Below are 144,179 nucleotides of genomic sequence, written 5' to 3'. Positions count from 1 at the left end.
AGATTGTCAGCATACCTACAAACCAATAATGCTGATGATCACAAAAGATACAATTAAATAAATGTATAATTTGATGCCAAGAAACCTTAAACTGAGTATTGATCACCTTTGTTCCTACCACAAAACAATGAAAAATCTGTCCATAGTACCCTCTAAGAAAGGGGAAATGGAAAGCAGTAAAATCAGCTGATAACCTTTTCTGCATGTCTTTTTATTATCATTATTACTACAAAATAGTTTTTTTAAAATTTCATTACATTAAGGAAACAAATATCCATAGTATTAGAATAAATTGTAAATCCTAGAGCGGAGGTTTACTATAAGCCCTTTGGGGTTTCTTACCTCTCCAGCACAATCCCTGCAGTGTCTGTTTTTATATACTTTTTTTTTTTTTTTATCAATTCCTCTGCGCTAATAAAAAAACATTCTCTCATCCTCTCCAAAATTCTTTTAGAAAAAAAAAAATTGTGGATAGCAATGCAGTGTTTCATGACTAATTTAATGCAGAATGTCTGTGCAGCTCCCTCCACAACATCTGTTCATCACAGACCATGTATGGCTGTGTATTTCCAGATTCACATTATCATGTCGGTGATGTAAGTGACTAGGTGGTGGTGGTGGTGGTGGTGTTATATTCTGCTGGCATGCAGCTGCCTATCTTTAAATTACGATGACATGCGCAAGAGTGGGAGGGATTGAGATGTGGGAGGGAGGGAAATGAAAATAAAAGAGAGGAAGGGGGGAGAGGGAAGATGTAGATAGAAGACAAAAGTTGAAAGATGGAGCAAGGCAGAGATCAGGAGAATGGTTTGAAAGAGCAATGCAGAATTATGGAATCGCGGTAAAAGACACTGAAAGGGACCAAGGGAGAGGGTAAAGTAAAAGCGAAGTGCACTGCTGATGCCTGAGCTGAGTAACTTCAAAGCAAATGATGTTCCTCTTTTTGTAGAACGTCAACACAGACACACTACCATGCATATATGTACACAGAATTGATTTCCTGTTTCCTTGGAAAAGGAGGGCAGCTGTGAGAAGAGCTATTGTTGGTGTTTTATATGCATTCACTGATGAAACACTGATGAAGGCAGTGTGTCAGAACGGTTCTTCCTCCCTGTTAAATAATTTGAACATCAAAGGCTGAACAACTTTCATTTCCTCGAGTGCTGAGGTTATGGAGCCATTTCATGACTTTGTGAGCATCTTGCAGAAACCTTCCGCCTCCAATATTTCCATTTATCACCAGTCAATCTTGTCTCGCTGTCTGCATACCACACCACTAATCTCTATGTTGTCTTCTTTTCTTACCTGTCTATCTGCACCTGACTAAAACACTTCCCTGCTGTGCTATTCTTCTGTCTTCCTCCCTGCCTACTTGCCAGTCTGTCTGCATTATTGTCGGCGTGCTCCCCATGGCTTGACAGTGAGTAATGAGTAACATATGATCAAACACTCAAAGAGAAAGTGCAGATTTTGCAATAATTAACAGCTTTTTTACCTAAAGTGCGAGAACACTTAATTGGGCTTTGTGATCTTGAACACCATATGGGATCCACATTCAAACGTGACCAGATGCTAAGACCATCTGACCACCATACTGTACTGCATTTGCCTTATGATGAACTACTGAAAAACCAGAGAGGAATCTACTATTGCTGAGATAAAACGTAACATCGGTGCAGCTCCACCAAACAGCAGTTGTCTTCACAGCCAATGATTTGGGGCATAACATGTTGTTGTTGTTGTGATAATAAATATCTTTTTCTGTCTTATTGTTGTTTGACTTAATGTATCTAACCACTGTTTCATTTCTTTACCAGATTTGTAAATCATTGCTTGTTCATTTAAATGGCCAAATGTGTAGCTAGTCATCAAAAAGAACAAAAAAGCTACAATCCCACTAAGCAGCCCTGCAGCATTATTACAGTGTTGTTACTTGGCACTGTATTTTCTTAAGTGCACTCTTTATATATTTTATTGTGTTATGTAACAAGGTCGTCCTTTCTAATCAATACCGACGGTATTTGAGGCTTTGAAGACTTGAAGAATTCAACTTCAGCTTCAGTTTTGAGGCCGTAGTTAATAGTGCTGTTAAGCACAAATCTCATTAAGCAATTTTATGTAATTGTGCCTTGATGACATCATCACTATCATCATCCACAGTCTCTTTCTCTATTCGTCTTGAGGAGAGACGCTCATTGACACATTTAAATTATGATTTGCAATATTGTGTATTCTATTTTAGCATCAATGTTATCTTTAATTTTGGAATCCTGTCTGTATTGTGCCTACTGCTTCGTCTGCGGGGTCTCTCCGCTCTGCTCTGTGATTAGAAAGAATAAGTGTTGATGATGAAACGATGCTCTGGAATAATTGCTGCTTTCTCTATGATGAAAAGTTCCTGGTCTGACAAGCAGTGGGTCGTTTACTGTCCTCTACAGTGAAACTGTGCGCATTCTCTGTGTGTCTGTCTCAAAATGTCCTTGAGCTCGGTGAGGCAGAGCTGAGGTATGAGCTGTGCCCACTGCACCACCAGCAGCAGCAGCAGCAGCAGCAGCACTGACACACAGCCCCCCCTGCCTGTGACAAAAAATAGTGCACAAGACTTCACTGATGATAAAGCTGCTCTGCACACCTGCAGGTTTATAAATATGACATTATAATGTCAGATGAAGAGTTTACAGATGCTTCTGGGGTTTGTCTCATGACACGGAGACTTTCATTTCAACACAAATTCAAAATGGCCGATCATATGAGGTCTTTACAATACATGGTGTTCATGTGGAATGGACTAAATAACATGAATACCTTACAATGCAATGCAGTCATTACAACACCACCACTAAATATAGTACAGCCTCAAAAATGATTGAATCAACACCTCACTGCCAGTCTCGACAAAAGTGCAACAATATAAGCCTCACAAAAACGACTGTTGATGACAGTGTGTCCACTCCTATATCACAACCTATAAAGGAAGAGTTGCTGGTTTAGTAGGCGAATTAGCTGATTGGTTCTTGCTCTCTCAGCTGGAAAGGCAAAGATCACACGTCAGATGTTTGAAAATTTGAATAAACTCAGTGACCTCTAAAGTAAACGTAGCTTGCTGTGTAAATATGTGATGTGTGTAACCTGCACTTTCTGCAGCAAAACATCTATAAAATTTAATTTGTCTAAAGTTACAAAGAAAATGAGGGAAATAAAAAATTAACAGTTAAGCAGCAGAAGCAGTCGCACAATGTTCAGGGAATCCCCAAACACATGCATAAGCACACATTGGACAGCAGCTGCATTGCGCGCTCTCATGCAGGCAAACTCTTATAGTCTAATATCCCAATGCGCACACACACATTAGCAGAAAGAGAGAGCGACATATGAACAGACATTGTCTCTGAGGTGAATTTTTATATAACAACTGCACGGAGCACCTCCTTTCAGCCACCATCAGTGTTCTCTAATTGGGTTGAAAGCAGCTGTCATGCTAAGTGCAGCAGACAGAGTCTGATGAAGAATAAGGTTATTTTTGAAACTAATGCAGGAGCTCAAAAAGGACTGCAGCTCCAAGTCATATCAGGCTGAAGAGAAGATAAAGCAGAGAGGGAAAAAAAGAGACGGAGCGGGATGAGTCAGAGAGTAGGGGAGAGACAAACACACACACACACACACACGCACGTACGAATACATACAATACATCTATGTGTATATGTGTGCTTAGCCTATGCCAGCTTATAGATGATGAGGGGGTTTTGAAGAAAAGCAGTTGGCCAGGCAACCCTGATAGCTGCAGGGGTGGCTGTGTGTCACTGCTGAGTGAGATTTAGAAGTGAGAAAGTGAGAACTGGTGATGATACACTGAAGCTGTGAGATGACTGGGTTAGAAGACACAAAACGAGGCACTGAAAGATATAAGCTTTTGCTCCAAATTGAGAAGCTCTAATGGACCCCGTCTTTCACATCTATGAAAAATCCTCTCCTAAAACTAGCACCTCAATCATATGTTGAGGTGTGCCATCTTTTCTCCACTCTCCTCTCGATATCCACCTGCATGTCCTCCTTTGCTTCGCTGCTTCTGCAGTGCTGAAGTCCATCCTGGCTGGCGTACAGATGTCACCTTTCCTCTCGGCTTGCTTTCATATCCTGCTGTCTGCTTGCTCTTGCTCTCTCTCTTCTTCTTTCAGTGGAACACCCTTTCATCAACATTGCTTCATTCTTTGATATTTGCAACAAATAACTGCCTTCTTTGTCCTGTCTTTGTTCCTGTTGTAAGGAGTTCTGCTGTATTCCTGGCCACCTGAATACTTTGTCCTGGGTGCACTTAGTAAGTAAATGGCATACAATGCAAGCAACTTTGTCAGGTAGGAGTATAAACCTGCCTGAAGCAGCAACCAAATCAATACTGGCATTTTATTGCCAAGTATATTGAAATATAACACACAAATGCAGCATTGAAAAAACACTTACGGTCATTATGAAAGACTGAAAAAGTAGCTAACCCAAACATTGTCAGTACAAATTGATTTAATAATAAATTGTGGTGTAGTGTTAGTGTAATAGCACAGAGGATGCTCTGGTGCTTTAACAGGATGTGATTTTGGCTCTGTTGGTGATCATCTTCTAAATGAGGAGCAGTTTTGCTATTTGCTGATGAATTCTCCAATCAAACTAGACTCCCGGCCTGACACCCCTGGAGCATGGTATCTAGCTGTCAATCACCTTGTACAAGAACTCAGGGGAGTGGAACTTAAGGAAATTATAAGATAGGAGGAGTGAAGTGGAGTGATTGCTGATATTGTGTAGTTTGATTTCTAATTAAGGAATAAAATTGTAGATGGTGACAGAGTGGCATTAACGGTTAAAGAAAACTTTAAATTGGTATCAGAAACTAAAGGCTTCAGAGTATCCTCTTTTTCCTGTGCAAAAAAGTGAAATCATGGTTTTAGAAAGACAGTATCATCAATGATGATCTCATGTGCCTTTCCAATCAAGAGAGAAAAAAGCTGCGTTCAGTTCTGGGTAGTCTGCATGATATCACCCTGCTAGGTAACGCCTTTCCTGAAACTCCTATAACTAGAGCCAAGGCTACAAACGATGACACAATCACACACAGCCCAGTTAAGCATTCATGAATCAAAGCCAAACACATTACATGTACAGGGAGATAATACGTTGAACAGTCCTCACAACATCATACGAAAGATATCAACTTTCGCGCAAATAAGGTTAAAAGAATGCGCATATGTGCCACAAAACAGAACACAATGTGATAAAATGAATGTCAAAATACTTATTGTGGAGAAGCTACATCAATGTTTTTAGCCAGATAGCAGTGTGGCTATAGAGATGGCAATGTCCACAACTTGTCCAATACTTTGGTTTATGACCACATACCTGCAGAACTAATGACATTCCCATCAGCCTCATCTCTACTTTGTGTTTAACCTGCTAACATGCTAAACTAAGATGGTGAATAAGGTAAACATTACCTGTTCAACATTTGCATGTTACCAGTATTAATGTGAGCATATTAGCACTGACGTTAGTGTTTGCAGTGCAGCTTCACAGAGCCGCTAGCCAGGTACAGGTGCCAAATTAAACTGCCTCGCCCCCGCCTGCAATACATTATCTGAATATCAAACAACCTGTGAACATTCTGAGAAAAATATCATCAACACGATGCCTGGTAGACTCGAAACTAAGTAGGAAGAGCGTGGGAAAAATGTAGGAGAATCAAACTTGTCACTTTTGCTGTTTAAAATAATTTGCTCACGTCTATCTATCATAACCTTACTCAATTGAACCTAGTTGAACCTAGAATGAGTCTGTTTTAATCTGTGCCACCATTGGAGAATAATGCATCAAACAAGTGGATGACAAATATGTTCAGGGGGAATTGACTACAGTATCAATCAATCAAGTTTATTTGTCATATTCAATCATTCAGGCACAATCACAGTGAAATGCAATCCTGTCAGTTCCTTCAAATTGTGCAATAAAAATAGATTAATCAAGTAATGATTGGTAAAAATAAATAAATATATATTTTTATATATATATGTGTGTGTGTGTGTGTGTGTATGATTGGATGGGGGGTGGGGGGGCAGTCTTAGGCAATGATCTCATTTAGGATTGTAGTGGCCTGAGGGTAGAAGCTCATCCTGAGCCTCTCAGTCTGACTCAAAAGGGTCTCTAACGTAGGAAAGGTCCTGCAAAACATAATGAGCCATCATCATTCTTGAAGCTGAATGCTTAAAGCTTGTGTGTAATGAGGCAGAAACTGTGAGTTTGAATATGTAACTTCAGGTTTTCGTTGAAGGCTGTGACATAATGGTGCTCCTGTGGTTCTGACAACTAATGTGAGTAAGTAGGAATTTGGATAGGTGCTAAAATGCTGTATTGCCCAATGAATAATGACAATAAGGCTTAGACTAAGCCTTGAGTGTATGTAGGGGTTCAGATGAAAAGAGGTTTAGGCCAAAAGAAGTTGACTTTGTTTCAGTCTTTGTTTGTTATACAACTGCAAAAAATGCAATTCAGAGGAGGTGGTTTACAGTACGTGTTGTTGAGAAGAGTAGGGTGAACTCCAACAATACTTGTTCTATTCTGTAAATCTAAAGTCATAAATGTGAGCATGCACAGAAACAAGCATTCATATACAGAAACGCAAGCAGTGTGTGTGTGTGTGTGTGTGTGTTTTAGGCAACATGAAAAATTACACTGATGTCAACAGTCAAGATTTATCGTAATGATTGCGATAACATTTGTAGTGGGGTGAACATTTACTCAAAAACAAATAGTTACAAGATGGCTCATGATGGTTTTACCTTCATGTAAACTAATTAGTAAGAGCAATTATCTGTGTCAACAAAAACAAAACCCAGTTGTTACAAAGTAAATGAGTTTGACCCCTCTGTTCTCTCATTTGTTTCCCTGTGGGCCATGATCCTGACCTGAGAATACTCATCTGTTCCTAGATTTGTAAGCCTTTTTTTTCATGGAAGCGCTCTGCTGCTTTTCAGCATGACAAGCTGCTTAATCTGTGTCCGGAAAACACCCAGGGATCGAGAAGCATGATACAGCTTCTCACAGAAGTCCTTCCTGTGCAGCTAAATGAGCACGTATGTTCAAATGACATCTGAGGCAAACAGGAAGGCGCTCAATTGCCTCGTCAATTCAAGGGACAGAAAACAATAGAATAAAATAGGATAGGATAGGATAAAATACAATATTACTACTACTACTAATAATAATCTAATAAACTATATATTAAATATGCTGACATTTGTTTTTCATCTTTCACACAAACACAGCACACACTTAAGGATTTGAACTTCTGCACTTAAGGAGGACTTTGTTGTGGGGGACATATACCCGATGTAAAGGTGAAGAGGATGTATACACACTAATTGAGTTCCAACCCCTTCATCATCTCCTAAATCTCACAAAACTTTGCATAACATGAGCCTTTTTAGATGAACCAACACTAAATCCACAAGAAATGTTTCACCTTACAACTACTCTACATACTGTATGTCTCTATTTCTACCACTTCCATACTTGTATTTAGTTAAACCCGCCCTGTCTGTCTGTCTGTCTGTCTGTCTGTCTGTCTGTCTGTCTGTTTTCTCTTTGAAATTCTGCTTTGCCTGCTTGCCTGCTGCACGCCTGCTTGCCTCTTTGCCCGCAAGTGGTTCATTATATAATGCCAGTGTCTTCCCACAGGGGGACATTTGGAGTCTGTTAGGATCCTACGCTGGATGGGGGTTTACATGTGCATGTGAGGGATTGGTATCTGTAAACAATCTGTCTGATGGTCCTTACATCTACAACAATACTAGCTAGCATAACACCTGGTCTTGGTAAGGTGTACCATTGTTTTGGGAGAACAATTGTTGGTTCAGGCAAAGGAAGAAAAGAACTGATATCCAGGTTTCACTGAAAAATAGGACAACAGGCATAAGGCCTAGAAAGAAAGACTAGAAATAGAAGATAGAGACACAGGGATGTTATTCTAGCTTTGAATTCGGCTGTCTACAGGGAGATAAGGAGGAATTGAAACGGTGTAATATTGGCTGCAGTATGCACGCAGTAGAGCACATCTATCTAACTGTTAATAGAACAAAAGAGAGGGCTTACAAAAGATTCACCGGTAGCCATTTTAGTCCACCAGTACACACACATTTATCACATTTTTAGCTTGAATTAGCACCAGCTGCGCTATGTTGTTGATGTTTCAAACCAGAACTGAATAGGCATATTACAATATGACACTCAGTTTGTATGTCCTGATCTTGACCTTAAGCATTCTGGTAACTAAAAGACCGCAAAACTTGATGTTGTCTAGTTTTTTGAATGTAGGGATGAAGGCTATAAGTTATATTAATACAATATTTTATCCACTGGGATACACTTAACCATACATACATTTGCAAATGTATATTTATGTATTCTGGGAGATCGTGGAGATCCAATATACAAGACATGTACACACTGTGTGCACATTCCTATGCACACACACAAAAATTCACTTCCTACTGCAAGGTCACTGGAAGATACAAAGAAAAAAAACACTGCTGTGGCCCTCTCCTTGCTCCAGTTGAGTCTGTAGAAATCATGGGGGAATTATTGGTCTAATTAAATTCAACACATGCAGGCTAAGTGTCCTAGAGGAGGATGAAAGACAGAAAGAGGAGAGGAGAAGAGAGGAGAGGAGAGGAGAGACATACAAAAAGTAAGTTACTGCCATTCGATAGCAATGGCGTAATGTCACCACTTTTAATGGATTTACCACTGTGCTATTGTTTTTTCTCTTTTCAGCAAGCAGAGGAACATCAATTTTCAATTATTACACTGAGGAAACCAGAGAGAGTGAAATAATTGTGAACAATTACATCATTATACATGAATAATCATCAATAATACATTTTACTGTACACATAAATGTGTGTTTGTGAATACAGCATTGCAGGACTTGAACATTTCCAACTTTGAACTCCAAATGTTAGCATCAAAAAAGGTGCTGGCAGACAGCAATGCAACCACTAATCTCCAACTGTCTTGATCTCATTAAAAATTGATGTGTATTTAAATGTCTACTAGATAAAAACGATTGTGTTTTTGCTTCCAATAGCTTTGCCCTTGCTCAACAGAAAGGTTTCAAATCAACTTGTAAAAAATGTATCTAACCATATAGACTGAATAGTTCAAATGTGGTAAGAAGAAAATCGAACATAAGGAACACCATGTGAAACAAGTCAACCAATCACTAGACAACACATCAATAATGACTGCCAGGTCAGGATTAGAAATAGATAAAAGCTATTAGTCACTGACTCACTGCATCACACAAACGAAAATCCGCACAAACACATTCCATGCTGTCAGATTCTCACATACTGAGTGACTGGAACTTGAAGGCTTTTCACCTGGATACGATCAATTAGAACAACACAAGCTTATTTCTGGTCCTGGCGATGTGACATTACACTGAAAGCAAGTGGGTGTCAATGTCAAGCGACTGCATGCAGCTGCTTAGATCCTGCCTTTCATCCCATGTTATGGACACATTCTAATTTAGATACAGTAGAATGTGCTTTCCCCAGAAACACTGAAATTCAGGCATTGGGAAACCTTTAGCCTCTCTCGAATTTAATATAAGATTAATTAATTAATTTAATATATACCTGAGTTTCTCTTTAAAACCATGTTTTATTCTCCAAACGGCACTGAGAGGTAATTAGGAGTGCTTACACAACAGGTGCAAATACTGTCACTATTGTAATCCTGCATACTTCTCATCATTATTATTCTTCCGCCAAATTTTTAGCCATGCTGGCCACATGGCTCTAGGGAGGGCAATGTCAGTCTGTTGATCTGAAATATCTCAAAAATCACTGGATGGACTGGCATGACATTTTGTACAGACATTCATGGTCCCCAGACGATGAAACCCTCCCGACTTTGGTGATTCCTTGACTTTTTCTCTTGTGCAACCATATGGTTGACATTTGTGTCTTTTAGCGAAATTACTACTGGATAGATTTCCAAGAACTTTGGTACAGACATTTATGTCATCCTCAGGATGACTTGTAATCACTTTGTGGATTCCCTGACTTTTCATCAAGCACCACCATCAGGTCAAAAAATTAATTTGTCCAATAATTTGCTTTATGACTAAATACTTAGAAAACTAATCACATTCCCTTCAGCTCAAACTGTACTTTGTGTTGTGTTTGTGTATTGCCAATTAGCAAATGTTAGCATACTAAAACGCTAAATTAAGATGTTGAACATGGTGAACATAAAACTTGCTAAATATCAGAATGTTAGCAATATCATTGTGACAGCATGCTGACATTTGCATTTAGCTCAAAGAGATGCTGTGAAGTACAGCCTCTCAGAGCCACGAGTTTGGCTTTAGTCATAGTCTTGTTGATGTGTGACTAGTCCAGCCCGTCCTCACAAGAAAAATGACAGTACAGGTATAAAATTGAGGCCAGCAGAGATGACCTATAGTTTCATTTACACCATCTAGCAGCTATAGTAATTATGACCCAGGGAGGTGACGCAGTTCAGATGACATCCATCTAAGGTGACTTGATGAGATGATTTTTAGGTTGGGTGGATGGCTGGATAGTTAGATGGCAAATGTGGACTTTGCTGCGGGAGACCACTGTTCACTTCCCATTTTCAACTCCTAGTGTCACATTGCCAACCGTGAGTCAGGACATTTTTTAGAAAAACTGTAACGTTGTGGTGTTTACTGTTGCCGTGTTGACTAAGAAAGTAACTTTAAGGAAGTATAAGCCATGTTTCAAGTGATCATTTTAACCCAAATCATGATCTTTCCCTAATCCTAACCAAGTAGTTTTTGTGCCTAAACCTAACCAGACCTTAACCACAGTGTTGTCACACCATAAAACATAATTACAGTGATTTGTAACAGTTTTGGAAAGTGGCATATTAAGGGTCATTCTGGAGTGCAGATGGCAGATCACTAGATGGTGTAACATAACTATACGTTGTTTTTTGCCGGCTGAATTTTAGACCTATACTGTCGTTTAATTAGGAGGATGTGTTGGACTAGTCACACAGAAACTATATAAAATCGGTGTGCTTTGACCTTTAGTAGTGATCAGACATATGGACTTCACATAAATCCCGAAAAAAACAGTATCGATAGAAAATGCAAATGCTTAGGTCTTTCTCATTCAATATCTCAAAAAACTATAAGGCCGTATTCCGACCAAATCAGGTGTTGCAGCGCACCACCACAGGGTTGAGCAGAGGTGTGGGGGTGTGGGGGTGTTCGTGCACTAGAACGTAACCACTGTGAAACAATGAGAAAATAATGTTTTACTGATCTGATTCACCGGCTTTCTCGCTACCACCGCTCCCTCTCTTCATTCACTCTCTAGCTCGCTTGACCACAGCTGCTCTACAACAAAGAGAAATGTCTTCTCCTCCTCCTAGTAACATCTTTGTACTCTCTCATGGCAGGATTTAACAACTCTGATCAGTCTGATTGCCGGCTGTGATTGGCCACTGCAGCGTGACGTCAGGTTGCGTTTCTCCAAAAGTTGACTCTGGATAAACTTTCTTGCTACAGGCCAGTGAAGCAATGCTGCGGCCAAAAGCCCTGCAGCCTAAACACATTACTCCCATTCATTTGAATGGGAGTAGAGGACTGGCATTTTCGCCGTACCACTTGATTTGGTCTGAATACAGTCTAATTATTAAGGACATCAAACTTTGTACACAAGGTCCCTATAATTTTGCTCTCAGTCTATTAAAAAATGGCACCATTAGTGTCCCCATGTGGCCAGTTAGAAAGCATTTTTATTACTCATAAACCACAGTTTAAGAGAAAAAAATCTTTTATCTGTATATTTCTTGAATCAAGATAGAGAGTATGATAAACACCACTCCCATTAACATTGACTAGAACATTTTGTATCAAATCTTTATCAAATTTTGGTACATACCATATTTGGATAACTGGTTACCAAGTTCGTGGGGAATTATTGACATTAACTGCCTTAACTCTGCCAGGAAATAGCTGGTCAATTGATCTGTAAAGTGCCATGCAGACAGACTGATTAAAACATGCAATTTGAGTTAACACAGTGTACAAGATTATTAAAAATGCACAATCTGATCAGTTTAAGGACCACATAATTAGGCACATGGAGTACTTTCACGCAGAAGTGAGGCCCACCTTACTGCATTTGAATATTGGGCTGATTTAAAGGAATAGGAGCTGTATTTAAACTGCCCTCAGATTTAATGACATCCCTGCCTCCCTCTTAACTGACTGCTATACTCACACTCCTCTCCTTTTATTCCCTCTCATCTGCTCTCTAAGAATTTGTTCACTGGTAGACAAGCATACAAAATCAAAATGAGCTATTTATAAAGCTCGTCATCTATCATTTTCTGTCATTTGTTACTACCAACAAGACAAGGACAGATACTGTGCATTAATTCTTAGTGTACCTGTCCTTGGCTCAAGTCTTCTATACAAAACTAGTTTGTAGAAAAATGACTGTGAAGTCTGCTTTTGTTCTATGTTTGTCGCTATGTTACACAGAGGTGGTGATGACACAGCAAAATTGAATGCACTGCGTCGCGAACAGATTCTCTCTTGACTATATAAGATATGACAGGGCAGAGCAACATACGGATTTCCACTGCAGGCTGTTTTTTCTTGTAAAAATGTGTTTTTTCATTTTAATTATTATTAAATCACTTGTGAAATGTCATGATGAATTCAGGAGTATAAAGGAATAATAAATATATGCATTTTTGAGTTCATGCAAAAAGGACCTTCATATGGAAGAGGGAACCATTGTATTTACAAACTGTGACAGACTGCAAAGCTACTTACACAGTATTTATTAGGTTTACCCCTAGGCTGATTTGGAAGTGCAAACTTCACTCGATTTAAAGACTTAATTTTAGAAATCTAAAATTGTGTGTAACAACAACAACAACATGACAACAACACAGCCAGCACATACATTTTTCCTTTCTTTTTTACTACAAGTTTTCCTTCTGTCCTCCATTTTCAACCTGTATGCTGTGAATATTTATTAGTAACATTATTCATGAATGTCTCATCAACTGTATGTTTTGTGGAGACATAAAGACATAAAATAAGAAATAGGAGAGAAAGGCACAGAGAAAATTGTGCTGAAAGAGGACTGACACGCTGCTTCTGAGCTGTCTGACTGTCTTGGTGCAGTGAAGCTGATGGTTGAGGTCACACAGTCATCCCAGCCCCAACAGAGGCACAATCAATTTCCTATGACAGCCTGTCTAACAGTGTGGCTGACTTACTGAATGACCGAATGAACTGACAAACGACTGGTTGACTAAACGAATACTTGAATGACTGAATGAACTGGTGGCTAAGCAAATGGCTGACTGGTTGTCTGACTGACTTGTCCAACAGCTGACATTTCTCGAAATTGAATTTTTTGGTGTGCACACTGACTAACTGGCTGTCTACTAACCCGACAGACAAGTCAGCCAACCAGACAACAGGCCAGTGATCCCCCCCTGTCAGTTGATCAGACATGAAAGAAAACATTCAAGTAACCAGACACTTAAATTACCAATTCATCGGTGAGTGACAGCAGTCAGCCACAGAGCTAGTCAGACAACCAGTCATCCAGAAAAGCAGACAGCCAACAGATAAAAGAGGAGAGGTGATAATGTTCCCTATTAATTCAGTCCCCATGCCAATTAGTTAGCTAATGCAGTGAAGACAGCAAGCCAGCAAACACACATGATCAGTTACGGCAGCAAAATCTGCTGCTATGACAGAACCAGTCAGTAAGTGTGACAGAGAAGAGAAACTGCAGACTTCATGCTGCCTACAGACGTCCTGACTGAGTGAAGCAGTGTGCAATAAAACATCTTCATCCTGAGAAATGACAAGACAAGGGGATTTGATTTCTCCTAAAAGTCAGAATTTGATGCAGAGCAGGCAACCTACACAACATGCATGATATACTGTATATACAGTACGTGCATGTAAATATATATATATATCTACATGCACATATATGTAGATTAAACACACACAGATCAAACAGATCTCCCAACATGACTGCATTCTGCAGGAGAATTCACTCTAGCACAGAGCATTCTTCATCCTCCTTCCCCTCTCTTTCTCTGACAGATCACCTGCTCCTCAACCACCTTGCATATCGATACAGGGTTACAATATTATCCATGTTCTGTACACCCACAAACCACAGACTCACATGTAACAATGTTTACAGATGAATATGATTTACTCCGACAGAATCATAAGCAACAACACTAGCAAACAAAGATAAGCTGTTCATTCATTCACATTTTACACAAGGACAGTGTATACTTACATGGCAGCAAGGTTATCACCACCATCACCGTGATGTGAAAATCCTCCCACCTAAAAATGATATTGCAACGGCACATGCAGCAGCGGACAAACCACCACAGCGGTGTGCAGTATGTGTGTGTGTATGTGTGTGTGAGTGAGTGTAGGTGTGCGTGTGTGTGTGGAGACTCGCTAAGCTGCACTCTCACTGCTACTGCCTCAGCTGGGGCTGTCTCAATGCACAGCCTGTACCATGTCGGCAGGCGGCAGGGGTGGGCGTGTGTGTGTGTGTCCGGGAGTGTGTGTGTGTGTGTATGTGAACAGTGCTGCATAGCAGAAAGGCTGCTCTTCACTTGCAAAGGTTTTTTCCTGACTCGATACAGAGATTAAGATATATAGATGGGAAAATAAATGGATGGAAAAATCAAGATAAAGGGACAGTAAATGTTGGCAACCTGGACAAGAAAAGAAAAGAACAAATATGAGTGTCTATCTTTTCTCTACATCTCTCTCTCTCTCTCTTCATGACTCCCTCTTACTCCCTCCCTTTGACATTTTGCCCCCAGAGCAGAGCAGGAGGACCACTGTAGACACGCACACAACCTCAAATGGAAATGACTGAAGAAGGAAGAGAGGTGAAAAAAAGATAGAAGGACCAAAGGAGACAGAAGGGATATATATATTAAGAGGAGAAGATGAAGGGGAGCACTGGAGCAAGAGTGGAGAAAGGAGCAAGAAAAAGGAGAGACAAAAGAGAGGTCAAGAAAAAAGAGAGAAGAATGATGGTAGAGAACAAGGCGGGCAGTGATGGCAGTACAAAGGAAAGAAAGCAGTGGAGCAAGAGAAGAAGAGAGTACTTGAGTGAAAAAAGGAGGGGAGAGTAACTTTCAAGGACATACATCGTTGTCAGGCTCATTCTTCACTCTTCTGCAGATCGCGATACTCACACAGTACAACACACGCAAACTTGCATACAGCTCACCACAGTGCGCATGATGGCTGCAGGACATAATGCTTTTGTGTGCCTGTGTATGTATGGGTGTATGTGTGTGTATGTGTGTGTGTGTATGTGTCATCCACCGCTGACACACACACATAGACAAACACACCTGTTCTGCTCCAACCAGTCATCTGGCTATCCAGCAAGCCAGCCACGACAGGAGAGGGTAACAGCTTTGTGTCATGTTGCTGTCACGTCACTATCCCACATCTCATCCTGTCACATCTTGCTTGGAGAGAAGGGGAGGACGAGGGGCATGAGAGCTTCACTGTGTCAAACTGCTACCCTTCGCTCTCACTGTTATTTGTCTTCTTCTGTTATTTTCTCTCTGTTTTGTCAGTGTCTATTTTTGGCTGGACCAGCCACGGACCAGCCCTATGACCCCAAATGTCTGTCTGTCACTGACTGACTAACTAACTCACTGAGTGCTTAAGTTACACCATTGGTCAACCGGCCCAGTTTTGAAGTTTCCCAATTGGCCGTTTCACTTTCAAAATTAATTGGTGCAGTTTCTATTACGTCCTCAGGGGGCATTTACACCATCTCACACGGAGGCTCCGACATGGACAGCAGCACCAACGTGCAGATACAAAGAGATGCAACGGACATATTTTACCAGCCTGCATGGCGGCTAGCAGCTGGTTAGCTTGGCTAGCATCGTTAGCATAGCCATGCTGTGCTGTGTTTAGCCCACAGACTGTATAAAAATAAGGTGTAGCTGTGGTGTCTCCAGTTTAACAGCACCATGCTGTGGAAGGTGACAGGTGTGTTTATGGTGTTTGTGTGCTCTGAAAGACATCACGGCACAGATATAAAGTCTGTTAGCCTAGCATGCTAATCTCACCTAAACATACAGATGAGACTATATGGGTGAGACCAAATGTTTACAGACATCCGCAGATAGAAACAAATTAAAGAGCAGGGGGTGTTAACAGATCATTAAAATAGTTCAAATAAGTTCTTTTTCAAATCAAACATCCCAAGAATATGAGTGGAAAGTATTGTTCTTGCAATTGTATTTATAGCCTTTTTTTTTCTCAAACGTTGCTTAAAGCTGAAGAGCGGGACTTTTGTCTCCCCTTTCTGGCAGTGAGAGTTATTACAAAAACACTGTTGACATGTGCTTACATCATACATTCTGCTGAAGCCTACTCCGTTGCTACAGTTACAGCTGTAAAATTGTTTTGAGCGTCATGCAACCGCCGCAAATTACTCTTTTCACTATCAGAATTTGATCCATTGCTGGGACCACTACAGAAAATTGCCAATGAACATTTAATATCTGTTAATATTTACATGATAGACACTACTACTGACTATCCCTGTAACAAACTGGCCACAATTTCGCACACACCTTCATCTTGTTTTCAATGTCTCTCTCTCTCTCTCTCTCTCTCTCTCTCTCTCTCTCTCTCTCTCTCTCTCTCTCTCTCTCCTGTTGTGTCACAGGTGTATTATGTAAATATCAGATGTTGGACAGCACCAGCATCACTAGCAGAATTCCCCCTCTTAACACTACTCCCACTAAGATGAGTAAACGCTAAACAGAGCTGAGCTCAGCACATGTAGGATACACTGGGACAGCTGATACAATATACAGTATGTAATGACATACCTACAGTATCGTAGAGAGACTCAGATTTTACTGCATGCCGTACAGTAGCACTACTGCTGCACAATTGTTCCTCTTCAGAATTAGCACATCCTCAGTTATCTGAAATGAAGCCTTCAGGATGATGCTTTCATAAAGGAGAAAAAAAGGGGTCTCATGTTTGGCTTTGGCTTGGTTTGAGGAAAGACTGGAATCTGTCAAGGTTAATGTCAAGTGATCAGGCTTGCTTCAGTTGCTTAGCAAGCCTCAACTACTGCAAACATCCCGTTGTGGCTGGCATTGATCTGAGACACCGTGTCTTGCACTGGACTACTGCAGAGGATCACTTCGAAGGAACTTGCCCTTCAACTGACTGACCAGAGTTGTTCACTGAAACTACTGTAGCTTACTTGCTATTGACAATGCTTTTTGGAAGTTTGCTAATAGTTAAATCAATATCTTCTGATATATGCTGTGTATGTCAAATGGTCTTATAATGGATACTGTGGACATTTCTGATCTAATCTGATAAGATACAAATTCAAATCAGGACCAATTTAGGGAGGCTGGAGAAAAAGGAGATTATTCATCAAGTGACACCTTGACTTCAGCATGAACAAGAGATTTCTACAGTAGCTGCAGCAATGCAGGTAAACGCAGATAGAACAGAACAGAAGTGCAGCTGTTTAACAGGACTGCCTGTGCCAAAAATAGTACATTACTGCCTATTAGGGACATGTAGAAGACGTTTTACATTATTTGTGGTGACTTGATAACTTTGCACTAACTTTGAGCATTATATTGGTTTGAGTATCTAGTATTAGTTTGTATATAATTATTTAGTTTACTGAGGTAACCAAGGGTGAGTTATGTAAGATATTTGTTTTAAAGAACAACTGTTAGGACCCTTTATCTTGGACAAGGCAGAGAACTAGAGATTTTCTGAGGGAGGAAGCCATACAGAGAGAGAGAGAGAGAGAGAGAGCGAGAGAGAGCAGTGATGGGGATCAGAAACAGGCCTTGAATATCAATGCAGCATGTCTGAGATAATTCAGGGCTGCAGTGCACCAAAACCTGTGAGAAAGAGCACAAGAGGACAATAGCATCACAAGCAGCCAGAACCTGGAGGTACCAGTCATACACACCAGTCCATCCACTCAAACTCTCACCGTCCTGTGCTGCCCACATGAATCCTCACACATCGTGACATCGCCCCTTATTTGGTTCTCCTCCTTGACCTCACCTGTACAATTATCTAAGCCAAGGTTTATATAAAAACTGAGGTAGTTTGTTAACGCCTTCAGATGTTCACAGAAGTTCTGTTGCGCAGTCCTCTTGCTAAAAAAGTATGCCAAACCTCGTTTTAGATTTTTTGGAAACACTTGTCTCATTAAAATGAAAATGCTGCAGGTAGGCTAATTTTAAACAAACACTGAAAGCACGTCTGAGCACCTAAGAAAACACACACACACACACACACACACACATATTTAGCTTAAGAGAAATTTATGCCATCCATCTTAATTAAATGACAGTCATTCAAGAAGCCTATTAGACACATTAGTATAATGCTCCTCATCCTCTCTGTCCTGTCTATAAATGGCCTCTTTCCTCCCTCTCGTAAAAGCTCCATTTCCTTCCAGAAGGGATCTGTTAACCCATAAAGTGCCATGTTTACCTCGGGTCAATCAGACATCTCATATCCTGGTCACTAGCCACCAGCCAATAACCATTAGCCTTATTAATTGCGGAAGCCTTAGACCATCTCCTGAGTGCAGTAGTAAAACAGGACCATGTACTGTGTGTGTGTGGATACACACACACAAGCATGACGTTAATGAGATGACTCCCAAAGGTCTCTAACCTTTCTCTATGAGAGGTCACAATCACACACCGTCCTTCTTATCTAACATGTTATTCACACACTGCATGTTTGTACTTCCTTGTAGCAATAATCTCAGAAAGTTTTGAAGACTTAAAGTACAGTGCAAATTCTAAAACAGTGTGTTAAAAATCTGAAACACAGTGATGTTTTAAAGAATTAAAGATCACAATCTGAGAGTCAAAAGGGTATTTTTGAAAGAGGACATAATAAATGTGGATGTTATTGTAGTACTGAACAGAAAAGCAGCTAATCTTAGTTTATACTATGTTCTTTTAAAACATGGTTAACTTCCATAAAGAATTCATCTGATTTTGATGTGATTTATAGCAGGGGACCCCAGCCTTTTTTACACCGCGGACTGGTTTAATCATGACTGGAATATAGGTTAGATTTATAAGTCAATAGCATCATAACATGTAAGTAACGTCTGGATACAAACACATAGCGCATATTTCTGAACCTGGGGGCAGATCTGCTATCCAGGGGCATGCCACCATACAGAGAATGGACTCTGCACCCAGCAATTGTGAGTCAAGCGTGGATGTGTTACAGCTGGACCAAGGTGGATTGGTTTGTGTCAATGCGAGGGTTAGGTATGCCTCTCAGCGTGGACGTGCTCACGCACATCTGGCCATCCATTCTCCTGTACGCATTTCCTCCTTTGGCTCTGATACCCCCCACTCTGTCCAGAGTGAGGGAGCACTGCCACACACTGATTCTAATAGCTCCGCACTGGCCAGCAATGCACTGGCTGGCGGAGATTTATCAACTGCTGTGTGGACAGCCATGTCAACTCCTGCTACACAGGGACATGCTGTCCCAGGCGTGGGGGGTTGGGATGTGGTAGGGGTTGGGGGGTGTATTTCACCCACACCCAGAACGTCTGGCTCTATGGGCCTGGCCTGTGAGTGGTATAATTTAAGCCCAGTGGGGCTGCCTGAGAATGTAAGTGACACCATTCAGAGCTAGACTGTAGGTAAGAAAGGTACAGCACAGACAGAGTGCCAAGTTCAATGAAATTACCACACAGCCTATAATGTTATATGTTTAATATTCACGTTTTTTTATTCATTTATTTATTTGACAAATCATATTGTTCCTGGTAGCAAATGCTTTGCATCCTGGTACCAGTCCACGGCCCAGTGGTTGGGGGCAGCTGATTTATAGCATCTCAGGGATGTAAATCACTAATCCAGTCACATTTTTTGCTGTCATTCTTCAAATTGCATGATGACAAATCATTTTATTTGTGGTCCACAGTCAGACATGCTGCACTATGCCATTTGTTAAGCTATACCATATAAGAATAGAATAAGATAATAAGAATAATAAATTATTAGAATAAATAAATAGCCCATACACATTCATTGTTCAACAAAGACCATATTTAACTTACTATACAGGTCTTATCTGATGGCGATGCAGCATCATACCCACCTTAGCACCACCAAACCACTTCCAGATTAAAGCTAAAGTAAACATTACTTTTTATCACTTGGGATGACACAGGAGTCTCCTATGAATCTATGTATATGGTGGCATTATGAATATTTTAGAGCTGCAATAAACAATCATTTTCATTATTGCTTAATCTCTTGATTATGTGCTTGATTAATGAATATGTTGTTTGGCCTATAAAACAGCCATCACAATATCCAAGAAATGAAGGTGACATCTTAAAATTGTTTGTTTTGGTAAATATTGTAGAGCTGCAACAATTAATCAATTAATCAGTTTGTTGACAGCACATCAAATGCTGACTTTTTTGATCATTAATTAATCATTTAATAATAAAAAAAACATTACTAAAAAAAAAGGTTCAAGCTTCTCCAGTATGAGGGTTTGCTGTTTTTCTCTGTCTTATATTATTGTAAACTGAACCTCTTTTGATTTAGGACTGTTAGACAAACCAAGACATTTGGAGACGTCATCTTGGGCCCTGGGAAATTATGTGTGCTTTTCACTATTTTTGGACATTTTATCAACTAAACGATTGATCCTTTCATTAAGAATACAATTTAATGAATTGAAAATACAAAAAGTCCCAGACATTCATAATGGACTGTCTTCACATAGTTTTAGAATAGAGAAAAAACTAAAAAAAAATCTCTAATTTTTGGAAATCATCTTGTGAATCTCCTTTCATGTATCCTCTCTCTCCTTTGCTGTGTTCCTTTTTCTCTCCTCTCAGTCCTTGTTCCGATAGTGATGGAGAGCTTCATCTAACTCCCCAAGGACAGCCATAAGCCATAAGACTAATGGAAACACACACACAAGTCTGATAGTAGCACAAAAACTCAAGACACCTACATTCACATACACACACCCACACACAGAGCCAGCAGACAAGGAGACATTGTCCAACAGTTAGGGTGAACTCAGTCAAATTCGCTTTAGCTTAGCTTCCTGCATACCAAACCCAGAGGCAAGGGTAGGCAGAGGAGAGGGTGACATTACCCAATCAAAGATAGTGCAGGCAGTACAAAAACCAGCAGCAAACCCTCGCTCTACCTTTTTTAACTGAGGCTGTACCAAAGGAGTTTTTTCAGAAAGACAAAGTTAGAACTTGTCTGTTCAAGGGGGCCAGCAGTCTACGACTTGTGCCATTCAAGTGCAACATCCCCAGTTTGAGTACTATAGGGGTGTTGTCATATCATCCTCTTCCCATGGTTCTGGTTGCTTTTTACTGTGGCAATATCCCAAAAAATGTCATTCATTCATTTTCTCAAAATTGTCTTGGCAGCAGCATAATCGCCATTATAACTGTAAGTCTACTCATGGGTTCATCATTGAGTTCAATTATTTAATGAAGACTTTCTATGTCAACATATTTGTACTAATACAACAGACTATTGGTATTAATGCACACAAAAGTGTTTTAAAGCATTATATAGTCATAAGGTTTGAAGTTTTTTATATCAATATGGAAATTAAGGCTTAACATGAGTACTTAACATGAGTTTATGTGTTGGCGTGGGCCGAGCAGTCGAGGCACAAGGAAACACAGGTTTAAATTTTAAAGCTGCGTTTATTTTCCCAAAAAGAGCAATAAATACAAATAAAGGAAGGTAACTAAATTAACTGAGTTATAGGGCCTTTAAAAAGAGGTCAACAAAATATAACTCAACTGAAAAATAAGGCGAACAAAAGAAGATGTAAACTCAGCTAACAGAACCGAATGAGACATGAAGGAACGGAAGGTTACATGTGTGCATTAAGACACATCACCTGTCGTGGCCACGCACTGATAAGCAACACGTGGTTATATAAGCACCACACACGTGTGGCCTCTCCAGTTAACCTTGATTGGAACACATTTTGGAGCGGCTTTTAGCTGGAGAGATTGTCTCTCTAGTCTGAGAACCTGGGTTACACATGTAACATTCTGTTCTCTATTGTGTCGAGACTATCTCTCCACCCTACATGTTCCATATGTATGGGGACTCTGTAAGACACACCGCAAGGAAACCAAGCAGACCCAGCTGCTCCTGCGGGAGCCTGAAATGGCAGTTGAGTTCAAATAAGATGTCAACGCCACCAGAGTGCTCACCCATGTGCTCACCCATGTGCTCAGATAAAGGCTAACTATTTACAAATATACACTATTTACACACCCATGGCCTAGGTGCAAGACGCCACCAAGGCTTAGCGGGCCCCGCCACACACTAAGGCCAGTCGTAAATGGATGGATGGCCACTTAGCCTGCCAGGTTGCAAGGCTAGCTTTGATAGAAAAAGACATCACTCCGAGCCAAGGTCCTTTCTTGTAAGAGCCGTGGTCCCAGAGGCATGGTATGTCAAGCCATGTCTTGCTGCATTGAGCCCATACACACACTGAATGGGGTGCTGGCTGCCACATTCATGCAGTAGAGCCTAAAAAAGGTGGACAGGGTTGACCAAGAGGCTGTCGTACAAATCTCAGATAGAGGGGCATCTCCCCATAAGGCCCATGGGGTAGCGAGGCCTCACGTAAAATGCACACACACCCCTGCTGGGGCAGGCCTTCCTGCCTTCTTATACGCCTGTTGGATTGCATACACAACCCAATGAGAGAGCCTAGTCTTAGAGAGTGGTTGCCCAAGGCAGTTAGGTTTGTAACAGACAAAGAGCTAGTCTGTTGTCCTGTGGGGATGTGTCTGATGACGAGACAGCATTAAGGCCCTGACAGGGCACAACAGTGACTGACACAAGCTGACACAATTGCTAACAAGAACCCTGTCTAGAGAGAAAGCCATTTCAGCCCAACTGTTTCCAGGGCCTTGAATGGCTCATGCTGCAAGGCTGACAGCACCACCTAAAAATCCCGTGGAGGGGGACAGCTGGCCTTCTGTTGTAGGGAGCAACCCTACAAGAACCTTAAAGAAACTGAGCAATAAGGTCACAACAACCCTCTGCCAGTTTCCGAGGACCAACCCTGATGTGCCATTGCATCCATGCCCAGGGGGAAGATTGCCTATCCCTATGGAGAAAAAGAGGGATGAGAGATGTGCCCACTCCCATATTGTCCGAGCCAATCTACATAGGCGAGGGGAGTCCAGGCCCCCCGCCTGTTTATATACACTGCTGCCACTGTACTGTCTGTTGTAACCAGCACATAGTGGCTCCTCAGCTCTGGCAGGAAGTGCAGAAGAGCTAGATAGATAGCTTGCAATTCCAGAAGATTTATGTGCCTTGCTAACCAGGGTCCATGCCACTGGCCACTGAAGCCTTTGCCCTCGTGGACGGCTCCCCAGCCAACCAGGGAGGTGTTGGATGACACCACCTGGCGACGCAAAAGTGCATTGCCTCGTGTTAAGCTGGCTGGCTGCTCACACCAATGGAGTGCTATGTGCAGTCTGTGTGTCACCAACACTGGCTTGCAGATTTCTCTGTGGGCAAAGTATAAGGCTCAGGAGGCAGAGCTGCACTGGGCGCATGTTCAGAAGAGCCAAGGGCACAATGTACACCGTGGCTGCCATCAATCCCAAGAGGCAGAGGAACAATCTCCAGGTTACCCTGGCCCCCGAATGGAACTGGGACAAGCAGCTTGGGCAGCTTGACTTCCCCAAGTCAGACTTGGTGGAGGACACCAAGGCCCCTAAGGCCTGATCCATAGGAGGTGGTGGTCCACAGCCAACCAATCCTCTCCCGATCATGCACACCTGCTAACCATCTACATAGACCTGACCAGCGATTGGCTTCAGATGGTTTAGCAACGTCAGTGAGTGCCAGTTCCCCTAAATCAGGAAGAAGTGGTACAGAAAAGGAGCACGACTGACTCGCCTCTTCATCATCAAAACGGGAAGCCCTCCGGCCTTACTCCGCTGGCATTTCAATTTCCGATGCCCAGGCAGTCCAAGTAATGAGCTGGTGATAGAGGGAAGGTGGTTGCTCCTGCTCCTCCTCTACCTGCTTTCTGCTTTGTCTCTACACACACCTGACCTAGGGGCAGGTCTTCGCCCTCTGAGTCAAACCCTAGGATATAAATTTCCCCTTCATCTGACACATCCAACATGGGGTGTACCAGATCCAGCCCCAGATAGCATACGGAAGTGGGCCACTTCAGGCAATGATGCAGCACTGCTGGCCTTCTTCTGGCTGGGACAAAATGGATGTGAGCCTGAAATGGCCCACATGTAAAATAGCAAATATGGGCCAAATATCCCAGATCAAATATGGGCCTTTTGTGGTAAAGATGCGGTGCTCTCAGGTATGTATATTTTGAATGTGGGCCAGCTCTAGTTTATCTGGTTTGTTCTTGGTTGACATATGGGTTGCTTGTGGCCCAGATCTGGGAGACAGGAGCAGACCGCTCAAGTGCCATCATTCCATGGGGTATGTGGACTGGATAAAAGTGCCGAAAGTGTCAGGTGTGGGCTGGATCTGGGCAACAGCAATTTTGCTATCTGGGGCTCCTCCTGCCCTCCCAGGGTGGACGTGGGGTGCTGGGTAGTAGATGAGGCTGTCCCTGTAGCCGCAGGGGAGGGCATTGCCAACTCTTCCCTGACAGCCACACCCAAGGTATGAAGTGATAGAGACTCCACCCCACTTGGTCATTCCAAACCACTACTCTTGGCTGCTTCGCTTGCCGCAGCTGCCAAATGAGAGTGGCTGGACATTTGCGAGAAAATGCTAGAGCCCTAGCCTCCCTCACTCTGGCTGGCAGGATAAAACAATTCATGCATGAGGCTGGGTCCTGGCAGGTGTGGCCTATTGGGATTGCCATTTTCTCTGAACAACAAAAAATATGTGAATGCTTGTGAACTGAAAAGGAATGTATGAACTCAGTGGCACTATTTAGGCCTCATACATCAACATGCTGACACGGAAGCCCAAGTGGACCATGGATGCATGCCAGTTACCTGGCTTTTTCCTGTTTGTTTTGTTTTCCCTTTGGAATTACATGCAGCTAAAGTATGCCTGCTCGCGTCCTCCACCTAGGTCGGATTCCACGAGGGACTATGGCTGTGGGCATTAGATGGTACTTCCGCCAATACACACAAGCCACACCTGGCCACGGTGGTGTAGCAATCAGCTGGGAAACACAAGTGCTCCACTGACAAGGTTGGATTTCACGTGAGACAATGGCTATGCAAGCAGACTGGCAAAGCCAATGCCACAAGCTATCACACTTCCACCAGCCTGTGTAGAAAAGACAATGCAGCAACTCAGATAGGGGCCTGTAGACCAGCTCTCCTGCTCACTAGGTAAGCGGACAATGCTGATGTCAAACACACATGCTAAAGCATGCGCAACTCAAATGTCAAGATACATACATCTGACTGCTTGATTGTGGAAATCAAGGAATCGGGAGAGGCCACGCACATGTGTTGCTTATACGACCATGTGTTGCTAATCAGTGCGTGGCCACCACAGGTGTACTTAAAGAGTATCCCTTTCAGCTGTCCCCTTGGAGGTCTGTACATATGGAATATGTAGGGTAGAGAGATTGTCTTGACACGATAGAGAAACATATATACTGGCTAATCAAACCAATAAACACACATCGGGGAGGACAACATAGGCAATAACTAAAACGCAACACAAAGAAACTATGATCCCCCTGTGGTCAGAGCTCTTGGTCTGGTCCTTGGCTTGGTCCTCTGCATATAACCAGGCTCCACCCTCAGTTCCATCTTTTGTCAGATCAGGAAGGAGAACTCAGCAGCCAGGTAACGCAAAGGCAAAGAGAAATTAATTAATATAACTTAAACAAACTAGTAATATGACAAAACAATATGAACTAAATGTGCGCACTTGATCTAGAAACCAGTGTAATGTCAAAGGTGCTAATAAACAAATTCTTAGCATTACATAAAGTAAATTCAATTGAAATAAAATGTTTCACACACTGTTTGTGCCACACAAGATATAGCAGCCTGGACAGACTTCTGGCTACCAAAACTCAACCATATCATAATAAATGTAATAATGAGTTAATCCATATTTCACAGGATTGAGAAAGGGTACCTTATTTTAATTGCCAGTGTGTTCCTTGTTAAATCTGAATAAAATGTTCACCAGAAACTGTGCAGAGGTTGATGGCTCAGCACTAATGGTGGTGCTGAAATATTAATGAATGACCACATGTCCATTCTTAACACTAACAAGTGTGAACAGAGAGGTTTCAGAGGTTTGTAAAGAGTCTTGTGAAGAGTAATTATACATGTGGGTGGAGGACTGAGGCTCACTGTTGAGGCATCCGTGTCAAACCTCCTCCTCTATATCATATCGGTAATTGACTTTCTACAAAGCACACCATTAAGTCTTGGTTGCGCAAATAAGTTGTGATTGCGCTATATAGCTCTCTATCTGGCATTAAAATCCAAATTCATCTTCCTTTGCAAGTTTCATCACTGATCCAAATACAAAAGGACAACAAAGTGTGAAAAAAGAGAAGACTGACAAAAATCATAACACACACTCCCTATTGAAGAACAATAATGAATTTGTTTGACTCAATTAAGCTAAATATACCTAACTATATATCTATATCTATTTTTAATCAGATGTTATTTGTACATACAGATCTTGTTTCGATTAGAAAACGGTAGATTAGATTTAGATTTTTTTTCCAAACCATTTGTGCATGTATAGTAGGTTCGATTGAAAGACTAATTTCAGGCCCCCAATCCTTGCAGGGGAAACCCATCACCTGGCTGGTGGGGGTCTATGTTCCTGACTGGCTGACCCCTGAGAGCAGAGTTAATACTTTTTAAAAACCATGTTGTTGTACTGATAATCTAACAAAGCTGAATGCTTCTGAAATCTGTTCAGCTGGTAGGGGATTCACTGAGGCACAGATGAGAAAAGCTGGGTGTCCAAAGCAATTAATCTACCCCAGCTTCCTCGTTTTTTTTCTTTTTTCATTTATCTCCTTTCCCTCACTCTGTCTTTCTCGCAACACACACTCCCTCCTAAATAGCCATATATTCAGTTCTTATTCCCCCATTTCCAGGGGAAATTAATGCCTGGTTGAGGTGGGAGTGAGGATTAAGCTGTGGCAGAGGATTAATCAGTCTTGCATGTCTGTAAGCTGGACAATTCTAGATAGTTTATAAAAAGACTGGATCATGTATATGAATAGATACAGCCAACTGTGATTGAATACAGTTCATTCTCACTTGAATACAATATCGTCTTCCCAGCAAGAGTAGACATTGTGAATTAGATTTTAAATATTTGTTTGTTGCAGTGCTTGTGTACATTATTTCCTTAAAAGGAGTGATTAGCTACTTTTTTTGTTAATTGATATGTAACAGGATAGTAGATAAGGATATCAACAACCTCTTACGACTTTTTGCTAAGTTAAGGTGATTAGAATTTAAAGGCTCTTGGAAAAAGACCCATACTGCTTTTCTGTAAGTAAAATAAAAAGCAATCACATAGTCAGGCGAAATGTACTGTCCCCCTAAATCAAGGAAAAACATTTGTTCTGTTGAAGTCAGCAATGACAGGTTTTCGAAGCCAGTCGCAGGAGAAACCAGATTAAGTCAAAACCTAGTATATAGCTGGACCATGTATGGTCAATGTGTAAAATTGTGGCCAATTTGTTACCGGGATAGTCAATGGTAGTGGCTATAATGTAAATTCCTGGATATTAAATGTTCATCTTCAATTTTCTGTAGTGGTCCCAGTAATATTTGTTGTTAAAGTGTACTGACTAAAAAAAAGGTTATAAATTATTTTGCAAGAACAATTCTTTCCACTCATATTTTGGGATGTTTGAATTGAAACTGAACTTATTTTAATTCTAATTAATTGTTCTAAATATCTGTTAACTCCCCCTGCTCTTTCATCTTTTTCTATCTGCAGATGTCTAATTTTTCTAAGACTCACTCTATTGAGAGGAGAATTCACAAAAGTATTGTGCGGTTTTGCTGCCACTAAACCTGCGCAAACGAGACAAAAAGAAACCGTGTAATACACAAAGCACCCGCGAAGGGTGAAATTCACCCCAAACTGATTTGCCAAGCCGTTAGTGTCTCAGTGCTCCTTTGCTACTTGTACATATGTAAATTAGATTATATGCATACATTTGGCGCAAAATTTTCTATGCAAATGAGCCTCACTGCAAAAACAGTGCAATTCACAAAGACCAGTGCTAATAGCAACACACAGTTAGAGTGAAATTATTAGTTTCTTCAGAGAGTTGGTGGTAACTGCAGCACACTCACACTCAGTCCTCTCTCTCTGTCTTTGACATATCCTGACAGCACTGATGAAGCTCAGGATTCGTCCATAAGGGCTGCTTTATTACAAACAATTCCACCGTATAAACCCGGAATCTGTGTGTAACAGCTGACCTGTGTAGATGTGTAGTAGAACACAGAATATTAATTACCGTCAGATCTTGACTGATCCAGTGTTAATGACGTTACCGCTGCTGTGCCGTGTACATAAATGCGCACAGCCTCTTTTTCAGTTTGGAGTTGCACTTATCGTTTCAGCCACTGTGTGACGCTGCAGCCAGCTGTGACACGCAGCCAGCTGTGGGCAACAAACAGAACATTCAGTGCTGATGTTGCTGAGAAATCCTGGATACGTTCAGTGACACCTGAACAACATTACTGTAAGAATCAGATCAATCAATCTGCCTGAGTCACATTAACAGCTATACTTTGACATTTGACATTTCACTAATTATGTTACAGATGCAAAATGCTAGAGAAGTAAAAGAAGCAAAATACATGAAGGTTGGTTTGTGATTGTGGAGAGCTCTGTGTGTGCGTGCCTCTGCTAATTTAAGACACGCAATTTGAGGCTTTTGTGCTCTCTGCAATTTTCATTATGGACCAATCTGTGTGCTGAAATGTGGAGAAAAGCCTGAAGCACTGGAAATCGCTCCACTTACTCAATCAGACGCAAAACAAGGGTAAATTACACTCAGCTGTAAAACTTTATGGTCTTGTTTGCCCCGTCCTATCATTAGCGCAATATCTTCTGTGAATCACACCTTGAGACAGGACAGATAGTGGTGGCAAATGGTGCACATTTCATTGCGTCAAGTCATTCTTTGTAAATTCGCCCCTGAGTCTTTTATCAGAGTGATTTTTATTTGAGGTGCTTTAACTGTGCGCTCTCTCTCATGCCTCTTGGCGCTTGGAGAGCTGTTTCGTTTTCCTACTCGTCTCCTACTACCGTTCTTAGGGTGCAATATCTTGGTAGGATTTCAAGCTCTGATCGTATATTTCCAGGTGTTGTTGCACCGAAATTATTAGCTTCTCGTTGTCTAGATCACCCATGTTTTCTCCTTGTGTGAGGGAGCTGTGTGACATCCAGTTGCAAATTTCATCACGGAGGACAGCAAAAAGTTAAAATATTTTAACTTTTGACAGCAATACCGTCCACCGTTATCGTTGCCGGTATTCTCTACCAGCCTCATCTACTTTAACCATCCCGCTCTCGTCCACCAAAATGATATCCAGTTTGCCGTCTATTGCCTGCCTGAATCCATGTGAAGGCAGCATCATTTGGGGTGCTTTAACTGTGTGCTCTCCTTCATGTGTGCTCCCCACATGGAGACTGTTACAGTGCATAACCAGATGTTTGATTTGATTCCGTTCTTAGTGTGCAATAAATTCGGAATGAGTTGCAGTCAATGAGAGGAAGTGCTGTAAGCACCCCCCTTAGGATGTGACAGAAAACTATTCGCGCCGGTTCATATTGAAAGATAACAGCCAATAGGGAAACTCCATCACTCGGCCAGCCGACCAATGGTGTAACTTCACCACTCAACTACTCACTCACTCAGTCACAGAGGAAAGATAAACTCAATGCTAAGACAATGTAACTTAATAAAATTAAAGCAAACACTGGTCTAGTTTGCTGTCAAAAATTGTAAACTGCCCAACTTAACAATATGGTGTTGAGAAATTTACAGTCATCAGCTAGTCTTTCATCCTTTGGTGAATTCCATACTGTCTGTAACTGTATATCCAGGTTTAAACCCCTTATCTACAAGAATCTGCCCTGAAGTTCTAATATTTCCTGAGTTTCATGCAACCAAATGTGCACTCTGACATCAAAGTGTCCTACAAGGAAAATTAATGAAGTCTTACTGCATTTTTCCATTAAACTGCAAATCTTCAGGGCACCCCTGTAGCCTTCAAGGGGTTAAGAAACATATCACATAATGGAAGTGTCTACCATTCAATGCCAGACGCAAAGCTTTTTTGTCATACCCCAGAAAAATAATCTTTTTAAAAAATGCATATGTAGTCTGAATTACAACTATAGTATCTACTGTACATTTACATTTACTCATTCAAAACGACATATAAATGAGGTACAATCCAAGCCGACAGCACATAAAGGAGAAGCCTTTGAGAATAATGCTTAGTTCCACGTTCCATCTGATACAAATGCCACAAGGTTGCAGGTGCACAAAGTAAGACAAAGGTGTATAGCAAATGACATTTTTTTAGAGAAAAAGACACAGAGTAGGATGGAGAGATACAGGGAGAAAGAGCATATCAAATAAACAGGCACACTCGGAAGAGGTGATTTTTGAAGACTAGTAACAGGTAACATGTTTGGTTTTGGTAAAATATCTCAGTGAGTCAAATATAATGTCATTGCACATTACATCCCTGCATTGAGTGTCAGTTTCTCACAACAAGTTGGCCTCCTTAAATCACTGCCTTAAAGCAATAAAATGCTTAAGTTATACAGAAGGTAGCTCATAGCGTAGAAACATTTTATACAGAAGATACATTTAAACTGTTTAACTCTGTTTAGCTCAGCAATCTGGACTATTTCACCAAACTACCAATCATTTCTTGACTGCCACTGGAAAACATGACAAACATAAACAATAATGGGTGCACCTGTCAATGTTTGGTTATTTCAGCCACTGAGAAAAACTGGCTGAAGTTTGTCATCCATGAATAGGTCAACCTTAGTCTTCTTTTGCGGGAAACCAGGCCAATGGTTGACAATTGCTTTGTGTAGAGACATGCTTTATTTATGAGGTAACATGTCCTGAATATGATACTTTTATCTCATCTCTAGAGTGTCTTAATGCTACATGCGGTTGACAGCGAGGAGATTTGAAAGATTATGTTTGGTACAGACAGAGAACAACACTTTGTAACCACTTCAATTTTGCTGTCCAATACAATTAACAGGAGAACTCACTGTGCTCACTATCCATGAATAAACACTGATGCACCTTCACACTTCAAACATCATCTAAAATTAGTTGCTTTAAAGTGAGAGGAACTTTTCAAGGACCATGTTTTTTTTTAAAAAGCCAATTAATCAGAGCCAAGTAGTTACACTGAACGATTGCCAGCTCTCTTCTCCAACGCAGGACAGGACAGCAGAGCAGCAGAGAAAAGGTGCGAGGAAGAGCGCAAGGAAGCGGAAGAGAAGAGAAGAGAAGAGAAGAGAAGAGAAGAGAAGAGAAGAGAAGAGAAGAGAAGAGTGCTGACAGAGAGGTAAAACTCTCCTCCACAGATTGTCTCTGACCTTGAACGGGAAGGAAGCTGGAAACAGATTATCCAAGTACATGGAGAAGACAAGTCCAACACATCCAATGCCGATCTACCTATCTATCCATTTGTCTATTGTCTAACCTCAAAGAGAGAGTCCGTCTGCCTGTTAGTTAATTATCTATCAGCCCTTTAAATGATCAAGAGTACCTTGAATTGTGGATTAAATCAAAAAGACAAAATATACACTCACTGGCCACTTTATCAGGTACACCTGTGCAATCTGATGCAGTCCGATACAACAGCTCTGCCATAAATTCCACACTTATGAAGCTTATACATTTTCTGTTTTTGTTGACATTTTCAGAGAGGTGATAATTACTATACTTCATGTTTATTATTGAGGTTGTAGTGGGTGGTGGTGTACCGGAATGCATTATATTGAAAAGTGTTCCTAATATTTTGCCCTCTTCATGTTTGTTAGTGGAGTGGACAAAATATTAGGAACGCCAACCAAAAAGATGTCACCTCATATGTTTGCAATTTGATGTACTGTACTGACAATAATACATACATCGTGGTGCTCAAGCTTGGTGTAATTGTGAAAATTGCTAATTATTTCAGTATGTCTTGTCAAAATCTGATTGTGGGTATCTAAAATATCCAATATAAACATCCAAGATATTGAGCATGACATATAGAAAATTAAATAAACATTTGCCCCTTAGGCCATTCAGTGTAATTTAGAAAATGCCAGAAATTAATAATGACATACATTATTCCCTGGAGGTGTCTTAAAATTTGATTACGGGCATGTCAGCTCTGTGTGTGACAGATTGATAGGCAGACAAGCCAATCTATAGTCCCTCCCCCAAATTTAATGTGATGTCAAGTCGGTTCTACTGCTGTATCAATAACATGGTGAGCCTTTATATTTTGCTTGCTCGCAATATGGTTTGGTATGGGTTGAGAACGTGCAATGAAACTGTACGCAACATGTCAAAAGCCTTATGACTCTTGTATATGACTCTTGTTACAGGCACCAAAGAAAAACAGTGAATTTACAGCCATATAAAACAGTGTGCAATGCATTACTGCAAAAATAGTGTCACACATATTTACTATTCAGATGACTGATGAATAAAACTGTGCCAATGTAGATTATGATGGTGTTACTGTACATTACCTATGAAACTATCAGGGGTCTGCTGCCAGCAAGTCAAGCTACAATGAAAATGACTAGTGCAAAGATTGAGTTGACACCTAGCAAATAGCACACATTTCTGTTAATCTAAAGGCAATGGGCAGTTTTCTAAATTAGTTAAGGCAAAAACTTGTCTCAGTGTTTGTTTTTTAAGCACTGTATTGTATCTTGTTTGTTTTTTTTATCTGTTAATTTCCATCCAAGAAAAACCCAATATTCCCCCTCACATATACACCAATTCCTCATCATATATACATCCATAAACACATTTTTATTTGAAGTAAAATGTTGTGACTCGTGGCTTTAAACAGCTCTGGTGCAGAAGTAGAACATCTCAAAAAAGTAACCATACATCACAAAGCGGACAGAGAGAGAGTGAAGACACCGGTTTGAAAGAAAACAGAGGCAGGAGGAAAAGATGTAGTGTGATGGAAAAAAGTATCCAGACATCTCAGTCCTCACAGGCAAAAAGCTTGGAAACTGTAATGATGGGAAAACAATCAGCCATTTTCTCATCCTAAAAATGAATAATTTGTTTGAAAGTTAATTAAGAGACATCCTTAGAATTTCCTTCTGAAAAGAAGAAAGAAACAGATATACTGTACACAACAGCCAAGAAAGAAGAAACACAGCAGCACTCACAACGCCTCACAGAAATAATGACTTCTAACAGAAATACAGCAGCCATGACAACACAGCATTAAAACATATATATTATGTATACAGTAGCATGTGTTAATCAGTGACCTGGTGTCACATTAACAGCTAACAATGTTAGCAAGCTGTTGGGAAACAAATATGTCAAGGAAGGAAACAAAAATACAGAGACTACAAACTGAGAGTAAGCAGATGTTTTCCTGTGTATTATAACAGAGAGAAAACAGATAGAAATAGCTTTCATGACTGGGACTAACTCCAGACAATAGTAAGTTACCTTAACTGTGCAGTGAGACACAGTTTGGCTAATTTTGTTACTTTCTACATAGTAATAATGGTTTCTCATCGCCTCTAAAATTTCCATTACATTTATGTGTACTAAGGGCGAAGATATACATGACATGGTATTCATGGTTCTTACCATCTTTAGATCTAAGACTTGAACAGTTTTCTGTTGTTCTTACCATTTTGTAGCTGTTGGTTACACCCATTTAAAGGATCTCCAATGGCAGTGATGGAAATAAACCTCAAGTAACAAGTCATTTTTAATGTAACCACAAGATATGCAAAGAAGGCTTTCTTTTCACACCCTACTAAAGACTGTAAGCACAACTGTGCTACTGAAACACAGGACAGTGTGTGAGAGGCCCTGTGATGCCATTTAATGTATCATCACTAGTTACAACTGGTGAATCTCACTAATGAACAGTAAAGAGGTGAGAATGAGGGGAGGATATACAGTAGGAAGAAGGAGGGAGGGGATCATCTATAAGAAGCGAGGTGTTTAACTGGATTCTGCTCTGACCTCTGGCACCATTCAAAAAAAAAGGAACACACACACACACACACACACACACACACACAAAAGCATTCCTGCTGGGTAAGCACTCTACAGGGTCATTAATACCACTTCTCACTGCAGCCATTTCTGCAAGCTTTACAGTACAGAACATCACTTAAATACAGCCTGTAAGTACTTGAACACATCCAAGTTTTTAAGTATATCTGACAGCATGATTTCCAATATGCTATTGTGTATATAATAGCAATAAAACAATTGACAAATGACAGTGATTGTGAAAACTCTTTACTTTAGGTTATTTTCAAAATTATTATTATTACTTATTTATTGTAAAAGTATTTTGTAGGTTGCTGTATCAGCTTGATTAACCAGTCTGGCAACCTGCCGTTGCCGTTGTAGTCTGTCCCACTGTTTTATGCATTTTAATTAGCATTTTAGACTTAAGCTGACCTCCCTCTGCCTTCTCTCCAAGTTTGTTTGGCTGTCTCCCTCTCTAAATGGCTTTTGTTAACATAAAAACTATACTTATGTTCCCCCAAGCACTTAGGAATATGACTAAGAAGAAAGTGTACAGTGCTTGAATTAAATAAAGTTAATGTATGCCAAGAATGTTTAGTTATACCCTAACAGACAAAATTATACACAGTCTAATGGCCATTTCCATCAGTAACTGCAACTGTGTTATTCAACAGTGTTGCATTCAGCTGTTAAATATAATCTCAATTACTCATAGTGCAGAAACTGTATACAAAAGTAGCTGCAAAATTGATGGAAAGGTACTTCTCACCTCTGCAAGAATTTGAGAGCTCATGATGTCACAAATGTTTTGGAAATACACAGTAAGTCTGACAGTAAAAGGAATGCAAGTTTTTTAGTTGACAATTTTCAGCGGTCATGTCATTTCAAAATGTTACTTTAACAAGATATTCTGCTTGTCATTTATTTTCAACAACAGTTAGATTATGATTTCTTCAAACCATGCAATCCCAAATGTATCTTGTTTATTTCTTTAACTTGAATATGGTCATTTTTGGCGTATGTACAGTACCGTGTATGTATCTCTCTCTTTCCATTTTTACTGTTCTTGTGCCTGACACATTCCACTGGTGAAAGATTTCCTGCCCTCAAAAAGTTCTTGTTGCTATGCAACTGATCTGCCTGGCACTGAGAATAATGCTAGCTCACATAGGCTACACAGAGTACAACCCTACACACACACACACACACACACACACACACACACACACACACACACACACACAAGCAGCTCTTAGTCTACATCCTGTGCTTGTTAAAAAAGATCGGGCTATTAAGCTAGCGCGAACAAAACATCTTTAATCTGTATTGTTTTTGACTAAATAAGCCTTTTGAATAACAGCTACTTTCATTATGTGCTCTTTCACATATCATTTTAACATATCATATCCAAATCTGTTACATGGAAATATACTAGTACATTATAAAACTCCTGTGACTGGGCTTTGCTTTCCTTGTTGTAAAAGCAAGACATATTGACAGATTTTACATTGACATATTGAGAACAGTGTTATTATGATGAATAAAACAACATGTGAACATGCCTGTAAGTAAGAGGATGCTTAAACTTTTTACAAAAATTGCTGTGATTTTAAGTACATTTCCAAAACAAATGCAAATTACTCCCAATAATTCTGCTATTGTATTGTGATTACACATTTGTTCCCTACATCAGACTATATTGTTACAGATGAAACATAACTGTTGAACCGAAAGTGATTGATGACATGGAAAATCTCATTACATGTTACAGATACAATTCATAATGATGTAAATTAGTATTTGTATAGATATCAGCTTACAAAATGCACAAATGATCCGAATATACACACAGACACACATTCACAGTGAAAACAACTTGCTCACTCACTGGCTTGCTACTGCAGAGCTTTAGCCCATCTCTCTCACGGTCACACCAAGGGCATCCACTCCCTTGAAACAGTACTGCACGGCTCATCACAAGAGAGGAGAGGAGAGGAGAGGAGAGGAGAGGAGAAGAGAGGAGAGGACACATGTACAGAGAGAAGAGCGACAAATATCATAAATTAAGGTTATTGTGTATAAGAAAAAAGATCAACAAATGACGACTGGAAATTCGATTACAATTAAAGGAAGACTGGTGGAAATGGTGCAGGTGAAGAAAGGCAGGAGAGAGGAGAAGACGGAGGGTGTTAAAAAAAGCGGAGGGAGAGGGCAGGACGTTGCTGGGTAATGGAGATGAGATGTTAATGTGCCTGCTAGTGATGCACTGCAGCAAACTGAGGGAAGAAGGAGAAGTAGAAGAAGAAGGAAGAGGAGGTGGTGGAAGACGTGAGAAGACAGATTAGAGGGAGAGGGAAGTGAGAATGAAAAAGAGAGGGAGGACAAGGATGAAGAGGGAAAGGAAAAAACGGAAAGAAAGAAAGAAGATGAAGAGAACAAGAGAAGAGAAGGGGAACAGAAAACAAGGAGGAGGGAAAGGAAAGGAAAGAAGAAGATCTGAACTTTGATGAGGATAATGATGCAGCAAGATGATGCTTGAATAAATTAATAGCCTACTGATGTCTTTGATTAATCCATTAGGACTGGATTTCAAAGGCACTGTATTTCCAACTAAAGCAACTTTGACTTTCACACAATACTAAATTAAGAACTCTTGCATCTACTGGCTATAATTGTTAACAATGTTCCAGTGTGGTCACGTATACATATTTATCTGTTGAATCATTTTCATCACTTTAACCCCAAACACTCACTGGACATTAACGAATGTATGAAACATAACTCAAATGGCATGCTTCCAAGCCACATGCTATGTAGAGGGTGACACAGGAGTGGATTTTCACCCCTGTCCCATCCCACTCCCACAAAAATACTCCTGTCCCATTCCAGTCCCATGACAGAGTAAAAATAAATTCCTTTCTCGTCCAAATCCCAGAGGAATGACTCCCATCCCATCCCGTTCCCGTGTTGTGTTTTTTTAGGAGGGGGTAGTCTTAATGCAATGCAATGATTTTTGATGTGATGTTCTCGCAATCCTATTCTTAGATCATTTTATGTTCTGCTGACTCGAGACTTGACCATCACTGGCACCTTACGTTTCACATAAGAGGTGATTTTCGGCTGCATTTCACCGCCACCTGCTTTACAAGTGTGTCTCTGAAGACCACTCGTTCCCAGGTCAGTGGTGTATTTCATAACTACTTAACACGTCTTACAAACAGTGTAAGGAGTTTTAACACCGTCACTCTCAATTCTTAGCAACTTGTTTAAAACTTCAGACTTGCCCGAAAGCTCTGTCAGTGTGATAAACAGATCATTGTCCTTTACTCTGTGTGGAAACGCTGTCTTCCCCAAATCTGACATGTCATGCACTGGTCAGGTGGCTGCAACCAACCAGCAACCAGCCACCAGAGCAGACAGGAGAGAATAAATAAGAATAAAAAAGACAACAGAACAGCTAGCATTATGTTCAAATAAAGAAAAATAGTGTTTATTCATTTTAGAACTGCATATCTATATATAAAAACTGATGTATTGTTATTATGATTCCCGTCCAACCCACTATCACTGACTCCCATCCCACGGCAATCCCACAGGAGTCCTGTGACCCACAGGATTCCCGAAAAAATGTCAGCCTCTACTGCCATGTACTCGTAACATTGTCAGTATGATTCCAGCTAGTAAACTATGTTCCTCCCATCTTGTTCTCCCATCACTACTGCTCGCTGTCCAGATCCTCAAACAATCTTCAAAAGCTTGACACAGATCTCCCAACATGAAGGCATCTTTGATGTTACAGTTTAACTACTGCTGAACCTGCAAAGCAAATCATCCTACACAGGGTTGCTCTCTAAAGACAGAAAAAAGAGAAAGAGAAAAACATTACAGAGCAATTTCATTAATAGGTGGAACTAAGAAAAAAGCAGATCAGAGGGAAGATGAAAACCATAGCCATTACCATGAGGCAAAACACCTCAAAAGAAATCGCCATGTGCCTGCTAAACTCTGACATACGCACGCACACACACACACACATACATAATACATACTGTACATAACAACTGCAGCTTCTCAAAAGGGAATATGAATAATCCCAAGAAAGCAGCCAAGTGTCGTAAGTTGTTTCATCTAGTTGATGAAAAAGTCAGCATGCATGCGAGCCCTCTGTGTGTGTTCTGTGTATGATAGGAAAGTATTTTGAAATACCCAACCAAGCATTGAAACTAGAATAACCAATACAAATCATTTTTGATCATTTTAGACAAAATCTCCTGTAATGATTTGTTTTTTAAGTTGCAAAACTCCAATGGAAATTGTTTGTAAATGTGGTAGTTTCTTATGGATCATTTTATGACTATATCACCTACCTTCACACCCTCACTTCACGCTAGATCTTTTTCAAGAGAATTTGAACTATGGTGCATATTTAGTTGTTCAGTTTTCAATGTCACACTATCCAAAGCACCTACTGTACAGGCATTCCACAGAAATACACCAATCCCTGATTTCACAACTGTATTTTACCACTGCAGTAACATACAAAAGGGCTCTTTTAAGCATTTTTTTTCTTAAGTGCATGTTTGATCTACAGGCTCTATTGCTTGGATTCAAAGGTACTTGTCAAAGCCCAAAACTGTTCGGGTCCAACATAATGAAGACAGCACTATCAGAAATATAAATTATTTAAATGCTATGAGTGTCCCATTGCGTGACACATCTTTCATGACCTCATAAAATCAGAACATCATTTCATACCTCAACGAGCAGCTCCTCATAATGCCAATACTTAAAAGGAATACACACCAGCATGCTTTTAACATCAAGGCTATATTTATTTTCAACACTATAAGTAAGTACGGTGCAGATACTGCTAGATACGCAGCACATTTAGCATATAGGATAAAGGATGTAAGTCTGGCCCAAAGCAAGTCAGGCTTTTCATTCACAGCTTTTTGTGCGACTCAGAAGTCAAGTCTTTGTAATATGGACCTTTCCCATAAAACATGAATGACTATCTGAACATGCCTTTGGCTATGTAAGGTTTTCCTTATATGTTAAATGTTACTCTTACAGAGGGTGACCTAAGGTGAAAGAAACATGGGTGGCATTACACTTGAGAAAATATGAGATCAGAACCAACTAGTAATGGCCCCAGACAAAGCCTGAGTATGTCACTTTCATCATCCGTCTAGTATGAGTATGAACACACCACAGATACAAAATGCATTAAAAGGGATAATGCGTGCAAAAACACCAGTACAATCTGAAGATCAAGACTGAAGGGGATAAAATGAATTCACCATTCTGTGGCAACACCAGAGGAGGTGAGTTTCAATGCAGACAGACAACCTGCAAAATACTGTATGCAAGTACCATGTTTTCTTAGTGGAGAATGCAGTGTGTTTCTCCAACTCAGATGTTGCACTCACATATTTATTCTAAAGAACTGTGACCAAGATATGTACTGACCGAGACATTTTACAGTTGAAAAATAAACTTGTAAGTGTTTAGTGGTGGATGAAATATGTAACAGAGACACTGTTTCCAAACTACCTCAAACATATCTAAGCCATTAGGTAATTTCTTGTTACCTTTCAGCTAACATATAAATCATATCGGCTGATATCAGCTGATTTATCAGTCAAGCTCTAGTTGAAAGGCTTTGCACGCGTCAAAAACCAAAGAAGTGCTACTCCATGCAAATTGAAAGGGTTGTGTGAAACTAATATTAGCTTTGTAACCAGTTGTTGTCTGCTGCTAACATTATACTAGTTACTTTAACCTATCACACCACTGAGCCATGGAAACCATATTACATTGCAGAGACATACACAGCACTAAGTTAGAGAAGCATCTTACTAGCATTGGTTGCTCCCTAAGTTTATCTTTCACTCAAAGAACTCATAGTCAGCCCAGGTGTATTTGATGATTTACTTGCCAGCTACTAGGATGTGAAATGTGAATAAGTACTTTTCCGTTTTGAAAAAGTCTAACAGTTTCCCCCTGTTTCTAGTCTTGGAGCTAAGCTAAATACCTCCCGGCACCATCTCTGTACAAATAGAGATGAAATTGATATCATATTTGACTGTGGGTAGGATGGCAAACAAGCATATTTTCCATAATGTTTGAGTATTCCTTTAAAAGGATGTTTCCATTGGCACCTATAAAAAAATAGGAATATGACAGATAACATCTCACATTCCTGTGTAACTGAGGTGCTACATCATATTACATCATGTATCATACATCACATTAGATCTGGTGGTGCCTTTTGTTTCATTTCAATAACATGCATTTCATCTTTGTGCGTATGTCTTATGTTTGATTTTCAACTCCATATCATACACACTTAAAGCACGCTTCAGGTGATTCGCAGCAGAGAAAAGGTTCAAAGAGAACAGGGGAAGGGGAAAGAATGGTGCTGGAGTGTACAGAAAAAAGGAAGGGATGGGTGAATGAGTGAGGCTTAGATAAGGCGACAGAGCGAGAACTGGAAGAACAAAGAAGTTGGAGTGAGGAATAGAAAGAAGGGAGGGAAAACAGAGGGGGAGTTAGGTAAAAAAAAAAAAGGCTTTAAAGGCTGTATCACATTATATCCCTATATACAGAATACCAAAGTGAGGAAAGAAAACAATGACAAACGGTATAAAAAAAGGATATCAAAGAGAGAAATATGGATTAGAGTGAATGGACTGATGAAATAGAGAACATAGAGGAAATAGATGAAAAGAGACAGAGCGCAATTAAGTTCCACACTCCCCAAAGGGGAAAACAAATCATCGCTCTCCATTTACTTTGCATTGCGTGAAGGTGCTTCCTTGTCACTTCCGTCTGCTAGCAAACAACAGAAAAATGCCTAAAAGCTGCTGTTTGGTGGGATGCACTACCAACAGGGTAAAGAACCTAGAACTAAGTTTTTATAAGCTGTCGAAGCGAAAAACTGAGCCTTTAAGAAGACAGAAGTGGATAACGTTACAGGACTGTGTGCCGTGTGGTAACAGACAGACCTGACCTGAGCTGCACAGACAGCCTGCAGCTCAAAAAAGCTCCGTAAAATAACACATATACCTGGACATGCTGCTGATCACAGAGAACACACATGAAAGTAAAAACAGAACAGCTGTTTAAGTGAAAGGTATGCGGTGTTTGGAATAGATGTTTAAATCACAGAATATATAACCTGCATTCAGCTGAAATACTAACTGTAAAAAAAGCCTAAATGGGAAATGATAACATGTCTGTGCATGTAATTTCCCCACCTATGTTAACAACCTGTAGTCGCCATATCAGCTGTGAAAAGTGTCGTGCCAGCCTGTTATGTAGTGAAGTTTGCTATACAGTGGTGCTATGTCTCTATGTAGACGTTGTCAGCCCTTGCATTCATATATTGTATCTTAGCATAGAAAATGTAAATGACCTTTTCCTCTCTAGTAGACATAGGGTGCTAAAATAATCATTTGACATGCTGAAATCGAATGTTTTTTAGCTAGCTACAGGTGTTGCGCTTTGTGTCTATGGAGGGACTGATAAAGGAGTAGGTAAGAAAAGACTGACATGAGATGAAGATACAGAGTGAGTGTGGTTCAGTTTCTGACCCTGCTTTTCTACATCAAAGGATGTTGTGATTTCTCAAAGCTCTAGTGGCTGTTGTGTGGTAAAGAGCACACACAATCGAAGTGAATCTACATAAAAGTTATGGGAATGGGAATCTTTGGGAATCTTAAAATTCAATTTGATTACAATTCTTGGTGTCACAATTTGATACAGAATTGATTCTCCATTCAAAACAGATTCTTTATTCAGTAAATAAAAAGGAGGCACTAGTCTCAGGCTCTTACTTCAGTTCACTGTGTGCCAAACCATTCACTTGTGTCGTTTTGTCTACTTAACTAGTTGCTAGTGGGAGCAGTAAACATTTTTCACACTACAATCTCATCCACAGACGTTGCCGTGTTCATGTCGCCATGTTTATAACCATTTTTATAGTCATTTTGTATTTATTATATATTTTCACTGGTTTGGTTTGGTCTTTGTCATAAGTGTCTCTAATTGACATGAGTCAGCACTAATCAGTGTCATCAGTACCACCTGCACAGGTCACACTGAGTAGGTAGAAATACCTGAGGTGTAATATGATTTGTCCTCACTGATGAAGGATTCTATGATGAAACGTCTGTCTCTGCACTCATCCATATAAATTAATACAAAGTATGAAATCTTTTTTGACTTTTGATAGCCATTTTATAGCAATTTTTTCTGTTGCCATTTTTCATGGATGTTGCTACCTAGCTAGCTAGCTATGTTGGAAGATGAAGTACCCATTTTTAATCCCACCTACAAAGCTCTGATTGTTTATCCAGCTGGCAAAAACAGCCACCAATGAGCCCAACACCAGACATATTTGAATCACTTAACAGACTGGAGATGTAGGAGACTTAATAGGCCTTGACCCCTGCTTAAGGTAATGCTCAGAGACTACCCTAAACTGAAACTGGAAGTGTGACGGAGGATCATCCATTAAAAATGATTAATCTCAATTTTCTCATTATTAACAAAAAGAACTCCAGTTCCAGTAAGAGAGAAAATTTGTATCTTTAACTTCATGAAAATGGGATTACCAGTGAGTAGGTGTGTGTGAAAGTTAAAGTCCCTCCACCACTGAGTTCCAACAATGGTGCATGAAGAAACTGGGCAGGCATCCAGTATTACCTCTGCAGCAGAATAGGGTGATACATAGCTCTCACTCATTCTCTTTCTCTCTCATGAACACACACACCGTCAAACATGTACACTACTTCTAATAATTAATGGAAAACACAACTACACACAGTAAAGCACACATGGCCTGAGTGTACAATGCATGGTGACAGATTTTTGGTAATTTCGTGCTTGAAAAGGGGTGAGATTAGGTAGAATACATTATCAGTATTCCACCAAATTGGAGCCCATTAAAATCACCTGTTCCTTCAAAAGTAGAGTGCCCTCCACTGTGGTGCTCTGGAAATTTGATGCTAGAAAACAGTTCGCCAGATAAGCCTCACATAAACTCATGACCTGGTGTTGGAGGGGCAGAATCACTGCAAGACAGTATACAGAAACACTAATAAGCTGTTGAAGGGAAAATGTTGAACTTGCTTGGGAGGCTACAGCACATTGAGGTTGAGTCTTACAAATCACCAAACCCTGTTTATATTTTGATATAATTGAGTTAGTAAATAAGTAAAACATAAGATATCATGTATCTATAAACAGGTGGATTAATTCATTTCACATTATTGACTTTAAGAATTTAGTTTTGTAAAGCAGAATATTCCGCATTGATGCGGCCCAATTCATCCACACTCAATATTCAAACAATGTTCCAAGTTAATTGCAGGGTGCATTTGGGAATATTTGATTTGACTGTACCACTGGCTGCTGCCACAGACTTTGTATTAGGGTACATTCTCTGTTGCCACCATGCAATCACAGTGTACCACACACTGAAACTGTGGGGTACAGTCTTTGGTGTTTTCATTTATTCCATAAAGAGGTGGGAGCTTGTCAGAAAGGACAAGGTGCTTTACATCGTTGCTTGCACTTGATGCAACACGTTCTTATTTATGATTTTTAGGCTTTACTACAAACTGTTGCTAGGAATGAGGAGATACTTACATTAGATTCCCATTAAACTGTCATGACATGTTGTTAGTTATTTCCAGAGGTTAAATTGGACACATAGGCCTGTCATCAGGGGATGCTTAACTTCACACATCTTCAACAGTGTATATATTTTTACACTTTTCTGTCTTAATAATCCAAACCTATGACTAAAACATGTTTTCTTTTTTTTCTTTCTTCTCTTTGTTAAAAAATAATTATGTCTTATGGTGTGACAACACTGTGGTTAAGGTCTGGTTAGGTTTAGACACAAAAAAAACACTTGGTTAGGGTTAGGAAAGGATCATGGTTTGGGTTAAAAGTGTGTATTTTTGGAGCACAGGAGAGAGGAGCAGAGCAGTTTGGACATGAGAGAGAAATGAGTGAAGCAAAGAGGAGGAAGCTTACACACTTCTTCTAAAGGTACGTCAGACATCACTACTGATCTAGCTTAGCTAAGCACATATGCAGAAGCCATTTGTATCTTTTGTAATATGTTCAGTAGGTAATCCAATCATGATTTAATTTTTTGGTATAAAAGCACAAAACTGAATGGCCAAGCTAGTTCAAGTTTATTGTCCCTTGGTGCACTTTCAATCTGTTGTCAGATTTGTCATCAGTGCTTTCACTTAATATTAAGATTTTCCTTTTCTTTTGTCAATTCTCATTATTTAAATGCAGAGCAGAACAGGGCAGGTGATGAGAGAGGAGCAGAGCAGCTTGGGCAGAAGAGAAGAGCAAGAGAGGGCAGCAGTGTAGGAGCAGCAATTAATAACTTACCTGACTTACCCATTTCTTAAAAAACTGGGATGCAAATCATGCAAGGAAGCAGGGTTACATGGGGCAATGAGAACAGGAAATCAGAGGTACACATTCTCTAGTGAATGGCAGAACTGTAGGGTAGGCCCATATGGCAGCAACAAGGAGAAGCAAATGAAATCTTTGAGAAAGAAAATAAATGAACACCGTGTCTCACACAGTCACAAATTAGCAGAAGACATACAGAAAAGACAAGATGAGAAAGCTCTAGAATCAAGCTTTCTTAAAACACAAGCTGAAATTTTAGTTTCAACCCACAATATCTTCAGAACAGCGTACTAGGTTGCCAAAAATAACCAGCCTTACTCTAATCATCCAGGACTAATAGAGCTACAGATGATAAATGGTGTAAATGTTGGCCATGTTCTTCACTCAAATGTCACATGTACAGACATTATACGTTTCATATCCAAAGAGATGAGGCAAGCATTATTGGCAAGTATAAGAGTGACCTAACCAAAGCTCACTGTTACTGTGGATGAAAGTACCTCGTTAAGCAAAACGCCTTGTCTTGTTGATAGCTCAGAGCCATTGACCTTCTTCTTAGATCTTCCTGAGCTAGAGAATACAACCACAGATGGAATCACTAGTGAACTACTGAACTGCCTGCTGAATCATGGCCTTGATGATGCTTTTCTTAAAGAATGTCTGGTGGGATTCTGCTCAGATGGAGCCTCTGTAAAAGTAGGCAAAAAAATGAAGTGTACTAAAAACTGAAAAGTAAGTTCCCAGGCCTTGTAGGCTGGCATTTTCTGAACCATAAGTTGGTGCTGACTGTATCAGATGCAGTCAAGCATGGCACAGAGACCAACCACTTCACAGCTTTTCTTGACAAGTTATACTGTCTGTATAATCAGTCACCAAACAACTTAAGAGAGCTTAATGCTGTAGTCTCTGAAGTAGGTGTATGTTTGAGAAGGATTGGTCGAGTCTTAGGGAAAAGGTGGGTGGCTTCATCTTTCAAAACAGTAAATGCTGTTTGGATGATGTATGCTGTACTCTACAATCACCTCACAGCTGCAAGTAAAGATGTGAACCGAAATTCAAGTGAAAGATGAATGTATGAGGGGCTAGCGGCAAAGTTGAGCTCAATTGCTTTTGTTAAAAACCTTGGGCCGCTGATGGACGCACTTGAGGAGCTTAAAGACCTGTCTGAGCTTCTGCAGTCCAGAGACATTAGACTGTCTCAATCAGTCAATCTGATAAAGAGGCAGCTAGATGTTTTCAATACCATGAGCAGGAACCCAGACAGTGGCCCTTTCTACAAAACTGCATGAGGCTATGCAGCAAGGTGCTTTTAAAGGCATAACACTACAGAGTGGCAGCAGGCAGAAGTTAATAGATCCCAGAATGTTCTATGAAGCACTATGCAAAAGCAAGCAAACAAGAATGGTCATAAGTGAAGAGGAATCACTCTTTCACAAAGTCAATGTGTTGGATAAAAACACATGGCCAAGCTCTCTACCATTAATATATGGGGAAAATGAAGTAATAGAACTATGCAATCTTTTGAAAATGAGATTCTCTGGTGTTAAGCAAAGTTATAGGGATTTTAAGGAGAATGCCATGTACCAATGCAATAGTCCCCTCTGAAACTTAACCCTTACATACTGTTCATATCCTGACCCTTTATGATATGGAACGGGTCATTTTTGACCTGGCTCAAGTATCCCTTTATAATTAGTCCCTATACCCAAATTTTGATAATGTATTTTGCATCAATAGATATCTTATGAGTCATTAATAAATGGGTGATTTATCCGTCATTAATGTGTCAGAGAGCAGTGAGAGTGTTTCCTTTAGATTTGACACTATTTGTTTATAAAGCAAATACTTTAACAATCACGCTAAATTATGATCTCATGTTATCTAAAACAGGAGAACAAAACAGCCATAATTATTTCTATGATTTTTTAAGCAAAGGACGCAACAACATTTTTGAATGACAGGTTTCATTATAACTATTAAAACCATCAATCAACACTGCCTGCAAACCACATGCCCTCCTTTTCTGTCAGTCGTACACAATAAACTCTGCACTGAGTGTATTAGTCATAAAACAAAACAAACTGGTTTGCAAATTTCAAACATACAAAACTGCAAGAAAACATTACTTTTACAGTCCTTTTTGTTGTGCAAAAGTTGCATCTCCCTCTCTGTTGTCCCCTTGTGACAACTGACTGTGGTACTGCAAACTGATCAGGGCTAGATTCAGACTACTGTGCTGCTGTGGCTGGCTTGTGGGGAAGGTGGCATCGCCTTTGCATGAGAGAAGTCACAAGGGCCTTTCCTCCATTTTGTCTGTTTTCCTTCTCCTCTAATATGTTCTCTTCCACTCACTGTCTCCTTTTTTTATCTATGATTAACAGATCCACCAAATCACTCCTTTCACTCCACCAAATCAGTGAAATAGGCACTCAGGTACTTTTTATAGTCCTATGAAAGCTGCCGTACACTATGGGGAGGACTATGATGAGCAAACATTACGTTGGTTGCCTGGTAATTGATGGGTTTGATTTATTACTTTCTATAGGCTTTATTTGCAGGTGCAGATGCCCACCTGGGTGGGAACCTGCACCCAGGGTGGGAAAGTGTAGCAAGGGACACACTGGTAAGGGAACACAGGTAGTTCTCGTGACAGTGTCAAGAAGAGTGCACTTACAGAAAGATTAAGTCAGCTGTAGTTTTGCGCACACTGCCAACAGTATCTGGAATGACTTTGATTAGCATTTTAGTGTTCAGAGCAGAGGGTTGTCTCATCTTGTTATATTTTATTTACAGTTTGTCAAATGACATCAATCAGATTTTGAAGTCTATGCACACACACATGTACACCCATGGCAATCCTGAAACCACAGAGCCCCCCGGCATAATAAATCCCAATTTAACCCCTGATTATTTGTAATCCCTATTTACATCTCCTTAGCAATGAATTACTGCCACAGAAGACTGTCTAGTTGCCTCATGGCTCAGACAGAGAATTGTGCTGTAAGTGGCATGATTTTCATTGTTTTACAAGAAAATATTAATTGGGTTCTCAAGGATTACAAGCAGTGTTTGGATGACTTAACATACTAGACTGTACACTATACTGCGATGTATATTGTAAATTTCTCAAAAAACATCAGTACAAGTCAAGAGGTTGCAATATGTAGCACAACAAGCTAGTGAAGCTCTGTAAACGGCACCGCATCTGCCTTACAAAGAACTACTTTCTGGAAACTGAAAACTTGATCGCTGTTGTTAGTCTTTGGAGCCGTTTCTTAATGAACTACCATGACCATAATCTTCATGACGAAGGAACATTTCACCAAGTGCAACAGTGTGGCTCACTGATGTGTTTTTAATAGTTTTAAGATGACAACGGAGGAAGATATATCAGGCTTTGAATACACACACAATACTTGTAACTGGGATCAGTTCATTGTTGGCTTGGCTCTGCACATGAGATTTGTTGATGATGAAAAAATACAGAAAATTGCCAGTGTTATCCTTTAATTATAGAGAAAGTCGCCATAGTGACTTTCATCTCCCAAATAAACAGTAATGTACTGTTCAGTATGATTATGAACACACAATGATTACAGAATTTTAACAACTACTTATTCACTGTGATGGATTACTAATCTCAAAGATTATTCCCAGATAACTGTCATGTGACCAAAATGAATGGACCCCATGACAGCTTGGAAGGTAGAAAATCAATCTAGCAATGTGTGCTGTGATAAAGTACAAATTATTTTTTGTTAACAGGCTAAAGGGATTTTAAAGGCACAGTCACATTGTACACAAGAGAGGCTTGCTCTCACAGAGGAACAATCTCACTGTGGAAAGGTTTGAGGGAATGTGTGTTGCAATATGATGATAATTGTGGCTTATTTGAGTAAAGTGTACAGGTTTTGAGTGTTTGAAACTCAGATTGTTGTTAAAGGGAAGAGCTATTTTATGTTGTAATCGAGTGTAAAATGAAAGAAATATATATTCAACTCGAATCACCAATACAATATGTAATATACTCATGGATGCAGTGCACACAAACAGACAAGCATATAAAACAAACAAGAAAAGCAAACCATCCACTAATTTCCAACTTCAGTTTAACCTACATAAAGGTAGATCATCCACTATGTATATATTTGTATAGATTTTATCAAGATTTGAGATAGTTTTATGTCAACGGATCTAAAGGTAGCAGTGTTTACTCTAGGATTTTTTTCAGGGGGGTTGGTAGGCCCCCCCGAAACTACTAGTGTTGTCACAGGGCGGGCGTATCACGGATAAGTGGTGTCAACAGTGTTATCATAGATGCACGCAATAAGGCGGTTGTTCGATATATTTCTCTACATTGAGCCAAAATTAAACAAGTGCACATAAATTAGGTAAATAAACCTCCTGATAGGAGTGTGCATTTCACAGGAAAACACCATAGCAAAACACACAACAGATCTCCATTGTCATATCTCCATTATATCACCACAGAAGCACAAATATATTAAATGCTCAACTTACAGGGTCTTGACTGTTGTTGTTGATTAATCCATCTGCATTGATGCAAGTTTTAAATTGACACATTGTAGGAAGATGATCAATCTGGTTTTAAGTATCACTTGCCTTTTGAAAATTGGGTCTGTTATTGAGTTACCACAAAAGTAAACTAGGATACATGTTTAGGTTTTTTGTTGTTATGTTTAGGCTACTTAAGTTTTTTAGGCCTGTCATTATTTAAAGTGAGAGAGAGAGGAGGGGAGAGACGGAGAGAGAGAGGTAGATTTAGGTCCCATAGGCTTTCCTAATTATTGGCTGATCACAAGTCATGACTTGCTGAGAAAACAAATAAACGATGCTGCTTTAATACGAGGGAGTTTGTGAAAAAAGGGAGAAATGAAGAAAATGGAAGATATAAAGTTTATCCCTCATGTGGACAAGTACAAGACAAGACAAGTTTCTACAGGACAACAGTGAAAGGCTTTGGTGGCTATAAAGCGCAATATAAGTAGTCTACAACGGTTTCCATGGGATTTTTTCGCCCTTTAGAGCAGGAAAGCTACTGGCTGGTGCAGAGAAATAGGCTTTTGGTGTGAACAACCCAACTGCAACTCGTACGCAAAATCACGGGACTTGGACACTGTGTGTGTTGTGCGAACCTAACATGCGAGGGCACACTGCACGCTCTGACCGAAGAGTCTTCGCTAGGTTCACACAGCACACATTTCCATTTGTTTTTATTTGTTTCTATCAGGAGGGGCGGGGGTTCCGTTGACAGGGGCGAGCCGACCCTCCAAGGCAATGGTAAACATGGGGTAGACAAGACACCAACTGGATTGTTTAAGCAGTTAGTCCTTAGTAGGTAACAGTTTGGCCCTCAGGCTATTGAAAAAGGCAACAGATGAGTGATCCCCTGAACACGTTTTACATGCAGTATTGATACAGACCTCAGACTAAAATAGATAATGTTGCAAAAAAGTGAAAAGAGATTAAAAAACACTGAAGAAATAATTAATAATGTCGATATAATGACCATTGGCATTAATTTTTTTCATTCAGCTAGTACACTCAAATAAGTTCAGAAAATGTGTTTAACTTAATTGTAATAAACCCTTTTATCAGAAAACAGAAATGTAAGCTGAATTAAGATATTACTTTAATGAAAAATATCAAAATTTGACATTATTTTGAAAACTGCATTAATGGTGTCATTTTGGCAATTTATTTAAATACAAACTTAAAAAGAGGAGGTCACATATACACACACGGGCCCATGGCTGGAAAAAAAAATAGCACAGCTAATTCACAAACAAAATGTAGGGACTCATATACTGGCTAAAAATGTAGATGGTATGGAAATATTCATAAGAATTAAGGGACGACTACATGATCATTGGTTCATGGGATATTTTAGTATGACGACATCCTAAATCATTCAAAAGAGAAGGACAATCAATTATTTTGTTGAAGGGAGAGCTAAAAAATATCTATGGAAGACAATGTTCATGGAATTCCAGTTTTGTACACATGAACATTTCATAAGCTTTTCCTCTGCCCCCTCTGCTCTTCCCAAACCTCTTCTCTCTTTCTCTACCAGGCCCTCATACCTTTCTTCCATTCTTTCTACATATCCCCTCTTTCTCCCTCTAGCTGCAATCATTACAAGAAGCTAATTAACTAAGACCAATGACTGAACTGAGTAACCTCACAAGCAGACTGGGGCAGCTGGCTATTTTAGAAAAAGTTTGCTGGTTAGGCAGCATAGAGATATTCTGCTTAGAATGGACACAATCCCTCAGCCCCATCAGGAATAAGGACATCTGGTTAACCACCACATACGGGAATATCTGTTCTTGTATTTCTGTGGAGCAGGAACTCGAGCATGGGCATTCAGGTTGCTCCTCGCTAAGCTTCGTACCGCACTGCTCTTTGGTGCACTGAGTGCGTGGGTTCATTGATTGTATCTCTCTCCTGGCACTTTAATGGTCGTGGTACACTCGTCTCTGGACCCAGCATTAGCATGGTCAAGTTATTTCCTCTCAGGGGCTATTTCCACTGACCGAACAGGATTTTTCCGTTCACTCCTTTAGACTTGTGTAAGAAAATGGCAAGCTGTGTTTTTCCATTATTTCCTATACACTGCCTGATACAGGGAGCAAGTGGTGACTGTGCTTTGATTTATTTATTGCTAATATAAGAGGCTGTTTCGCTTTACATTTGAAAAAAAGTGGTCCTCTCATTAGGCAGTAAACCCTCTGCTTGGTTCCAACTGATTCCACCTCACCAGAGGAAGGTTTTGTTTCCTCCCAAATCCTACACACATACAAAAAATACACACAGTCACACACACTGTTATATGTTCAGAGTAAAATTGATAATTATCAACATACTTTCAACTTTAAATCTAAATCTAAATCACTCTACATGTAGATAAAAGTATCTCCTCAATCCTGTCTCAGAAATTACAATTATATATGACTAATTTGCTTTTGTTTGTTTAGTGAAACTATGCTCAAAGTATGCTCGTAGTAATTACAGCATTATTACATTTTTTTTATGGTTATGTTAAGACACTGGCATAACGCGGTTTAAGGTTAGGGAAAGATTGTGGTCTTGGTTTAATACGATACAATAATACATTAAAAACTCTGCAGTGACTTGAAGCACAAGACAGGATGTGTTTATTAACGTTTAACCTAACCCATGATTTTTCACTGACTTTAACCAAAGCGCTTTTGTTGTCTAAACCTTAACAGCAACGGGATTCAGGATGCAAATGGCGGACTCTGGTGTCGATGTCCAGCGCTTTGTACGTTCTCCATCCAAACCAAACACCCTCCCTACGACATCTCTGTGGTACATACAGTATCTAGTGTTTCATTCGCATGAAAAAACGTTGTCTGTAAACATAATCCATGTTGTGGTTACGTTGCGATTACAACGCAATTGTGAAACAAATTACTACTATATAACTACTATACTACAATTTGTAGGAGAGAGGGTTGGTCTCTTATATGCCTCAATTATAAACTGACCTGTAAACTGTACTTCAAGCCTAATCTGTGTACTGACCAATGATGCACAAGCTTCAACACAGATAATAAGCTATTTTGTATGTCAACAATATATATGGTTCTCTAAAATATCTGTTTTATTTGACCAAAAAAAAAAAAAAAAAGATCCTAGCTCAAGGTCCAGTTAATGGAAGTCTTCTGGAACTTTCAGCCACTTCTCATGGCCTTCATGAATAAAGATGAAGGCCATGAGAAGTGGCTGAAAGTTCCAGAAGATTTCCAGTAACTGGACCTTGAGCTAGGATTTTGAAAAACTACAGAATATTCTGATTAAGTGGACTTTGTGCTAAGAATTCTCTGTCAAACGACTATTTCCAAGGTCAATAGTAAAACCTTCAAGCTCATTTTTATCATTCCCGCTTTTATCCCAACTCATTCTACAGCATATAAAGACGATGCTAAATACCACTCAGCCATTTGAAATCCCCACATTTCTGTCTTAGTGCATTTCTTTCTATTGTTGACTGGACCATGAGGCATACTGAAGGTATCTACAAAACATCAACATCAATTTAGTTAGATAACTGAATAAACTACACACAGGGAGAAAAGGTAAAGAAAAAAATACTGAGAGCAGAGGAGAAAGTGGGAGTGAGAGGAGGTGAGCGATGAGAAACAGTAAGAAAAATATAGAAGGGGGAATCCAGGTGGGAGTGCTCCATCAAGCAGCTTTTCCCCGTGCAGTAAAGGATGAGGGGATGACTTACTGAAGGTAATTCGACACACATGCACACACAAACACACACTCTCCACTGCAAGTAATTGGTGTCATGAAAACTAACCTGTCAGTACACCAGAAGGTAGCAGTGCTCTCTTACAGCTCGATCCCACACCTCACCTCATCATCTCCCTGCCCTCTATGTCTCCTACACTCCCTATCCCTCTGGTCTTTTCAGTGCTGCATTTTTTGAGCTCCCTCTGTCCTTATACTGCACAATTCTGTCCTTAACCAATGACTCTTTATGGCACTCAGTAAAAAAAGGGTAAAAATCCTTAAAAAAAGAAAGAAAAGACAACATTCCAGCTAACTGGTAGGGAAGTAATTCAAATACCTTTCCTTTTAAAACTTGAAAACTGGAAGTTAATCCTTAATAGCTCCTGTTATTTAAGGAATCCCAGATAAAATGCAACTGCAACAGATGCAATTAATTACATTTTGATTAAAGGTTACCATTGAGGATATCCCCTGCAGAATACCACTGGATTACAGTATAAAACTGCAGTATGCCATTAGATTACAAAGTCTTTAAACAGAGCATATAGCCACATGATGTCTCCTCAGTAGAGCTCTGCAGGTGAGCTGTGCAGAACACTGCAGGCACAGGCTATCAGTGAATTAGGCACCATATTGCCAATTACATGGCAACTGGCTACATGGGGGAAATATGAGGCTGGAGCATTAATTGTGCTTTTAGAAATTAAATAATGTGTTATGTTTGACACCTTGAATAATAATGAAGCATATATTTTTTTAAAAAAAAGCACTTTTGGGCATTTAAATGTGGCCCAAAGAAGTCCATTGGCCATAGACTCAGCTCACTGCTATTAGCCAATGTATTCATACTATCATCAAACTGTGTGTGAGACTGTGTGTTCAAGCCTCTCTCAGGAGACTTTCCAGTGCCTCCATGTTGTCACAGGGTTTGGCACTGGTCTTGTTTCTCCAGATGTTCCCACCATCCTCTCTCTCTCTCTCTTTTTTTAACGTCTGCCTTCTCTCTGACTTTCCATTTTCAGGGATGAGAAACTCACTTTTAAACTTTCCATGTCTTGCTGTCTGCTTCCTCTGTCAAATGCAAGCACAACCTTCACCCAAATCCTACCCCCTTCCTTCCCTCTGTAACTGATGAGTAAGTTTGTTAATGTTTTCTCTGCAGACAAATATGTACTTAACTGTAGAATTTCCTTATTTAAACACATTGCAAAGATGGTGTGTTGTCAAAGACAGAAAAACTGCCAAGAATAAGGATTAAAAAGACCGGAGCACTCAAACTAAAAAAGCCATATCTGATTACAGTTTTAACAGCAGTCTCAATTAATGGTGGTAATTTGCAGTTTGCCTTAAACAGAGGCTATTAAGGGCAAACTTGATGTGTTTATAAAGACTTAAGAGTTATTGCAACCGTGACTTCCATACATTGACTACGTCATTCCAGTACAAATGTTGATGCGCTACATACGCTTAAACAAAACCACTTACAGTACAAGCCAGTCTCTTCTCTTTGCTTTTAAGCAAGAACTAACATCCTATACAACCACATATTTCTTTCTTCAGTATTGAGACCACTTCAAAGGAAGTCTGAAGTTGACTGTTACCACAGCAATTCCACAAAATAAAAGGTGACATTAAAGGATTACAAAAATGGAAGTACTTCAATACATGTCAAGTGTAGTGTAACTGCCTAATCCCTTTGTGCTCTCACCATAGTGACAAAATCAGCCTTTCAAATTCAACAGAATGCCATTGTTTTAAAAGGATTTACTTACAGTGAAACAGCAGACAGGAAAATGTAGTGGTGGTGGTGCTAGGTACAGTTTCCCCAGATATCCTTTTTGGTGCTGATGATAGTTGTAGTAGCAGGGTGGCCTGTCCAAGACTAAATATAACCTAGAGAGCTTGTAGCAAGAGTACACAGCAGGCCAAACCGGGCTTTTCCACATCGCATGGACAGTGTATTTGCCATAAGTGAACTCATTCTGAACGGTTGGAAAGCTGCACAGCACGGGAAAGTACAGAACAAGAAGCTTCCCACTAGGGCTCTGTCCCTAGAACAAATGAAGGGAGAGAGGGAGGGAGAGAAGGAGGGAGGGAGGGAGGGAGAGATGGAGGAAGAGAGAGAGAGAGAGAGAGAGAGAGAGAGAGGGAGGCAGGGAAGGAGCCAGTTTTGTGTATATATAGGACCTGCCAGCATGACCTCTTGTAAGGAGAACACACACTGACACACGCATAGCTTTACTGATGAAATGATATTCTTTGGGATTCCCTTTTACGGTGTAAAAGATGAGTGTGTGTTTCGTTTCCATTCTGTGTATTTTCTTTTAGTTTTTTACTGCAATGGCAAAACATTATAAAGCATACTTATATTTTGTAACTCATAATTACGACCACAGTTACCACTGAGCTCACTGCTTCATGACACTTACTACCTGTGATTCCTGTCCCCATTGTGTGATGTTCGCAAAAGCAATAGAAAGGATAAGAGCAGTTACCCTTTTAAATAGCAGCATGATAAGCTAATATGAAATTCAGTTAGAATCAAAGACTGTAAAGCACACAGGGTGAAGCCAAGGCAGAGCTAAGTGGTGCGAGCAAACAGTAACCCCCACACCAGAATGTGATCGTAGGGACCTGTCAGTCAAGTTACACAGGCTCTCAAACATACCCCTCTTTAAGTTTTAATATTCTCTTATTGAAACAAAACGTTTTCACACATTTGATTAATAAATTAAGCTAACTAGATCCGAGGTTAAATTTCTAGAAAATAATCACATTTTAAATTGCTATCAGAGCACTGGTTTAGAAAAATTCCCATTAGATATTCTTCAAATTGTTCAGTGCTACAGTCACACTCTTCTTGCCATCTATTTAAAATGTGTTAAAAAAAAGAAATAGCAGGAAAAAGAGAGAGAAAAAGAGAGGGGGGGGGGGGGGGGGGTGCAGAGGACCTAGAGAGTAGGTTCATGTTTCATAAAGATGGGACCAGTTACTGAGGAGGCTACACGCTTGGAAATAGCAGGACACCGACCTTCTTGCAGCAGGGTGGCGACAGTTCCTGCCAAAATTTGTTTTCTTGCAATCTGACTGGAATAAGATTGCGAGAATGTCAGGAGTGTAATAAGAATCAGGCACAGTCTGCTACTGGGGATCCACTCTTAGAGGACCTATCACCTTTAGGCACATCTACACTGTCTACAACATTGTCCCACAGTGGTTGCAACTTGGTTACAATGGAGGGGTGGGAATAGACTGCTTTGCCACATCATTTCTACTTACGCACCATAACACAATCTGTTTACATCACAAAGCAATGTTGGTCAATAATGATAGTCAATCTGCAGAAAAAATGATAGCAATTAATGCTATGAATTAATAATTGGTTAATCATTTAAGTGTTTCATCTAATACAATGCAAAACATTGGCTATAGTTACAGCTTTATAAATGTGAGCATTTGCTTGGTTTTCATGGTTTATTACAACTTAAAATCAATTCATTGATAATGAATAATAATAATAAATCATTAAACCAATAAAACAATTACTTAAAGCTGTATGTAAAAGTAAACGGATATCAGCATTACAATTAGAAGTGAATGGCTTACTATGTCTTTAGTAAATTGGTAAGTCTGCTCGTCAACAGAGGACAAGCTTTATTTTAAATGAATGTAGCATTTCTGGTTAAAGTTGTTGAAGGTGAAGGAAATGGACACGTGCCAGTCTGCACTCACACCATCATTACAGCTGTTTAGGCTCTCTTGAATGTAACAGGTAAACCACAACCATTTCCAAGAGGAAACTTGGTGGTTAATAGTACTGAGTGTTGCTGTCGTACAGTTGAAGATGTTTTGACACTCAAAGAGCCACAAGATGAGCCTCAGGATCCTCAAGTAGAACTTCATGGGAATGCCCAGACATTTAAAGGCAGTTAGAGCATGTTTAGCTTCTGTAAGTAAAGTAAGCATTGTAAGTAAAACAGAAAATGTGGGCAGGGTATCATTTTGAGAGGAATTTGGGTGCTATATTTTCTACAACATATTTTACATGTAAAATTATTCTTGACCTTGGAAATAGTAGTTTTACAAAATCATTTTAACTCAAGGTGTACTTACAATCTTTTTGTGGAGCTTCCAACCAGTGCTAATCATACTGAGCCATCTTGACAATAAAGCAAACTCCATCTTGCAATGAAGACTGAGATGCAGTCAAAAGCTCCAGAAAAAGCTTGTAAGTGAACATTGTGTTAAAGATTATTCAGTCAAAATATTAAATTATATCTCTTTTTCTCTACTTATCCCTCTCTCTCTCTCTCCCTTTCTGAAAATTCTGAACAGCTATCAGTGGAAGAGAAAGTATTTGGGCTTGTAAACAACCAGCTGCGGGGGGAGCCACGAGGAAAATTCAAATCTTTTTAGACTGTTCCCCCTCAACAATCATGTGTGCATGAGCAAACAAGAGTGTCATAATCTTTTACTTGTGCACTGAGACTATTTTCCGCAACCTTGACATGACGCACACACACACACACACACACACACATACACAGACACAGACACACAACAACAGTGCTTAAAGTCTTAACAGAAAAGGATGACATGAGGCAGAGTGGAGGTCTTCCCATGCCCCCCTGCCCTTTCTGTTGGAATTGGACATCTCCCACAGGCTGAGCTGTAAATAGACAGTACCCCCAAAAACTTCACACACACACACATGCATACACAAACACATATGCATGTACACACAGAGAACTATACTTAGACGTCTACTCTGGCCTGCCACCATGTACTCAAACTGTCTCTCACCACAGTGAGATGGGGCACATCAGCTTGACTCCTTAAACAGAGACTGAGCTGCATTTTCCCTTTCACTAATAGCAGATCATATCTGTAAAATGTCTTAACTTTTAAAGAAACAACTTCAGAAAGTTGTGCCAAATACACTTTTGCAGACACTGGCCTGCTTATGTTTGATAAAGTACAGAAGCATGTGAGTTCACCACATGCGGTGCTGGTTCTTGCCTCTCTGGCAAGCTCATGGAACATCTGTAATTGTTAATGTCCGAATAGATCACAGTAATAGTTTATGATATGTCAAGAGGGGTCTAATAGCCATACCACAGAGCAGAAACAAGGTTTTATTGAACTATTTGTCAAGAGTGAGCCACTTCAAAGATTGCACAGTAAATTACAGTGTAAAACACTGCGATTGGCCAACCTACAATAAAATACAGTGAATTATTGTAGCCTGAGATATTGCTCTTCAGGGGGGGATGTAATTGTTCCCTGTGCCTGTAGTCTAGGTAGCGTGGAAAGACGCGTGTGCATGCAAACACCCAAATTCACAGACACTGAGATGTCTTGACATATGATCATCTCCCTGCAGCCAAAAAGCACTCCAAAAATGTTTAGTTCATTAGTTTATCAGGACAGAGAAATTGAGGCAGAAGTAAAGGAACAGCATGTTGCCTACAGGACATCGAGGCAATGAATGAGAAAATCATTTGTCTGCTCTAAGTTGCCACATGAATGTTACAGTAAATTGCTTACAGTGGTACCCATCATTATGCATTTATTTGCTGGTAGTCCTGCAGCCTATAACTTTTCAAGCGAACTTTAGTAGAAGTGAATAAGTATCTTGTGGGTACAACGCCAATCAATCAAACGAATGATTGACTATTACTTCTGTCATTAGAGAAGACTGTGAGGCTTTCAAAATATTTAATCTCAAACAAGGGTACTGCAGTGCAGCATTTGCTGCTGTATCATGAGTGTGTAGGATAAGTGGGACCTCAATGATGGCTGTATCTAAATCCCATAAACAGGAAAAAATGCTTAAGAATCATGATCATGTTGCTAATGTAGCTGAAGAGATAGAATTTTAAATGCAAAGGCAAATAAACTAATTTATGGCTTTTCTACTTCACATGTGATATGGAATGAAGATATGTACATACAGTACATACAGCTAGAACTGCAACAATTAGTTGACGAATTGATTAGTTGCCAACTATTAAATTAATCACCAACTATTTCTACGGTCAATTAATCATTTTGAGTAATTTTTTAAGAAAAAAAGTCAAAATTCTCTGATTCCAGCTTCTTTAATGTGAATATTTTCTGGTTCCTTTGACAGTAAACTGTATATGTTTGAGTTCTTGACTGTTGGTCAGCACAAAGCAAGACAACTGATGACGTCATCTTGGACTTTGGGAAACGTGATTGACTTTTTTCGCTATTTTCTGACATTTAATGGACCAAACAATTAATCGAGAAAATAATCGACAGATTAATCGATAATGAAAATAATCATTAGTTGCAGCCCTACATACAGCTTTCAAACACACAATTTTAGTAAAATGACAGCACTGATCCATGATTTTGTTGTGATCAACCAATGGTAAACCACCTTAATAAAACCATGACACTATTTTTAGTTAACACACTGATCTACTTTGCACAACTGTGTGTTAGGTCTTGTAAGGATCACAATAACTAGTGTGTGAATTTGTGGATTTGACTATATGTGTGCGGTTGTGGACAAAAACAGGTTATCTTCAGAGAGCCGTCCTCAACTTCTCATAAAATCAGCTCATTCTGACAGCAAATCCTCAGCGTGTTGCTTAATCTGAAAAAAACAAGTGTTGAGTGTCACATGCAACATTTTCAAACGCCCTCTCTCTGTCTGAAAGGTTGCTCACAGCACAGTACAGTCAGAAAATATTAGGGCAGTGACACATTGTTTTGCTGTGTTGGCCCTGTTATACAGCATATTGCATTTGAAATAAAACAATGCAGCTTCCATTTGATGATATTAAAATCCACATCAGACTAAAAATAATGCCAAATATCAATTTATTTGGAAATCAACAGTGTTTGGGGGCCTCTGTGTATCACTGTTCTGAAACATGACTCAACCTCTGTGTTGTTGCCTGGGAAACTCTTGGTAGCGTAGCTCCTTTAAGGAATAGAGCAGTGCGTAATGTGTGTGTGTGTAGCGAGTGCGTGGTTGAGCGAGCGGCAGAAAGGTGACGGATAAAGGTGACGGTGAATGTGAACAGAGCAGAGGAAAAGGTTAGCAGTAAAGTGTTAGCCTGGCAGTAAATGTACAGTACAGACTACAGTGTGTGAGTTAATAAATGCTGCAGCTTCTCAAGACCAAGAAAAGTTTCATCCGTTGTTTCTCCAACTGCTGGAAAAGTGAAAGGGGTTAGCTCCAAAGTTTGTTAGCAACAATGGGTCAGCCTATCTTGACCAGGCTCACTTAAGGTGGACTGACCTTTAAGGTGAACCACCTATTCTCATTTCAGTGTGGAGAACAGAGAATGGAGAAAAGTGTAGCCGCTGAGTTTTGCTCAGCACACATCACTGCCATCCCCCCTCCCCACCAGCCGGCACTGCCACCACCCCGGAGCAGTCAACCTAGGGGAGACACTGCACAGTTTTAGAGGGCAGAAAGTAACAAGTTTGCCTAACTTTGTGGTTATCATATTTGTTACTTGGTTTCAAGTTCTTTGTATTCAGCCAGTCTATGGCACACAGATGCTATCTTCTCAACAGCTGGTATCTGGTGATGCTTTGCCAGGCCTGTACTGCAGTTACCAGCAATTCTTGTTTGTTTTGGGTAGTTTTGCCTTCAGTCTGGTCTTGAGCAAGTGAAGCACATGCTTTGGTGAATTTAGGTAAGGTGATTGACCTCAATCCACCATTGTCCTTTGTTTGAAAAACACATCGATTTGAACACCCTCAAACACTCAGTACTTTAACCTTGTGTCCATTGTTAACTTAAATCCAATGTGGAGTAGAAAACATAACAATGAAAAACGTCAAATCAAAAACATCTGTCCTAATACTTTCTTTCTGACTGCACTGTGTGGGATAACTACTTTGGTTCAAATAATCATTATGTCAGATATTAGTGATTAAATGATTAAATTAAGGATACAAAGGTTATTTCAATCAAATTCATTGCAGAATACAGACAGCACAAAATGAATAACAGTATAACAATATGAAAACATTTGGGCTAGAGGGCAGAGCTGCAATGACTTTAAAAAATAAATGGTCTCATCGCATCTATTTCATGTGTGGCATTTTACAGGTGCACCACACACTTAAAGTGCTGTTGTGATTCAAAACAAAGATGGTCCTCACCACACATCATCACTTACCACAAACAATGTGAACACAATATCCCTAAATTGAGATTAGAGCCGAAAAGATTAGTTGATTATAAAAATCAAATAATCAACTATTCCTTTAATTGATTAATTGTTTGAGTAATTTTTTAAGCAAAAAAGCCAAACATTCCCAAAAATAAATACATTTAGTTGTAGCCCTCTTTGAGATTTCAGCTTTAAAATTCTGAAAGAAAAATGCTTGATATAATTATACTGTTATAATAGTAACAACAACAACAACAATAGTAATACTGTTCAGATAGTCAATGCACAAGCTTGATTCTTACATGGGTTTTTAGCTACATTATTTATAAGAATCTGCAATCTGCAATCGACGGCTAATTGATAAAGAGTGGTGGAAATACAGAGAAAGAGAGAACAAAGATAAAGACATGAGACAAAGACAAAGAGAACATGATCACCAAGGAGCATTGTGAGCACAGATGGATTTCTGAATCCCCTTCACTCTGCAGGAATCCTGTTGCACAGCTTTAGTGGTATTTAGACAGTCTGTGTCAGTCAGTAAGCATTGGTGCATCAGCAGGGCCTTCATGCAGTAACACACTATGTGAACATAAAAGTGCTACACGATTCTCTGTAACCTGCATTTGTTTTGCATTAATACTATGCAATTTATAAAGTAGCAACACAAAGTAGCAGTGCATCACCATCTTAAAAGTAGTATTGCTATGATGGCTACACTGCTTCAGAACAGCTTGTTCTGGAAAAAGAGTGACAAAGCGTACAACACAAGGACACCTTCAATGCCACAACAATTCCACACAATGACAAATGATTGTGACTACTGAAAAGCCTTACTGTTGTAGGGGTTATTACTCTCAACATCAATACACACCAACAGAGCACAGCGTTGTTTCAATCTGAACTCCTGCAGCTGATATTTTTTCCAGAGATCAAGGTTCTTCACATCCCCAGTCCTTGTAAACGATCTTTAATATGGTAAGCCCTTGACCTGCAGCATAACACTGACACAAAAACTCAAAACCATTTCATATGTCTTTATTACCTGAATGATGCAGTACCATATCTGTCAATGCCACATAAAATCCTCCATACAGTATCCCAATCCCAGTTCATGACCTTTGTGGCAGGCTACCAACAGCATCATGAAAAGCCGTCCATAATGAATGAACATGAAGTGGAGATAAATTACTTCTATCTACAACAAATTGGACATACAGACAGTAAATCTTCCAACCTTGGTGTCAACACATCTTTAAGATTAAAAATACTATATGATGCCAATACACAGGTGTGAAAATTTTGACAGCCCATTACTCCATCCATGCTGAGGTGGATAACCAATTCTTGAGCAGCCGTGCTTAACTCAAAGGAAAAATGCACGGGAAAGATAAACTTTTTCTCTACCTTTTATTCTGATGACTCACTCTTCACCCATGGGCATGACATTTGAATTCTAGTTCTTAGTGTCTGCAGCTTGCTTCAGGTTAAGGTTTTTACAATGTGCTATACACACTAGTTCTCTGTTTTCCAAAAAATGTTGGTACAAGAAAGTTCACAAAAGGCTAAACTTCTTCATCTCTTATGTAATTATTCACTTTGTGTGCCATATATTTGCATATTTGTCAACTGTCATTACTGCCAAAAAGTTAAAGGAACATTAGCTTGTAATTTATTCAAATTTACTTGGGACTGCTTAGCTACACAAGTTTGGGTGACCTCCATTGTTAAAATAATACCTATTTGGTTATGGTAAGAGAACAATCATGGTCATGGTTAAAAGAAACCAATGTTGACTGTCATAGGAAACGGGAAGTGAACTGTGGTCTCTCATTTTTTTGTTGCGTTGACCCATCCAACCACCCTGACCTTCTCCCTCTGCTGACTTTGTGGCTCTATAACAACGTCATACTATTTCCTCTTTTGCTCCCGATGGACAAGAGTCATAATTCCTGTGGCTGCTAGAGAGCTTTGTCACTTCAGCATGAACATATGTGTTTTTGGGGCATTTGCTGAAATGACTGGTGCAATGTTTTTTCTTGGGAGGACAGTTTCAATTTACAAAACATTGGGCTACTTACTATGAATTACATGAGAAACATAGCATACTGAATATGAACATGACAAATTAAACATACACTTTCATTTTGCTCTTGTGAAAAGATGTGTTCAATAACAGTGAAGTTTTTCATTGAGAATACTGGAATAATGTTTGTTGGTTGAATAATGTTTGGGACTTTTATAATTAATATACAAAGGAAACCATATTATTCTCTCCACAGAAACTAAGGAGATCATTGGTAATTTAAATAGTTGATTGGTGAAGTTGTCGATACTGTTGTTTTTCTAACTTCTTTTGACTTTCTTCAGTGGCACTAGCATTTAAGTAATGGTTAAAGGCGTTTCCTACTGCATGTTAACCTCCATGGATCTCTTGAGGTCAACTATCCTTGCAAGAAAAATGTTTTTCAGCTCAGATGGAAAATAACTTTCAAAGAACAAAGCTAACATGGTTTCCCAATTTCCAGTTTTTCAGAATACAATCAGTGCTAATACAGAGGAGCTTAGTTTTTGGCCGGACCTCAAGGACAGGCTCTATAAACGCAAATGTCTGTCCATCACTCACTGACTGAGTGATGAAGTGACATGGCCGAAAGCCCCCAAATCTTGGGACAGCCAAGTATCCCAGAATGCATTTCACACCAACCAGCAGCGATAGCAGAGATTACGCTGTTGTAATTTTTGCCGTATGACTGTTAATATGTCACTTTATTAAGTTTTAATATTTTTTCAGGTGTGAAAGTAACCATTTAGATTCCCAATATGTGGTCAGTTTATCCAAGTAACGCCTATTTGGAAATTTGTAAAGTGAAGCTTCATATTTTTACTGGACAGAACAACAGAGCTGCCTTTGGGGCTCTATATGTACAGATATCACCACATTTAAATTAACATAAATGAATGAATGAATGAATGATCATACTGCATCCTCCCGTCCTCGGAAGTTTGTACTCCTCAGTCCAAACTAGCAAGTGCGCAATTCCAAACTTAGAGTACTTGGTATATGAGAAAGGCCCCATGTCAAATTGGCTTTAGTCAAAGCCCAGTGCACTGCCTGGGGGCTTGGTCACCACATGTCACCACTTACTATATCCGTCGTTTTGAATTAAAAGCCCTCTAGCATTTCATATACAGTCCAGCCATATACTAGGTTTTGACCAAGTATTATTTTTTTGGGACCTAATTTGTTATTTCATACTCCTAAACAAAGAGGAATTTTTGTTTGCAGATGCTCTATTTTGAGTGATTCAATTAGTTCCTGCCACTGAGCATTTGGCAATGAGTTATCCATATCAAACAAGATGTGCACTCCCACAATGCAACTTAAAAAACTCCCACTCTTTTCTAATGCCACATAGTCATGCACAGTGAATTCTGTTTCGGAGAAGTGTAACACAGAACAGCAAGTCAGCATGGAGGAACTTAGGTGACCACTCAGGAGGTACCTGCTGTGCCTCATACGTGGCAGGAATTTTAAGCCTAGGAGGTGGGAGTATGAAAGAAAAAATCCTAAAAACAATGCATGTATAAAAGAGAAACAGAAACATATGACCCTAAGGGTATAAAAGAGAGCAAACAAAAGTAATATATGAACTAAAGTATTACAAGTTAGTTATCCAAAAGTTTGTCACTTACATTGGTGTAATGCATAATTCCTTGAAAATGAAATGCTGCAAGTCCCTTTAGTCTCACTGAAGGCTTTGTTGAGCAAATGGCTTGACCTGAATGCTCCCAATACAAACAGCCCACTGTAAGCCTTCTAATGTGCGGTTTACCCTGGAGTCTAGATTATCTAACTGCAAGTGCTGAATGTCCACTTTTGCCAAGACTCAGAAATCAGGCAAGTTGACACAGCATGGCATAATTACATATTCCTTACATAATAAGGTAAACAGTAGCATAAAGCTGAACTACATAATAAAATGTTGGCTAATAAAAAATGTAATTTCTTATTTGAGGGTATAGTGCAATCTGGTAGCTGCAATTGGCACAATTAAACACACTGCACCAAAGTAGCTATTTGAAGGGCACTGTTGGCAAGCAGCACTATCAGTCTTTCTGGATGGCTTTTAGCATAACAGCAGTCAGTTTATAGGTCGAACAGCCAAATATTTTCGTAGCAGAGCTGCCAACATCTAAATGGTGAAAAAAACACATAGTAGTTGTTCTTTAAGGGGGACATATAATGCACATTTCCAGGTCTATATTTATATTTTGGGGTTCTATTGGAATATCTTTGCATGATTTACAGTTCAAAAACTCTTTATTTATCTTAAACTGACCCTTTATGCAGCCCCTCAGTTCAGCCTCTGTCTAAAACAGACCGTTTTGGCTCCTGTCTCCCGACAAGTCCATTTTATTCAGACTGACCAGCTTCCAGAAGTTGCCCTTCAGCACTAAATAAACAGTGGCAGTAAGATTTCACTTTTTTTCTCATTCTTTGCTCAAAATGGAAACTTGTCAAATATACATGTTTGAGCCGTTATCTGATCCAAAATATGCGAGTGGACAACACAAACAACCCATGGAACAACCTTAGCAACAACCTTAGCAATAGAGGCTATGGGACGGACGGCTGTTTGTTGGCATGAGTGAACAATCTGACGTCATCACGTCGAGGACATAGAGGTAAAATTGCAAACAAAGTGCTCAGAGCAGGCTGAAGCCTCAGTTTTTGACTTTCAGGGAGCATTTTACATATGTACCCCTCAAGTTTTGGAACTATGACAATGTTTAACGAGACATAGACAGGGGACTTCCTTTATATACCCAATTAAGACAGCATGGCTGTATGTGTGAAAACCGTGGCCACAATATTGACACAAATCCAACTGAAGAAGGCCTAAATTATTGTTCAATTTAACAAAGAAAGAAAGAAAGACAGAAGCCTCCTCAGTGTAAACAATTTAAATTGCCTATCCAATGCTATAAAGATGAGTTTCAAAGAGGAAGCTGACAGTGCATAAGTTACTAGTGTAAAATCGAACACTAACATTTTTTTCGAAGTGACAGATATGAAACAACTCTGATCTCAAGTTTTTAATTGGCACATTTGGACAGCCAAAATGACAATCCCATTTATCACCCTGGGATAACACCATGGACCATGTGCATTCAATCAAGCTACTGAGCAAGATGGAAGGAGGAGAGGAGACAGAAGACAAAACAGAAAGAAACGACTCAAGGAATATAATCAGACACTGATTTTTCATCCATCTGTCCAGAGATTCTGTGAGGACCATAACGCACGCCTGCAGTACTGTTTTTGATTGTTGCAGTGAGAATTTGTCATGGTTAAATTGATTCAAACACTGTGCCATGATATGCAAATGACAGACTGAAGGAACACTGAATGTGCAGCAGTAATTAACGGTCTTAAATGGCTCATTAGAATTCATGATTTCATTAAATAATCAAGTATTTTATGTGCAAACATAATTAAATGGGCTTTTTGTTGTTGTTGTTTTCAAGATTTACCTAAATGGTGAATTGATTGTCCATTGCTTTCGAGTTCGCTCTGTTTTGGCCACATTTCTGCAAACAGATTCGTTCAACCACTCTACCTCTATAAGACATTCATAATTGTTGCCAAGGTGTTTGCCCCCTCAGCGCTGTCCAGCATGCAACAATTTCCCCAGCCCACTTAGATTTCACACGCCCAAACACACACACACACACACTAAGATGTCAGCTCTTACTACTTTGCAAAAGCAAACAATGTAATTATGTATGCATTATTCATTCACACAGTACCAGAGGAACTACTGTTTATGAGGTAGATTTATGGAGATGGCATTTTGCCTTTCAAACTCAGACCTTTATATATTTAATGTTAGCTTAGATGGAAATTCAACAAACTGGGTCTTGTTTTCATGGTTTTGGCCATCACTCTTGTGGGCAACCCAGTAATCTAAGCCACATATTTGGAAGTGAAATCAAAAGTGAAGACACCTGAAGTGATCATCATAATCAGCCAGGGCATTTTGAATGTGCATGTGTGTGTAATTACAGTAAGTACGGTAGGTAAAGGTAGGAAATAACTCTGCAAGGCTTCACAGTTGTTTTCAGCAGATTGTTGAGGATACAGCTGCAGTGTCCACCTTTGTTTTCACTTCACAATAATTGGTTTAAAAACTGAAAATGTGATGTGGTTATATACTGCAATTGGTTTGTTTAAAACAAGTCAGATTGTTCATGGGATTCCCTCACCTATCTTTTCCATCATGCAGTAGAGCCCAGACGATTCTGGAAATACATTCAAAAGAGTGGTACGTCTTATTAAAAAACCCTCTCATTTATTCAAGATATTTTTCTGTTAATCGGATCCTTAGCTTTGTAACTTGAATGAAATGACAATACATGAGAGGCTCAAACCAGGCTATATAACACTCAGTGGTGTGAAGTTGTCTATCATCTGAAAGCCTTCAACAATTATCATAAACTTACTATATATCTCAAATCACTTCGGCTTTAGAGTATAGTAGGCTAATCATATAAATAAAATAAAGTAATGGCAGCCCGAGAAACAAGTAAACCTCCACTATATCGTTGACTTCATCTTCAGTTGTACTACTTTGAGTTGTACAGTACTGTTGGCAGGGCAAAGTAAAAAGAACAATTTTTTTTTTAAAAAATGAGTCGCCCTGTTATATCATGAACCAATCATTATGTCCTCAAACTGTATAACATGAAGACAGAAGACGTTGCATTTGCAGGATACATCCGCAAAAATAGAAGTGGGGAATAAGAAACTAATTGGTTGCATCCGTCCCAATCTGTACCGCTGCATACCTGCGGCAGAATGCAAGTCTCTGTGGCAACGACAGCAGACAGACTGGGTAGCAACAGTGTGTCATTCCTGCCGACGCATCTCACTACGGATGCCAGGGCATCTCCCGTTATCACCGACTCTTCATCTGACAGCGGTCTCCTAACAACCACGCGACATGGACAAACTAAAGAGGGAATGCAAAAGCTAGAACGCTAAGAATTATCTCCCACCACCACCTCCACTAACTAACTGGATATGTGGGTGATATTTTCCAAATCGGATGCGTGTCATACCTGTTTCTGCTGTTCCAGGAGGCAGAGGAGGAAGAAGAAGAAGAGGAGGAGGAGGAGGAGGAGCAGGCGCTTCAGGGTGAAGATAGTTGCCGCATTTAGAAGATCAGGAGTTAACGTGTTGGAAATGGAGCTTGTGCTGTAACTAGCAGGGACGTGGTGCCTCTGCCGTCCAGTCACGACGCACGTCCCGTCACTTTGCGCACCGCGGTGACTTTTGGCGCACAGCTGCACCAAACTGAACCAGGAGCCCAGTTATTGTGCAATAATATCTGAATCAAATGTGAGGGTTTATAGAAGCTTGCCTGCTTGTGTTAAATTCAGAGAGGGGTCTAACCGGTTTTGTAATTAAAGGAAGGTTAAATCATGACTTCAGTATAATGGAGACAAACAATAGCTAAAGTGAGTTGCAGTGCCTTTTACATCCTCATAATATACAACTGACATTCTTCTAGATTTATAAAGACTAAACTGATTAAATGGAGGGGTAACTGAGCTTTGGTAGTTTTGTCATCCACTACCTCTCTGCTTTGAGTTTCAAACAACAGTTTCCTAACTTTAAGACAGCATAGTTAGCCTAGCCAAGATAAAACGTTAAGCTAATTAACGTATATAAACATTAACTTGCTGTTTGATTCTGGTGAATTCCTACTTTTTGCCTCGAGGCCCAACCTTATCAGTTCACCATATCTCCTCATCAGGCCCCCAATAACAGTCACTCCCTTACTTACCTACAGTTTGCCTCAGTTTGTTGTGTAAACATCGTTTTAACGATGTGAGACTATTGTGTTGTGATTAACCGTTAACGTTAGCTCGATAAGTAACGTTAATTACATTGTTAGCTAGCTATTATGCATCTGAAAAACTCCAAGAAAAACTTCAAAAAAAAACACTTACCGCAGTTTTGAAGACATTTCCAGGTGCCTCGGAGATTCTACCATCACAGTGAACTGAAAAATATTCATTTTGCTGCTAAATGAATATGTTAAACTCCTTTCATTAGTTGTGAGTCTGTTTCTTAAAGCAAACAGAGATGGCTGCCGGAGGAGACATGTCTCCATAACGCAACATTTATATTTAACACCAAGGAGAAGAAAACATTGCAGCTAGTTTTGTTCCACAGACAAACATCAACATGCTCAAAAATGAAAGTAAGATTAAAACAAGATAAATGAACCTGTCAAAACGTTTAAGTGTTGTGTAGCACAGCCTGAATGATACTTAATATTTGAGACAGAAACACCAATATTGATATTTTACCCCCTAAAAAAATGATTACAGTATATTCAAGGCTGCAGTTATCACTGAGGACTCAGAGGTCATGTATGAAATTTAGCAGTTTTAGTAACCTTTGTCTTTTATAGCCTGGTTCCAGTATTTTTTTAAATTCTCAGTTGACCAATTCTGACATATTTTAGGCCAACAAAAAATAATAATAATGATTCAGTATTTTCCATAAGAGAATGTTATTCCTGGACTGTGGACAAGGCTTTGAAGCAGCTTTTCGAAAATGCAACATAAATGAAGACTAAACTGAAAAAAATATGTTTTATGAAAAATCCAGTGCACCAGAGTTTCTGGTGCATTGGGGAAATATTTCCAAAATCCTAGCAATGGATATTTTGGCCATATTTCATTTGTTTCATATAAACATATATAAACACATTTTCCAAAGGATCCCTTATTTTTAGAATTGTGTCTACAATGTGTACTGAGCAGGACTTTTTACAATGTTGTACATTATGGCAGCACTGTCTCTAAAAAATAAAAAAAAGGACCCTTGAACACATCTTTTGGCATTTCTGTAACCCACTAATTTTCTTATTTATTACCTAACATCCTGTATGTCGACATCAATATATCTGCAGTACTCTAGTATTGGCCTGCTCAATTTATTGGTCAGTCTCTAGTGTGTAGTACAAGGTGCTACAAGATTTTTGGCATTAAGTTAGTTGAATCCAGTAATCGCCAGGATTTAATTTATGAAATCATGGCAACATACGTCATAAGGAAATGCACAGAGGTCATGTTATGTGGGTCTCTGCTCATACAGGCAGTTCTCGGCAATGTAGACAAACTGGTTTAACAAAATATTAAAAGAGAAAATGAACTTGTCCTTGCAAAGACAGGGGGATATGGCATTCTGCAGTTCAGTAGACAATAAGCCAAGAATCGCAGCAGCACTGGGATCAAGAAAATGAGAAAATATTTGTTGCAATTCAAAAGAGTTTATATAATGAGAAAAAGGCAAGTAAGGAAAAAGGAAGTAATAATGACCCAATAAATAACAGCGCAAAATAATTAACTTCTCTTTCACAACCCATTCTAGATTTAGGTTTTCAAGCCAGCCCTGTTCACTACATTCTGTCTTTGAGCTCTAATGTACAATCTTTGTGAATTAAAATGGCCTCAAATGGCTATACCTCCCTGGCATTGGGTGTCAGGTGAATTCCATTCATTTGGCCTCTCAGGTCACACAACTTCTACAGCCAAAATAACAAACATGCCTACTTTTTTCATCCTCTTACCTAGTGTGCTTTCTTGTTTGAGGTTGTATTTGCTGCTGTCATTCTGCAGTGGGCAACATGCAGGGCGCTGAAAATTGATTTACTGGCAGAGATTTAGATTTTTCCATTACGCAGTAGGCCTACACACGTGTTGCCAGGGTGGGTTGGTTGGAAACAGCCCTTATTGGCCTATATATCCTTGAAAACACACCTCTTTACTCTGCACTATGGCAAAACCTTTTGTTCACTGCTCAGTGTATCACTCTGTAATGAGTTTTGTTGTCCATCATTAGAGTTAGATGACAGTGGTCATGTTCACTCCACCCATGCTGCATACTGTACTCTGTGATGTCGATCAGCAGATGGGTCGCTGACCTGCTCTCTTACCCGGGCCGGGGCTGTGTGCAGAGGCACAAATGGAGCAGCAGGAGCAGATGGGGCGAGACGGATGAGAGGAGGATGAGACAGAGATATGTGCTTAATATTTAACCAGTAAAGCAGCATGCTGCTCCACCCAGGGAGGGGGAGGATAAAAATCATTACACCGAAGTGACACTGATGATGGAGATGCTGGAATTCACAGGTGGAAAGTAACTAAGTGTCAAATAATGTACTGCTGACATTTTGAGGTGTTTCAGGAGACAAAAGGTTACACTTTACACTACTTTCCAGGGGGAAATACTGCATTTGGGTAAAAATATACCCCAAAATATCAAATATTTTAAAAGTTATAGTGTATGTTAGATACATCTTAAGAGTTCTAGAGAATTTACTAAAACTATAAACGCTTTTCTTTCTTTTTTTTCACCTTTTTTAAATTCTTGCCTGCCACCCTTCTCTCTTTCCTTCCTTCCTTTCCCTCTTTAGCCAAGCAACATGAAAATCCCAAATACATAAGTGTACTGTGAGACAATAAAAAAATGTGAGATTTTTCCATATCATTTATACCATGGTAGCTATTCCTGAAATATAATTCAATTGAAGAACCTTTATGTGACATTTAATCAGTTCACTGGATCAACCAATAAAAGACATTACTGCAGAACTACTTTACTGTATTACAGTATATTGTATATCACTACCATAATATAAAATTAGTGTATTATGCTAGGATAGAGAATTGTATAAATATTGCCAACCCTTGTGCAAAACTTAACTCTCTGAGTCACCACACTTCACCTTTTAACATCAATGTACATTTTACTGTTTATGCTTCTACTTAAACCTAATTTTTGAATTCAGAACTTTCACATGCATTTGGAGTATTTTAATTCTTTGTTTTAACTAAAGTTAAAGATTTGAGTTCTTCTTTCACATCTGTGTAATATACTTAAGCCCTGATAAAACAGACACAGATGAGCTGGTACTTCTCTGATGTATTCATGGTTAATTGCTGTGCTTTTACAATGTTTGAGGGCAGAAGCTGTTTACTCTCCTGTGCCGGTGCTGATGGTGGAGCAGCCTGCAGTGAGCAAATGTTTATGAACATTAATAGGCTAGTATAAGATTAATTGTATACTTATGTGTTTAATTTGGATGCAAATTAGTAGTAAATTTATATCACGGTGCAGTAAAGATCACCAGAAGAGAGATTCTGCAGCAGCGCCCCCAACTGAGAGTTACCTCAACTGTCAACAAGCAGCTCTCCCTCCTGGCCCCTTTATTAATCAACACACACACACATACACACACACACACACGACTACTCACTATATTGGCTGCAGAGGCAAGCTGCAGACCAGTGGGAACCAGGTTTCACAGACACAGATTAACACCATGCCTGTGGATGTCAGTACCCTACAAAAATCCCCTGGAAAGCCAAGTCAGCCTGACGCTATGTTTAAATCCTCAACAGTCAAACCGGACCTCAAGGTCACCCACATTATTAGAGAATAATGTAATGTTCAACATGGAGTCTCAAGTGACCTTATTAACTTTTAAAGTTTTTAAAATGAATGACAATGTCTCTGTATTCTTGTCTACAGTCAAACTTTTCTGGCATTCTTTTAGTTTAATTCTCATTGTAAATAATTTCTGCACTGACTGGCTGCTAGAACTAAAAACTAGGACTGAGGCATCTTTCAAATAATAAATGGAAATTGCAGGATGACCCAGTGGAAGATTAATACATCTTTCCATGGACAGCTAGTTACTGGGTCAGCTGTAACCAGAACATGTGAGATAGTACTCTCGCTTTTCATTTGCTCAAACCTGAAACTAGAGTTCACTGTCAGGCTAGACAGTGTGGCGCTGACATTAAAAAGTCCCCAGGTTACTTCGATTCAGATGGTTAACAGCAATGAACATTTAGCATACTTATCATAATTGCAGCAGACATTAAGACGCTGCTTTGGTGTTGCAACATGTAATCAGAGGAATATCACTAGTCAGAGGAACAGCGTCTGTATCAATCTTCTCATCTGACTCAAGGCAAGAAAGCAAATAAGTGTAGCTCCCAAAATATCAAAATATTCTTAAAAAATTCATTTATTGCTGCTGAAGGGATTTTTAATCCATTTTGTAGCTTTTGTTCGCTGATCTTGCTGTTTAAGAAAGCAACATGAGTCAGTCAAAATGTTCAAAGACAAAACACATTTTTCCATGTTGTTAGAAAAGTCCGACTCCAGGCTCCCACAGACACGGTGTACAGCGAGTCTCTCCTCGACAAACTGAGGTTTGAATGAGCAGAAAGAAAAAAAAAAATACATGTTGGTTTTTAGTCGCCTTTGATTTATTCCATTTGTCACTTATAATAGTACATTATCCATTTGTTGCTCTTTTTTTTTTTTATTACAGAACCCTTTTGTCCCCGAGGTACAGCAGCCCAGAAATCCATTTCACCTTTCAAATGCCTTTACAATTGTCAAAGGATTCCCAATGCAATGAGCAGAATAGGTTTATCTGTTAAATTCAAAATGGTGTGTAAGCACAATAGGCCAAATTGGTTTCCCAATTATGAGCCACTGCAATAATTACTCTGGACTAAGCTCACCTCAAATAAGCCTCTAAAGGGAAGTAGCTTGCATAATTTTTATCACTAGCATAGTAGAGAAAAAAAAAAAAAAACATCCATTGGTAATACTGACAGCTAGACAGGTTACTCTTCCTTGGAATCCTTATTTCAACGTTACTGAAACACGAACCTTTGGCATTTCTTTCTGGTTAATTCGATGCCTGGTTTTCCTTCCACTGGTAGATTTCCAGTTTCCATGACTGGCCACTTCACACTTTCACATTTCACACATCTATCCAGCTGGTCTGTTCAGCTGTTGTGTTTGAACAACCATTCTGTTCTTGAAGTGCATCAATTTTCTAAAGAAGAATGTAAAAAGTTTACCGACAAATCCCTTCACTGTCCAGAATAAATATAGCTTTCTAACACATTGTGCTTTCTTGAAAAAAATTGTCACTTACATTTGGTGATAAAGTAAAGAGAACAAGGGAAAGAAACTGCATCAAGGAGAACGACAGAGATCCTGGCTAAATACGATGATTAATTAGAGCATCTTGGAATGCTTGTAACACATCGAAATCTTAAGTCATGCTAATTTGTGCCTGAAAGCGTCTTAAGAATTTTCAAGACATAGCTGATAGCGATTCTATGGGATGAACTTGACAGACAAGCCTGCTTTGCATCAGGATTTCCCTCCAAAAAAAGCATCTAAACAAATGACGCACATCGTGTTGTCATAATCCACTGTACATCAATGGGGTTGTTGTGACTTCAGAGGTAAAAAAACTTCATTCAGGGAACCTTTGATGTATCAGAGACAAAGGTTGACGCCAAGATCTTAAAGATGGCTTCTCATTCTCAGGATCTATGCTTCAGCTGTAGTGGGAAGAACTCTCACAAAAAGAGTTTTGGTGTCTAGAGATTTTACAGATGCATCAGATGGCAGCTCTGAAAAACATAAAGAGAAACTATGAGTGGAGAAATATTGTCAACCCAAAACCCTAAACTCCAAAGTTATTTAAGTTTATTCAAATACGATAATAAATAAAGATCTCAGCAACTCCTGTTATAAAGGGATATTCTTGAATGCTAATTGTGCCACCGTATTGTAGCCACTTACTCACCGATCTGTGCACTGAAGATAAGATTACATCTAACCCTCCTCTAGTAATCCATTAATTTTAAATGTAACCAATGTTGCGAGAAACAGAGAACTGAAGTCTAAAAGGACCACGCTAACGCATGGTGACTGAATAAAAAACTAAAAGCGATTTGATCAGTGATTAATAGTATTTGACAATATATTAATGTCACATTTTATTTTATGTTTTGTATTTACCAGGAACACAATTTTATTACAAAAAGTTATGAAGTGTTTTCTATATTTTTCTTTGTCAGTTGAAAACTCTAATGAAAAATATCCATAATCTCACCCCACGCACTGACTTATCCTTGGTTAATCAATAATGATGGTTAAATTAGGGAAAAAAACCTGTGTTAGAAACTTAATCTCTCCTTGCTTTCTTTGCTTTATATAATTAAAACAAACTGTGAGATGTGAAGCTAACTCAAATGGAAAACAAGTTAAAAAATCAAATCATTTAAGCATAAACATTAACATATCTTGAAGTTAAAATAAATAAATAAATAAATAAAAAAAAATACTGCTTTCACACCTGATCTGACTCTGCCTTTTTTTAATGTATCCCCCGGTACTTACTAGCTAAAATGTGACATTTTCTCTTCGCCAGGAATTACAACATAATTCCTTAAATTCCAAACCTGCACTGGAAACTACTTTTCTTATCAGTGGCCTCTTAGATAACGAAGCTAAAAACTATCAGATTCTTTCTCCTCACTGTATATCTGCCCTGAATTATTGGCTTTAACTCAGTTTAAGAGTTCTTCTAAAGTCGGTATGATATCCACCATCTTTTCATCTTACCCTGGGTAAGGTCCTGGTCCAGGTAGAGTTTGAGCCGTCTGCTGCGGAGGCCGAAAACCTTGGCAGCTTCAGACAGCAGGCCTGAGTAGTCAAGCCCATTCTGTCCCACTGGGTTCACCAGCAGGAGCGTGCCCACCTCTCCTGTCTGGCACTCTGGAGGAGATAGGAAGAGTGTTGAAGAAGACAGACTTTACTTCCTCTACAAATTAAGGAATGGTTTGCTTGTTGGTTTGGCTATTTTTGACCTGGGAAGGTACGGGAACAAGCTTTAGCCTAGCCATGGGAAAAGTGAGGAGACAAAACCCGGCTGATCAATTAGTGAATGTAAAGTAAGAAGGGCAAGGTTAAAGAGGCTGGGTGTGAATGACTTCAAGGATAAGGCTGCACAATGAACACTGAATTCAACACACAATGAGGGCTGGAGGTTTTCCAGTGGTGGAAAATAACAAAGTACATTTGCTTGAGTGTTGTACCTAAGAACAGTTTTGACATACTTGTACTTCGCTTACTTTATACTTCAACGCCAGAACATTTCAAAGGCAACTATTATAGCTTTTATCCTAGAGCATTTATTTGACAGCTGCAGTTACTAGTTACTGTGCAGATTCTGATTTTATATATAAACCAATGATGCACTTACAAATGTTTAAACTACCCAACATTATATACAGTATTTAAAATAAGCTCCATCTCAATCAGCAACAACATTACGTGCTACATAGTAAAGACTGAGAAATAATAATAATAATAATAATCCAATAATATAACACTCTGAATAGGCTGCTATTACTTATGATACTCTACATTATCCGTTAGTACTTTTGCTCTTAATACTTAAGCAAACTTTTAATGCTAACGTAGCATTTTTATGGAGTGGTATTGCTATGATCTCCGAGCTCCGATGCTGAAACATCTTCATAATCTAATAACAGTGACTGTATTATTGATCTCTGGAAAGGGTAGACATCGCTGCAAAGGCTCAGAGATGCTGTTGCATGTTTACACTGCTTTCATAGTTTATTTCTGCTACTTATCTTCTGCTAACTTGGACTTAGAACAGCTGAGAAATTGACAGTAATAAGTATGTCAAGTTTGAACACCCAGCTGGATGACACAAAAAGAAATGTGGGGCCATAATGCCATATGTGTTGAGTAAAATATAGTTTTGACTACACTAACCTTGTTCGCAGGACAAATTCAATGTTGTTTTTGGTCACTTCAGAGGAGGTGTTGATTATAATAAATAAAGTTAAGTAATGGCAGCGTTATACTTGAACTTAACTTTAGGAAGTGACTTATTATTTGTGCATGATCATGTGTGTGTTCCTGCATCTCTCACCAGCTGGCTGCGCGTTGCAGAGCAGAAGGTTCACATAAGGACATAGGAGGGTGTCGGTGGTGGGGGCGGGCCCAGGGGAGGAGGAGCCTGACGTCACCGACAACGTTTTACCACTCAAAGCCTGGAGGTCTGTTTTACTGGTCAGCTCTGTAATGAACACACAAACGTGCACACAAGCATGTGTACACAGACAGCACACAGACACACACAGACACACACGGAAGAGTTTTATAAGTTACCCAGATCATTATAAAAATGTCCCTTACTAGTTGTGTTTTTATGAGGTAACTGCAAGAAGGTAACGACATTCACTCATGTAACAACGTGGCAGAGGTGTCTGCTGTGACAATGGTTTACTGGCCTCACAAAATAGTTCAGAAAGAGCTTTTATTTCTGTCAGACTGGTCAAATGAGGTCTCACCAGTCCCGCCATTGAAGATTTGGAGCTTGGTGTTATTGGTTCCAAAGATGCTGCTGCACACTTTCTTCAGCTTGTCCACATCTAGACAGTTATCCCCTTTGGGGTTCTCCAACAGCACCATCCCCTCTGAACAAGAAACAGGATTACTTGCAGAGCCAAACAGTTCATACAGTTAATTACGGATAACACGAGGTGACGGAACTCATTCTATACATGAAAAGCTACATGAACTTTCGGTTTTGTAGAAAACATGGCATTCAACATATTTCATTATTTCACCTATTAGCAGATGATTTCTTTACACCAAAATGCAAAAATAACCTATGAGCAACTTCTATTGACAGTTTTACATTTTCTTGTCAGAATATTTCAGGCTGGAAAGCCAGACATCCTCAATCAATCAGTCAATCAATTTTTATTCTCCTGCATGCTCTACCTTGTTCTTTGTTGTTGACCTTCACTCTGAGGTTCACGTAGGTGCAAGCTGGTCCATTTAGAGGAGCCCGAGGAGCTGAAGATCCCTTTACTATAGTTAACTCCAAGTCTGAGCCCTTCAGCTACAACAAAGAAAATAAAGAGCATGAAAGAAGGAAACACAGAGAGAGAGAGTGAGACAGACTTTTCATAATTTTTACTAAAGTGTCCTTAAAACTAAAAATCAAACTTGTATGAACCCACAAATTTATTCAGAGTGGTAACAAGAAGAATGTGAAAACTTTGAAGCAATAAAGAAACGTAAACTTCATCATTTAAAAAGATCATTTCGGTATAAAATCACTCGCACTTATGATAACACAGACTGTCTGCAACTAGCATGTTTTATAAATGTGGAAAGTCTGTGCTATATAACAAGCTGCTTCTCAAACTGAGCTTCTACTACACAGTAGTACAGCAAACAATAATCTTGCTTGTCCTCAGGTATCCTTTCTTACCTGAGTCTTTTCTTCTATGATGACGCTGGCAGTCTTGGGGACAGGGAAGGGCAAAAGTGGAGCCTTAGTTGTAGCCAGGATGAAGTCAGTGTGAGCCTGGATCACAGAGGCCAAGTACTCCCCCTCTGGCTGGCTGCGGTAGTACACAGTAATCTCATCTGACGGCACCAAATGGCCCTAAGGGACAAGAGATTGAGTGGTAACTTGCAGATATGTAAACAAATAGCAAGTGCAGCCTTTTTACTTCAAAAATAAATAAAAAAAATACTGGAATTACTGGCCATGTAAATATGCTAAAAGTGCTGCTGTACTTCTTCAGAAAAACCTGTTATCCAATTAAAATGATTGTCAAGGATGCAAGGAATCCCAATTTTGCCGCAAGCAATTATTTTCAATGCTTTTTCCTCTTTTATAAGAAAATGAAATCTGGAAGAAACAATTACCTGAAGGAAGAAAAGAAAGAAGGAAGGAAGGAAGGGATAAAAAAAGAAGAGAGGGATTAAAAAGCAAAAAACCAGACAGTACAAGGGAAAAAAATTAGTCAGAAAGGAACAAGGGAAGATTTTTATTGGATGAAAGCATTGGCATTGCATTGTGCTGCCAGCCTCCTCTAACCTTGACACATTCAAACACATTGATCTCATCCTAATCTGCAGTGTGCAGCCGTGTGCACGTGTGCACAGCCATACACACATGCATATAATGGCTGTGTAGTACACACGTGTACACTTGCAAACACACACACACACACACACTCCCAATGCAGTATGTGGCTCAAGGGCAGAGGAATAACGTTAGCTAGATACAGAGGAGCAGTCAATCAATGGAGGAAGGTTTATAGGCTTTTCCTGCCAAGTCAAGGTACTGACCCTACCCTGAAGGGGCTAGTACAGTATATGTGTGTGTGTGTGTGTGTGTGCGTGCGTCGACACGATAGAGCTACAGAGAACTCCAGCTTGTGAGAAAAAAAAAAAGGGAAATGTTGACCCCTGTTTCTCAACCCTGCATATGCTCACACACAAAACACAAACACTGATAAAGACACACATGCACACCCACAAACTACTACCAAACATGTCAAAGAATTGTTAAAAAATTAATTCCCATCCCCGGGGTGGAAAATTCCTAACAGATCTCAGTTCGAAATAACTGGAGGAATTTAGCCTGGCTGGGAGCCAGTGCACACCATTGCTATAGGGGGATGGAAAAAACTGTTTGTTGCTTGTGAAAACAAGGGGCTGTTGGCTAATCCGTCTTTACTCCCCAGACCACTTCAAAGCTCTAACATTAGAATCTGAAAGGGGCCAGACTGTAATTAAGCTTCCATTAAGCCTGCCTTATGATGGAGAAACTTCTAACTGTGACGCTGCAGTGGAAAGATTTCAAAACTGCCTCGACCAAATTAGCATGGGACATAACGAGGGAGGGGGGGGAGGAGGAGGGTGATCAAAAGGACAGAAATGTAACAAAAATACAGAAAATATTTTATGCTGGGGGGGTCGATATTGCAACTAATAATTTGTTTCATTATTGATTACTCTTGATTAATCAAAAGTTTAGTCATATATATATATATTTTTTTTTTTCCTCAGCGTCCCGCAACTGTCTTGAATTCTACTTTCAACTATCCCAGATTTAACAACCATTATCCCAAACTGACGTTATTTTTTTTTCATTCTACATAAAAATATAGTTTAATAATGTTGTTTCAGTAACTTGCATCACTTCATTGACTCACTCTGTTCCGCCATGGAAGTTCTGCTAGTTGTTCCCTGCACTTGTATCTGAATAAAAAAATTGCCCTGGGTGTTTGGCCACAATTAGTTTTCATTATTCTTTTAGTCATTGGTTGAGTTACTGTTTCTTGTTTATTTCTAACTGTTTGATCAATAAATGCATCACTGCAGTGCAAATGCAAACCTTTTGTATTTCTGATTGGTATACGGTGATGGAAATGTACACACACTTTGAACATATCTCATAGTGCCCTTAATTATAATCATCTATTAATATATTATCTATATTAAATTTCATTTTGTTTTATTAATCTACATAACAGTTTGGATTTTTATTATAGCTACATTACAGACTGAATAACAATTTACTACATCTCTCTGTCGATGAGGTTATTTTTTTGTGAGAAAAACAGTGTTAGTGGAGCTTTGAGTTAAGATTATTTTTATCACAGTACAGTCAGGTAGGTGTGTTGAAGATGAGCTGCTGCTATCAGCAAGTACGCTGTTGTTCCAATTGCAGAACGATCATACTGCGTCCTCCTGTCCTCGGACATTTGTACTTCTGAGTTCCAACGTGTCAAGTCCAAACTAGCAAGTACGGAAATCCGAATTTGGCGTACTTTGTATCGACAAAGCCCTTTGATTAATTTTGTGTGTGTATGCGCTCAAGTGACATAGTGTTTTTTGTCATTTGAACACCTAACAATTAAAATGAGATATTTTCCATGATGCATAAATGTAATAATTTCACTTGTAATGATAAGTTTCTCTACTGTCCCAGACTTGTCCCAGGCACCGAATCTTTGTGTCTCAGGGACAACAGGACATCCGTAATTTTGAGGGCTGGTTGACTAACAGATTAATCAGAACTACTATATTGAACGAACTATACGAATGCAGGGTCTGTAAAAAGGATACTCAATATGACTGGCAACAAAAATAGTATTATTTAAAGATATCAAACAACGAAACCTCTTCTGGTTTCTACTGGATATACTGTATCTGTTGTGAATTTCTACTGCCAGGAGGTTAGTGTTGTCCTTCAAATAGAAACCAGCTATCAGCATTTTGTGTTTTTCTTTCCTTTTATGGGGGAATTTTGTGTAAATCCTTCTATCCCACTGTGTCATGTCCCTAAATACTTCTCATATTCAATTTAATTTGCCAAACAGTCATGCATTACACATGCAAACAATAGCCTTGGAAGATATTTTGTCTTCCAGTACCTCTCCTCACACTGTCTCAGTGGCATGTTGAGCTCACCCTGACACTGCCCTGATTACATGTATTGGCAAACACTTTCAACTATGTCAGATTATATTCATTAAGCACTGGATTGCAAAATTCAGTTGTAGCGTGTTAGGTGTCACTCTTGTTTCCACAGCGAGTAGTGCTCCTGAAATAATTGCCCCACCTTCTTGCGTAGTTTCTGAATGCGGTTGATGACCTCTCTGGCAACGCCTTCATCCACCATGGACTGGTCTGGGGTGACATCCAAAAGCACCAGGACCTAAAACACAACAGGGGAGGTTAAGCTAAATGTTAAACTGATGAGAAATGTGAGCGATGAACTGTTCTGATGATTCCAAAGACTGATAAGGATTTCTTCATTTTGACAGACAAGACTGCATCATATACAACATTCAGTTTATTTGCATTTATGAATGCCATAAGCTGGCTACAACATTTGACCAGGAATAGGTTGAATTTTGAGTCAGTGAAGGTTTAGTTTTCAAAAGTTTCAAAAGATCCTTTATGTAAGGTGAAAAACATAGATTACTGGCAATCATTATCATTAAATTTTTAAGTGGATAAATCATGGTGAAATGTTTCAGCAGCTACTTGAGCACAAATATTGATTTTTCCTCGGGACATAAAGTTTTGATTTGGGCAGAAAGGAATATGTAATGCTCAGAAACATTCTTGAAAAAGTATTTGACCCTATACTCCTTCTCTTTATTTTTTTATCAATCAACTAAATAAGAGTCAATTCCAGGTTGGTACACTTACTCAGAAAAGTTTGTTTACTCTCTAGTTTTAGTGCTGAAGTTAAGAATGAATCTAATATTTTCCTGTGGAGGTGGAGTTTTAAAAATCAGCAGTTTTTCAATCACTCTTATCGTGCACATCCAACAATTACTGCAACATGCAGTTGAGAGTTAACATGACATGAAGATCTTTAAATAATATTAATCTCCTGATATGAGTTTGCTTGGTAATACAGACTCCTTCAGCTATGTGCTACAATCCTAAGAAAGTAGGTTAACATCTGGAGACGACAAGCGCAACCTTTAAAATACAGAACTGTCTTGTAATGTGAACCATTTGTTTGTACTGTACAAAACGAAAGAAAAAAAAGAATCTTTCAGCCAAGCAGTAATAATGATAATATTGTTGTCAGTTTGAGTCATTACAGTAAAAGTAAATTGACTGACATGATGTGTAAGGCTGAGCTGCTGCCAGCCCTGAACACTGGAGAGGAGGAGGGAAAGAGATGACAAGGTGACAGAGAGAAGTACACATAGGCAACAGAGAAACAGACAGACAAAGAGAGGCAGACAAATGGGAGCTGAGGAGTCAGTGCAAGTGAGCGAGTGTAACAGAGAGAATTAAAAAGCCAGCTCAGTAAACTGGTATTAAGGTGCAGCCGTGTGGTGTGTATACGGTTGGAGGAGCACTGATTAGAGAGGGCCTGTGGGAAACGCATACATGCTGGTTTCCACTTAGCCGTGAAATGATTTCATACATCACACTCCTAGTAAAGACACATAAACGCATTTATGGTATATGGCAGCTTGGTGCAGGAGCAGCGGCAGAGAAGTGTTTATATTCTTAGATCGAGTTAATGTACATTGCACTTCGTAACCCAATCTAGACAACAACAGCAGGTAATCTATCAGTAAAGAGACAGACTGAGAGATGGCAAGTAGAGGGGAGAATGTACTGTACATGTATGTGTAATTTATTCATTATGTTACTAGAATTTTAGACAGAAAGGAAAAATTTCAAAAAGGACAGAAATAATGGAGATTGTTGAAATTGTTCCCATGAGCTGATTTTACCAGTTAAAATAACTAGCACAGTGGTGCTTTGAGCTGAATGCTAACATCAGCATGCTAACATGTACACAATGACAACAGGTTGTCATTCAGCAGGTACAATGTTTACCAGGTCTTAACTTAGAGTGTTAGCATGCTAACATTTGCTAATTAGCAATAAACATGAAGTATGGCTGAGGCTGATGGGAATGTCATTAGTTTTGCAGGTACAAATTTTAATTTTGACCTGATGGTGGCGTTAGATTAGATTTTATCACCACAGTGATTACAATTAATCCTGAGCGGGACTTTGAAGACATTTCATGGCAATCCGTCCAGTAGTTTATTCTTTCACTAAAAGGAAAAAATGGCAACTTGCTGTTTGCATAAGTGGAAAGGTCCCTTAATAGTTGTTTAAATATGTGAGTGTATGTTCGTGTACTTGTACAGAGCATGTTTCTGGCCTTAGACATGAAATGCATATTAAAGCCAATTTCTTGTTAACCAGTTATAAGACCCTTTAAGGAACCGGTATTAATTCTCATGAATCTGACTGAATTTCTAAATTTTGTACAGTTTACACTGGATTCAGTGACTGAATATAATATTTTAATATCCATTTCTTACAACATAGGGCCTTTTTTTAAGTTGCCTGAAAGCTGTCCTGTCTGAATGAGTCCCATACTGTCTTGCAAACAATGTCCCTTTATTAAGTATTCAATCTAATTTTGACTCCATGTTTCCTGAAGGTCACATTTTTGTCCATCATAGTGTTGAATTTGCATGCAAAGAAGTAGTATTTAAGAAGCATACCTGCGAGTCAGAGTGTGCTTCGTACTGCGCAGCTGTGCCAGAGCTCTGGTCGAAGGTGTACATCAGCCTGAGGTCCTCCTCATGAAGCTCATGTCCGTCCACCGTGATGCATCCTGAAAATTAAGCACAACAATAAGAAAACATTCATAACCACAATTGTTTATATGAACCTAAAAATACACATCATTATATAGCTGCATGCAATACCATTAATCAATTCATAGAAAAAAATGTGGTTTTATTATAATAAACATGCTGTTCATACAAAATTCAACAATATGGAACCCAACTGTATCTCAGCACCATCAGCCCATATTTCTGAATTACCATAAATTATACTATCTGTGGTCTGTGGAAACTGCTAATAGTGATCAAGTCTCTCTGGCTCAAATTGAGCACTATAAGCAGATGATTATTATAAACAATTTTTTTTTCTTTGTTGTTATTTCTCACACAGATTGCCATCTAATTGACATTTGTATATTTATTACATGAATATAAAGTAATCAAACAGACAGCTTCAGTTGATTGTTTCAGAATACAGTATAGCTGTTTTAAACGCTCGTTGTTTTGCTGCTGCATCTCATTGGCTCGTTTTTGGTATTTTGTCGTTAGCTTCGTATAGAATGTTTTTCATTGAGAGAAAATGACTTTCTTTTTCCCGTGATGATTACAACGTGTATGCAGCACCAGTCTCAGGTAGCCATCCAGAAGCTGACGGGTTACCGCAAAGTCATAATGGCGCTGCAGCCTATCATACGTGTATTGTGGGAGTAAAGTCAAAAAAATAGAATTACCATAGTTTAATATTTTTTTTCCATATGTTGTCATGTATGAAAAGACCCAAAATGAACACTGTAAGCAGACTACTTGATTACTACAGGCAAATTATTTAAACAGAATCTGTATAGGAATGATTGTCCCAAGCTTTTTGATCCATGTAAGTGGTTGATCACTGTACTAGGATTTTCCTTTTGGGTTGGGATACTCTCAATAACAATGATGTACGACAAAGTTATGTTGTAGGACGAAGAGAGCCAATTAGGAGGACTGCTCTCATATAAAGAGAGTTGGGTGTTGAATGAGATCTATTCAGGGAAATGTTTGAACTGTTTTGAAGGGACTAGATTAGATTAGGACTCAGATCAATCACAACACCCAAACACACATATTACTATCATTTGTGCAAATATCCAAAGCTTGATCAAAGATACTTAATGAGACAATTAATGTGATTTGTCAAACAATATTTGGAATTTGTGTTCAACTAAATGGTTGAGGTTTACTACAAAAAGAAAACATAAAGAGTATAAGGTTTCAGATGTTTTCCTGTGAAAAATCGAATTCTTGCAAGTAGAGAGATGTCTATATTTGTACACAACTTTCAGGCTTTTTGATGCTTATTATGATTAAATCAATGCTGGCTACAGACCCTAGTGAAAATGTGATGATAAACAATTTAATTCCCCTCCATCCTCCTCATTAAATTTGAATAATTGCCAGCTGATTGTGTGAAATTAGTCTTCATTCGGCCGGAGTTATCTTTGGAGAAAGATCCTAGAAAAGGTTTCAATTACACTGAATCATTCAGATTAAAGTCCTCTCCTAACTTGCATGCAGACCAAAGCTCTGTTTTGAGTTAGTTGGGGTGTGGACTAGTGTTTGCTTGCATTTTGAAATTCCTTACATTGCAGTCTTTCTGGTCACATTCACAAGAGATCTGAGCTTTTAAACAATACAGCAAACTCAATCTAGTCAGGTTTATATCTCGATTTTGCCAGTGGCAGCAATTACCCATGTCTGTGTTCTGACTAAAAACCATGACCATGTTTCTTCTCTCCTCTTCACTTCTCCACACCCAGAGGCCGGGTGAAACAGTCACTCCATTTCTCTCTAATCCCAGATTTCCACGCTTTGATTTCCTGTGTCCCTCCTCACTTCTCTGCTCTTTCGTCACCTCTTTTCTACAGCGTCAAAACGATGGGCTCGAAATTACAGGTAAGGAATGATACAACCAATTGCTGTGAACCCACAATCAAGTATCTGGCCAAACTGCTACCCTTCTAAGTCTAAATTATAAAGGTTTTGATTCGTGAATTCTGCAGCTAGAAATTGCTCAAAAGGTTAAAAGTAGGCTCTCAACTGGATGTGAGCTTTTCCGTTATTTTACTGCATCGGCGATAGAAGTAGACAATCCATCAAACGGATCATAATCATTATCAGTGACATTTGTTTTGTCTTTTTTTACTCCACCTTTTTCTGCCATCTTCCCAAATATCTCTAAACCTTGTCTTCTAAAACAGAGAAAGGTGTTGAATTACACAGTTTAGCCCCTTAAAAAATGGGTTTAGTTTATTCAAACATCACATCTCGCCTTTAATCACAAGTCAATGAACTGTTACTTGGTGCCACTGTGCACCTTTTCATCTGTGTGTCTCCTCTCTTCATCATTTTTTCCACCTTCCTCTACCACAGTTACCATTTTCCTTCCATCCCTCATACTCCTTCCTTCCAATTGGCTAGACTTCAAACGTCCAAGTGATTGGAAATGTTAAGTTCCCACAGTCCAGCTGACCTCCACAGCTTCCTTCCCCAGAGACTCTGGGGCTCTCCTCGTCTTTCTATAATTGGAGAGACAAGATACCTTGCGCTCCTTTGATCCGGACTCTAGCTCTGATTATAGTTTCAGAAGGGTTAGGGTTAGCATTATGGGGATAAACTAACTGGCTGTCTGTCTGTAGAAGGTTTTCATTACAAGGATTCATGATTTACTTTTTGGCAAAAAAAAAAATATGATTTTGACACAACATGCAACAATTGTGTAATTGCGAGCAAAATCCTAACACTTACCTCCTTCAATAAACTAAATAAGTAGTTGTGTCATTTGTGTCGAGAAGTAAAAATGTGCTGATGTGCATTGAAATTGCTGAAAGGTTTTTGTTAATTTTCTTTGCTCCCTGAGTTCACAGACTTTTTGCACAGACAACCACCCACAACAATACCTGTCTTCTGGAAGGCCTCTAGCTGTTCGCTGGTGAGCTCCTTGATAGACGCAGTGACGGCTTTGAAGGCCCCCTTTAGTCTCTTGCCCAGCACCATGTGGTCTGGCTCAGCTCTCAGGCGGATACCGTACTTGTCCTTGTCTGTCGACAGTGTCAACTGGCGCACATTAAGCTCCTGGAGAGTGAAAAATAGTCGCAGTATGTCTTAGAAAAGGTAAAGTCACAGTCTTGTAGTTGCCTGTAGAGAGTGTTTATTGCCCAGGTACGAACAGAAACTGTCAGTGAATGAGTACCAGCGTCAACAGAGACAAACAGAAAAAAGAATACAAAGGAAAACAAAAAGCAACTAAAATGAAACTAACACTGCAAAACTAACAAAAGTTCAATTAAAGTATGCATACAATTACATTGTTTTTTTTAATGACCGTGTGTTTTCATTCTATGCTGCCAAACTGTTAAAAAATTAGGTAAAGAAAAATCAGTACAGCTCTCCTCGACAACAGCTCACACGTTCAGTGAACCAACTGCAATTGGTCAATTAAACATTTAAAAAGTTAATCCTGCACCCAGCATGTATACCTGTCCGCCCCAACCAAATGCAATGTAAACTACTTGAAATATAGTGGTAAATTACACTAACATTGTCTGGATTCATACGTTTTTTTTCTCTCATTATTATACAATAAATGAAACAAAATAAAAACTGAAACATGTCAAGTGAAACTGAATTGTAAATGCACTGAAAAAAAAAAAACTTGAGTCCATAAAAAACTCCATTCAAACTAGATAAAAACACAATCTAACATAGAAAGAGAAAACTTTAATTACCACCAGCGTATACTCTAAAGGGCAAATCAAAATATGACCACAGAGAGTAATTCTCTTTGGGAGTGAGTCAGCCACGAAATCAAACAGTCAGTAAGCCAAGTAAGCCAATCGATCTTTAAGTCTCCAGTAACCCTGCAAGCCATTCCTCCTATTCAGTGCCTTTCAATTCAATACGTTCTATTCTTCAATCTAAGGAGAGGGAGAAATATGTGAACCAGTCATATCTGATACTAATTTTAGCCATACTGACACCCACCCTAGCCCTGCCATGCACGGCTTCTTTCAGTCAATCACGCTGAAAAATTGCAGGTTGTTGCCGAGTTCTAGCATATTTGACTTGCTGACAGAAAGGCTAGTGAGGTGTTGAAAATAACAGCTTGAGGGGTTGAAAATAGCGACTCGAGCTATTGTTTTGAGTGGAATTTGGTTTTAAAATAGGACTGAATCTATGCCAAAGTCCACAAGACAAATCTCTTTTACCTTGAGGACATATATAGCTGCGTGTGTGTGTGATGCATAATAAAGTGGCAATATACAGTATTTTGGTGCATTACAATGAATTCAGCGACGCATCAAAAAAAAGAAAAAGAAAAAGCTGACCAAAGCTAAAATATAGGTGGCCATTAACAGCCTATCACATTTTGTGCCTACTCTCTTCCTTTCTGAATGTAGAGACAATTTGTTTAACGCATGTTCTGCCTCAAGAAATAGACAATGAAACTTCAATCAGCATAAATCAGGATTCACCACTGCTTGGTGTGAAATGATCATTTGCTGTGTCTCATATCACAACGTTTGCAATTTGAGACTTGGCTACTGCATAAGTCCAGTGTCAAACACTCCAGGTAGCAATCCCATCAAACATGTCAGTACTAGTATTGCTACCAATACTATCTACTACTCATTATATCACAACAGGCAATTCTGAGTGGTCTTAAGTTAAGCTAAATGCTTTGTTACATCCTGTTGGAGTAAAATTAAAAAACTTTAATTACCTCAGACCTGCTGTAAAGGGCCAATCAAAAATGAGAGAGTAATTCACTCAGAGAGCGAGTCAGTAAGACCAGTCGACATCAGCGATACTGGTAAAGATTTAAAAGTTAATACTTTATTTTAAAAGTCATCACGGAGCATTTTTGACATTTTGAATAGAAATGTTAAACTGTCTGCAGGTGTCCCGTTGATGCATATTTAAGTAGTGCTGAAAGAAATTTAATTGATTGGTAATCTAAGTAAAAGCAAAGATAAAAAGGACAGTTTTGAATAAGAGGTTAGGCAGACTTAGTCAACCTAACCTCCAAAACCTTCCCTCAACTGAAACTACATTACACACAGAGTTTAAAGGTTCTTCCCTGGGCAGTGAGACCTTAACTGTGCTCAATTCTGATCAAATAAACCTTGTTTACTGGAGAGAAGCTAGAAGGTGGTGAGGTTAAACGTTTTCCCCAACAGAAATGAAACAGAGAAGTGGCAAGAACTAAGATAAAGCTTGCAGAGTCCGACAGAATGCTGCAACAGAAGCCCTTTTCTCTCGTGAACATTAATCCGTAAATGTTCTGTCAGTTTTCCTGGTCAGCATCATGTGGGAACAAGAGCAAGAATCAACTTTTCATCTAAGGTGTATCGGTAATATTTTCAGCTCGGGACCCAATACATCTCAGGAGATCTTTTGTTGTGGCTCTAGTCAGAACAATAGCAGCAACATTCCCAAGTAAAGCATGGAAAAGGTTACAATGGGGTTGATACTGACAGTAGTGGGAATATCTGTTGGAGAATCAAACGCAAAGACGAAGGGATCATTTCAGTTTAATGGCTTCTTGTGCCAAAAGGCTGTGACAATTAGTCTGTCTGATGTCCAAGTCGTCATTTTTACAATCTTGGACAGCACTTGAACGAACCACAGATATATGTTATCTTGTAATCTACGCTTTTCAATGCAGAGGCATACAGTGATAATGATACTTTGACAAAAAAATTATACGATACATATTTAAAACAGCAGACGCCCGGTGGTCGACAGAATTTTTCCATACAGAAAATCCACAGTATGTGAAAGGGCAAGAAGAGTTAGTTAAACTACAATGATGTATATTACTGTCACTGTGAGGTCTGCAAACAAACCAACAGAAATATAATGTTTCCTGTACTAAAGCGGAAAAAAACACATACTACTCCTATTTGCACTCTACATTCAATGAGGTGTGAGGTAGATCAAATGTGAAATTATTCTTATTTAGGCATCTGCTCCACCAACTTTTTTAAATGCAACAGACAGCTGAAGATAAACAGCATATGAAGAAAGATGTACTCCTGTTCTACATCCCCTCTATCAAGCCAACAAACAGTAGTGACTTTGAAGTGTCAAAGGCGATCAGGGGATGTTTCTCCTCTTTGACTTACAAACATTTTTAGTGCATTTTAAACCTATCTATTAGTGAGTCGATAAGAGGGAATGAATGTGTTGTAACAGAGGTCTGTAGTCAAACACGAGCCAGAGGTGTTGTGGTTCATGGACTGCTCCTTAAACCCGCTAGACCATCAAGGAGCCCCTTATTTAACTTATGAATTTAATAGCTCAAATCAAAGCACAGTAGAACAACAAAGTGAGATTTCAGGGGAACACTTCATGGGAAAGATAAGATGATGCACGTCTTGTCTTGAAACTGGTACAATAACTGTGTAAATTAAATTAACAGCAAATACTAATACTTTAATTGCAATTTACACAAAGTACACAAAAAGTACAATTATCACAAAAATATAAAGAAGTTATTCCTTGTGAAAAAAAAATAAATACAAAAGACACTTCACTTACTTCCAGGATGTATTTCTGCAGGGATCGGATGTCTTTCAGAGCCTCTGGATCCTGGTGAATGACCACCACCTCCTTCAGTGGGTACTGAAATACACAAACATTACAGTTGATCAACAGAACTGTACATTATCTAAAAGTACAAAAAAACTGGGTTGTCATAATCAACACAACAACCATACATACTAGACTAGACTAAACCCAGTGCAGCAATATCACAAAACCAAATCCACTTAAAGTTATTGGAAACCCAGAATACTGAATTTACAATCACATATTTTTAAGATGTTATATATTTGTAACTTTAACTCCCTGCAGTCCATTAAATATCATATTAGCCAGATACTTGATTTCTGAAGCAGAATTGAGAGTTATATAAATCTGAAAACAATATATCAGCCAATGTTTCTTTTACATAAAAGCATAACATACACAAACATTTTTGATAAGGATCCCTTAAGGAATTGTGACCAATTGTGTTTGTACTGGACATTTTACAGTTTTTTAAAAAAGACTTTGACAGTGCTTTCCAGTGGACAAAATATGTAATGGAGACCCCATTTCCCAATTATCTTAAATGTAATGTAAATATACACAGATTGAATGTGACAATTGAAGACCTTGTTTTCTATACTTTTAGTCAACTGTACCTCATGTACTGGAGCGTACAAGTGAACTGGGTAAGGTTGATGATTTACCTTGACGGGCAGTGTCTTCCTGTCTCGGATCACTCTTCCCAGCTCGATCACAGACTGCATCTGAGAGACAGCGCTCTCAATGCGCTTGTCAATCAAACTCTCCCTGTAAATCAGAGAGATGAGCAAAGAAACCCTGAGTATTACCACAGTCAACACGTATTGTTAAAATGTCAGAGCACGAGTGTCTAAATAACCCCTGAACTCCACTGTTTCATAGTCATACAAGAAGATGAGGTGGTAAAGTGCTACTTTCTCAAGTTTCATCCAAAACTCTATACATGCATGGGACTTTTATTATTTAAATCAATAGCAAAAGGTACCACCTGACCGTGCTGACTTTTTAAAATGAGAAGATGCAGAGGGATGAGAGGAACATAAAAACACATTCTGTATTCTGAGAAATTCTGTACGATTTCAGGGTGATAGGAGCATTTTTACAGTGACTCATCTTCTGGTTAATGGTGATTTGGAAGTTTAAATGGATCTTCTGCTGAGGGAAATTAATAAAGCACAACAAGGTTGGTACCACACATCTCAATAAAGGCAGAGTTTAGAACCATCAGCACCAGAGTTTAACCCAGAACATCCACTAATAAGGTACACTGAGACTTCCTCCTCTGAATTCAAATTAGAGCTGCACAGCCACCGGTAATCACACATAATAGTGATATAAGCCCTAACTGTCTGCAGGAACACAGACTCTGTGTGTGTGTGTGTGAATGTGTGTGTGCGTGCATGCACGACGCTTATTCATTTACTCATGCAGTGTGCTTCCCCAAGTGTGCATACAACACTGGAGTGAAATGAGAGAGGAGAGGACACCGGGGACAGCCAATCATTTAATGAGCTGATTGAGGAGCAGCTGTTCCCACCGCCTGATTGGTGGCTGACCTTTGGGAGGGGGTGAAGTAGTCTCATTCGACAGCAGGAAGGACAAGCGGCTAATAAAGCAGCAGCACTGTGTGCTGCCTAAGTGACAGGGGAGATTATATGAACCATTACACAAACTATTTTCCTTATGCGAAATCAAATGGATATTTAATCATGTCACAACTTTTTTTTTTATAGTTCAAGATGATGCAATTAAGTTTGGGCAATTAGAAATTCCTCACAGGCATAGCAAAACTGATCAGCCACCAGGGCACACATTTAACTGAAGTAAGTGAAGTGAGGGAAATGAGATGATCATATTTTATGACCAACATCCATTTGCAGGGCTGACTATCAGTTCTGTGAGAGTATTTCTCTACTGAAAGTGTACACACTCCTCTCTCTCTCTCGCTCTCTCACTTACTAAAGATATCAACAGCGTCTACCCAAAAAATACAAATAGATGATTTTTAGAGAAGATAGCAGTGGAGGGGAGGCTGTGCATAAGGATTTCAATCTCTAAGTTTTCTTCATATCAGATGACCTGGTTGCTGGTTGGAACTGACTTTGTACTGCTGTGGAAAATGCATCATCTGCAATTCACTTTTATCACACAGAAACAAAGAGCTATGAATTGCATTTGACACATGTGCTTGCTGCAAAAATCTGCTCAAGAACTCCTCAAAAGCCTTGATTTACAGACCCAATTCATCCAAAACTTAACTTTAAAATCGAAAGGTTCGATAATTTCCTAAAACCACAATAAAACAAGAGTGGTGGTATATAAACTAGGATGAACATGAAAAAAAAAAAAGCCTGACAACAAAGAACAGCGGGAATGAAGAGAAAGAACGGTTAAGACACAAAGAGAACAGCTGCTGTGAAGGCTGACAGTTATCTAGAAACTACCGTGGACTCTTGAGCTTCAAAAGCTTCTACTCTGAGGAGTTCAGAGTATGACATGATTGGGATAAAGCAATGTCTTGATCCCTTCGGGCATGTCTGTGTTGCGTTCTGGCTGCAACGCGGTTTTGTTCTGTTCTCTACACGGTGTCATATCCCACCGGGAGCATTTGAGAAGCAGAGCGTTTTGCTCCGGCAGCACCAGAGAAAAGAGAGCCACCCCTCTACCTGAAGAGGAAGCCATAAAATCATAAATCTTGTCATAAAATCTTGTAATTTTCCACTTCCAAGATGAACCTCTTGTCATCCACAGTGACAAATATCCTCTGACCGGTTGACTTCTGGCCTGGTGCCAACGGTTATAACGTAATGTTGAAGTAGTGATGTGATATATACGATCGGGGGTCTGCACAGGGTGCTTTATTTTGAAAATTGACTGGATGCTCACAAGCATTGACTAGAGCGGCTGTGATCAGCTCTGGTGGCCGCGTTGAAGCTGGAACGCAACACAGACAGAGATGATGGGATCAAGCCGTAAGACTATGCACTCTGGCTGAACCTGATAAGGCTCTGAATCAGCAGTCAATATCCTATGAGAAACGAGGCTATAAGATCTAGAGTTGCTGCTCTCTAGCTGATGGTGTGTATTAAAGGGAAGCAAACAAGGGAATTTCTCAGAAGAGATTTACAATGAATGCTTATTATCATTGTTACTTTAATTTAAGCCGGCAATAACTGTTTTCAGCCACTTTGAAACAGAACTCCTAAGGAAAAATATCTCATAAGCTGCTACATGCTCAACTATGTTCATGAGCTGCACAAAAATAATGATGAGCTGGGCGGTGAGATTGAACCAAAACAATAAAGTTGCAGGCTGGAAGACCAAAACAATGAGCTGATAGACGCTAAAACGCTGTGCAGAGCTGAGGGGAAATGCAGAGTCGGGTGACGATTCATTTGGATTCGTCAATATAAGCGATTCCTTTCAAATACAAGTAGACATGTGACCCATTGTCAAAGGATTTGGCTGGTGATTCTCTATATTTTTCTTATTGTCAACAAATCTCGTGTGCAGAGCCAAACCAATGAACTCATCCTTCTTACAATTATTGTGTGTGTATCCAAAGCCTGATATATCTTACTCCTCTGTGCTGATAACCTCGGTTATTGTCCAAAAACTATTAAAAACACGTCAATGAGCACTGGGCTGCACTGGACAGCATGTTGGTTGGTTTAGAAATATATATCAGGCTTTGTACACACACACAATACTTGTCAGTAGGATGAGTTCATTGTTGGTTTGGCTCTGCTCATGAGGTTTGTTGACAATAAGAAAAATATAGGAAATTGCCAGCCAAATCCTTTAATAAAACAATATTAATATTAGCTGTTCAACGTGGCATGAAGCAGTTAGTTTCCCTATAATTTAAGTTTATTAAAGGGATTTTTCCAACCTGACTTGGGGCATCATGAGATAGTGGATGCTGCTGGTGTCCTTCTCTTCGATAGAGGCAGGGTCGATGAGGTGACACAGATTTTGGTACATCATCTCTGTAATGAACGGTGTGAAGGGAGCCTGAGGGGAAGGAGGGAAGAAAGCAAATAGAGATAGATAGTGAGAAAAAAAAGAAGAGAGGAAGATTATTTGATGCACAGTACTGTAGTTAATTTACATTTTCTGACATCAAGGTCTAAAAGTCAGAAGGAGCTATAAAATCAGCATAGAAAACACATTTTTTCTTCAGCTTTTTCCTCAAATGGTATAAAAGTTCAAACAGGATTGTGCCAGAGTGAGGTTACTTCTAATGTGATTCTCCACCATTTCAACCACGGCTAATTAATTTGTATAGCTCAAAGCTGATCTGCATTGATCTGGGTTAGGCTAACTGGCTCTTAGTGTGCCTCTCGCCTCACATGCAAACATCTTCAATGTGTTAAAAATAAAAACTCCTACAGCTCATGCATTATTCATAGCTATGCAAGCTCATAACTCACACACATACACAGACACACACAGACACACACACCAGCATTATTTCTTTGTGTCTTGCATACACAAAAGCAAAACTTCATCACAAGAAATTTCCCTCCATACAATCGCTTTTTCTCTCAGTCACACACACAATTACACACAGGAACAGTATGACTCACCATCAGCCTGCACATGGAGAACAGAACACTGAAGAGGGTTTCCAGCGCCCACAGGCAGTCCTCAGTGCCACTCTCTCCCTACAGAGTTTACACACACACACACACACCAATACACTCAGTCCCCTTAGAACAGTGAAAAGAGAGAAGTGTCCTAACAGACAGCATGTATCCCCCAATCATCGAAGGGTCACAAACTGATTACTATAAAATATCCAAAAATAATGAGGCTATAATGAAAGCCAAGAAACCTACTGGTAGTTTAAATCATTGTTCCCACTGAATAAATTAATAATGTATGCGTTTAACAAAACTGAAAAAGATACATGACATGAACGATAAAGAATGGCATCATCTGTTGGACTGCAACTAACAATTATTTTCATTTTAATCTGCTGATTATTTAATCGATTATTCGTTTGGCCTATATAATATCAGAAAACAGTAAAAAAAAAAAAAAAAAAAAAAAAAAAGTGCCCATTGCAAAGTGATGTCATCAAGTGTCTTATTTTGTCCAACTAATTTAAAACAAAGAAATATCAAATTTACTAAAATGTTACAACAGCTGCAAATTTTCACATTTGAGAACTTTGAGAACGAAACGTGACGTTTTACTTAAAATTACTTAAATGATTAATTGATTATCAAAACATTAGTTTTCTGTCCATCTACTACTAATCAATTAATTGACTAATCTTTGCATCATCTGTATTCATCCTTTTATGTGTACAGTTACTTTACTATTATACTTTTTTCTACTATACTATTACTACTCATCAGACACTGCTACTACTCCAGATTTGGCACTCCCGGGACTCCATAAATCATCAGCTACTAACTAAAACCTGCATATAAAACAACATTAACACCAAACAAGCACCAATTCAGAGCTGTGATCTCACCTTTAGACGCCGTCTGTTGGTCCTGACATACCAGTTGGTGAGCATGTCCACAAACTTGACCAGTCGAGGCACGACGGTGTACAGACGGTAAGCTGCAACAAGGAACAACTGTCAGTTTATTTACACTGAACATACGAGCAGCACGGATGGATTTCGAGTTATGAAACAGTCATCTTCTTTGCCTCTGTCTATATCAAGAGAAGATCCTGCAAGTAAAGATTAGCTGTGCATGTTTGTCTTCTCACCATCCATCTCAGCCTTGAAGAACTGGATGAGCGACTGGGTGAAGGACTGAATCCACTTGTCCATGATGTTGTCACTCTGCTTCGCTGTGTTTTCATTGTACAGGAACTGAATGTCATCCTCCTGACACATTAATAATACACAAGCACAAAGAGACATAAACACAAATGAACACTTTTTCACTTCTCTGACGATTTGATTTGATAAACAGACAATGACACAAAATATCATTGATGTGAAGAAGCCAAAACCAGACCTGAAACCTGTAGCATACATAAGCAAGAAGAATCAGATGGAGATGTGCTGGTGGACACTTGTTCCACCTATTTATGCAATTATAAATGATTTTTTTCCCCCTTTTTTATACTTTTTGAAGGTATTGTATGTTTGTGTTTCTAGGTAATGTCCTTTGAAATTTTCTATATAACTACAAACGCGTGTGCTGTAAAAATAATTCACATATCTGTTGTTTATTGATAAAATATCTCTTAATAGAATAAGATATTCTTTCTATCCGATGCTCCCTGGTCTGATGGTCAACTTCCTCATATAAGCCTGGTCATTAACATTTAGAGAGGGAAACAAATGATTATCTAATCCTTTAAAACATTTGCTACTTTACTGCCACAAGCATAGCCTGCAGGTGGTGCAAGTAGCTAAATCTGCACTAGATGTCACTTTTATTGCCTGTAGGTGGCAACACTGACAGGTTTGCACCTGCGGGTTTCCCTGCAGTTCTGGAGGTGTAAAATTGGTTGTGGACAAAGACCAAATGGTTCCTCTTTGTCAAGAATCTGCAGCTTACTAAGAACACATTCTCACTTTTAAAAAAATGTTCTCAGGGGATTTGTTTTTAATGTGCACAACAGGCAATCTGGATTTTTTTTTTCCTATTTCTAAATGTTTTAAAATTGCACCTAAATGCCTAGTTATCAGTTAAACAATGCTATAGAGACTAAGTAATTGCTGCACCTTTTGCTACATTATTTCATGGTATTTATCACAAGTAATTAGCTTTTTTCTACAAATGACCAATGACTTAGTAAATAAATAACAGTAAGAATTTGCTACACTATCAAAAATGTGTCTACTTTTTGGACCAGGGGTAGCTAAAGGAACATTTGCAGGAGCTGTGAAAGTAATAACTTTTTATTCTGTTCATTATATATGTACCTTCTGTAGCCTTTGAACGTTCTGCACCAGGAAGCGGTAGGCATTATACCATGGCAGGAAGACATCCTTCAACACATCACGCACACCTTCCTCTTTGAAACGCAGGTTTTCTGCTCTCACTACAGGAGAGTTGATGAGGTACAGTCTGCAGGGAGAGACAGTGAAGGTGTTGTTGAGTCTCAGAGTGTGTGACAGGATTGATTATAAGTGGATGAGAGTCTATACATTGTGTGCACAGGTAAATAATTCTTAGAAGCATGGAAGCAGAAACGTGTGCATGTATATGAGTGTTCGCTATATGTGTACGTGGACCTACAAAAGAAAATGTGCTCCTCTTGAGGGGATAGAGACACGTAAAAACAGAGCAGTAGTCAGAATAAACTTTGCAAAACTGCCCCAGTTACACATTCATATCTCCAGAGTTACTTTAAATGTTCTCTACAGGAATACAGGGCATACAGACCCAAACAGCTGGTTTAAAATGAAATAAAATAAAATCATGTCATTTTTGAGGAGATAGCAACAAATAACCTCAAGGTTAGAAAACATGTCAAATGCCATAATACTCAATATTAATGTTATGATTTGTTTCTTTACAAATTCAACTGTAAGATGGGATATGCATAAATAAAATATATACATGATAATGCAAAGTAATCAGTTGGCATGACATCTTATTAGTCTGTGCATGCACACCATGACAGACAGCTTCAGGTGGCACCATGAAGCCCTGGCTGATATACTGTATGGGATGCAGTGGACTAGATTCTGTGCAACTATACTTGAGAGATTTAGGCAAGGCAGGTGGTTTAATAAATTGATTTTTTTAAATGTCACTACTTGGTTTATGTTGATTTCTCTAATGATGATACGGAAGTCCAAAGCCACTATTCAAGAGTAGTATCTGGGCTGATCAGAGTATATTTCTCCTGTATATTAAACTGTAAACCATTCTGCTCTGGGTACACCAGCTGTCAATAATGGCCCAATGAGCTTTGTTAAAAACTAGAACCAACACAAATGGTTGTAAGTGAGCAAACCACGCACAGACTGAGCAAGTGAACAATATCATGCATTTTGCATCTCGCGGTAGCACTGACAGCGTTTATCAGCAAATAAAGCAAGCAGAGCTGCTTCGGCCTTAAAAAGGTCACTTTTTTTTTTTGACTTCTATTTTTTCGACATTAAGCAGGTTCAAGACACCTCGTAAGTGTCGCTAATGACTGAAAGCTGCCACAACAGTCTGAGACTAACACTTCTCTATATGGAGGCTATAAAAAAACGCTACTGGACATTTAAAGGAAACTGTTGAAGGAGAACTGTATGAAAGCAGGCTGCATTTTTTTAGTACACATCTATTCGGTTGTCAAACATATCTGAATCGAATTAGCCTTACAAATTAGACTTACTTCAGGCTAAATGTCCACTTTGAATGTACAAATGCTTGGCCAAAACCTAATTTTACCAACAGCGAGCATCTGAGTGTAAATTAATCTCTTCTCTCCATTAAAGCGAAACAGAGACACTGTTGGCATGACAATGACAGAAAATCTAACAAAATAATCCATATCGATATAATAGTCTGTGGCAGGCATCACCACACTGGGTTGGTCAGGTTAGAAAAGCTTTTATGATGATTCTGGAGGAAAACTGACATGATGCAACTCCATGCAATGAGCCATGAGCAATTTTAATAGCAATGCCTCTAAGATACATTTGAAATAAATGCAGAGTAGACATAACCATCAACTGTTCAAATACTTTTTGGCACTTTATAATGAGCAAACATGTACATAGAGGCTCATCATTTCAAAACCGGCACAGTCTGTACTGTCACAGGCTCAATTTTTTGCTGTCAAAAAAGTGCGAAGCACATAAAGTCCAATTACAGTTTTTTTTAAAAAACATAAGAGACATATTCTATTGTGAATGGAAGCCATGAAGAGAAAAAGACTGTCGCCTTTCTCTCTTTATCTCTACAGCTCATTCTTCATCAGTGTATATATGAACATATGGAGAAACTGCATAGTGCTTTATTCATTAGGCCATATGGCCATGGCACTCTTATTGCTCAGGGCAAAGGAGAGAATGTATGAGGAGGGAAAACGTGTATATGCACGTGTATATAGTGTATGGGGTGAGTACTGTATGTACAACTGAGACAGTTCGTAGTTAAGTGTAGATAGTGATTCAAACCTTTTAAAACCATGCTTGCTAATAACATAAGGTAGGTTAACACACACAACCCTGCCACCGGCAAACAAGCATTCATGCTTCAGAAACACACACACACGCTCACATTCAAGCACAGAGCTGACCTGAGGGCATCAGCTCCATAGTTCTGCACTATCAGGCCCGGATCCGGGTAGTTCTTCTTGCGCTTGCTCATCTTCTGTCCATCGCTGCAGGAATAGGACAGTCAAAGGCATTAATGCACATACACACGCATGCATGCACTAAAGTGCATGCTAGTAACCATGCACTTGGTATTCAAATTAGTCAAGTCCTTCCAGGTCAGCAGGCCTGTGAGCACAGTGCTGTTTAGACCCCAGGGCTGAGGACAAGCAGCCCTATTGGAGAGCAGCTCCGAGGGCTAAATGTTGCAGCACATATACCACACTAATCATGAGAAGCAGAAGAAAAGCTAGGAAATGAATGGGCAGGTGAAGAAGGGCGAGATGAATAAAAAAAATGTTGAGAAAAAGGAAGGGCAAAGAGTGAATTCGTGGAGGCAGTCAAGAGAAGAGGGAAAAAATGGAAAAGTAAAAAGATGTCTACACGAAATACCTTAGAAACAAGTTGACTTAAAAGGTAAGACTGGCAATATTATGTATTTTTTTAACTATAGAATATACAGAATAATACAGCCTTATCCTTTAATGAAAAGACATTTTTTTGCAACTGAAAAAAGAGCACAAAGGATTGTTTAATAAGTCAATGGACTGACCTAGCAAGCACCAAACCGTTGACAATGACGTTCTTGAAGGGCGGTTTGCCAAACAGGGCTGTGGAGAGCACCAACAGGGTGTAGAACCTACAGAGGAGGATACAAAAAAAAAAGAGTATACAAGGTCAGGGTAACAACCGGGACTGAAACAGAACAATTCATTCCTCTCAAGTGTAGTTGAAAAAGAGAAAATTAGTTTTTTAACAATTTGTTTTTGATTCAGTCATTTGCTGTTTATTTGATACTAATCCAGATAATTCAAAAACTATGAATTATTAAATCTTTCCCGCTCATCTGCCTGATTCTCTATGTGACCATCCTTCCATGTACGCTCTGCTCTTGTCAATATGCTTCAAAGAAGTCAGCAGGGAAGGTCTGTGTCTCTATTCCTCATCTGTCACCCTCTCTCCATCTCTCCCTCCATTACTTCCATCCATCCATCCATCCATCCTCAGCTTACCATCCCCTGGTCTGGTCAATGCCTTCAGCAATGAAGTCTGCCGGGAAAGTGTCCTCAAACTCCTTCCTGTTTTTGAAGGGGTAGTGGGCCTGGGCGTACGGCATGCTGCCGCTCTCAAACCAGCAGTCAAACACCTCCGTGACCCTCCGCAGGACACCTTTACCACACCGTGATGGGATTGTCAGAGCATCGATGCTGGACAGAGGAAAAGTGGACAGAAAGATGAAAACAAATAGACAGGAAGTACAGTTGACAAATGGTAGCAAAAACAATTTGACCAGTTTGGTTTTATTCTAGGCTTTTATTGGGGCCATAGGAACTTTTTAAACATTTTTATACAACATAGATCCTTGCCCATGAATTTATGGGCTTTATGGCCGCAGTCCAAAACAACTATTTTATAGTCTTTCACTGCTGGGTATAAGGTGAAAGAAAAGAGCAGTGGTGTTCATGTTATGCTGACACCCACTAGAATAAGGTCTGTTATTGCTTTGGGTCATAAATTTCAAGCACAAGGATATGGATTAATTTACTCCGTATACCGACTTGCTCAGATTCAACATGTGATCAAAAATCATTGTTTCCTCAGAAAAGTTACTTAAGCTGAGGGAAAACAGATGGACCTGCTTTTGTGGTGTCAGTCTGCATGATGTGTCCATTAAATTTACATCAAATCCTCATATATGACAGTTGACTGAGCAACAACCTGCTACACATTTATACAATTACAGGCACTCAGGTCTATAAACTGCCAATTACACCTTTAGTAATCTACTGTTGGCCACTAAAGCTGCTCTGTTGCTCTTAAGAGGGCCTATTGAGCAAAAGAGGGTGTTTTTTACCAAAAAGAAGAGACCTGCTGAGTACATTTTCAGTAGCTCAATATGTCATTTTGCTGCGTTATGCACAAGGTATACTGTAGCTAAAATGTTCATTTTCCTACAATCCAGGCAGAGCTATTATCGTCAAGGGTTGGCCACTTCACACCTTATAATGTGGACTAATTACAGTTTATCCACTTATACCTAACATACACAGGAATACTTTCAAAAGACTTTTCAAAGACTAAAGTCTGACATCCTCTCACATCTAAAAGACAATGTGTCATCATTTTGCAAAGACTGGGTCACTATTTGCAAGACTAAAACTAGATTGCTTTTGAGATTATTTCGTCCCTTAAGATTTTATTCCAACATTGGATATTTGTCTGCGTTGTTGCAGACTATTTTTCTGTCGATCAGTCTTTCAACTTGCAGCACTAAATATATTCTCTTAATCTAACATTTAAAGCATCAGAACGCCTGTAGGATGGTTGAACAGCATCTGAAACGCCTACTCCCATACCCTTTTAACGTCAGAATAAGGGGAATGCATCCAACCATTTCTGAAACCAATAATCCAACAATCATGCCCACTTCACAAAGTGATAGGCTGGGTGTGAGGAGACCAGAAACCTGGCAGGGCCTGAATTTCTGTCAAGCTTTTTATTTACTTCACAAAATCTACTTTCGTCACTCTTCTTGTGCACAGACAAGGAAAGAATGTCTGAAAGAGTGGAGAGTTCACCATTACCCCTAACTGACTTATTGCATCTCACTACACTCTATGACCGCAGGATTTTCACCCCGCCTTTGAGTTTGGTCCTGCAGAACAGCTTTAACACTTTTGCCTTCAGAAGTTGTCTACTACCTGTCCACACCGACAAAAAGAATAATAATAGTATTCATCTTAAGTCCAGAAACTCCGAGGTACAGTTGTGACAATGACTTATAGACACAATTAAGCATCAATTTAGATGAGGGAATCTCAATTCTCAGGCTCCTTGATTAGCTTCCTTAATGGACAACAGCTTGCTAGCTAACACTAACAAATACCTCTACAAACCAACCTAAAGTACTGTTTAAGGAGCTAAAACTTAATACAAAATGCATTCCAAGCAAGCCACATTTCTGCTGTGTGATGTCTTAATTTGCAGTAATGGATTTTTTTCCTAATGATCTTGAAATAATTTATAGTCAACGACTTATACTACATTCCTTAATTTTAAATTTCAAACACTGTAAACATTCGAACCACAATTTTAAACATCTGATAAACTTTTACTTAGCTAAACAGTTTTTCTTTACTAAACTTCTAGATTTAAAAATAGCTAGAATAATTTTGAGTGCTTTTCCAAGCGCTCCAGACCTGCATAGCAACCCTGAACATACAACTCAACACACAGGAGCAGGATGAGGCAACCTCTTCCTCCCTCATCAATTAAAGATTTCCAGCTCCAAGGAAGTGATTAAAGGTAATCAGCGGATGAACATCGGAAGAGTAAAGTGATCAGTGTTCCACAACACCCATCTGGTTCAGGCAGACAGGTCACATTAGAGGCACACGGGGCAGATTTTAAATGGACAAATTTATACACCAACACACAACCACATCACTAACTTCCCATCACATGTCCACCCCTGTACGCACATGCAGCCTGTGAATCTGATGATGTTACACTGTCACAGCAGACACACACCACTGAGTTCATGTTCGAGTGGTTTCCTGATAATCTGAGCGGCTGATCAGTGACTCACTTCTCCCGATGCAGATCGGTTACTTTGACTCCGGTCAGCTCCTCCAGTTCAGCCATGGACCCCACACACACCACCTGATGAACAAGATCACACGCAAACACAATTAATCATCTATTAATCCACCGATAGTTTTTTCTATGAATCCTTCAGTCCAAGAAATTTAGTCCCATAACTCAGGCATTGGCATTTCTCAGAGCCAAAGGTGATGTCTTCACATTACTTGTTTTGTTCAGACACCAGTACAAAATCAAAAAATATTTAATTTACAATCATATATAACAAAGAAAAGCACCAAATCATCATATTTGAGAAGCTGTAGCCAGCAAATATTTGACATTTTTGCTTGAAAAATTACCTAAAAAGATTAATCAATTACCATTAACAGCAGCTGACAATAGTTTCAGCTCTAATCTTTAAAAAAGCAATATCACAAGATGACATTAACAGTAACATATTCCTAAATTAGGAACACCCAAAAAATACTCACCATTATGTGGCTACAGCTTCACAAATGTGAGGATTTGCTGCTTTTCTCTGTTTTATATCATTGTAAATTGGTTTTTGGACTGTTGGTCTGATTAATCAATCTGAAGACATCACCTTGGTCTTTGGAAAATTACAATATGCATTATCCACAATTTACTAGAAATTTTAGTTGCATTTTTGCATTTTAAAATTGATAATGGGTTAATTTGCAAAATGCGCCAAAAGCAAACTTCAAATTTTAGGGGACGAATACAACTTTTGTGATGATAATGTACATTAGGGGACTCGATCCTCCCTTTTTCCTGGTTCCTTTTATTTAAACCAAGCCAGTTGTTGTTACCCTAATTAAGAGATACCTATTTAAATCTACAATAATTGTTTTTTTTTGCCTCTTGGGGGCAGCATGATAAACTGTTAACATTGAGGCATTATTCCCTTATAAGTTGAATTTAAATAACCTGTTTCACATTACACATAGTCATTTGATCCACTGTTAATATAAAAAATGATTAGGCTTACAGTATAATAATTCTATCACATTTCTCTACCCGTTTTTTTGTATTTGATTATCACAACACCACAGGACTTAAAAGTAGACCTACTTTAACACACTTCCTGAGTAACTTTACCTTAGAAAGTATGGTTAAGTGTGTTATCTGGTCTCCTCAGAGAGTTAACCTGTAGGCTCTGCTCTAGTTTTACCACAGCACTAGGTAACATGGCCCAGATAGAGTCTGATACATCAAAGTGAGATCCAAAGAAGACAGAGTAAAAGGAATATATCCAGAAAGCCGGGGACAGAGGGGAGACAACATAAAGAAAAGATACTGACAGATAGAAATCATACTGGCACACACAGACTGACACACGTGTACAGCTTTAGTTTTGGGTGTGATTTGCTGCTGAGGGGTGTGTGAGGGAGGCACCAGGGAGCGCAAGTGTTCTGGATACAGTCACAATGCTATTTCCAGCAAGCAGGTCACTAGCTGTCCCTCTTTCAGCTGGGGGACCAACACTTCATTTTTCAAACGCTCAAACAACCCAATTCTGACATTTCTATTCAGTTCAGTCTACTTCACGCACTCAGCCTGGTTTGGCAATCAACACTCATAACAAGACGAACATTTACAGTTTGGCTGGCTTCTCTACCTTCCGTCCATTTTTCCACCCCCTCTCTCCATCTCTTATTTTTTCCCTCCTTCTCATGTCTTTCACTTCCTCATTTTCTTCACTGGCTAATTTATTCTGCCCCCCCCACCCCCCTTTTTTTTTTCATGTGTCTTCTTTCCTTTCCTCCCCATCATTTGCTGTTTGTTTTGAGGACCTTTGAAGTTGCCTTAACCAGTATGAAGCAAAAACCAAACACATTTTGGTTCATGTTTATTTGCTGTTTACATTAATGAATCATTCATGTGTCGCGTTTATGGAGGCACTCGGTAATGGTGCCTGAGGGGAGCTGACTCTGTCTACAGTATAAAGTCACGCTACGCTCTCTGGTTTGACACCATGGTCACCCCACTCTGCCATGCCAGAAAGTCTCTCCTACACAAGCCTCCACACACACACAAAAAAAAAGGGGTCTGATTTGCTAAAATATGTGTGTCAAAGGGAGGTCAGCGAGAAAAAATTTCACTATGCCAATTTACGAGAAAAGGTTGGATTTCTGTACCCTCTCAGTAGGCCAATCTTCCTTTGGTGAGACACAAGAAATTATTGCCAAAACTCACTTCTATGGTAAATAAAAATGAGTTACACAGAGTTCAATTTTTCCAATTACGACCTGTCACGCTTAGCTCAGATTGATTTGTGAGCGCTGCCAAAGATGTGATCAGCTCCCTGTGAAAAGAATTACTATCTTGGTATTTGGTCATGACACAGACAAATAGTGTGATCTCTGTGGAGTAGAAAGACACATTAGAAGTATTAAGTACTCCATTAAAGCATCACAAGTGCGTGTTTGTGTGTTTTCCTGACCTCTTCAAAGTCATCGCTGACCCAGAGAGGGATCGGTGTGCCCCAGTAACGGTTCCTCGAAATCGCCCAGTCACGTGCGTCTCTCAGCCAGTTCCCGAAACGCTTCTCACGCACGAACTCTGGAACCCTGCAGAGATGGAGAGATTATGGTGTGTGTTCTAGTTTTAATTATTTTCGTAAACATATAAAACATGATTCAGACCACAGGGACAATCAAGCCTACATGGAAGGAGGTGGCTGTTTTGCTCCACTTTTGCGTGAAATGACACAACAGGAATACTGCTGTCATACCCATCAGTCATGTTTAAATTTAACAGCCATTTGCAACCACCACTACTCCCTAGAAACATTTAATTTAATGGGCAATGCATTTTTCTCACAACAAGAGCAAGCATTTTATAATTATTATTCTTTTACTGAGCCTCCAACTTCTTCCTCATTTTTAGCCATAAAAATAAACTGTGATGCTCTTTTTAAGAAGCTCAACTGCAAAGGTTAACATTCCCTCCGAGGCATCTTCCTCCTTTGTACCCCTTTTCTGCTCCCCCCTTTTCCTATTTTGCCTCGACCAATTTCTCGCTTTAATCCGCTATCCCTTCCTCTTCCTTTCAATATTTCTGTCCCCATCTCTTGCTGTGCCAGGCCGTGTTGCTCAGGAGAACAGTACGGGGGGTTGGTGGGGGGTATAAATCGTCGTCAGGATCCACGCACTAAGCAACGAGTTCATCAATTCCCATTTGTAGGAGGCGTTTCTATTTAGGCCCCTAATATATCAATTTAATGTTTTTTTTTTTTTTTTGCGCCACTGCAGCTCACTACCGTCCCCCGTCCCCCCCCTGGATCCCTCTTCCATCCCTCACCCTCCCTTCCTCTCTCTGCTCACGCTAAATGTAGAATTTAAAGTGTGCTGTCTTGTGCTGGAGACACACAGAGGAGCCATTTAACATGTACAAGCTTCTATAATAAGTCAGAGACACTGGGGATGGATACAAGAGGGAGACAGCAGAGGGACAGAGGTTGTGGTCTGATTAAGAGTGTGCAGAAGGCAAAAAGGTAAAGAAGATGGGAACACTGGAAAAACAGAGGGATGAAAAAGAAGACAAGGTGCGACTAATCTGGCAAATGACCGTTAACTAGACCCCTCCCCCAATCAGTAATTGTCCAATTATAGCTTAGCAACCGTAACCAGGCACGGCAGGTTTGTCAAGCCTTGGATTTGTAAACACGCTAAAGCTCCTAATTTCGTTGTATTCTGTACAATGACAATAAAGGCTTTCTTCTAATGTAATCATTGTGCATGGGGCTATTGGGGCTATTAGGAGCAAAATTAAATTCGACATTTAAGAGTTTAGAGGGTTAGGTCTTTTTTGTCGCCTTTCCAAAACCAGAAATACAAGAACAAAAGTGTAACGATTGACTTAAATTGTGTGTTTATCTGTTACTAACGCAACTCACTAAAATTAGCATGTCTAGTTAACATTACCTACAATGGTAACCTAGCTTTACTTACAAGGCTAAGACTTAGCATATCATTAGCTAACTATGTGGTGTTACATGTTACACTAGAAAATGACATGTTAATGATTTAAATGATATTTAAAAACCTCCCAGGTGCTACTAAATGTTATGTCAGAGTTTAGGCTTGCATTAGAAGGTCTGTCTTGCTCCGTAATAGATTTGGTGAAGTTTACCAGAGGTGACTTTGCTAAGCTCATTGGTTTGTTCAGATCCTCAAATCTTTTTCTCATGTAAAGTTTATATAATAAAAAAAAAGTACAAATCTAGCCTTTTGTATTTCTATGGTAAACATCTGAACAGCATTATGCTAGAAAGAAATAACAGTCTAATATGATATTTTTCCATTGTCATACCGTACAATAATACTACTACCATACTGTAATATTGTACACTGGTAAGTTTATTTCCATGTCTACTACATGTTTCATCAACTGTAGACTCACAGGTCACTTTCTAAATGCTTATCTCATAGAGAGTGAGAACAATCTTGCATGTTTTGTTGTTAAAACTGGGTGGAAACAATTAGAGATTTAAAAGAAAAAACAGAAAATCTTGCATTGTAGAACCAATCTAAAATCTTTAGGCCGGCCGTTCAAATTGGGGCAGTGACATAGCTATATAATAAAACCTGCCTGAGAGAGACAGGCAGTTGTCATTTCAACTGAAAAAAACTCTGCCTGTATATAAGTCTACTCCTGTCTGAATTCAGATATCCACTGTTTCAAAAACTTACCAAGACTTTCAAGCTTTTCACCGTAGACATGGAACGCTTGACAGGCGTAATAACAGTAACTACGGGGGGGGGGCAGGGCTTAGTGAACAGTCAATTGAGTTTGAAACAGAGATGAACATAAGAAAAGGGGATCTTCTTGCAACTTGAGTCACTGTGCTCAACACATTTTCTTCTTCCTTGTGGCCAAGAAACTGTGCTGAAATCAGGCACCAGCGGCCGAGCTTCCTGCTCCTGAAGATACCAGCTCCCCTTTGAGCACTCATTAATTCAGTCATTAATTTATTCAGAGAGACAGACATCTGGAGAAATCAGTCTGAACTCTCTCAATAGATACTTAGCCTGCGTCTACCCACTGCACCATTTGAATAAAGAGATAAAATGAACAAATCGCATTGAGAATATGGTAACTAGCACTTTGCTTTCTGAAGGGTTCTTTTAAGCCTCTGATCAGCTAACATGAACTTCACATAGAGGTACTGAACCGCGCGGGGGTTTTGCTTTTTATAAGGGTGCTGATGAGCTGGCAGTCCTCCCCGACAGACAATATTCCTGGGACCAAAACTCAAGTATGAAAGTGGTGAGTCTAATCAAAAAGAGTCTTAACAAAATCAAATAATTAGGGTTGAATAAGCTTAATTAGAAGGCTGCATAAGAGCATCAGCCACACAGACACAGGAAGGAAACATGAGTATGTGTATACATGCACATTTTCCTCATCTGTTTGAAGGCTGAAGTATGACAGCAAAATTCATCATTATGGAAACTATATAATTCTTCAGACACGCATCATCAACATAAATTTTCACCATTTCTACAATTATCTCACTTTCCTTTGCTTTCTAATCTAGAGCTGTCGTTTGACAGAAAATTCATATGCAACAATTGTGATAATCGAAAAAAAAAAGCCAAAAACTCTCTAATTCCAGTGTCTCAAATGTGAATATTTGCTCATTTTATTAATCTTATATGATAGTAAATTGGTTATCGTTGAGTTTTGGAGCATTGGTAAGTTATTTTCTGACATTTTATAAACCAAATGATTGGTCAATTAATCAAAAAAATTAGCAGTTCAATCTATATCAATCGTTATTAGCTACAGTCCTATTCTACTACAAATAACACAAGAGCAGCTTAATATATGTAAATTACTTTAACAAGTCCTGAATTACATGTGACACTATTACCCCTTAGATAAGGAATTCGGCCTTTAAAGTAGTGTGTATGTTTGGGTCTCTGTGTACATGTGTGTCTGTGCGTCTTCACCTTCCTAGCGGCTAGTCATTCATCTCAGTTTGACAGTCCCATTACCAGAGGCAGCTACTGTGGCTCACAAAAGAGCACAGGGAGGACCAGGGGTAATACCACTTAGCTAAGCCATCATGCTGACGCTTACTTTTACTCCACGTTTTGCCATTACAAATTAGCATCATGCTAATGTTTTCTATACAGCATCAGTCCCATGTGCATCATTTACTAGGAGGAATTTAAACCTGATTTCATGACAGATGAAAAAAATCCTTAAAATTTAATATCTTCCCATTTAAGATGATCATACCCAGTGATGGCTGCAGAGCTCAAAACTGTGACAAAAAACTTGACGGGACTGTACAGCATTGTGGCCGTAATTGTTTTGGGACCATAACCGCTGTCGGTCTTGACTTGGGAGTCTTTTAGACCAGTTGTTTGGCAAGACGCTCATAGCTGCCACTTCAGTGTCACCGAGCACCAAGCTAGTTATCACTTGTTTCAGAAAACATCGTACCAGTAGCATTTTCCGTTGTTGTCTAGCAGTTTCTCCACCATGTGCTCCACTCGAACAAACCAACTGGGGACGGCTTTGTAGATCAGCGGCGTGTCAGACCTGGAAGTAAATAAACATGAACACATTGCATAAAACATAAGGCTGCTACATATTGACTGATAAACAAAACCAGTAAAAATTGTATCTGTAAGACAAATTCTAATTCATAAAAGCAAGCATTTATTTTGGGGTTGAAAGTAGAGCTGCAACGATTCTACTAATCGATTAGTCGACTGACAACCAACGATCGCCAACTGTTATGATATTCAATAATAATCATTTTAATTAATTTTTAAAGAAAAAAAATCTGGTTCCAGCTTCTTAAATGTCAATATTTTCTGGTTTCTTAAGTCCTATTGATAGTAAATATAATATTTTTGTGTGTGGACTGTGTGTGACCTGATTGCATCTTGGGCTTTGGGAAACAGTGATCGACATTTTTTACAATTTTATAGACCCAACGACTAATCGACTAACGACTAATGGAGAAAATAATTAAAAGTTTAAATCGATAATGAAAATAACTGTTGCAGCTCTAGTTGGAAGCTAGTTAGAATACAAGCATTCCTGCAAGATGCACAACTAGAAATAAGGGTTATGATAAGAGGTTAATATGTATTAAATATAAGAACATTAAATAGTTATCCTGAAATTTAGTTTTAACACTTTAAATTCTGCAAAATATTTTTGTGTCCATATTGTGTACTTTGTGCTGTCTCCTATCTGCTATGTTTTAATCCTGTTGCACTTTTTCAAATTGTGGTTTAAGAAAGTACCATTTTTAGTCGTAAGCACAGCTGAGGTCAACTATACAGATGCTGAGGGGTTAATAACGCAACAGTTTCATCTCTACGAGCCTGTGGCTTAGAGAGCACATCTCTGCATATTTACTGAGGTTAATTAATCCTGCTCAGGTCAGGCTGCAGCTACTCCAAGTGACAGAGTGATTTAGTCTACTCAAAAATTAACTGTGTGTGTGTGTGTGTGTGTGTGCCTGTTAGTTACGATGTGATAACGTGGGACCTTGAGGGGTTATATGTGTGCCACCACACTGACTTTGGCTTTTTGAATTTATTCTGTGCAGACACCACCTGACCAACTGCACTATAGTTTAACAGGATACAGAAATAGGATGTTAGTACAGTGTCTTCTCCAACTAAATAAGGCTGCAAGTATTTAAATAGTAGTTAATGTGTGCAGGCCTATTATCTGTGATCTCTAACCTTCATCTCGAGCACATGGGGTTATTCTATAACAACTGTTTCAAAGGCCCTCAGTGGAAGAATCAAAGTGAAGCTGTTAGTTTAAATGAGTTGGAAGGAGCCACTTTAAAATGGCACAGAGGTAAAATTACTGTCTCAGTTTAAATTCTGTCTGCGTCTCACCTCCAGCAGAATGGGTAACTATGTTTGAAAGAGCTGGCGTTGACGAGGCGGCCTGTCTCCTTCAGCCACTTGATGATGTTCTTGTCGGCATCCTACACAATGAAGACCAAAATATTAGACATGATTTTATAAAACAAATGCTGCTTTGTTGTTAATGTCAAAAAAAAGTCTGGGAATTCATCAGTATATGAACTACAAAGGAAATAAAATAACTCAAGGTGAAAACCAGATAATCAAATTTGCATCCTAACCTTTTTTTTTTTTTTTTAAATTAAGCACTGAATAATCTGCCACATAACCGCAACGCTCTTTTGCACATCACCACATTGTTCTCATCACTTTCTATTTCTGGCATTCTAGCTGTCCTTGCCATATGTGGATCCTGTTTGCTGTAAGCTGTAGAGAACAGTTCCTTCATTCAGCAAATACTTAAAGGGATAAGTCTGCTGGTCATTTAAATTTTTCACACTGGGTGCACTGGGTAGGATGTTTCTTCATTATGATGATATCGATACACTGTCCTACAACCACTAATAGCTTACTAGTGCATCATATCCATTGCTGACTGCACTACTTACCGCTGCTTGAGCGATCAATGTTCGTTAAAAACTACATTACCTAACTGTTTCAGGAAATTACTTCTCCTTTTTTTTAGAAAAATTAAATTATATATTCATGGCCCATTTTGAAAGATTTACGTTTTCAGTAGGATCCAGTGGGCTTGGGGCTGAGTGCAACAGATGGTAGGGAAGTTTTAGATTTATTGACAACAACAAAAATATAGCATATCACTAGCGTTATCCTTTAAACACACAATATTACATTTTATCATCTTTTTTCTTCGTGTCTACTGCTCATAATATTTTTCATATAATATCTATATCATATTTCTTACACATTCTGCCATAAACAGGTCAACACTAATAAACACAGCAGTGGAAAAAAATACCTTTTTGGTGACATCACACCATTTTATGCATCTTTGAAATGAACCGAATTTACCGAAGTAGTGTGTTTCATAAGCTATAGCTAAAGATTTGTCCTACCATATCTTTATCACTACGAAAAGGTATGAACACATCAGGGCTTTATGCTCACCTTGAAGAAAAAACAAGGTCAATTCACAGCCAAGGCCAGATTCTGCTCCTACAGCTATGATAAATATCGCCAAACAGGTAGGGAGAAATTGTCTGTTTTGTCATCCAGCTCATTGTTTATGGCAAACAATCTAATATGCAATCAGCCCTGTGCCTTATCGCGCACTATTTCATCTCCCTCTAACCATGCTCACAGTGCAATTCACCAGGAGCTCATAAATATGACTTTTCAGCAAGGTGCTCAGCAGACTGTTGGTCATGACCTCTTTGTAGAAAGAGAGAGGTTTTAAACTTTCTCAGCCAGGAGGAAATTTTGTTATGTCCTGACCCAAGCTCATTAAAACATGAAAGTACACCTGTAATGTGGAGAGACTCATTGGAACTGCTCCAGCAACCCATTGAGAGAAACCAACCCTTTTCACCACCCGGTCAATCTAGTATAAACAAGGGTAACTTGATTTGTTAACACACGTATTTGTGACTCTTTTAGAATCTCTGGGCCACAAGGAATAATTAATCAGCACAGTTACTGGTTCCAAAACAGACATTTTACTCTTGTGTCTAATAATATGAAATAACCCAGCAAAACTATCACACCTAGCCTGCGTGCTGTGGAAAATAATCAAGATATATCAACGTAATGCTCGATTCACATAGCCATTTTATTCCTTCGTGGCACATAGAGTGTCTAGAATTTATTTACAGGACAAAGCAAAAAGCAAAATACTGAAATAAATGTAATTCACTGTGCTTCACTTGGTAGACTACTGCTCTCCACGTTTCCTGTTATGTAGCTTAAAATGAGGGTAGGAGAAGTTAAAGAGACAGATAAAGAGTGCATGGAAAAATAAAGTTATTACAGAAGGAGACAAAGTAGACCGGGAGGAAAACATCAGGAAAGAGGGCAACAGGCAACTCACAGGAGAAAAAACAATCAATGCATTATGTTGTATGCACTCACTTCAATCTTTATTAAGGAACAGTTGGACAACACTCCTGTAAATGGTCAATAGTTTTCTCATCAAACATTTGTAATGATCAGGGGACATTGTCAGAAAATGAATTCTTTTTTTTTCTGCTTTGTTTGAGATGTGACACATCACAGCAGAACAAACGTGTTTCTTTGTGAAGGAGGTCAGATCCTAAACTTAGATCAAAAGAAGCAGTGGCTGCGAAAAGTGAGCAGCTTTAGCAAAGGGAACTGACAGAAATGGTGAAGAGAGGTGTGGGATTGACTTGGCAGAAAAGGAAGGAAGATACATTTTCAGAGTGTACTGTAGGAAAAATGAGTAAAGGAAGAGAGTAGGGCCGATGGAGGAGTGAAAGGAGTACTAGAGTTAGGGAAAGGCAGGAAGGCTATTTTAGAAAGTGGTGTCCGATTTGCAAGTAGGAAGGACTGAGGAAGGATTGTGAAGCAAGCAAATGCATGAGGATAATGGGGTTAAGGTGTGGGGAAGGTAAATGATATGAGTCAGTAGGGCTGGGTATCGAACCTTTGCTCTTTTTTTTTGTTCTGAGCAAAATGTATTCATTCATTCAGTATCAATAACTGTCAAATACAGAAAACTGACATGAGTGTCTGGTCAGATTTATAATCATGCTGTCTGATTCCTTGGTCAGATTATTAAAACATTATTAAAATAAAGACTTTGTCAGTTTTAGGCCAAATTTTTGTATGGCTGTTTGTGTTTCTACATTCAACATTTGAAAACTTTGGCTTCTTTTGTCAAAGACACCAAAGTTTTGGAGTAAAAAATATTTATACATAAAAAGTAAGGTTTCGGACAAAGTATCATTTTGGTGTTGTTACTAAAAACTTAAGAGGGCACACTCAGGTGTCTTACCAGCACAAGCATCACAAAATGTCCAACAATACCCAGCCCTATGACTATGAAGGATAAGGTAGGGAAAGAATATTTTTAAGAGTATTCTCCGCTCCACGATGTTCTGCTGGTCTTCTCTGCTCTGGACCTGCAGCTCTTCTCACCATGGACATCTAGACTTCTTTGGCAATTCCAAGCCTCTGCTCCTCCCCTTCCAGCAGCTTCCTGTAGGTGGCAATCTCCGCATCCAGCTTAAGCTTAATGTGTAGCAGTTCTTGGTAGTCTTGGAGATACTTGGTCATCTCCAGTTTGGTTTCGCAGAGCTGAGCCTCCAGCTGAGCGATGACACCCTGAAGGCTCCCCACCTTATCCATGTGGGACATCTCCATGTCCTCCAGCTGCTGCTCCAGGGCGACATTGCGAGCCCTCAGCCCCTCAATCTGATTCTGCAGGTCTGTCACTTGGTTGTGGAAGGTCGTGATCTCGTCTTTCATGGTCTTCATCTGGTCCTCATGTTTGCCAGCAGTTTCCTTGAGGGTGTCAAACTTGCTCTTGTACCACTTCTCAGCTTCTTGGACGTTACGGGCAGCGACGGCCTCTATCTCTGCTCGCATGTTGCGCAGGTAGGCGGCTAGGTCAGGTCGATCTCCATCCAGCTCGGCAGTAATCTTAGCATCCTCAATCTGCCTCCTGAGGTCATCTACCTCTTCGTCGTGCAGTTTCTTGAGGAACTCTATCTCGGCCACCAGTTGTTCTATACGCCTCTCCAGCTCAGCCTTCTGCAGTGTGGCGTTGTCGACATCCTGGCGAAACTCTCTCAGGATCATTTCTGCTTCCTCTTTGAGTGCCAGCTCCTCATCCAGCTTTAGTTTCCACACCTCAATCTCTTCCTCAATGTAGCCCCGCTCGATATCAGCTGCTCCCTTCTCATTAGTCAGGGCCTCGATCAGATCCCGCACCTCTTTAAACTTGAGCTCATATTCTTCTCCGATGCCCGCGGGGCCTCCCTTGTAGCGGCCCTGCAGTTCAGCCAGCTGAGCTTTAAGAGCAGCATTTCTCTGCTCTAGAGCCTGGACCTTCCCAATGTATCCTGCAAACTTGACATTGAGCTCCTGCATCTCCTCTTTCTCATTGGCATGTTGCTGGTGGATCTCTGTTCCCAGCTCAACGGCAGTGCCACGGAAACCAGTGCGTCCACGGCTGTCGTATGAGGATCCACGGCATCGGGACGGAGATGGGCTCTGAACCCTTACTCTGCCGCCAGAGCCGCTAACCTGCAGGCTCTTCTGGGTGTAAGATGCGGCTCTCATGCTGCCTACAATACTGGGTTGGTTTTTCAGTTTAGAGAGGAACGGCTGCTCTCTCGGCTTCTCTTTGCTTAGCCCACGTAGCGACTGACACGCTCTCAGATCACCTCTAAGTTTTTATGCGGCAATAAAGAATGTCTCAGACTGCCTTGAAACTCACGCTTAGTTTTTACATATTTCAAAAGTGGACTATGACAGACTTTCAGAGAACTGTGGCTGCATGCCCGTTATTAGATAACGCTGTAATGTTAGCGGCCAGGCAGGTCGAGCCCACTCCCTGGCCTTTGCACCAGGATGTGAAATAGTGATCTGATCATGTATGACTGCTATTTTACACTCACTATCCACTTAGAATGGTAATGAAGTTGGGTGTGACAGGGAGGAAGAGGGCAACCAGTGCACTGGTAAACAGTGACAATGTGCTTTGGCAGCAGGTTTTCCTGCTCTGACGTGGATTCAACTCCCTCAATATCAATGAACAAGTCATGCAGCAAAAAAGAACATTTGAAAAAAACATGATTACTATTTCATGTTCTGATTCCCCTTACCAGCAACACATTACCCTCTATTGCATTTTTAGCAGTATATAAACATCTAATAATGTGATTTATAACTTATTATACAGTAGTTGTGAGCAGATATAAGTGTTAATTAATGCATTTGTAACTATAACTCTTCCTGTGGGCACCCATAAACAGATACTGAGTGAAAATATAGTAAAACACACTTTTAGTAATACAAGATGTGTCTTCACAGGAAAATTTATGATTGTTGACAAAATACTGTACATTAATAAATGTCCTTATAAGTGCTTATAATTACATTATAATGTGTCATAAACCATTTATTAAATGCTTATATATTGCTCATAAATGCTAAATAAGTGGGGTCAAAGTAAAGTGTCACCCAGTTACCACATAACATAACTTAAAAAAAAGAAAAGAAAAGAAGCCTATAATAAATGATAAGCCTATAATAAAAAAAATAAATGGCATATTTCAGAGCAGATTATTCAGAATGAAAGAGGGAAAAAAATCATTACGGAAACTCGGTGGAAATGCATTTCCTAGCTATAAACAGAAAAAATGGAGAGCAATACGAGAGCGTGTGGAGGAGTCATCTGTCAGTGGAGCCCAGGATGCGGAAAATGAAATGCTGAATTAAACCGGCTATCGATACCGTTGAGGGATTTATCCCCTGTATCATACCAGTGGCTCCTACCAGGGGTAGAATGCCTGAAATGTCTGCTAACCTAATCTACATGTAAATGTCTGGTGTGTCACTCACTTTGACATACTGTCCCGCAAAATCGGTGACCTCTGAAGTGAAGCAGCCCGAGGCATCCACAGGGCAGATAGGAGCCTGGTCTCTCTGGATGATGTTGTATTCAGTGCACACCCTGTAATCATCCTACAGGGGAGATAATATACAGTTTAGAGACTTGAGAAAAGGTACCTTATTATATGATGTAATTCACAGCTAAATTTCCATTGCAACAAAGTCATCTATTGTAGCCTATGACTGCATCCTGAAAATGTATTTGTAATTAAGTTACATTATCTTGATACTAATACAGTGACCCATTTCATTTTAAATTTGTGTAATTTGTTTCAAAAATGTTCTCTAAACAGATGAAACTCTAACCCCTTTGGCAGCCAGTGTCACTAGTTTAAAGACATGTTATGACTCCATATTGAATTCCTTGTTCGGCTTTGCAGAGCCGGAGCGAGCGCTACTGGTATGTGACAGCTATACATGAAAGATCTGAGTGCTGTCCAGCTGTAAATGTATTTTGTATTCAAACACCCTGTCAAGATCTAAGACAGATAGCTCACAGGGACATTTCACACCTAGTCATAAGAACATAAAAATTGAAAAATGTAGTTCAGTAGTGCATTTCTTCTGACTGTATGTCTTCAGAGCAAAGGCATCTGTGTTTCAGATTTTAAACCAACGAATAAATGCAAATGTGATCACTAAATAACGGAACGGTTAAATGCAAATGCTGTTAAATTTAAATGCGAGTGCCAGTGAGTTGTTGATGTTAAGGGTTTCGTTAACAGTCCAATGGGGAGCGAGCTTTAGTAAAATAAGCAGAGAGGCCAGAAGAGAGAGCCAAGACTGAGAAAGACTGAGCATATATCCACAGCTGGCTACAGCCACAGGGGTATCCATCTGCCCTTGACAAGGGCATCTAACCTATTAGCAATGACCCAGTACCTCTGATAGCGCTGCAACATTGGCTTATAGACTTTTAGAGTACACAGATAATGTATTCAATACAAATATTTCATAACATATTTTTCGATAAGCATATGAATATGTACACACTGAAAGTTTGTATACAAGAGAAACTTGGTACCCATGAAGGGTCTAAAGTATTCTACATGGTCAGATATGAGACTGAATTTTACATTTATTAAAAATATAAAAAAATTTAAAGACAACAAGAGGAAAAGTATCACAAGACAAAAATCTAATAAAACTGTCATCCAGGGTTGTAGTACTCAAGACCCATCATCAGTGTTCATCAGTGCTGTCTTGGCCTTGACCTTTTGAAGTTTCGAACCCCCTGTTTTTTTAATGATTAATAAAAATGGTGTGGCTGTCATTGTCACCATCATGAACAATCTTGTTTAAGGTTACATTAAAGTTAAGGGACCACAGTTAAAAATTTTTTCCTTCTGGCCGACACTGGCAAAAAAAAATATTTAATTAGCCTAAATGCTAGGTTGCCTTTTTTAAGTGATATATAAACCAACGTGTGCATGTGCTGAAGAAGTGCTTCTAGGAGGACATAAAAGACTTTTTCTCCATAGGATAGTAGTGATGCCATCCATGAAGTTACACTTGACAAGCACAAGACAAAAGGTGACCTTGTTTTCCTCCTGAGTGAGCTATATGTGATCAGCAGCAGCGCTGGATAAACAAGCTTGTTAGAAGCAACGTTTTAAAAGTACAGGTACATTTCTTCCTTCTCTTCATTCCAGATCATACAAAGAAGTGGTCCACATTATAATTTAAAGCAGGGCAGGCCTGCTGAGACTTTAAGTTGCCTTTGGTTGGTCTTGGTCTCGATTGAGAGTCCTGATGCTTCTGATAAACTGTTAAAATTACATCTATGATTCATTAGTATCTGACTAGTCTGGAAATGTATCAGAAGCGACAACAACAGACAAGGAAAGTGTCTCTTTGCTCACGTTAAATCTGAGTTTAACAAACATGATATCACAACTAGATTCAGTGTTTCCCCCAGGTTGACTGCTTTGGAGCTGCGGCGGCGGCGGGTGGGGGTGTTTGTTGTCGTCATATGTGGGGGGTACATGAAGAGACTCATCAGCCAGACATTTCTCCGCTCTCTGTCAAAGAGCGGCTGAGACTGACACTAAAATGAGAATTGCTGGTCTACCTTAAAAGTCAGTCCACCTTAAGTGAGCCTGGTCAAGTTAAGCTAACGCGTTGTTGCTAACTTCGGGGCTAACCCCCTTCAATAGGTGAGTATTTTCTTTGTCTTGAGGAGCTGCAGCATTTAGTAACTGACAAACAGTCTGTACTGTACATTTACTGTCAGATTGACAATTTACTGCTAAACTTTTCCTCTGCTCCGCTCGTGTTCATGTCATGTTTCTGCGCTCGCGCAACCACACACGCACATTTACACACACACGCACTGCCTTATTGCCTAATGGAGCTACGCTACTCTTGTACCTTTCACGTAGATGTCCTTTGAAGAACGAAGAGAGGGAGGATGACTAAAGAAAATCCACAATAACGTAGGGTGTTATTGTGCTCACACAGTGTGCGAGTGAAAATCATTAGTAGCCCGTTGATATTAATGATCGTCTGACATTTTAGCAGCGGCGCTCATAATTTTGCAGCGGCGGTGCGTCGCTGCTGAATGAATTACAGGGGAAACACTGAGTTTGGAAGCCAACTGTGGTTCAATATGCAAGTTATGCAAATGTAATATGGAAATGTGAAACCTTAATTGTACATACATTGAAAATGTACATTTCACTGAAGTAAGGGGGGTTTGCTTGGTGCAAGTAATTTATTAAGCAAAAATGCTAAACATGATCTAGTTTGTGCTTCTCAAATGTGAGAATTTTTTTTCTGATTTTGTCACTGTAACTAAAAATATTTTTAGATGTCTAAGGTGTCTTTAGATGTCAACTAAGAACTGGGATGGGTATCTTTATTTTCTGACATTTCATAGACCAAAGGATTAATCCCTTGATCGGAAAAACTATTAAAATAATAATTGATAACAGTAGTACTGGACACTACGTAACAGAATATTTATTCTCTGTAGTTACAACAGTGACCAAGAAAAAAAAAGAACTCACAGCTCCAAAGTAAGGTGCCTGATGGACCACTCCTGTGCCCTCTTCCTCCTTGACGTAGTTATCCATCACCACCTGGAACGCTCCTTTCTCCCCACACTGAAGTGAAACGAGGACGAGGGGAGTTAGATGAGGGCGGTGAAGAAGCAGAAGTAGTAGAGGCAAAGATAATAAGAGAGAGATTAAGAGACAGATTTAAAGAACGTAAACAGAGATGCCAATTTGTGTTCGGACAGGTCATTAAAGCGAGACATAGGTTTGTCTTCACTTTGTAACAAACAATACATGAAACTGTGTAGCAGCCAGAAATAAGAGCATAGAGTCTACAAACCTTTTCAAAGTAATGGAAAAGAGGCTTGTATTTCTTCCCTTTCAGTATCTTGCCAGGAAATCTAAAATAAAAAAAAAAAATTAAACACTTTAAAATCCTTGTGTAAATATCCATAATTCTTCCCACCGCCCCTGCATTGACAAACCTGCAGGGGGCTCGCACAAACATTTGACAACATATAGATAACACTTAAAATAAAAGAAACACCGACCAAAAAAGGTGTCTTAACACAATGCTACCAAGGGCATCATTTCCAGTGGGGATGGGGGAGGATATATCCCACATCAATTTTTAAAATCCTATTTACGCCCTACATTATAACTTTTGGACTGCAATTACTGAGTGGCTCTCAAAAGCCTAATGCGGAGACATTCAGCCAAACTACGATCTGGCCACCTTTGGATGCTCTGCAGAGACTTCTGAGCTGCCGTACAACATACAGATTGCTCTGAACCTGGGAACGGTGTTTGCTAAAAACTTATTCTCCTGACCTGGAAGTCGACAATTCCACGCAGCTTTGTGCATTGACTCAAAGAGATGTTGTCTATTAAACAAATGGAAGTGCTCTGTCTGAACAAACCCAATAGATTTGAGAGAATATGGGGACCTGTCTTGGCACAGTGCATCTATAAGGACTTTGACCCTCCTGGCTACATGAGTGGGTGTCTTGTTTAACTTGATTCATGTTACTTTACGTTGCTCCCGAGATTGTTACTACCATGACAACATTTTTGAAAGACTATTCATGTAATCTTGTAAACTGTCTGGAAGCCGTTTTGTTTATTTCTGTTTGTGTTCCACTTGGTGTTGTATTTTCTTTGTATTGTTTTGTACATCCTTTCAATATATATTGTCATTGTAAAATTGAAAACTGTAAATAAAGTATTAAAAAAAAAAACATCTCTTAACAGTGTCCTCTGACTGTCCAGCTGTCAAAATCCAGAGGAGAGAAAGGAGGATTTGATCAACATGTCAGTACTGTTATTACTCACTCACCATTAGCTCATAGCAACACACTTTAGGAGCATAAGAGAGCGATTAGAGGACTTTCTTTGCCCCAGGTTTCGCCTCTGCAAGGCTACATAGCAGGAAGACTGAAGACAGTACTCAAGAGTTTATCTATTCACAGTCAGGATTCTCCTAAAAAGATGCTACAGGGGACCATCAATAAAATATTAGATAAGGCAGTAAGAGCAACGCTCTTTTTAGTGAAGACGCACATACAATATTTATCTTAAATAAAGTATGTACTTAGGAATCAATTAAAAACACATCATTATGAAATGAAGGAAAAAAAATCTCAAAGTATATGAATGCTATCTCCTTCATCTTACATATTTGCATATATATATATAACCTTTATTATATTTAATCAGTTTTATTCTATTTTACTCTATTTTTCTCCTATTTTATTTATATTATTTGAAATCCTCTTTTTATGTATTTTTATATTGCATTGTGTTTCTTTTCTTAATGTAATTTATGTTTAAGCAAAGCTCTTTGAATTGTCTTATTGAAGTGTAAATAAAAAAAATTTAAAAACTTGCATCAGCTATATAGAATTCAAACACTAAGTTTTGGTTGTTTTTTTTTTTTTTAACTTTATAAGCTGAATAAATGCTAGGTGACAAAAAACTACCTATAATGCACCACAGCATCCTGAAAAATGTATTTCAACTGCCTCAGCATATCTTGAGATTTCTATTTAAAGGCTTAAGTTTGTTTTGGCACCTGAGTCAGTCATGAAAGATCTTCTGTTTTTGTAATAATCATTCAAATAAAGACATCTTTGCATCTGTGGATGGAGACTTTGTCCTCGTGGAAGAACAGCTCCTGCCAGAGTACAATGTTTTTCTACATGTCATTTTTATTGCCACTTAATTTGTCCAATATTTGGGATGAGTTGGTATAACTCATGCCTGAAAATGTGCACCATCTGGGCTCAGTACATTCTGTATCCTTTATTCACTGAGGTGTTTTCTTCATCTCACCTCATTTTTTCCCCTCTTCTTTTGCTCCATAGTCATCCACTGAACTGGGAAATTGGGAATTTGATTTGTTTTTCCGCTGCATAGAACAACACTCAGCTGGCAAAATAGAGCTCTGCTAATGCTCCTGTCAGTAACTTTATCTCTTAACTCTGGCAGATAAGTTCTAAAACTCGGGAGAAATCCTGTCACAGTATATTTGAAATACAAGTTTGTCACTCGCTGAGCGGCAGCTGGGTATGAGTTTTCCAACAACGTACCAAAAGTTTTTTAAAGGAAGTACACAACTATAGCGGAGAGCTGACAATCAGTGCTTTTATGAGTTTTCAAAGCATGATGAGCTCATGTTACCATCAAACTGCAGCTGCATCAACTGGAAAAAATAAAATCAACATTACTGGCAAAAAGAACGTAATCTTATTGGTACTAACCAACAGGGATATTACAAAAATGCTTGACAGATAGTGTACTATGATAATGTGATTTGTAATATAACATTTCCAACCTTTTCAGTTATGTTTACAGTGGTGATTTTAGTATTCTGTCTACCCCCTAAAGGTTTTATGCAATAGGACAAACCTGTATTTCCATGTCATTTTGGAGAAATTATATTTTGGTTGCCAACAGGCAAAAGTATCTACATTTACAGTATTAGTCTTTTTCACTCATGTTTTATATGTGGCTATAGGGTCTTCTGTACTCACTTGTCCAGGAGAGTGTACTCACTCTCCGTCTTAAACAGAGCTCCCAGCCTGGCCTCCATCATGATGTAGGTCTTGCCTGTGGTGTTATCTGAGAGACGCAGAGAAAAGAGATGTGAGTGCATCTGTTGAGAGATGTAACAAAAGGTTTTTACACCTTCATGCAAAGCGTCTACATCAGGCTACTGATATTACATTCTGCACTGACTTACAAAAATATACAGACATAGTACGGCCACTGAAAGGATGTCAAACAGACAGAACGGTAATTGGCAGAAGAAGCTTTTGACATTTAATAAATAAGTATGATGGTAAAGCTACAGTGGTCATGAAAAGGTAAAGGACGGATTGGCAAAATAATTGTTCACCTGCAACAATGAAGATAAACACAAAGAAGGATATTTACCAAGTCTGTTGCAAATTACTGAAAAAAGTTTTTGTCACTGCAATCTTTTGATCTAGTGGGCTTTTTACTAAGATTTGAAATGTAAAAGAGCCCAGCTGCATCTAATCTGCATAAAGTACCACTAAGTAAGAGCTGATGTCTGGAAAGGAATGGAGCACAAACAAAAGTATTTTCTGCTGTTGAATTTGGAAGATGATTAAATATCCTGATGTCAGCTCAACAAAAATATCAGTGATTGAATACGTTATGAAAAAACAGTGGGAGATTTTTTAGTAAAACTTTTAAATTATTGTTACACGACTTTTCCTGTATATAAATCATATAACAGTTGATACCTGTACCTGATCTGTTAAAGTAGCTTTTATAATGTCTCTTTTAAACTGCGTCTTTCTCTGTCACCCCGTTTCTCCTCGCTATAGTCTCTCACCCTCTGTGTGTGTCGCAGATTTTAAACCTGCTTTTCTCAAACGTTAAATTTCAGACGCAGGTTCCTCTGCTGCAGTGGTCAGTCTGCGGTGATAAATCAGGTGCTGCGGATATTGGTATAAATTTCCATTCCCTCCTTCCACATTTTACACCTCTAAACAGGAGTGCCTTAAAATACATATTGCATAAGTCCAAACACGCAATTTTCAGTGGTGCTGCTTTTCTATTTTCCATTTAGTAAATAAGGAGAAACGCAATTTTGGCTGTGATAACATAGCTAACACCTAAAAATAGGCCAAAAATAGCAAATATCCCCCAAAGTCTTCATTCTACGTCTTTGATATAGTTGGAGGTCAAGAAAATGTTGCATAATGTTCACTGGTCATTTACCAAAAAATGTTTATTTCTGCTAAGCTTTCCACACTCATGGTTCTCATAATGACGTGGGAGTGAAGATACTGATCACTATGAGGTGAAATGATTTTTTGCAGCTCTGGTCTATGATTTATGTTTATTGATCAGAATTTCAACCAGCAACACATCAAACATGGTTCAAATCCACATAACTATTAGCTATGCTACATATAAGTCCGCTAAACAAGAAGAGCAAGTCCTGCTTCATAATAATACAGTCAGCCATAAGTCAAGGTCAGGTAATGACCCCATCATGTAGCTACAACCACTCAACCAGCAACTGAGCTTATGGAAAAGATGCCACCTCATGTAGGATAACTGTGAGACATTTGGAGAATGTGAGCCCTCCTGGGAGAAAAAAAAAATGGCCGAATGGGAAGTTTAGGAAAAATAACAGCGGAGAGGCTGAGAACAGCAGGGACAGTAGTTGTGAAGAGGGCAAAAACCAAATGGCCTGAGACGGTGAGACACAAAAACAGAGAAAGGGGAGCAGCATCAATAAAAGATGTTTCTTCCCCTCAGTGGTGTGACAAATGACTGCACAGCTCAGAACTGCCACTGCTGACAGCTCTCAACTCCGACAGCGACAAAGGCACGGAGGGAAAGAGACAGACACAGATAGAGAGAGACAGAGAGCAAATAAGAACGACGAAGGACAAAAAAAAAAAAAAACATAACAGGTGGATGTGGAGGCAAAGAGAGCGATAAGAAAATGAGGGGGAAAAATTAGGATGAAGATGGAGCGAGAGAGGACAGGAGATAAAAAGAGAGAGTGAGCTGATAGAAAAAAAAAAAAAAAAGAAAACATTCATTGGTATTCCAAGGCGGTCTCCCATGCAGCATAGCACAGGCGGTGCAGTTAGGAGGGCAGATTCGTTCAGACTGTGCTTCAACAGTGCCCCCTGCAGTATCAGCTGGGATACGACAAGCTGACAAGAATCTAGGTCATCCTTTTAAAAACCCACCAGTTTCTCTCTCAGGGAACCAAAAACTACAGGAGGAGGGCAACAGAAAAACACTAGCCGCCTATCTGGGGTATTTTTTTTTCTTCATATTTGAACAAGGACAACACTTTTAAAAGTGACCTGATTTGAGGTTCATCACATTTAGCAAGTTTGAGTCTCACACACACACACACACGCACAAAACTATTGCAGCATTAGGCCTTTTTTGCATGGATGATATTTAATACAATTAATGAGACTGGATTCCATTTAGCTGCTCCAGTTTCAGGGTCCTGGTGTTGTGCACGCCGGCTCACTGTCACACTGTCACGGCTTACTGGGACACTTGAACGTAACGGAGCCAGCATTAATGTTATTAGTAACACCTGTGCTTTTCCTATAATGACAAGACAAAATGTCCGCTGTAAAAATGAGATATGCCCATATAAAGATATGGTAATAAAGACATTTACAAAAATGTGGCAGTTTTGTACTGTAAACTATATAGTTGAGAAATATGTATACAGCATATAAAAAACTATACATATTGATCATTAAAAGGTAAAACAAATAATGATCAATTCCCAACAAGGTTTACAGTGATGTCTTAAGATTCTTTACTTTGTCTGAAAAGCCCAAAAATTCAAAGATATCCCATTTACAATGATGTAAAGCAGCAAATGCTCATGTTTGAGATAATTTAAGAAATAAACTGATTATCAAAACTGTCATTTATTAAGTTTATCAAAACTGATTGTTTTGGAAGTAACATACACTAAGATGTCAGTTTATTAGGTACACCATGCTAATGCAATCTAAAACAACAGTCCTACAATTATTTCTTTTTTTTTTAATGGGGGTGAATCTAATATTAGAAAGACCTCTCAATATAACTCAATACAAATTAACAGCACCACAAACTATAGCATCCAAAATTACCATGAATTTGAATTAACACCTCTAAAAAACAGTTTCATCAAAAACTGAACATCATCATCTTCATGAAGGGAGGATCTAGTGAAGGCTTGGTGTGTTAGACTGCATGTATTTTAGCTAACTGGTAGCTAAACTGTGATCCCGATGCACAAATACTTGATAAAGGAACAGTTTTAACATTCTTATAGGACACTTAATGTCTTGAATTTGCTTTGGTGTTTGACTTTGCTTTGGGTCTGCTGTGTATTAAAGGACTTGTCAGTATGACAGAGACTCCAGGTTCATTTTGGATCAGATTGTGCCTTTACAAAGACTTCAGTTTGAAATTGTGCCTTTTATGAGGTACTGCTAAGACATTTCTTAGCACATTATATATAAAGCATTATACTAGAGGTCTTCAGTAGATGTAGAAACAAATCTTTAACACAGAATCTTCTATGTGAACTGACTGTACAGAATCATCTTTGACACCCACCGGATCAGTGGGTTTTAGCAGCAGAGCTCCTCACTGGTGACTGAAAGCACTGTTGTCAGCTCAGCTGTGATACACAGTGTGTTATTTCACCGTTACAAAGCTTATTAAGACCCTCAGAAACAATCGTGATGCGATAACTGCTGTAATAGCTGGCTGCTGAGTCGCTGTATGGCCCTAGTTTTGCACTGAACTGAATCTAAGTTTGATTTAATTTATGTGTTAATTTAGTGTTGTGCATACTGAAGTGCATTTGAACAGTGATGCAATTGCCTCGCTTAGAATGAAGTGAACAAACTGCATCAGTGACAATAAATCTTTGAAATGAACGCAGCGATTTAAATCAGCAGTGATTTGTTATTTCCACCTTTACATTATACACGACTATATAATGGTCTTTTGTTTAAATCAGAGAGGCCCATTTCACATGGTTTACATATGCTTGGAGGACAGGTAATGTTTTGAATGAGCCTACATGACCATCAGTTATGCTTTAGCATCAAGTTACTGCTCATGAATGTGGAGTGTCTGGTTGGTTGTAGATAAAACTAAATTCCAGGCTAGGGCTGCAATTAACGATTATTTTCATTACTGATTAATATGTCAATTATTTTCTCGAATAATCGATTAGTCATTTGGTCTTTAAAATGTCAGAAATTGGAGAAAAATGTCACTATTTCCCAAAGTCCATGATGCAACCTAAAATGTCTTCTTTTGTCTAGACTAACAGTCCACAACACAAAGATATTTAGTTTACTAGTTTAACAAGACCAGAAAATATTCACATTTAAGAGGCTGCAATCAGGGAATTTTCTTTAAAATATGACTCAAAACAATTAATCGATTATCAAAATAGTTACTGATTAATTTTCTGTCGATTAACTAATCAAATAATTGACTAATCATTGTAGCTGTATTCCAGTCAGTGTCCATTTTCAAATAACTAAAAACATTCTATTTTATCAGCCAACACATAGCCAAAGGCTGGTGAGTCCACCAACAAATTATAGTAAAAAATCCTTTCCTCTGGGTGTAGTTTAGTGAGGCAGCACTTGTGTTAATTTGTTCTTGTTTGTTCCTTCTGAATAAAAAACAGCCATCAGCTCATACTGAGGTCCACAACACTAAACCCACATGGGAAACAAGATTTCGAGTGGGAAAACTTTGGCCTTAGGCTTTACGCATTTAATAAACATCATTCAACAAAATGACCAATCCTGGTAATTCAAGTAGCCAAAAAACATGTTTGTGTGCAGGATGTGTGAGCAGATATTTCCTTCTTTTCTTTTCTTTTTCCTCTTTTCTTTGCAATAATCTGATAGTATCTTGACTGGGACCATGATTCTAACTGGACAAAACATTTCAAAGCAACAAGCTGAGCAGAGAAAAATTCATTCCCAGTCAGCGCATCAGTAGTTGTTGATATCAACATAACCCTAACTTTTCAAGGACGTCATTAGAGAAAGTTTCGTCTCTCACCTTTGACCTGGACGTACAAGAACTCTGGGTTGACACACAGGGCCAGGTTGCTCGGCAGTGTCCAGGGTGTGGTTGTCCAGGCGATCAAAGCCACATCCTCATTCTCAACCAACGGGAAGTTAACGATCACCGATGGGTCCTGAACGTCCTGGAGACAAAAACGAAACAGATATGATGTGATGGATTTGTTTTTACAGTCAGATCGCTGTTGGTGATCTTATCATGTTGCTTAGAGAAAAGAATACTGCAGAGGTGTATCATACCAGCTGAAGGGTGAGGCAGTCGTGTTTTGTGTGCATACCTTGTAGTTCTGGTGGGACTCAAAGTTGGAGAGGGGGGTGTTGCAGGCAGTGGAAAAAGGCATGACTTTGACTCCTCGGTACACCAGACCCTTGTCATACAGCTGTTTAAACACCCACCTAAAAGAATAAAGGACACATTCAAAAACTATAAAGATGAAGACGGATCAAATCTGGTTTGTGTTTTTGCATTTTTAATTATATGTTGCTTTAAGTGTTTTATTGTAAGTCGATTGCCAATTAACGTTGTCATCTGTTTAACTTATGTGATCTATGTGCTTAATGCCTGGCTGCAAACCAAATGTCCTTCAAGATAATGATCAAGCTGAAGAAATGATATGGTGAAGTAGATACCTGACTTCATATCAAAAGAGAACTCAGACTACTAGTATGTTAATTATGTCAAATATCCAAGTATAAGTATATGAAATACTACTACAACCTTCTAAAATGGAAAATGTAATTCTTTGTAAGTAAGTAGAGTACAAACTATGTATCTTTAAAATTTTTACAAATAAGATCGCAAATTTTCTGGACATACATACCAGACAGTCTCCATGAACCACGGGTAGAGAGTCTTGTAGTCGTTTTTGAAGTCAATCCACCTGCCCATTCTCCTCACTGAAGTCTAGGAACAAAAAGAAACATACACACACGCCATTCAAATGTGTTAAAATAAAAAATAAAAAAACCCCATGACGATCGCATACCAAAATCTTGTAGAACGAGTTTTATGAACTGTAATATTTAGGACAGTATGTGAAGGCTCGATAATGCCAAGAGGAGACATTCACCTCCAATGAAAGAAAAGCATTCATCACTCATGTGAGATAAGCATGTCAGGATGTCATGATCAAGTTTTTCTGACCCTGATCCGAGTCTGTCGATACAGAGTCCGATCCAATACTTATATTTACATATCAGCAGAAGATATGCAATGTCGATTTAATGTGTCTTCACATTGAAATAACAGGAGTAGCCTCCTGAGTTTGGCAGACACTTTTCACAAGCTTCTAAATCTAAATACCTAAGGTCTTGGTTCACAACTACTAAATTGGTCAGCTTAATTAATTATTGATATGATATGAGTGAAAGTTTAACAGCAGAATGCGACTTTTGAAACAGACGTCACGCAATCCACTAAAGAGAAGTTGTTGGAACTACAGAAACACTGCACTTAAAATTAACAGCAGGGTTACAGGGTGGAAACTCTTCTTCTCTTTCACAAATGATCTGATCTGAGTACAGACACACAAACCCAAAAAAAGTCAAGTGTTTAATTTTGCCATGCCATCATGTTACTCAATACATTAACATTAATGAACGTCATTTGTCATTTTAACTGCCGAATGCAACGTCAGCACTGGCCAAATCCTATGAGAAACAAGAATCTGCTAACTGAATGTTTTGTACACTTTGTAGACTTCTGAGTCGGAGTTTAGTAAATCTGTGTATTTTGCTAAAAAGGATCTCAGAATTCAGAGTCACTCGCAACATACTTGAATGAGAAAGTGTGTCTGCACTGTAGGCTGTTTTAAAGGGGAGCAGCACTGCAACATTAGCAGGCTGATGTGTGCCAAACACAGTAATGAAAGGATCAGCTTTTTATCAGTTTTATTTTAGCCGATATCATTCCTTTAAAATATGCCCAGATGCCATATCGACAGCACCATAAGCACCTATTCTATGTTTTAGCGCAGATTCAATGCACTTTTCTTAGCCAAACATCTTGCAATTTGATTGAGGGGAAACACATACACAAAACAAAAACTAAACTGATCTCACAAGTATGGATACAAAGTTTCCTTATATTAGCATCATTGTTCTTTTCTTTATGCTCACCTCCCACTCGTTGGAGTATCTCATGACAATGTTTCTGCACTGCTTGTTGTACTCTGCGATGCCCATTTTGGCCACATCGTCAGGGCCCTTGATCCCCAAAGTCTTATCAATCTCATACTCCTGCAAGACAGAAAAGATGCAAGGCACATAAATAAACAAAGAATGACAAACACACTCACAATGATGTCACCTCAAAATGATAAAAAACTACACGGTTGATGAAAAGCACTTTGAATTTTCACAGAATATTAGATTTGAACAATTTTCTGGGAAAAGACAGTTGAGACAAATATTTACCACAGGGAGGCCGTGACAGTCCCAGCCAAAGCGTCGGTCCACATGGAAGCCACTCTGGTGGGCAAAGCGAGTGACAACATCCTTGATGGTGCCAGCTAGGATGTGACCATAGTGGGGTAGACCTGTGGCAAATGGAGGGCCATCGTAGAAGGTGTACCTGGTTGTGAAATGGGCAAGAAAAATATTAATATTAAAACAAATCTAGTTCGGCAGTGTTTTTTTTTTCCTCCAAAATCTGTTAACAGCATTTTGTCACACATGAAATAAGATAACAGGGTGACTATCATGACTAGAAACGCTGTCAAGAGTGAGTGCGGCAGAACAGAAACAATATGAGACAAATACCCTACTCAGTCGATGCTTATGACCGAAGGTTCTCTTTACAAATGCGATTTTGCTCTGTTTGGCAAACGTCATCATGATATTTGAGCCTTTGTTTGCTAACAAGACAAAATAATTGAAGGATAATTAATGTTCAGACCCTGTAGCTACAATTTGAATGCTAGATGTGAGTAGAGATGTTAAATTTTGTTTCACTGACATAAAGAAGAACTTATGACACAAAGTTGTAGATGCTTCTTCACTAGACTGCACTAGACTAAGGACAGAAAGTTGAGCCAGAGTCAACTTTTGGAGAAAAGCAACCCGATGTCACTGCAGCTGAAGGCTGCGGTGACCAATCACAGCTGGAGATCAGACTGACAAGAGTTGTAAACTCTGCCATGAGGGAGGACAAAGACGTTACTAGGACGAGGGGAGGACATTTCTCTTTGCTTGATAACGTTAGTTAAGTTAGACTTTGCTATCGGCTTCCCGACTCATTTTAAAAAAAAACGAGAGAAAAAGAGAGAGAGAGCAGCTGTGGTCAAGCGAGCTAGATAGTGAATGAAGAGAGGGAGCGGTGATAGCAAGAAAACCGGTGAATCAGATCAATAAAACGTCATTTTCTGATTGTTTCACAACGGTTATATTCTAGAGCACAAATAAACACACCCACAAACCCACACAGCCTCCGCTCACCCTCCGCCCAACCCTGCGGCCGAATGCCAAACCATCTGATTTGGTGTGAATGCAGTCAAAGGACAACTGGTTGACCAGGAAACATAACGTCTTTACTTGGCAGCACAAGTGTCATATATTAACAACAATCCTTAACCAGAAATGAAGACTCAACAATGTGACTATGCTCTTGTTTTAATCACAATCTTTTTCCCACCAAGATATGTCAGAATAGAATACACTAAAATTGATAAAATGATAATTAACAGTTATTAAATGTGAAAACTACTGGTAGTTTAAAAAAGTTGGTTAAAAGGAGTCAGCGTGTATGCATAGGGTATCATATTAGATTGTCAATATTGATTTTCCTTTTTCTCCCCCTAAAACAAAATGTTATGACACAAAGATTATTTAACAACACTCTTCTACAGCTTTGACAACATGTGGTGTGACTTTTTAAAATCATGAACCAGAAATAGATGGACTTACTTGGGCCTGTTCTTGGACTGTTTGAGGCACTCCTGGAAGCAGTCCTTTTCTTGCCAGAAATGCAGGATCTTCTCCTCCTCAGAGGGAAAGTTGATGGACTCGGGGACCGGCTCCACCATGGCGTCTGTCCGAGAACAGAAAAACAAGAAAGAAACTTAACAGACTTGTGGAGCAGGAAGAAAGACAACAACTTACAAAGATCGCATGATAAATCTTTTGTTTCCTCCATGTAAATATTTCCACGTTTATAGTCAAAAAAATGAAGATACCCCATGCACAGCAGATGCAGGGCAATGAATTATATCTCACTTTCAGCACACATTAAAGGATAAGTTCACAATTTTTCAAGTCTGTCTTAAAACAACAGTCAGGTGTCCATATGAACATTGAAAAAGGTTTTCCTTGCTGTAATTATTCCTCCTGTTCATACTGGCAATTAAAAGATCCCCTTCAAATCTGTTTTCAATGTAAGTGATGGGGACCAAAATCCACAGTCCACACAGTCATTTTGTGCAAAAATGCATTTAAAAGTTTATCTGAAGCTTATATGAGGCTTCAGCAGTCTGAGTTAGTCATGTCAAGTGGATATCTGACACCAGATTCCCTCTTTGCGTGTCCTCGCACAGTGTTTCCCTGATGAGCTGCGGTGTAAGTATAGTAACAAAAAGAGGGACTTTGGCACTTAAAAGACTGTAACTATGAAAGATATCTACTTCATCTGACTAATTTGGACGGCTAAATCTTCATATTATTCAGATAAACTTTTTAATACATTTTAGCATAGATGGAAGCTCGTGGATTTTGTCCCCCATCACTTACATTGTAAGTGCATTATGAAGAGATCTTCGAACAGCCAGTATGAACAGGAGGAACAATTATGGCAAGAAAAACCTATTTCAATGCTCATTTTGGCTCCTGACTGTTGTCTCAAGACAGAAAAATTGTGAACCTGGCCTTTAATTGACCCACAATGCTGAATTAAGTTTTGGTCAAGTTAAGAAAATTAACCTAAATTGTGTGAGATGGACAATAAGCATTATAAAATCGTTATTCTCAGTCAATGTCACCGTCCACAAATCCTTATGGACCTGTCAAAGCTGTCTGTTACTCGGTAGTTTGTCAACAGAACATACAGTCCCTTTTAATATTTTATATATAAGGTCAAGTCTATTTGATATATTATATCCAAATGGGGCGTGGAATTTCAGAAATGTTGTCCAGACTAGATAAATATGTCCAATAAGTCACTTTTTCACAGCAGCAACTTCACAAGAATGACGCCTACTTGTTGTTAGCTAGCAGGCTAAGCTAAGCTAGCCGGTCACTGCTTGAGTTAGTTAGCTTGTAACAAAGCGGATTGCGACGTTTGTTAAAGGCAGCGTTTAAAAACTCACATATGTTCACAGACGAACAGTGCGGTGTGGCTGTAGTCAAACCTTTATGTTGTGATTTTTCTGTTTGAATGGATATACTCACATGGTGTCTTTCCCCGGCTGCCAGAGAGACGAGAAATGATGCAAGCTGTAGTCAGCGTGAGCGGAAGTGACGAAGACACGCAAACTGATTTGTTACATGAAAATAAAATTTATTTGATTATTATTTTGTACACAAACTGGACTGAGTGTAAACCTGCACTCTCTCTTATTTATTCATTGGTTTTAGCTGTTTAATATTTATTCAAATGTTTTTATTGACTTATGTTATTCTTATTAGACTGGACCTTTAGTGTGAAGGCATCATGACTTTATATTATGATATATGGTATCAGTATGTCACCTGTATTGTGTACATTTGTTTGTTGTCCAAAATTTATTAGAAAAAAAGAAAAAAAAAGGACTTTTTTGCAGCCAATTGTAGTCTATTTTAGCGCAATTATGTTGCAGTTTCCGGTTAGAAAAAGGGACCAGCATACTAAATCGTGGATTAAACTATACTCTGTTCCTCCCATGGTTTTCATTATCCATCTTTATTTAACAGTTATCTGTATGCCACAGTACAGCACATTATTTCAATCGTGTATGAGAGAATACTGCATGAGACCAGTGGTGGAAAGTAACTAAGTACATTAAATCAAGTGCTGTACTTAAGTACAATTTTGAGGTAATTGCACTTGAGTATTTCCATTTGATGCTACTTTATACTTCCACTCCACAACATTTCAGAGGGAAATACTGTACTTTCTACTGCACTGCATTTATTTGACAGCTTTAGTTAGTTCAGATTAATATTTGACACAATGGATAATATAACAAGCTTTTGAAATACAACACATTGTTAAAGATGAAACCAGTGGTTTCCAACCCTTTGGCTTTTGATGTCTTACAAAAAGCAGTGTGTAGTCGGGTCACATTTCAGATCTCTATGAATGTTAACAGCTCCACCAAATAGTGATTTTTGCTTCTAAACTTCTCACATGGTTTCATTTCAATAAATGTTCAAATGATCCAATATTTCACCAAAAATCAAAGATTAGAGAAAAAATCGCAAAAACTGAAAACAGATTTGTGCATCAGAACTTTGTTTTTTCTTCTTTCCTCTCCCATTAATCATCTCAAGACCCCTCAGATTTATCTGGTGATCCTTTGGAGGGGCCCGACCCCTAGGTTGGGGACCACTGGACTAAACTAGCTAACTGTATATAAAGTAGTTGAAACTAGCTCCACCTGCAGCAGCTACAATAGTAACATGTTGTTTACACAGTGATGCTCCAGTATTAATAATCTGATGATGTCATATATAATAATACATCAGTCAGAGGGACCAATTACTTTTACTTTAATACTTAAAGTACATTTTGCTGCTAATACTTACGTACTTTTACTTTTAGTTGAGCATTTTTGCATTGCTGTATTGGCACTTTTACTTAAGTAGAGGATCTGAATACTTTTTTCACCACTGCTTGAGACTAAAAATAATTGGAAAAAAACAGAGAATAATCAATAGCATGTTGGTAATTAGTTTTTTGTAGTAAATGCAGTTGATGCAAACTATTTGACTTTGTTTATACCTCTCAAGCAGCCAAAGTTTTCCATTACTTTCTAAGTCTTCAAGTTTCAAGAATACTCTTAATTACCTCTAACTTCTTATTAAAACTAAAGAGGTAAAAGCAAATTTACTCCTACAATAAAGTATGAAAAAAGAGATGCTGCTTTTAATGATGGGTACTGATGAATTTAGTACTTTGCCATTTTAGAACGTTCTTCTTGTTTACATCCCATGGCACGTATACACTTTGTACCATCTCTACTTTATTGTTTCTACCTGTCCAGCTACTCCTGTGGTAAAATTGTCCAGGAAAAGGGCTGGTTGAAAAAGCACAAGCTGGAAAAGCATGGATCAAAAACCCCCAAGAATTCTGCTGCAGATTGTGAAGAAAGTAGACAGACTGTGGGATCAATAGTGGACTATGTGCTTTACCAGTTGATCTGTACCTCATGTTCGTAAATGAATAAGTGAGAGTATTCCAAAAACAGCAAATCAGTTTTATGAATAATCCATTATTTTTCTTTGCCAGTAAGACTTGTTTAACATTAGTTGCACTGTGCAGGCAAGTAGAGCAGAGTAACTTTCTAGTGATGATAGCAACTGTATGAGAGGACAGCAAGACAAAAACAGAAAATTAACTTTTTTGGGTTTTTGAGAACTGTTATAGAGAAGGTAAATGTGCTACTTTCCTTTTCATACAACACTGGTGTAACAATTCTTTTACTTAGTGCAGCTTAATGGTTGTTTCCCACATAAACAGCAATACTGAAGTCTGCCTGAGTATTTTGATAAAACTTTATTCTCCCAATTTAACTGGCTATATGTAACTAGTGAGGGAAATGTAGAAGTCATAATATTGTGAATGAAGAAATCTAATCAATTTTTTTTTTTTTTAATTGAAGCTTTAAACTTTCATTCCCTCTATTCATGTGACTGACTCCAAACACACACACACACCTTAAAGTGATTCAATCAATAGAATCAGACTGAGATAACGATATTACAACCAAGGAAAAAAATAGAAACAGGCCAAATCTGATGTGTTTGTTAACAAAGCATAGCTTTATTGTGATGGTGGTAACACAGTCTATTGAACACTGACAGACACGGGGGTGACAGGATGGCTGCTTATTTCGCTTGTGCCTTCTGTGCTGCCTTTGCGCCCTTCTTGTTGTGCTTCTTGGCGAAGCGCATGTTCCTCAGGAACTTAGGGTCCACCTGCAGCAGAGAAAAACAAACTGAGTGAGCAGATCAGGTGAACAAAAGGAGCACACGTATGGATGTGGTGCACTACCAGGATACATATTTTTTTACAAATGTAACCAAGCATGAATTGCAATAAAGCAGAAGAAACATGGGGCCAAGATGAGGGATAAAAGACAAACTAAACACAGAGTCATATCTCTGGATCACTGGCCTGGTCCTGGCCTTCGTAGTCTTGTCATAGTTACGCTGGATGCGACTGCGTTTTCCTGGCCTTTTTTGTGATGTTTCAGGTTTTGGTAATCATTTGCGATGTTACTTTTGGTTGCTAAGTAACCTCATCATCTTCAAATCCAGTTCTACAGAGCAGACTACACAACTTTATATGGTACAAGCACAGCGTTTGTGAAAACTGAGGAGGGATACATTTGTTCTTCCTCTCCATTGCAGAGTTTCCACAACTGACACACTTGTTTCTAAAAAGCTTTTCATTCACCGTTTCTCAGGTTAGATTTGTTAACACTGACGTCCTGCATCTGTCCTGTTCTTTCTGTGCAGGTTGTCACATGGCGTAATGTACACTTGTCATTTGTTGATGCAGCTCAGGGAGAAACTTTGTGCAGTGAATGAGATCACAAGATGCCTGAACCGAGTACTGTATTGCAATAAACAGTGCAGCCCTAGTTACCCGTACTACATCTGCTCAGATGAAGAAACCTGTTAATCAGAGTCAAATTATGTTTCCTGCCAGTCTATAATGTGGAGAATCCAGAGGGTCTTGTTCTCAGTATTATACTTTTGGAAACATTCCTACACTGTACCCTGAACAAAACAGCAACCAGCGGCAGCAACTACAATTCTGAAAAATGAGCCAAAATTCTCATAATTAGCCACCAACGGGGGCATCAACTCCAACAATGCTTTAAGTGTTTTTAATTCTGGCTCTTGGTTCTCCTCAATCCACATGAACTTTTGATAGAGAGACAAGATGATGGTAGCTTTGAGTTGAACAGAGCAACAGAGACCGGTGTGTCTGCAACAATGATAGCATCTGCAGAATTTCAATGTTTCTTAAAACGGCTAAAACAAGAACAGAACTTAGATTCCTTTCCAGGTAAGGCTGCATTATCAAAGTGTTTTCTAAACCACAAGTGTAGGGTTGTATTGAACTAAAGATCTCCCCGTCACACAGTAACTAAGTAACCTGTTGCTGTCTGCTTTCTTAAATGTTACGTACACAGAAACACAACACAAGGTAACTTCAGTCAGGGAAAATGTCGCTGTGACAACCATGAGGCAGGATGAAAAGATAAATTATATGTAGCATCTTCATATTCAAAATAATGTCTAGCCTTCTCTGAAAGTCTGAACATGTCCGTTTCCACATCTGTGCAGTTAACATCAGACACAATTGCACTTTGAGGAAAAACTAACTTCCCCCTCTATCCAAATGCTCTGATACACAAAGACTGAGAGTACAAAGCATCTCATGTTCCTAATATTCATGAAGTAAGTAGACCATGGTGTCAAAACAAGGTCAGGGGTAGAGGAGGAAACTGACTACTGATCTGCCGCATACATGTGTAGATTTTACCCTGACCAGGTTTCTACTGGAACATAATGCAATTCCCTGCATAGCAGTCACCTGGTTTCACACATGTAAAATCAACATACTGTCAACACCAAGCTGTAAATGTACGTACCCCCTTCAGTGACTCATAGCGCTGAGATGTGGGCTTCTTGATGCCATTCCTGTGGGCTTTCCGAGCTGTGTCCATGAAGAGGGAAAACAATGGAGAAAATATTAATTCATCCATCCCTTTCACAATAGATACTTTCTTAATCCCAAAGGGAAATTACAGTGTTACAGCAGCCACTTAACATCACAAAATACAAGAACAATGAGAAAAGTAAAAGAAAAGACAGTTAAAGTTTAAATCATGTACAGTAGCTAAGTAAACAAACTGTTTAAGTAATAAATAGACTATGGATGTAACCACATACACTACAAAGTACACATTTCTTAATGTACATTAAAGTGTCCTTAATTTGAACAAAAAAGGATCTTTTTCTGGATAAATAATCACAAAAAAACCCTTGAGCTGCATATATATCAATTACTAACAAGCAGCTTTTTTAAAACAACAAATGCATGCAAGTTATAGTCTGTGCAGAACTAGAGCTGAGCATAATTCTCCTGTCAGTCTTGCATTAGATTGATAAATTACTATTCAACAAGTGAAACCAGCAGGTAACTGCAGTCATACTTACACTGGTTGTGGGTTGTGTGGTTCTTGGACTTGGCCATTTCGACTCTGGTTTATCTAATGAAGGGAAACATGAGAAAGTGAGGGGCGTTATAATCTGCATTTAATATCACTTGTATTTTAAATCACTTTCATGTTAGCTAAGAGAATTCAGTTTGAGGAGCTAGTTAGCCGGCAAGAAAACAAGCTAAATATCATGTAAACAGAGCCGCGTTTGTAAGGTGAAAGCTACTTTATGTTAAAGTACATATCAAACAAAAAGTTAAGCACTTTCGCTCAGGTATTTAAGTCATTATTCAGCCATATATTGATGTAATGCCTGGCTGTTAGCTGCTATGAATCTATGTAGCTTTGCTACATAGAGCTAACAGCACTTCAGTGTCATTTTTAGCGTTTATTTAGGATCATTTCTGCAACATACTGGGATGAACTTATAGTCAGTGATGTGCTTTCTCAAAATCAGTAGCTGTTTCTGAGCGGACACGTAAATTACACTAAGATTGATTCAGATTTTAAAAAGTCCACCGGGGTGAAAACATTAGATACCTGCCACACGAACGGACGACAACCGGAAGAGAAAGCAAACGTAACCAGGAAGAGAAGAAAAGCGCTCCGAGCTCAAGAGAAGAAGTCAAGCGGGAAAAAAATCGGTTTAAAATCACGACACTGTCGCCTGCTGGTGGTTTGTGGTATTACAGGTGAGAGTCCGCCGCGAGCCACAGGGAGTCACTCTCCAGACATGAAATTATAGCAGCTTCTTTAACAGTGTGTTGTATTTTAAAAGCTTGTTATATTATCCATTGTGTCAAATCGTCATCTGTAAAGAAACTAAAGCTGTCAAAGTCAACATTTCCCTGTGGAATGTATTAGAGTAGGGGTATAAAGTAGCATAAAATGGAAACGCTCAAATAAAGTGCAAGTACCTTAAAATAGTACTTAAGTTAGTTAGTTACTTTCCACCACTGTCAGGCTTTTAATAGTCATCATGAAAGCATTTCTCTTCATCATTTGTTTATTTGCTGTGCAGTGCTGTTTTCAGGATTTAATCCCAATTTTTTTTTTTTTTTTATTCCACAATTTTATTAGTTTCACCCTCAATCCTCATAACTATATCTGTGTTTTTATTTGATTGTATTTTTCAGTCTCTGTAACGCACTTTGGTCAACTTTTGTTGTTTTAAAATGTGCTCTAAAGCTAAACTAAACTGACTTGACTTGATAAAAATGAAGCATGCGTGACTATGTGTGTATGCAAGCGCACACACACACACGTATGAGTCATATGTGCAAAAAGTTAAGGCTGTTATTCTTGGTGTCTTAGTTAGAAATGGAAGTGTGGAAATGACAAGACCTCCTGGAAGGCTGTGATTTCATCTTTGAGCCATCTTTTTTTTTTAGCGTTTATTTTTGTATTATGAAATACTGGATTTATCTCATAAGGTTACTAAAAGTATTAAAAATGAATCAGAACAAACTTATTTGTGGTTATAATGAACTCTGAAATGTTGTACATAATAGCCTCTTTTACCTTGTACATACATTACCTGCTTGTTGTTTATATTTGCTGTTTAAACTGTATAACATATTCATGTATCTGTATGTATCTCTATATGCACTTTACTGCTGTTTGCACTATCTAATCACATATGCTATTGTACTAATTACTGTGTGTAATGACAGTAAAGTTGAATCTAAAATCACTCTTTGGTTGAACTCTTAATATCTCATAATGCAAACCTGTGATGAGGTTCAGCTGTAGATATTACTTCATTCTGAAGGGTCACAAGCCAAAAAACAACTGCGATAGAAAAAAAACCCCACATAGAGTGTGTTGTGCTATTAATTTTGATTTTCTGTTACACTTGTTCACTCTTTTATTCTGCCTCCTTGTGCCCAACAGTGAAGACTACTAACAAAAATGTGGCCAGTACAGCAGCACCTTTGAATTATATTGAATACATTTTTTGATCACATATTATCCTAACAGGGTTTTACACCTTTATTACATGAATAACTCCTGTTAATATGTCACCTGTGGATTGTGCAGCTGTGTAATGTTAGCCTCTTTACTTCACTTCAAATGACTTCATGTAGTTAAAAAAATCAAACAGCGTGTGTGATTTTTATTTTTGGACAAAAATATTAACCTTTGATTGCAACAGAGCTTGAATTTCTCGTGAACCCACTGCAAGACTTACACAAGAAAACCTGTGAATGGGACCCAACTAATGTCTGCGTTGGCCTCTGAGGGGGATGACATCACCACCACCTGTGTCTCCAGCTGTTAACCTGGAAGCACCAGTAAACCAAGTTCCAGTAAAAGAGTGACAGAAAAATAAATTATAAGTAAAGATAGGATTAAAAAAACAAACAAAATGTTCATAGCTCAAAATTATGAAATATCAAGTAAAAACTATGAGGTATAAAGTAAGTAAAGTGAGAAATGTGAGTTACTAAGTCAAATTTATGATAGAAACAATTAAAAAAAACAATGAAAGTAAAATTTATCAGACACTAAGTGAACATCATGAGATCAAAATTTTGATTTACTGTGCTTACTATACTATCTACTATCTGACAATTTTGATGAGTCTATCAAGACTTTTTATGACAAATATTTTATTAATTTTGCCTTTTATAATGGACAAAAACACAAAGAAACAAAATGAGTACAAGTAAATCAAGATTTTGACTCATAATTCTAATTTAGGGTCTCATAATCTTAATTTAACCATAAGTGTTTTGTCATTTCTAAAAATGTCATAAATTCTTTTCCTGTGTGCATTTTCTGTGTATCTGTGAGTCATCAAAGCTCTCATACTCATTCTCATCTTTGGCTCATTATAATGTAACTATGATAGAAGACCACACTGGACAAATTTCAGTCTGGATTAGCACAAAATTGCCCTCAAATTGCTAAAAATGTGAACGGAGTCTGGTGGAAATGTTCTTCCTTCTGATAAACCCGTTGCGATACAGATTAAGAGTCATTCCTGATGCTTTTTAAAGACCAACCGCTTCTGTTTGTCACTTTCAGCCGAGGCCTTAACACTGCGACCGGCGCCGTGAGTGAGATGATGGACAGATTGGAAAGCAGCCAGCATTTATAGACAGATCCATGGTGATTACAGTGCTGCTTGTGATGGACGGGAGCAGATGCAGAGACATGTGACTGAGTTTACATCTCTCTCACTCATTCACACAAACACACACACACACACACACACACACACACACACACACGCACACACACACAAACACACATAAACGCTCAATCAAACACTGACAAAACCGGAGATTTCTCGTGATATGGCCCTAACCTCTGGTCTCCTCCCTCCATCCTTTACTTTGCTGCCTCTCAGTCATGTAGTTGCTGTCTCTCTTTCCTGTCTTAGGTTTGTTTTCCTCTTTTGTTTCATCTATCCAGTTTTTCCTTTCCTCTCCTTCCTTTCTTTCTCCTTTCCTTTCCTTTCCTATCCTATCTTATCCTATGCCTTCCTTTCCTTTCTCCTCAGCTGAGATTGGGTGAATCCCTGTTCAAGCAGAAGATATCATGCAGCAGAATCCTATATTTAGACCCGTTTGATCATACGAGCCTCTTCGCTCCGCAGCGCTCGGCTCTGCTCAGTCAATTACAGATTTGTGTACATATGTTATGTCATATTCCCTCCTTGATCTTGATTTTGGTCAAGAGGAGGACTGGTTTCCGTTTCCTGTGAGATCTTTCACACATGGCAGTTTTTTTGGAGGTGGGAGTGTGAGTTTATACTGCAAAATTGAATATGTCTCTGTGATTTTTTTCTTCTTCTCTGTATTATCTGTGTGAAATCTTTATTAATGGGGCGAGATAATTTCACTCGGTTCACATGAGACTCACAGTTACCACCACTCTCTCATTACAAGTGAGTACATTAGAAAATTCCTTAAGCGAGCTGAATTTTAATTACAACTGTTTAAACTCAGATGTTTTTTAAACCATTTATACAAGAAGTGAAATATTGTATTCTCTCATATAGGACATAATATGAGTAAATTGCTATAAATTGCTTTTTTTTGCTCATGTTTGTGGATGGTAGTCTCTTCCTCTGTGATTTCTTTTCCTTATGGTTCCTCCATTTATATGATACATCTCAACCACAAACATACAAGTTCAATTTCAAGTTTATTGTCATCTGAACAGGAAGCACAGGAATCTATACAATGAAATTCTTGTATGAAGGCACTCTCAATTTGAAATGCAAACATCTATATTTACAATAGATGTTACAGTTAAAAATAAAAAATATGAAATTTAATATTGTTTTAATTATATAGCGCTTATCAAAACAAAGTTACAAAGTGCGTCACACAGAAACGCAGGTAAGAACACACAACGGTAAAATAATAAAAGAGCTAAAAGAACAACATAAAATAGCAATAAATAAAAATAGTAAAACAGGATAAAATGAGCATCAAGTAAAATCGTGGATGGCTGACTGATAAAAGTATGTTTTGAGTTTATATTTAAAAGAAGCCAAATACAAAATATCATTGTTACACAAATGACACACACTAACCTGACAACTCATGAGATATTAAATGTTGACAGTTATAACATTTTCATAAAGTAAATGTCTACAAATCTGAGTTTTTCTTTTGCTTGATAAGCTCTTTTTGGAATAACTTTGCTAAATAAAGCTGCAAAAAAGCTGCATCATCATAGATAGCATCATCAACAAAATGTACTTAAAAAAATGTATCAAACTCCAAACATATTATTTTGTTTGATATTATTGGATTGTAATATTGATGCATTACTGTGCAAGCAGCATTTAGATGTCGTAGCCAGTTGCGTGGAGCTATTTTAACTACTTTATATTCCATTTGTGTGGTTTAATCTATATTGATGCATCATCATTTATAATCTGATCATCATGCAAAAATCATAATTAGCAAAGTAACATGTATGTGGTGGAGCTAAAAAATACAAAGTATCATAAAATGGAAATACTCAAGGAAAGGAAAGTAAGCACAAGTACCTAAGTTAAAATGGTCTATCCGAATATCTACAATACACACACACACACACACACACACACACACACACACACTTACAGTAATCCAGGGACAAACACTGATTCTATTACCGAATATGAAGGTCTGTCTAACCTGATCTCTGATATTAGCTCTTATTTCAGATTTAGATTTTAACTGATTCTCCATACGAGGGGAAAAAACACTTCATATGCAAATCCATTATCGTTTATGTTTATTAAACATTCTTCTGTATTGTCTCCCTGATATTGCTTTGCCCATTTTCAAGCAAAGAAAAATTCAGTTATCTTTGCATTTTCATTTCAAGTCATGATCAGTTTGTTGTAATTACTTTTTTTTTGCTCGGGGTAGAAATGTTTAAAGGCCTCTAAAGTACGATCTAATGTCAGGATTATGTATCATCTTAAAGCTGCAGTATGCACAAAATGATGGTTTTTGCAGAATTCATTTCAACCCTATAACAAGCCGACAGGGGACCACCAGCTCCGCTCTGTTGCTGTTAAAGAACAG

The 144,179-nt window shown here is 39.0% G+C and overlaps 4 protein-coding genes and 1 pseudogene across 4 annotated transcripts in view; 1 reads left to right on the top strand and 4 right to left on the bottom strand.

Annotated features, from left to right (window-relative positions):
• The window catches only part of atp2b2 (ATPase plasma membrane Ca2+ transporting 2), a 136,847-nt gene extending 81,627 nt beyond the window's left edge, over positions 1–55,220 (bottom strand). Inside the window, exon 1 of the mRNA XM_067586916.1 lies at positions 54,937–55,220. The gene's annotated coding sequence lies outside the window, so the exon portion shown is untranslated. The remainder of the gene's footprint in view (positions 1–54,936) is intronic.
• On the top strand, positions 44,918–68,547 carry LOC137180800 (E3 SUMO-protein ligase KIAA1586-like). Its single transcript, XM_067586046.1, is given in 4 exon segments — positions 44,918–45,165; positions 45,376–45,587; positions 45,590–45,789; positions 68,467–68,547. Coding segments are annotated over 4 exon segments (741 nt in total).
• Positions 68,548–73,421: 4,874 nt separating this feature from the next.
• iars1 (isoleucyl-tRNA synthetase 1) lies at positions 73,422–133,737 on the bottom strand. Its single transcript, XM_067586915.1, has 34 exons — positions 133,658–133,737; positions 132,182–132,305; positions 130,694–130,850; positions 130,397–130,516; positions 129,100–129,182; positions 128,557–128,674; positions 128,256–128,403; positions 123,182–123,269; positions 120,490–120,550; positions 120,162–120,257; positions 117,103–117,225; positions 111,589–111,680; positions 110,165–110,263; positions 106,152–106,278; positions 103,692–103,765; positions 101,116–101,310; positions 100,656–100,742; positions 100,027–100,110; positions 97,709–97,853; positions 96,538–96,658; positions 96,293–96,384; positions 95,394–95,471; positions 94,697–94,818; positions 91,470–91,572; positions 90,775–90,858; positions 87,132–87,306; positions 84,130–84,242; positions 81,693–81,788; positions 78,543–78,719; positions 78,047–78,167; positions 77,611–77,736; positions 77,190–77,336; positions 75,851–76,003; positions 73,422–74,853 (listed from the first exon to the last, which is right to left on the bottom strand). The coding sequence occupies exons 2-34, from the start codon at positions 132,298–132,300 to the stop codon at positions 74,771–74,773; spliced, it is 3,807 nt and encodes a 1,268-aa protein (XP_067443016.1). The 5' UTR covers positions 132,301–132,305; positions 133,658–133,737; the 3' UTR covers positions 73,422–74,770.
• Positions 113,330–117,086, bottom strand: LOC137181312 (vimentin pseudogene; annotated as a pseudogene).
• A 2,468-nt stretch (positions 133,738–136,205) lies between the features above and the next one.
• rpl29 (ribosomal protein L29) lies at positions 136,206–139,270 on the bottom strand. The gene is made up of 4 exons (XM_067586914.1): positions 139,183–139,270; positions 138,641–138,693; positions 138,073–138,137; positions 136,206–136,384 (listed from the first exon to the last, which is right to left on the bottom strand). Exons 2-4 carry the CDS (start codon positions 138,675–138,677, stop codon positions 136,295–136,297), a joined length of 192 nt encoding a protein of 63 aa, XP_067443015.1. The 5' UTR covers positions 138,678–138,693; positions 139,183–139,270; the 3' UTR covers positions 136,206–136,294.
• Between the last annotated feature and the right edge of the window lie 4,909 nt (positions 139,271–144,179).

The sequence above is a fragment of the Thunnus thynnus genome, chromosome 4, assembly GCF_963924715.1.
Source record: "Thunnus thynnus chromosome 4, fThuThy2.1, whole genome shotgun sequence".
NCBI classification, from domain to species: Eukaryota; Metazoa; Chordata; class Actinopteri; order Scombriformes; family Scombridae; genus Thunnus; species Thunnus thynnus.
Note: the sequence above shows the minus strand (reverse complement) of the source record. Positions and strands in the feature narration are given on the sequence as shown.

What these genes read in the sequence shown, in the direction of transcription:
- iars1 (XM_067586915.1), bottom strand. Translation starts at nt 132,300, where the DNA reads ATGGTGGAGCCGGTCCCCGAGTCCATCAACTTTCCCTCTGAGGAGGAG. An exon ending in CAGTCCAAGAACAGGCCCAA is followed by an intron (nt 130,851 to 132,181) that starts GTAAGTCCATCT and finishes TTTCACAACCAG; the next exon opens with GTACACCTTCTACGATGGCC. An exon ending in TGGTTCATGGAGACTGTCTG is followed by an intron (nt 128,675 to 129,099) that starts GTATGTATGTCC and finishes TTATTCTTTTAG; the next exon opens with GTGGGTGTTTAAACAGCTGT.
- rpl29 (XM_067586914.1), bottom strand. Translation starts at nt 138,677, where the DNA reads ATGGCCAAGTCCAAGAACCACACAACCCACAACCAGT. An exon ending in CCACACAACCCACAACCAGT is followed by an intron (nt 138,138 to 138,640) that starts GTAAGTATGACT and finishes TCATGGACACAG; the next exon opens with CTCGGAAAGCCCACAGGAAT. An exon ending in GCTATGAGTCACTGAAGGGG is followed by an intron (nt 136,385 to 138,072) that starts GTACGTACATTT and finishes TCTCTGCTGCAG; the next exon opens with GTGGACCCTAAGTTCCTGAG.